This window comes from Manihot esculenta, chromosome 18 (assembly GCF_001659605.2).
Source record: "Manihot esculenta cultivar AM560-2 chromosome 18, M.esculenta_v8, whole genome shotgun sequence".
Classification (NCBI taxonomy): domain Eukaryota; kingdom Viridiplantae; phylum Streptophyta; class Magnoliopsida; order Malpighiales; family Euphorbiaceae; genus Manihot; species Manihot esculenta.
Window position 1 is genome coordinate 8,887,816 of NC_035178.2, and position 117,339 is coordinate 9,005,154.

The 117,339-nt window shown below is 31.0% G+C and overlaps 11 protein-coding genes and 1 pseudogene across 32 annotated transcripts; 4 read left to right on the plus strand and 8 right to left on the minus strand.

Moving 5' to 3' along the window:
• Window positions 1–943: 943 nt before the first annotated feature.
• Window positions 944–7,162, minus strand: LOC110606891. 17 transcript variants are annotated; one of them, XR_002486580.2, is made up of 10 exons: window positions 6,935–7,162; window positions 6,802–6,853; window positions 6,642–6,715; window positions 6,407–6,508; window positions 5,593–5,736; window positions 3,962–4,013; window positions 2,704–2,763; window positions 1,961–2,047; window positions 1,212–1,285; window positions 944–1,119 (listed from the first exon to the last, which is right to left on the minus strand). XR_002486580.2 is itself a non-coding variant. In XM_021745873.2 (10 exons), the coding sequence occupies exons 1-9, from the start codon at window positions 7,057–7,059 to the stop codon at window positions 1,239–1,241; spliced, it is 762 nt and encodes a 253-aa protein (XP_021601565.1). In that variant the 5' UTR covers window positions 7,060–7,162; the 3' UTR covers window positions 944–1,119; window positions 1,212–1,238. The 17 variants fall into 17 exon arrangements, 10 of the variants coding, with proteins under 10 accessions (XP_021601565.1, XP_043809417.1, XP_021601569.1 ...); XR_002486579.2 differs by having other exon boundaries at window positions 1,212–1,290; XR_002486578.2 differs by having other exon boundaries at window positions 2,690–2,763.
• A 1,623-nt stretch (window positions 7,163–8,785) lies between these two features.
• On the minus strand, window positions 8,786–10,585 carry LOC110606191 (annotated as a pseudogene).
• On the minus strand, window positions 10,409–19,498 carry LOC110606736 (ras-related protein Rab7). Of its 2 annotated transcripts, none has more exons than XM_021745698.2 (8): window positions 19,404–19,498; window positions 19,258–19,314; window positions 19,121–19,147; window positions 18,598–18,697; window positions 18,348–18,494; window positions 14,805–14,885; window positions 14,586–14,731; window positions 10,409–10,835 (listed from the first exon to the last, which is right to left on the minus strand). In XM_021745698.2, the coding sequence occupies exons 2-8, from the start codon at window positions 19,308–19,310 to the stop codon at window positions 10,772–10,774; spliced, it is 618 nt and encodes a 205-aa protein (XP_021601390.1). In that variant the 5' UTR covers window positions 19,311–19,314; window positions 19,404–19,498; the 3' UTR covers window positions 10,409–10,771. The 2 variants fall into 2 exon arrangements, with proteins under 2 accessions (XP_021601390.1, XP_021601391.1); XM_021745699.2 differs by having other exon boundaries at window positions 19,422–19,463.
• A 6,246-nt stretch (window positions 19,499–25,744) lies between these two features.
• On the plus strand, window positions 25,745–31,101 carry LOC110606192 (probable F-actin-capping protein subunit beta). The gene is made up of 8 exons (XM_043952927.1): window positions 25,745–26,096; window positions 26,854–26,924; window positions 27,319–27,432; window positions 28,155–28,240; window positions 28,324–28,397; window positions 28,548–28,667; window positions 30,312–30,407; window positions 30,693–31,101. The coding sequence occupies exons 1-8, from the start codon at window positions 25,968–25,970 to the stop codon at window positions 30,771–30,773; spliced, it is 771 nt and encodes a 256-aa protein (XP_043808862.1). The 5' UTR covers window positions 25,745–25,967; the 3' UTR covers window positions 30,774–31,101.
• A 2,241-nt stretch (window positions 31,102–33,342) lies between these two features.
• LOC110605868 (very-long-chain aldehyde decarbonylase GL1-9) lies at window positions 33,343–38,324 on the minus strand. The gene is made up of 3 exons (XM_021744537.2): window positions 38,141–38,324; window positions 37,438–37,798; window positions 33,343–34,138 (listed from the first exon to the last, which is right to left on the minus strand). The coding sequence occupies exons 2-3, from the start codon at window positions 37,666–37,668 to the stop codon at window positions 33,596–33,598; spliced, it is 774 nt and encodes a 257-aa protein (XP_021600229.1). The 5' UTR covers window positions 37,669–37,798; window positions 38,141–38,324; the 3' UTR covers window positions 33,343–33,595.
• A 4,519-nt stretch (window positions 38,325–42,843) lies between these two features.
• LOC110606687 (NAC domain-containing protein 17) lies at window positions 42,844–46,775 on the plus strand. Its single transcript, XM_021745609.2, has 5 exons — window positions 42,844–43,385; window positions 44,120–44,397; window positions 44,474–44,776; window positions 45,254–45,884; window positions 46,171–46,775. The coding sequence occupies exons 1-5, from the start codon at window positions 43,190–43,192 to the stop codon at window positions 46,539–46,541; spliced, it is 1,779 nt and encodes a 592-aa protein (XP_021601301.1). The 5' UTR covers window positions 42,844–43,189; the 3' UTR covers window positions 46,542–46,775.
• A 2,334-nt stretch (window positions 46,776–49,109) lies between these two features.
• Window positions 49,110–68,238, minus strand: LOC110606616 (uncharacterized aarF domain-containing protein kinase At1g71810, chloroplastic). 3 transcript variants are annotated; one of them, XM_043953362.1, is made up of 22 exons: window positions 67,726–68,199; window positions 66,945–66,989; window positions 66,751–66,789; window positions 64,977–65,034; window positions 64,461–64,631; window positions 64,158–64,310; window positions 64,022–64,057; window positions 63,091–63,134; window positions 62,288–62,378; window positions 57,227–57,268; window positions 57,010–57,118; window positions 55,500–55,614; window positions 55,356–55,405; window positions 55,157–55,235; window positions 54,870–54,920; window positions 54,590–54,731; window positions 54,455–54,499; window positions 53,263–53,367; window positions 53,091–53,132; window positions 50,340–50,522; window positions 49,798–49,917; window positions 49,110–49,380 (listed from the first exon to the last, which is right to left on the minus strand). In XM_043953362.1, exons 3-22 carry the CDS (start codon window positions 66,783–66,785, stop codon window positions 49,276–49,278), a joined length of 1,776 nt encoding a protein of 591 aa, XP_043809297.1. In that variant the 5' UTR covers window positions 66,786–66,789; window positions 66,945–66,989; window positions 67,726–68,199; the 3' UTR covers window positions 49,110–49,275. The 3 variants fall into 3 exon arrangements, with proteins under 3 accessions (XP_043809297.1, XP_021601201.1, XP_043809296.1); XM_021745509.2 differs by lacking the exon at window positions 64,977–65,034 and having other exon boundaries at window positions 67,726–68,237; XM_043953361.1 differs by lacking the exons at window positions 64,977–65,034; window positions 66,751–66,789 and having other exon boundaries at window positions 67,726–68,238.
• Window positions 68,239–68,844: 606 nt separating this feature from the next.
• Window positions 68,845–71,926, minus strand: LOC110606406 (laccase-15). The gene is made up of 6 exons (XM_021745201.2): window positions 71,783–71,926; window positions 71,410–71,561; window positions 71,087–71,331; window positions 70,680–70,808; window positions 69,405–70,352; window positions 68,845–69,156 (listed from the first exon to the last, which is right to left on the minus strand). Exons 1-6 carry the CDS (start codon window positions 71,879–71,881, stop codon window positions 69,026–69,028), a joined length of 1,704 nt encoding a protein of 567 aa, XP_021600893.1. The 5' UTR covers window positions 71,882–71,926; the 3' UTR covers window positions 68,845–69,025.
• Window positions 71,927–81,604: 9,678 nt separating this feature from the next.
• LOC110606193 (laccase-15) lies at window positions 81,605–89,282 on the minus strand. The gene is made up of 6 exons (XM_021744952.2): window positions 89,241–89,282; window positions 89,121–89,174; window positions 83,887–84,038; window positions 83,323–83,567; window positions 83,107–83,235; window positions 81,605–82,564 (listed from the first exon to the last, which is right to left on the minus strand). The coding sequence occupies exons 1-6, from the start codon at window positions 89,280–89,282 to the stop codon at window positions 81,609–81,611; spliced, it is 1,578 nt and encodes a 525-aa protein (XP_021600644.1). The 3' UTR covers window positions 81,605–81,608.
• Window positions 89,283–90,359: 1,077 nt separating this feature from the next.
• LOC110606699 (exocyst complex component SEC6) lies at window positions 90,360–106,690 on the plus strand. Of its 3 annotated transcripts, XM_021745631.2 has the most exons (26): window positions 90,360–90,444; window positions 90,540–90,680; window positions 91,009–91,047; window positions 91,162–91,250; window positions 91,507–91,597; window positions 91,945–92,034; window positions 92,150–92,229; window positions 92,452–92,544; window positions 94,151–94,177; window positions 94,778–94,885; window positions 95,066–95,204; window positions 95,280–95,324; window positions 95,993–96,048; window positions 96,525–96,633; window positions 97,308–97,448; window positions 97,547–97,726; window positions 98,201–98,284; window positions 98,388–98,474; window positions 100,697–100,741; window positions 101,943–102,021; window positions 102,778–102,847; window positions 103,398–103,485; window positions 103,586–103,675; window positions 105,878–105,994; window positions 106,105–106,167; window positions 106,386–106,690. In XM_021745631.2, the coding sequence occupies exons 2-26, from the start codon at window positions 90,558–90,560 to the stop codon at window positions 106,515–106,517; spliced, it is 2,265 nt and encodes a 754-aa protein (XP_021601323.1). In that variant the 5' UTR covers window positions 90,360–90,444; window positions 90,540–90,557; the 3' UTR covers window positions 106,518–106,690. The 3 variants fall into 3 exon arrangements, with proteins under 3 accessions (XP_021601323.1, XP_043809261.1, XP_021601324.1); XM_043953326.1 differs by having other exon boundaries at window positions 90,381–90,680; XM_021745632.2 differs by lacking the exons at window positions 90,360–90,444; window positions 90,540–90,680; window positions 91,009–91,047 and having other exon boundaries at window positions 91,169–91,291.
• A 754-nt stretch (window positions 106,691–107,444) lies between these two features.
• LOC110605794 (ethylene-responsive transcription factor LEP) lies at window positions 107,445–108,813 on the plus strand. The gene has a single exon (XM_021744434.2). The coding sequence runs from the start codon at window positions 108,310–108,312 to the stop codon at window positions 108,760–108,762; it is 453 nt and encodes a 150-aa protein (XP_021600126.1). The 5' UTR covers window positions 107,445–108,309; the 3' UTR covers window positions 108,763–108,813.
• Window positions 108,814–112,168: 3,355 nt separating this feature from the next.
• LOC110607122 lies at window positions 112,169–112,941 on the minus strand. The gene is made up of 2 exons (XM_021746192.2): window positions 112,576–112,941; window positions 112,169–112,493 (listed from the first exon to the last, which is right to left on the minus strand). The coding sequence occupies exons 1-2, from the start codon at window positions 112,855–112,857 to the stop codon at window positions 112,422–112,424; spliced, it is 354 nt and encodes a 117-aa protein (XP_021601884.1). The 5' UTR covers window positions 112,858–112,941; the 3' UTR covers window positions 112,169–112,421.
• Between the last annotated feature and the right edge of the window lie 4,398 nt (window positions 112,942–117,339).

Here is a 117,339-nt window from a genome sequence, read left to right on the forward strand (position 1 = left end):
AAATAAAATTAAAAGTATTGAATATAATTAATAAAGAGTAAAAAAATTTGTCTATTTCTATTTATTTTACCTTTCTTTTAATATTGTAATAAGCTTAACCGATGAAGTTAAAAAAGATGCATCAAACAAAAAAAAATCTTTATAAATAATATAACAATATATATTTAATATTATTTAAATATCGGAGAATTTTAATTTACGTAATATATAAAATTTAAGATAAAATAAAAATTATTTAATCAATATATCAATTGGTTGTATTTACATTTACATTTGTACTCTTTATTATTTTTTATCCTTTATCAAGTAAAAGTACTATAAAGGAAATAGAATGTTCTATGTTTCAAAGAAGTTATTGTAGAAATGCAGAGACGCAATAGGAATTCGTAATATTCGATTTAAATTAAAAAATTAATTTAATTGAATTAATTTAAAATTTTAGTTTAATTTTATATTAACTTTTGTTCAGTTTGATTTTTAATTTAAAAAATTTTTATTATTTAGATTTGATTCGATTTTAATAAAAAAATTTAAAAAAACTGTACCGAACCGATTAAAGATAATAGTATATTATTTTTAATAATAATAATATAGAAATATTAGATTATATTAAGGTTAAAATATTCTAATTAAATTTTAAAATATTAAATAAAGTATAATAAATAAAAAAATTATTAAAAATTCAAACTGATTAAATTAAATCGAACCGAACCGAATCAGACTGATTCAATTCGATTTGATCAAAATCAATTCGATTCGATTTTTATAAATATCACAATTTTAATTTTTAATTTATTTAGTTCCGTTTGATTTTGATCAAAATCGAACCGATCGATTGCTCACTTTATGGAGAGAGAGCAATGGAGAGAGAACACAATAGAAATGAGAGGAGAAATGAATTTTAAGATAATATTTTAATTAATTAAAAAGTTTATGATAAATGTGAAAGAAACAAATTAATGGCAATATCACTATTGGGTAAACAAAGAACATATTCTCATAAGAAATCATACACTCTAATACATGGATAATATTACAAATTTGCCCATAATCTCAAACTCAACATTTGTAGTAAACTGTTCCAAGGAGTATTTAAGAATGTAATTATACTGCTTCAACCTGTTGAGGATAAGATTATTCAATCTGCCAAACAACTTGACAGCTAATTAACATTTGAAACGACAAACCAGAAGCTAAAGCTATAAGCATACCATTTTGCTCTAAACTGATTATGTCGACTAATTCCTTCCTTGCTTTCCCACTGCTAAGTTCTCATACCTGTTTTCTGCTCTACAAGGACAATACAGCTCTTAGATGTTCATCAAAAATGAAAATTTATTTGAAAAAGGAAAAGTGGGTAGAATGTGCAATGTAAATATTTTATTTTATAAGCACAAGAAGTATAGCCAATTGTACAGGATCTTTGGGGAATTGTATTATTATGAGTTCCTTGATAGTTTCCACTTTTATTTGGAAGGTTGCTTGTTAATGCTCACTTCATCAAATACTCATGGTACGAGAATATATATATACACATAGCTGAATTGATGCAGAATTGGTTTCAGATAAGCTAAATGGCAAAAGACTATCCCCATCAAGTGTTGGGATGAAGAATTGGTTTTAGATATGGCAAAAAATATCTACTAATGAGTGTTGGGATGAGTAGTTCGACACTTTTGTCCTTAGTGTAAGATAAGATTGGTGCCTATTTTCATTTTTCCACATTCAATGCAGTTATGGAAGTCCTGACACAAATAAGCCATCTGTGTGCACCCTTCAAACTAATAAGAAAGAAATGCAACTTCCTCCAAAGATAGTCATTTCTTGCATCAAGTCGTCAGGAATATCAAGGAAAAAGTTGAAAAAAAAAAAAAAAAGAAGAAACTTTTGCTTACGGTAATAAACCCCAGATCACAAAGAGTGCACAAAATTAAAACAGAACCAGTTACATCAGACTCACTTGTCTTTAGCAAATAAAACTAGGTAGAGAGGATCTTGAGAAGCAAGCTGCAAAAGCTGTATGACAATGTAGGCACAAGTTGCAACGCTGAAAAATTGGAATGGTTAAATATCTGTTCTTGATATCAATATAGTGTTAACAACATGCAAATTCTGGTGACTGCAAAAAATTATGCAGAAGAAAAGTGCCCGGCAATTTCTTACTGATCAAATAAGTTTTCATACATTAAATTCCACTGTGTTCTGCTAGATTCTTGTATCTTTGAGGAGCAGATATATTTATAATAATTATATGAAACTTCCACATCAGCATCAGTACTACTGAATTCTATTAATAATAACATACAGCATGCTGATGTTAGCTGAGGTGTAGACAAGATGAGCAACATAGACCCTCCGTTTGGAATCAAGAAAGAATTCAATTTCTTTATTTCTCTTTTTAACTTAAAAAGTATTCATTTTAAAAGAAATAGAAATCTTGCAAGATTTTAAAATAATTCATTTAATTTTTTTTTCTCGCAAAATGAATAATGCCAAACGAGGAGAAGAAAATGCCTGTGCAACTCAGTTCCTAGTTTTTCATCACATAAAAGGTTACTTTCCTTCTATATTTGTTAATCTGGTGGGTTGATGCATTCCATCAAAAGCTGCACTTTTAACATGACTATTCTTCTTCAATGAATAAATAACAGTTTACAATTAAGAGCCAAAACTATGAAGGATGTATTACCTGCCAACACATACCAATAAAGTAATCCACAACAATGAATGAATCCAACTTGATTCCTTGTAGACAAACCAAACCTAAATTCAAACACAAAATGACATTACTGATTCAAAATAATGCATATAACAAGATACTTATGATAATGTACATATATTTATTGAATATCGCGAATGCCCAAGGTGGCAGTGATTTGAAGATTAAGACTTGTAAATTGAGGTTCTCAGGTAGGGGTGCACACTGCACATTATTTAGCCTAAACCAATGAATTGAACAACTGCAACCCCACCCCCCAAAGTCAAAATTTCTTAATCATCCACATGGAATTTCTTTTCTAGAGTATCATGCTGCCCTCCCTAATCCAGTATTAATGCTGACCCCGCTAATCCAGCCCAAGTATTTTATCTTTAGCATCCAAGTTCAATTGCTTGGCCCATTTCATCATTTCAACTCATTATTAAGCAAATAATATTTCAGCCTATTAAATAATTCAGCAACAACATTAAATAATTATGCCTACATATATTTAAACTAAGTTAAAAGAAAGGAGAATAGTTTATTCTTGTTTTTATTGCAGAAACCGTCCAACATCCACATGACTCCAAAACTCAAATGTCTAGTCAAACCATTCTTTTATTCCAAGGAGCAAAGCTTGAGTTTTTGCTTAGGCATAAACATGAATTAGAGCTAACAAACATTAGTATAAAAAATTTCTTAGATCATTGCATTGCAAGCATACCCATAACAAATTTCAACCATACAAACATTAGAAAAAAAAATTATAATACGACAACAATCCTAAGGCATGTATGTTTTCGTATACTATTTTTTTACAACTAGAAATTTCTTTGCGTGACTTGAAATTAAACAATATAACAAATATGTATAGACACGTTTACAGGGAACTAAGGTCAGGATGAAACAAAAAGAGAGTGAAAGACTTTACCAGATCTTTGCCCTCCCCTAACTTAAATTTCTAACTCGCCACTACACATTGTCAACGAAACTATAAGACAAATCTTTATTTAATATGCTTAAGCCCAACTCAGCTATTTTTTTTTCAATTTCAATCTAGCTAAGTAGTTCTGTGAATCCCTTTCTTCCATTTGACTCAATTTAAGGTTACATTAGTAGAGAAACTTAATTGAATCATTGCATATCCAGTATAGATGTGACTCCTCTGATCATGTAATAGTGAAATATATCCATTCCAAAGCAGATAAACAGTAACTTTCAACTGATAATTGATCTTTAAAGACTGGAATAATTAAGACATACCGAAATAGACACAACATTGATATAGAAGTCAACTAATGTTGCAACCATCCACCTGCAAACATTTTGGCGATAAATTACATTCACCTGAGACAATACTGTCTCAAACTTCAAAGAGCAGATATTTTCAATTTAGGTACACCACAAAAACATGAAAAACATACAAATCTATAATACTGCGCAGACATCCATCATCAAAGTTTCAGCAAAATATATATATCTATAAGCCAGCTTAAAAGGTAATTTTCTCCTTTCTCAGTCAGCTTTCTTCCTGTAGGAATGGGAACCCAAAACATTCCAGCATACTCATAACCACTCTATGATGTGCAATATGGAACCTAGGGGATCATTTTCATATCAGAATGTTAAATTTAGCGATATGGTAATGCTGTTAAATTCCTAATAAAAAAATATGCAGAACAAGATGTACTACAGTACATGTCTATCATTCCACGTTCCAACAACTAACAAGTAAAGTCATATAACTAGGTCTATTGTATCATATATGGCTCTCCTCATGGAAGGAGAGAAGCAAAAGATGTCATCGAAAATTGTTTTTCTTCTGGTCTCAAAACACCTTTTTGATGTAAAGAATTCATGGAGTTGAAAGATGAGGGAAATGAATGTTAGCTAACACTTCACCTCTGCCAACAGTTTGTCCCTCCCCTCCAACCCCAGAATTAAATAAAAAAGAACAAAAAAACAAAAACAAAACACACACTCAGGAAACCAGCGAACCATGATACCTTTCTTTCAATGAGTCAGAGTGGTGTGTCAAAGGAGTTGCCAAATCAAACAGAGTTCAAGCTACATCACAGTTAAGGGCATCACGGCAACAGGTTGAAAAATGAAGTTGAGATTGAGAAGAATAGCCAAATAATCTGGACCCACAAAATCATGTACATTTTACTCCAATTTCAATAAGTGTGCATCTAAGATAATCTTAGCCATATTTTAAGCAAAAGGATGTCAACATAATGGTAGAGTCTCCATAGAGTGGTTGAAGAGGGGGTTTTGTTTTCCTTGCTACGCAAACAACACAATAAAATAATAGGTTTTTAACATGTCATGAGATGACAATTTCTTGGCCCATTCTGGTTCCTAGCCAATCTGGATATACTAGAGAAATACGGTCCTTTTTTCCTAGCCCAACCCTAAATCTCACATACTTTTAATAATAAATAAATAAATAACAACATATAATACGTTAGCTTATCACTCAACCATTTCAAGATCAGTGCACAGAATTTCAAACAATTGGCTGATCATTCATCATTGTCACTAAACTCTCTCACCATTTGAAAGTTAAGTAGATTGAGGCCCAATCTATACAAGAAAAGAGTAAGCTAGACTATAGCATATTTTGCAGGAAAAAATTGAAAAGCTAAGAAAAGAATTTGCTTATTATCACTGCAGGTGCAAAATCTATCTCAGCAAAGAAATATTATTCCTGCCAGAATAAGGATTATCAGCAAAAATTTCTAGCATGAAAACAATACAATTCCTCAAAATAAAATTAGTAAGCACATATACCATCTTTTTTCTTCTCAAAATCAGTACTCAACTACACTAGATTCTATTATACCATATAATTCAAAAAGAAGAGAAGGGATAGAAGGTATTTAAGAACTTACGGAGTAAAGACCTCTTTGCGAAAAGGAGAACCATCAGTTACAGAAGTGTAGATCAAAGTTCCCAACATTAAACAACCCAAACTGCTGAAAGCAATTCTTGCAACTACAACTGGGGGGTGCTTACTCCTTTTTTCCACTCCATCCCTAAAAATGGAGGACTTGTCAATGCATGAGTAATTATGTTAGAGATATAGAGGAGAGAGGAGAGTGGGAAAAGGTTGAGGGTTCAACATTCAAAAGAAGAAAGTTCAATACACTACACAGAGAATCACACTACCTTCAAAGATTCTCTAACAATCTATTACTGTATCCAGTCAATGGACTTGCAGAGGAGAATAACACACAAGGGCAATAAAAGGATGAGTGACCCAGTAACTTCTTAAATTTTCTTAAGCAAAAAAGCACATACAGAGACAAGTATAGGTAGAGAAAGTTAAGAATATCCAAGTTACAGACATGAAGAAGATGAGATATACACAGGCCATAAGATGATTTGGGCTAACTGGTGAGAAGTTGTTTATTCAGCAGTATCAAACCTTCTTATAATTGTAGCTTTAAACTAGGTAAACGTGAAATATATATATATATATATATATATATATTTCACATGGAGGATGTCAATTAAATTATGCTTGAGGCTTCAAAGAGTTGAACATAAACAATAGGAATCTGGCAAATTAATTCATGAAAAAGTGTTTTGGCTGGTGTCAACATAGACACGGAACATGCTCCTGTACAACAAATCTTAAATCTTATAATAATTTGCTCCAGAACAAGTCCCAAAATTGGCATATCTGACGTTCTGTGTACATACCTTTCTTCATGCCGCAGTAGAACATGGTAAATGGGGTCTTTTAAAGATTCTTCAGGTGACAAATTAAGAAATTGGATGAAAATGTAGGCACAAGTAGCAATGCTGCAGACAAGTGAACCAAGGTCAAAAAATGAAGATGTAACATGGGACCAGCATCAAATTCTGATTCTAGTATTTTGAATAAGTTCATGATCATTTCTTGGAAGATGAATCAGAGCACAACCAGAAAACATACCTGCCAAGGCATACAAGGAGAATTATCCAAATAATTGCACTAATACTGTTTGATTCCTTGTAGTAAATCCAAGCCTGATAGAACAAAAACTTCTATAACTCCTAAATACAAACTTCCATGCATAAAAAAGCAAGAAAAAGCCGAGTTGAAGGTCAGGTACCGCCAACGGTACAACGTTGATGTAGAAATCAACCAAAGTAGCAGCCATCCAACTGCAAGCAACACAGAACAGAAATTTAAGAAAAATAGGGCACAGAGAGACAGAGAAAGAGAGACATAAAAGTCATATTTACGGGGTGAGAAGGTCTCTGCGAAAGGGGAGGCCATCAATGGAGATAGTGTAGATGAGAGTGGCCACCATTATAGAACCCAATACAAAGAAAATAGTTCTTAGCAAAGCTGCCAATTGAATTGCCATTGCTAAGTTTGGCGTCTTCTGCGATTCTGCAAGAGGAAACGAGAAAGCTGAGAAGTTATATGCACAGACAATAGTCAGACTCAGAGTAGTGGAGGAGGCTGAGTACACGTCGTCGCTGAGGATATATATATTGGGAAAAAGCTCACGTTTTCTAACATTTAAATTTTTTATGGATATATTTAAATTTTTAAAAATTAAAACATGAAAATTCAACAGCATATTATATAATATTTTATTATTTTTAAATATAAATTAATTTTATATGTGAAAATACTCATTTAATTATGATTACTTAATATATTTAATTTTAAAAATAAATAAATAAATTATTAAATATATAGCTCATACCTTTAATATTAATGTAAAAATAATACTAACATGTTTCATGTAAATTTTTTATAATTATTATAATAAAATAAAATTAATGTAGGAATATGTTTACTGTTTATTTAATAATTGAATTATTTATTTTTAATTAAAATATATTATTTAATTAAAATTAAGAGTTAATATTATTTTTATATATAAAATTAATTTATATCTAAAAAATAATAAAATATACTTCCATTCAATGGTAAATATAAGACTTTTCATTATTAAGTATTTTATTTTTTGAGGCCTAAGAAATAAAAATCCTATTCTATTTTCTAATTTTATCAATTACAGTCATAGAAAATTTTTAGTAATTGTAAATACTACAAGTAATTTTAAAATACATATCTTTCATCTTTTCAACGTAAAAAATTAAAATTTTATATTTAATTATAATTATAGTTAAAATTTTTAATATTAAATAATAAAATTTTAATTTTTAAATTTATTATAATTATAGTTCATTTTTAAGATAATTTATCAAATTAAATATAAAAATATAAAATTTTATATTTAGTTACAATTATAATTCGGAAGACTTGCATGTGATATAGGAATTTTGTTGGGGTACTCTCCACTATCAATCAGCATTCGGTCAGTTTGATTTAAAATTGAATCGAGTCGAATAAATTAAAAATCAAAATTTTAGTATTTATATAAATCGAATCAAATCGATTTTGATCAAAAATCGAATCGAACTGAACTGATTTGAACCAATCGATTTGATTTCTAATTAAAATCAATTTGATTCGATTCGATTCGATTTGATCGGTTTCGATTTTTAATAAATTTTTTATTTTTTACACTTTACTTTTAATATTTTAAAATTTAATTAAAATATTTTAATTTTAATATAATTTAATTTCTCTATATTATTGAAAATAATATATTATTATTACTAATCAGTTCGGTTTGATATTTTCAATTTTTTTCTGATTAAAATCAAACCGAACAGAAATAATCGAAATTTTTAAAATTAAAAATCGAACCAAACCGAATTAATAAAAACCGAACTAAATTTTAAAATTAATTCGATTCAATCGATTTTTTCGATTTAAACCGAATAATCCTCATCCTGAGAGGATAAATCTAGTTTTTTTTTAGTTTTTTGAGTTTTGCAAATGCTGATTTATCTATTTTTCGACCAATTTTTATCTCTTTTGCTAGATGTATCTATTTTTCGACCAATTTTTATTTTTTTGACTAGATTAGCATTTGACTATGTGATGAGCATCGAGTTTGTTTTTAGGGATCAGTACCTTCTAGAAACGTTCTCAGCACTACCTGTTCTCGATTTTTAGTCTCTCAAGAGCCAGAAGTGTTTAAAAAGCTCTACTTGCCACCTAATGTTTGCTTGACTCAGATCTAACTCTTCCATGGCCGGTGCTTTTTCTGAAGCCTTCCTAAAGCTGGGTGCTCTTGTTGGAATTTGTAGACTTTGTGCCGTTTTTTTCTATGCATTTCTGGGTTGCATGTCTTTGGTGAGGTCTTCTAGTTGGGTCTGCCTTATGTCATGGTTGCTCTTGTTGGGCTTTGGTGCTTTAGGAGGCTTTTGTTTTAGGGCTTAAATAGTCATCTATTCACCAAATCCTATTTTCTTTCATTCTCTTTATTTTCATCCACCTACTTTTCTAAGAGATATGCAAGGCCAAATTACTTATCATCTATTCACCAAATCCTAAAGATCTATCTATATACCAATCAAATAGGTAGTCCAACCATGATCATGCTTCCACACATCTCCGGCGGGCAACCAAGATGAGTCCCCCATTCCTTGACCAGCATCTTCCTCATCTCCCCCACAGCCTTGTGGTTCCTCTTCATGATTCCATCAATCCCACTTGAGAATCTATTGATGAATTCAAAAAGTAAAGGAACTACTAATTGAGCAGTGACTCCCTATTTCTAACCCATGAACTTTTCTACAGCCAATCTATTGCCATACTCATAGGATACTACAGGGTGATGCAAATCATCATCATCTGTGTCATTAGATTTTTCTTGAATATTAGAATGCAACAGAAGGGGGGAAAGAATCATTTGTGCAAATTACTGGTATAAAAATCTGCTCCAATTTCTTTCATATCAATATAAACACATTCAATCCCATGGCTGCATCAACAAACACTTGATCTACACTTTCCTCTCTGCAAATTTTAATCAGTTTTTTAACAGAAATTACCATACTAGGTATGGAAGTCATATGGTCAATCACCACAAGCCTCATTTTCTTCTCACTCTTTTCCTCTCTCCAAGGCTTTTTGAAATTTGGTAATAATTTCCTCTTAGATTTCACAAAAAATGACAACTGAACTTCGATCACACGTCCATTAGCATGAGTAATGTAAGCTTCAACGAACTTTTTCACAGACCCGTAGGCATAATAAAGTGTTACAGCAACATCCCCTTTCTCGAATCTGCATTTGGAGAAACACGGCCCTACTTTTTACAAGACGATAGCGCAAGGATTGTGGCGTTGAAGTTCTAATACAACAACTAATTGTATACATGTCTTTGTAATCGTAACATATAAACTAGTATATAGATAGATCTTCACGATTTGATGAATTGATATGATTAATTAAGATAATCTCCTAAAGAAAAAGTAGGTAAAAGAAAACGAAAGGATGAAAGGACATAAAATAAGTTTTTTAATGCATGGTAAGAATGCTTATTTAATGTAGATTATTTTTCACTCCTTTTTCACATATTTTAGGTCATTTTTTTCTGTTTGAATAGAATAAAAATATTTTAAAAATAGAGAGAAGATTCCATTGATTATGCTAAAACCCTATTTATTTATATTAAAACACATGGAACGCATCTAAGTTTATGCATATAATCTTATAATCACATGACAGCCTACATCCACATGCAAAATAAGAGAAAATTCATTATAATGCAAACAAAATACAGAGAATTTAACAAATTCTCGCAGATTAAATAGTTTTCCATTAACAGAATAGGAATCACGTGATTTTACCAAATGGAGACTTTATTATAAACTACCCAAACTTAAAGATCCATTTTCAAGTCCAAAACTTCCAAGAACTAGATTCCAAAGCATCCAATTCTTAAACCAAGACACACCAGCTGTTCTTGGTAAATCAATCGATGCAATTCTACATGTTTGGAGTTTGGATTCACAACTCATCTTTACCAAAAATAATACTTCTCAAAATGGCAATTTAACGGTCAAGCAACATCTCAATCTCGAAAGCTTTAGTATACATCGTGTAAGATAACAAAAAAATTGAATCACAATGGACCACCCAAAAAGGGGGAAGGGAATGAATTAGGCAACTTCAAAAACCAGTCTGCCAAATCAATTTATCCCACTTCAACATGCACAGCCACCTCTTTGCTCGCTCTCGGTAACCGCCTCAGGGATGCCTTGGAAGTATCTGCAATCATCATTACAACAATACAGCTCAAAAAGGTCATTAACAAATTCCATGGGCTGCTTCAAGGGCTTCAGTTTTTTTTTTTTTAAATATATATATATATATATATATACACACCATGCAGCACAAAATACAAGCACAGCCAATTTTTTTGTTTTAAAAAGTTAATAATAACATGTAGCACAAAGTATGAGCATTCAGGCAGTGAAAACCAAGAAATCCAAGGAACAAGTGGACTGAAATTTGTCATATTAGCACTTCATAACTAGCAAAATAAAACCACCATGCTCAGTAATTGAAAATAAACAATCAAAGGAACTGGAAAAAAATCCATATACAGTTCAAAGTTGCAGTGTATATCAGTGTAAAAATAAAGGTCAACCAACGAAGCAGGTCCTTCATATTAATAACAAAGAACTAAATATATATATATATGCTTGAAATCCAGCATCTGACAAATACATGAAATTTGAATTGTAGACACCAGGTTCTAAAATAATAGTAAAATCATTATTCCAGAACTTCAAATTGTAGAAGGACCCCAACAAAAATCATTTAAAGAAAAGGATATCTGATGTTACTTGAAGATAGATTGCCACTTCTACTCGGAAGAAGATAATGAAAAAGGCCACCTTGTTGACAATTTTCCTAAGATAGGATGTAAACAGCAGCATTGATATGCTTAATGAGACTCAAACAGCAATAAGAACATTTCATGATAGGGATACCTGTTATCTTAATCAAGGAAATTATTTGTTACTGCATTCATCAATGTGAAAGGTAACTATCAGCTCATCCAACCTATAACAACCTTTCGAGTTTCAACCTTTGCCATAGCACAGTTAGTAAAATGGAAACTCACTCCATGTCCCATTGACTTCACCGGTACCCTCCAAATTCTAAGTGACAATTATCTGGTTATAGCCCTTCTTGAGTGGGACTCTGACAAGAATTTGGAAGGGTCCTAACCTTTTAGCACTTACCTGTGAAGTCACTACTGTCACAAGTGTCACAACTCAAGTTTGCATCTTGTGGCTGGGATTCCAAGATTCATACCAAACATTGGCCCCTATCTAACTCTTTCAGTTTAATTCAGCAATTAAACCATGCTTGGTAACCATCAAATGTTAATTGGGTTAGCTGATTAAGATAATAACGAGACTCCATAGACATTTTGGCATGGCTGATGACTTCCTCCAGAATGATGGCATCTTCATACAAAATTTAGCTATAACTTGCAACTTTAATGGGAAAAGAAAACTCTGACAACATCTCAGAAAAATCAAAAGACACTTAAGAATGAGAAATGATGCACTTGGAGTTTGGAAATTCAGGTTTCCTTATACAACAAGATCCTCAAAATTTAGAATTCAAAATTCAGGTTTCCTTGCTCTCCTAAATCTTCAAATTTTCACATGTTAAACTTGCTATAGATATATATTAAATCTATTTTTCCTACTTGATGGGCAAAAAAAAGGAAAGGATTTAAAAGAGGCAAGAACCATGCATATACAAGAGAACCACAACAAAAAATATACGGAGAAAAAACGAAAAGATGAACAAAAGACTAAGACTTGAAAGTGAAATTGACCAAAAGATTATGGATATAAGTCACTGTTATTAAAGGAGCTGTGAGGCACCAAGCAAGACACCAGGCGAGGTGAGGTGCCCTTTCCTCACCTAGCCCAGGAAATGATGCACGCTCCCTGGGGAAGGGACGCATCAGCCGTCAGGCACAAGGTGCCAAAGGTCCCCGCCTCTCTAATGCAAAGGCACCTTTTTTATTGTTTTAATGAGTTTAAACATAAAACTCTAGAGCCTCTTATATTCTATTCAAAGCTCCAACAGCATCTCACTCTCTTGCTCTCCTAAATCCCACAACTGGCATGTCTTTTTCTCTCCTCTTCTCCTTCTTCTCTCTTTCTCTTATTTTCTTTTCTCCCTCTACTGCTGGCACACCTCCAGCAATCAGCAGATTTTTGTTTTGTTTCTTTTCTCTTTTCTATTCCTCCTCTTCTTCTCATATTCTCTTCCTCTACTAAGACTTGAAGCTTCACTAATAGGTATGGAATAGCTTTGGGTAATTGCTTCCATTAGAAACAGAGTAACTGAGAGAGGCAAAGAGAAGTCTCCTTGGCTCTGTTTTTTCAGACGATGGTTTGGTGCTGCTTTGAAGAATAGAAGAAAAATAGTAAAGCAATTTTAGAGAAGGGACTCACTATCCTGGCTAGAATGACAATTTGGAGAAAATAGCCTGGGACTCAAACTCTCGGCTGAAATGAAGAAAGAAGAACAGAGAAAGATTTATAAGACAGAAGTTTAAACACCACAATTGAAAAACTTAACACCCAAATAATTCCCAACAAAACTGCAGAAGAGGGAAAATAAGATGAGATATTAAAACCAACTCTGAAATGGTGAAGAAGAAGAGCAGAATTTTTAAGTGGGAAAAAAGAAAGGAAGCCCGGAATTTTAAATCTCTATTACCTTGTTAAAGTTTAAGAATTACATTAGGATGACTGGATGAGGAGAAGGATGAAAAAATGAAGGGAATAACCAAAAGGACTATATTTTCCTTCAAATCTCTTTTTCTTACATAATATATAACTCATATTTACAATAAAAGGCTACAAGAAATAGATCAACAAACTAATGCATAAATCAAGGAGAACACTATCCCTGAAATTATGGAGGCAACTACCATAAATTAAAGTGTAATCTTCTCCTTACATTAAGAAAATTGCATCAATTAAAACAAAATTCAAATTTGTTTCTCTTCAACCACAAGCACTACAATATGCTCATAAACATTTTCAAGCTACACAAAAATGCCCCTTCCACCAATTACTCAATGACAATCCAAAATTTGTACCATGCAGAGAAATAGCAGTGCAGCACCATTTTTACAGAGCACGCAATACCAGAATGGCTAAACAAAAAATGTTACTTTATTGTAATAATGGTTGACAACACTAGTCTGTAGTACATATCTAATTGATAGGCTAATGCAGCAGTAGTACGCTCAGGATTATTAGGTTTGATTAAGAGAGAAACTAAAATGGAAAGCCAAATTTTGATGAACAGTACTTGTTATTGCCCCTTTAGAGAGATAGAGAGAGATGGTCATGACCTAAAATCCCTCAAACAAGAAGTCAATGGTACCAAAAATTTGAAATGAAAACATTTTCATAGTTAAAAAAGTAAAATTAGAAAGAAAAAGGAAAAGGATAGGGAGAAAAACAGAAGGCAGCAGCTCACCACTTCTATAAACTCTTATGAGCTGCTGAAAATAACTGAAGGGCACTTTACCCCACAAGAGGTTATGCAAGATTAGAGGTTTAAAAAAAAGTCAAGCTTTTAATAATTCTGTTTGCAGGAAAACTATGAACTGAGTTTTTCTTATACTACATGAGACTTTGCTCAATTTAGCTAATGGTGCCAATGTGCACAAGTGCTCCACATGATAAAAGTTTTGCACAGTTATTCACACTGTAAAAGAGTGGTTCTCTTCTGAAGGTTATTGTTTAATGTGGTTCTTTCTTTTTTTTCTTCTAGATCTCACATAATGTTTCAACATAAATTGTCTATAGCTCATAAATGTGTATGGAAACAATGTTTATGCATGATATGAATAGAAATAAATTGAGAAAAAAAGGGATATTCATGGAGTGCCTGATTGCTATTCGCTTCTAAACCAACAGCTGTAGTTATCATTACCAATAACTACACCATCTGACAACTTAAACTTACATGTCCTGTTCATTCTCATTGGCTAAAGCAGACTTTGCAATACACATGAATGCAGGATCAACATTGTAATCCTCTTTTGCGGATGTCTCAAAGTAAGGTATGTTTCCTTTCGAAGAACACCATTCCTTTGCTTTCTTCTCAGAAACCTGTATAGCCAAAATTAGAATAGGATTTGAGAAACAAAGAGGATCTAGTTAGCAATAAAACATATTTCCTTACCACTCGACTATTTCCACCGTCAATGTCAATCTTATTTCCAAGCAATATAAATGGAAACATCTTGCGATCAGGTGGATTTGCCTGGAAGCAACAGAAATAAAAACCACATTAAGATTATTCAACAAGAAAAGGAGGCATTTTCTGCAACTGCTAGAGCTGATGGTCTAACTCAACAGGATGAATAGTCAGTATAAAGCATAAGATGCATTGTTAAATAGAGTTAGAAATCAATATGTGGATGGAGACAAAAAAAAACAAAGAAAGATTATAATGCACCACGTGAAGGATTCAAGCTAGCATTAAAATAAATCTTGGACATCATGTGATCAGAGTGTTAAGTTTGTGGCTCATATCTTCAGAGAAAATACTGCACATTAAAAGTTCCAAGTAATTGGGAGAAGGGAGTGGTTTTGCATAGATGCTGTGCAACTGGGGGTATTTCTGCAATTGTATGTTCCCCTATTCTGCAAGAAAATTCTACCAATCTATAAATAAGTGCTTGTAATTTTATCATTAAATAGTAAAATCATAGATGTCTCTCCATGGATATAGCCAAATCACTGAACCACATAAATTTTTTCTCCTTTTTTGGTCATTAGTGTATATATATATATATATATATATTTTTTTTTTTTTTTTTTTTTTGGGGGGGGGCGGAGGGGGGTTTTGTTGTGTGGCCCATTGGCAATTGCCTAACCTCAAATCTGGATACTAAGTAACTAAAATATACAAGTGATTGCAGAAAGCTCAAATTTCAAATTCTAACTACTACTACATTCAGTGAAGATGTGACTTGTCTCTAGTTCTAACTACTAAAATAAACCAACTGCATAAAAAAAGTGAGTTTTCTTCACTTCTCACTTCACAAGCCGAAGTCTTACATTTTCCTTAAACCAAACCAAATTCAACCAAGTTAATTGATCAAAATCAAATTGCATCAAGTTAATTCATCAGTTTGCTTTACAATTTAAACATTATGCATATCTCCATCAATAAGTCGTCACTTCCTGAAATGCATTGCCTTCTACAAAGACTTGCAAGATGCCAAGAAATGAAAAAAACAAGTTCAAGGGATGTCAATTTCAACGAGACCAAATGTCCTGAGATCCAATAAAGGGTAGGTTCAAGGTATGTATTTGTGAACTTGGCTTGGTTGGCTCATTCCTTGTTTCTTTTATTCTTTTCCTCTTTATCCTCTAGTGACGCATACCCGTCGTCCTACACTGGTACACCCTGTTATTATCATACGAAGTCGTACGTAAGGATGTATTGTGCCCTTTCCCATCATCAGGCGGCCATTTAATTTCCTTCCGGCGCTATGTGGATACGAACCCGGATGTGTAAGGGTCTGTTGCCCCACTAACCCATCAAATCAATTGAGCTGGATCTCCCTACGACGGGCCCGAGTCCTATTCTATCTAGCCTATTTGCATGAGGTCAGAGCCGCGTGCTAGTGGGTGGACCCGCATAGCAGTTTTGACGAGGTTACGGTCCAGCCTCCCTACATGGGCTTAACTGTTCTAGGGTATCCGAGACCCAATAGACATCAAGTGCCCCTTTACCCGTTCGCTAATTATTCCATGATTAATAAGGGGGTAAATCTCAAAGCTCCAATTGGACTGCACGGCTCTAGGAGTGCTTTTTTTCCTGCCTTTACCCATTTCAAATTTGCACTTTTGCTTTCACTCATGGTTCTTTCTCTTGCACTGCCTCTGCTATCTAGCTCTCCTTCTTCTTCTTCTTCTTCTTCTTTGTAACCCCTGCTTTCTCGGTTTGAGCTACGTCTTACATTTCTCATGGCTTCAATTACAATCACCGATGTCGTGGGTTTGGTGTCCTTCATTAGCCCTTCTTCCCTTTCCGATTTCTTCTCTAGCGACTACGCTGATACAAAGATTTATAGGATTAGGACTGCCTTCCTAACGAAAGGATTGTTCTTCCCCATCCACCTCCTGCGGGCTTAATAGGTGCCCAGCTTGGTCTTCTTTGTTGAGCAGCACGATTTCAGATTCGGACTGACCTTTCCTATTGTCCCTTTCTTTATCGGTCTTCCATCACTTCAGAGTGACTTCCCGTATATTGCCTCCCAATTCCATTCTGTTTATGTGCTGTTTTGAGTCTATTTGTATATATTGGAGTTTTGCCCCCTCTGTCGCTTTGTTCTCCACCTTCTTCTGCATTGTCCGGTCTAACCATGGATTCTACTACTTTGCTCCCCAGGCAGGGTTATTGTCGAGCTGAAAGGTTATCGAGCTGAAAAAAAGCTAAGGATCAACCGGAATGTTGATCTCTCTTGGGAGGAAGCCCCTAAGGGCTGCAACAGCTTCCCCAGGTTGACCATGTTGGACTATCCCCAGGTTGACCATGTTGGACTAAATCTGCCTTTTTATGTCCAATCTTCGAGACTGTCGGAAGCTGGTATTATTATTTTTTTGTTTTTCCTCCTTGTTAGGTTTTTTTTTTGTTATTTTGAGTTCCAACTGGATTGACATCTCTTTTTCAGCTTCTGCTGTTCCTATGGATAATATCAAGCTCCCGAAAAACTTTTCCCTGTCTCGAGAGAGCATAAAGGCGACCTTGGCAGCTTTTAAGGCTAATAAGACGATGGCTGACGTGACCCGAGAGGTATTTCAAGCAATAGACCCAGCAACTGCGAACTATTGAACTGCCCCTACTTTGGCACCGGTGCCTGCAACAAGGAGTTCTCGGTCTGCAGTCTCGAGGACGTCTGTTCCTGCCAAAGCGCCAGCTCCAGCCAAGACTCCAGCTGCTCCTATACTAGCTTTCAAAGAGCCCATGGCACTCAGCGAGTCTACTGGGGGCAGTTCAGAATAGGGCACTAGAGTTGCTCCTTTGGACGTCCCGCTTCTTCAAGCTGTGGGGGCGTAGTGATTGGAGAGGCAGCCAGCAAGCGTTCAAAGCCTACTACTCAAGGCAGTGCTACCAAACGGCCTCATACTACAGAGCCTACGAGGACAGTCACTCCCCCCTCCGCTAGCCACTCCCCCCTCCGCTGATAAAGGGAAGAAAGTCATAGAGTAGCTATCGTCGGCTCCAAGACCAAAGACACTGTTGGAATTGGTAAAAACAAATAAACAAAGTTAGAAATGAGGACGGAGTAGAACAACAAGAAGCCTTATGTAGTCCACTCTCTTAATATAATTGCGTCCAAGGAAGCCAACTATGAGGTGGAAATTAAGTTCTACTCTAACAACTCAAGCTGATAGCTAACTGGCTAGCAGAATATTAGCTGGATACATAAGAGATCTATGATTGAAACCCAACTCTACGGAAGTGATGAGTAAATAATAAAGGCACAAGAAGCCTCCTTTGTTTAGAACCATCATCAAAGCCAGAGCTAAAAATTATCAACAAGCATTACATCCCAAACCAATATTACACTTCATTGAGTCGCTATCACTCATATCAATGCTTTTTGCTATACGTCATGGTTGAGACTTGCGAGCTATCATGGAAATATTAAAGAAAAGGGATCACAAAAAAACAAAAACTAGAATATTTTGGAGAAAAGTTACAAGGAACCTGTTTAAGGAACTCCTCATGCCAATTGTCAAGATTGTCAAACGATCTCATCACGTTAACATCATAAACCAGCACACAGCAATCCGCACCTCTATAGAATGCAACTCCAAGACTCTGAAACCTTTCTTGGCCAGCTGTGTCCCAAATCTACACAGGTGAAATTTTATTGCAACACCAAAAGCTATTTTCATAAACACTCCAAAATTGAATTTAGATTAAACAAATAAGAACCAGTGAGCTATAAAACTACTTGCAGGGTGACAAGCCTGTCATCAATTTGAAGTTCTTTGGTCACAAAGTCAGCACCAATTGTAGCTTTATACTGCTGACTAAACTTCTTATGCACATATCTAAGTAATTAAGGGGGGAACAGACACTAAACCAACCAATCAAAAAGTAGAATGAGTGTAATATTTTATGTGTGGCTAATTAAGAGTGAAAAAAATGCTTATCACAATAACAGAAGGAGAAGAAAAAAGAAAGAAAGAAAATCCTAATCTGTGGCTAAATTTGCTTAAAAGTAATTGTCATCTCTACGATATCATTCATTCTAGCACGTTGATCACACAATTCAATAGTAAAATATGAATTAAATTCAAGAAAATCCAAAAACACGCAAAGCATAAACGAGACAGAAACTAAGAAACACAAAATCTAAATTAACAACAATAATCCACAAAATTATAAAAAAAAAATCCAAGCAATGCAAAGAGCAAATCAAAAGAAGAAGAAAAAATCACAGAACATCCTACTCGTAGCTAAAAAGAGGATACTGATTCATCAAAGACGTCTTGCCAACCCTGACATTAACAAAAAACAAATTAGAAATTTCTTTTCCGTTTCGTTACACAAATACACCAAAATCAAAGAAAATAAACAAAATGCCGGAGAAAAACCCTAGAAATCGTACCCGCTGTCGCCGAGAACGATCACCTTGAGCAAGGTACGCCTCCGCACTGACATGGCGCTAAATTGCCAAAAATTGAAAGAAATTAACGATCACAAATCTATTCAAAACTGGAAAGTATTGAAAAGAAAGAAAGCAGAAAAGCTAGCCTTTTCAATTTCTCTCACTGTTATAACTTTTTATGGAGACAGCCAGAGGGAGAGATAGACAAGGGAAGGAGGAGAAAGAGAGAGAGAAAGAAAGAAAGAGGAGAAGAAGAAAAAAGGGGCGCCAATATCGATCTGCCTTTTTTGTTTTTATTCCTTTATTTATGATTAAAAATTAGAAATTTTTTACAAAAATAATTAATTATTGTGTTTGCCGGCAAAATTAATTATTATGAGTACATTTAGTTTGATTACGTACTTTTAATTTTTTTAAAAATAAAGTCAATTATAATAAAGTGTATTAATTTAAGTGGGTGTTCAAAAATTATTCATTTTATCAAAATAACTAATATCAGAATACTACAATTGTAATTAGTATTGTTAAAATAATAATAGTATTCGAATTTTTAAAATTTATTAGAATACTATAGTTTATTTGATTAAACAAGAATGATAAAATCATTAAATTTATAAATAAAAGTACATTAATTATATTTTATTATTTTAAATAATTTAACTGATAAACTAAATTAATCATTAATTTATTTTTATTTTTTTATTTATAAATGAATTTGACCGAATTATAAATCAAATCAAACTTTTAATTAACCTTCATTTTAAGCTCGTGCGTGTTGAAACTTTTTTTTTTTTTTTTTGGGTAGGGACCACATGAATGTGATTTGTTATTGGTAAGTTGTGACTTGTGACGTGGGATGACTGATATGTGATGGAGCCGAGAGTACCATGGGACCGCCGGTGTAGAATAAATTATCCGGGTTTTTTTATTTTTTTAATTAAATTACTTTTTAATTTTTAAATTTTAATATAATTAATTGTTCATTTATATATTTTTAATACTAAATATTTAAATTTAATGTAATTAATTATTCAAGTATATATTTTTAATACTAAATATTTAAATTTTATTATAATCAGTCCATTTAAAATCTAATTTTTTATTAAAAATAAAATATATTTTTACCACTTTTTTTAAAAATTAATTTATATTTTTATCTCTAAATTTTAATATAATAAATAAATCCATTACTATTTTTAAAATTAAATATTTAAAGTTATCTATAATCAATTCCTATAAATTTATGCTATTTCATAGAAATATTTTTATTTAAAATTTAAATATTATGATTATTTATTTTTTATTTAAATATTCTTAAATATTTAAAATTTCTATTTTTTCTTTAACATAATAATTAACTGAATTATAAATGAGATAATTTTAAAAGAAACTAATTATAAAATAATTTGAATATTTAATTTTAAAAATATAAAAATCCATCCATTCCCTACATTACAATTCAAGAAGTAGAGTGAATTTATCCTTTCGTTTAAAGTGTCCTGTTACATCTAGGGTGAACATTCGGTCGGTTCGATTTAAAATCGAACTGAACCGAATAAACTGAAAATCGAAATTTTAGTGTTTATAAAAATCGAATCAAACTGATTTTAATCAGAAACCAAACCGAATCGGTCTGATTCGATTCGGTTTGGTTTGATCGGTTTCGATTTTTAATAATTTTTTTATTTTTTACACTTTATTTTAATATTTTAAAATTTAATTAAAATATTTTAATTTTAATATAATTTAATTTCTCTATATTATTGAAAAAACATATTATTATCATTAATCGGTTCGGTTTTTTTTATTTTTTCGGTTTTTTCTTATCAAAACCGAACCAAACCGAAATAACTGAAATTTCTAAAATTAAAAACTGAACCGAACCGAAATGTATAAAAAACTGAATCAAATTTTCAAATCAATTCGGTTCGATCGATTTTTTCAATTTGAACCGAATACTGCTCACCCTAGTTACATCTCTAACTGCAGACAAAAACAAAAAGGACATGATAGAAATTTAATACTAAAAATTCAAAGTAAATCTTTAATTGATTTAACAGTATTTATATTCCATTTCAAAAAAAAAACAGTATTTATATTGATATTAAATTTGGAGATTAAAAAATATGATTTGAAAAAAAATACCATTTTATATATTTAAAAAAAATAGTTTTTAAAATTTTTTTTATTATTTTAATAGTCTTATGACTGATCATTTCAAAAACAATTTTAATTTTTTTAAATAGTATTTTTTAAAAAAATGTACAATTCTAACAACAATGTTAAATATGCGGTAATAAATTTAAAGTAGTTTTAAATTTTTCTAATTGTTTAAGTTCATCTTTGTATTTATTAGAATATGCACCTTTAATAAAAATAATCGACTTTAATGAATAAAAATATTGAATTATTTTTACTAATAAAGTTATTTTTTTATTTATTTCATTATTATAATTAAAAATAATATAAAAAGTTTAAGATCAAATCAATAAAAAGCTTTTTCATAATTTTGCCAAACTTAAAAGTACAAAGTGGAATATCGGATGTCCCCTAAGGGACAACTACAAAGTGGAATATAAAAGAAACCTATTCTTTATTTAAAAACTATATACATAATTCTTGCTCACATAACATTTAAATAACGTGAATTTGCTTCGAAATTACCACGAGTTGCAATCCACCCCTTCACTTTTTTTTTTTCATCATGCAAATGTACTTGATTTGAAATGTCTATACCCATACTACTACTATTGTGAGGGACGACTTTAAAGATAACACACTAAACTCATAGCGCATATAAATTAAAAGAGTTCAAAAACTCAAAAGAACAAGCAATTCTAAAATAAGTTTACCTGAAAAACAACTGTAAAATTAAAATAAGATTCGAATCGCACCGATTTAACATCCTTCTAGTAGGATCTTATTTATTACTAACCATATAGTCTTCATCGCACTGTAGAAACCAACAAGTAGATAATCTATATAACACAAATCTCACGCAATCAACTATCAATAATTATTAATCATGACAACTAAACTCATAAAAAATTAAAATAATTGATTGAAATCAACGTATATTTTAAAAAAAAATTCAACTAATCACCAAAAATGTCCACTATGCAAACAACACAAAACCCAATAATGCAACGCCCATATCCGACAGACAAAAAAGTGATCGATGATAGTTTTAATTTAAAATAACAATAAAGTTGTGATCAATAAAATTTATAATATTTCGATATCGAGTTATCACCAACTCTTTCATTTTTAATAGAATTTAACAGATTAATGAGTTCAAACCAAATAACCAAAAAATTTATCAAAATTACAACCACCACCTATTATATAATAAATAGAAATATAATTAAAATTTATAATTTTAAATCACTTAAAATCTAATGCGTGAAATCTAATATATTTTATGTACGTACGCTACTATATTTACATATATGGGATACTTAAAGAAAAAATACACCAATAATATTTGATATATACATACACATGTAAATCATTAAAACATGAAAATGAAAATTAAAATTAGATAGTTGCTTATCAATCTAATTAAATTAGATGGTTTATATTTCAAAATTTTAATTATTTGTTAATTTAATCATCAGGACTCCCAAATACATGTATTTTCTATAAATCTAAATAGTTAATTAAGAGTATTTAATAAAAAAATTAAATTAACTTTTTAAATAAGTTAAATTTGATTTAAATTTAAAATGTTATTATAATTTTAAATATAATTCAAACAATTTGATAAAGGATTAATCATACATTTTATTTATTTATTTACGTATATTTTTAAGTGTAAAAAACTTCCAAAAACCTCGTTTTGATTGCTTTATTCCAAAGACAAAGCATCACTAGAGTTATTATAAGCTAATGATTAACAATGATTAGCACGAATTTAAAATGTTTTATTGAACCACCACCACCACTTAGGTATGAATCATATGTTTGGTGTTCTTTCTAATAGCCCCAGTGTTAGAAACAATGTGGATGAAGAATATTTCTTTAATATGAGCAGAACTTATTGGGTTTTTTAATAATTTAAAGAAAAATAAAAAAGTAAAGTACACATTCAAGTTTGGAATTTTTTTTTTTTTTTTTTTAATCAAGGTAGAAGAGAAGTCACCACTTTACAGCATCTATATATAAACATCTGCGGTAATAAATTAAAAAACAGAATTTAAATACCACTATTATTAAAATAATTTTATATATAATTGTGATCGATTAAATTTATCGTGAGTTTGATGAGTATCTATAATAATCGCTCTAACGTTTAAATAAATATATTTAATGTATAATTTAAGAGTAATGGTATAAGAGAATTACATATTTTTATTTTTGTTATTTAATTATTTAAAAGTGATAAGAAGTTGCTTTTAAAAAAATTGATAAGAGGTGAAATAATTAAATTATTATTTTTATTTTTATATCATTTAACTATTTATAATTGATTTTAAATTTTAAAATAAATAATTATTTTATAATTTTTAAATAATTTTAAATTAATAAATTACTCATATATCGCTTAAAATGGTTTTAGATGTTTATTATTTAAAATTAATATATGTTTAAATTTATTATTTATGAGTTTAATTATTTTTATTTGATAATTATGTAGGATAATTATTAAAAATTAATAATTTTAGTAATGTTTAAATTAAATTTTTTGAGATAAGATTATTAAAATAATAAATTTAAATATTAATTAAAAATATTAAAATAATTATCATCATATCGTATTATTATATTTAAATTGTTAATGTTTTGAGTTTAATTAATTTATTTGATAATTAATTAAATATTTAAATATATTTTAATAATTATTATCTTAAAATTTTAATTTTAATGTATTTTAGGTTTTGATTCATATATATATATATATATATATGTATGTATGTATGATGATTAAAAAAATTAAAATTTTTAGATATGATTATTAAAATAACAGACTTAAATATTATTTCAATAATTTTAAATTAATAAATTATTCATATATCACCTAAAATAATTTTAGATATTTATCATTTAAAATTAATATATGTTTAAATTTTTTTATTTATGAGTTTAATTAATTTTATTTGATAATTATGTAGGATACTTATTAAAAATTAATAATTTTGGTAGTATTTAAATTAATTTTTTTGAGAGAAGATTATTAAAATAATAATATTAATTAAAAATACTAAAATAATTATCATGATATTGTATTATTATATTTAAGTTGTTAATTTTTTGAGTTTAATTAATTTTATTTGACAATTAATTAATATTTAAATATATTTTAATAATTATTATCTTAAATTTTAAGATTTATGTATTTTGTACATTTAAAATTTTAATTTTTTTAACATATCTACCATTAAATGATATATATATATGATTAAAAAATTAAAATTTTTAGATATGATTATTAAAATAATAAATTTAAATATTATTTAAAAATAAAAAATAATTATCATAATATTAAAATATTAGATAATAAATTTAAAAAATAAAAATGTAAAATATATGAAATGATTATCGCAAATTAATAATTTAAAAAATAAGATAGTAAAGTGATTATCTTAATTTTAAATATTAGTAATTTTATTATTATTTAAGTATTTAAAAAATTTTAAAAATGCTTAAAAATTTTATTATCTCATTTTTTTAATTTATATTTTTATCACACACATTGATATATATATGAAAGTAGAAGAAACTCAGTACACTAATCTCATATATTTCAAAATTTTTAATAAATATATTAAAAAATTTCAAACAAATCCTTTTTTCCTGTAAAAAGATACTTGATAGTTTAAATTTAAAAATATTAAAATAAAATATTAAAAGTTATTATAATAATGAGTAATAACTTATAATTAAATTATAATTTAAATGTATTATGACTCATCTTTATTTAAAGTAAAAAGTATTTATAATATTATATAAGTGAATTTAATTTTTAATGTCATCAGTTTTAAATTTAGTAGAATTAAATTACTTATTATACTAAAAATATTTATTAAATTTAATAAATATTAACGTTTGAAAATTTTATATATTATATAATCTAATTTTTTAATTAATTATAAATATATAATTAAAATTTAAGTAGAAATGATTTTATTATTTAAATTAATTGAAAGTCAATAAAATTTAAAATTTATTTATATTTAAATTTATAAGTGGACGGTAATTTTATAATTAAAATTAACTATTAAAATAGATAATAATTTTATTATTTAAATTAATTTATCATTAACAAAAATTCAAATTTTGAATTGTATATAAATAATAAAAAGTTAAAATTATGGCATAAAATTATTAAAATAATAAATTTAAATATTAAATAATATTTAAAAAAAGTGACTATAAAATTATTAAATAATTGTACCAAACAAGACGGGAAGAAAGACATCCATGCCCCTATAGAAAACAAAACTACAAAATTACAAATTAAGGGATATGCGACATTTTCTCACTTTTAATGCCACATATTTCCACTTTCTTAGGTAAGTTCCCAAAACAAACAAGACCTGAGCAGTGGTTCCCGCGAGGGGAACTCGGATCAAATAACGCCGCGTCCTCTTTGGTATTCTGAAGAGAATAGGTGACAACAGAATTGAACCTCCCTGTCATTTCGTTTTTGTTCCCTTTTTCTGGCTCCATTCTTGAAGGAAAGTAAAACAAAGGAAAAGGAACACAAAGTGATGGAGGCTGCCATGGGATTGATCAGAAGAATACACCCTAAGCGATCGGATACAGCTCTTTCCGCTCTCCTCAGCCTCCTGCCTCACCACTCCTCCGATCTCCTCTCTCAAGTCGATCAGCCGCTCCAGGTGCTTTTACGTCTCTCTCTCTCTCTCTATACACACACACACACACACACACACACACACACACACACACGCATGCAATCGTCTTTTTTCTGATTTTGTTCGGGGCTTGGGTTTCATAACCAACTTCTGCTACTTGTTTGTCTGGTTGATTTGTTGCGTGTTTTTGTAGTTTCAAGTAGTTAAAATTTGAAAACGAAAGAGTGATTTTCTATGGTTGTAAAATTTGCGAAAAGGACGTCTGATGTGTGTGTTTCGATTTAGAAATTTTAAAAGGAAACAGAAATTATATATAAAAACTAATTGAACTGAAAATGAGCAGAAAAGATTTGTTGAGTGAGATCTCAAAGTTTTGCATCCGTATATCAAAAAAGATAACCTAAAATTGAGATTGCATCTATTTTCTCTAGCTAAGATTTTGACATGTAAAAAGTAGTAGTGCGTTTGGCAGCATGTATACAGCTTCACAACTGGAGTGACAGGTTCCTAAATTGGGAAATATTGAGGACAGAAATCTGCAGTTTTACTCCGTATCACTTTTTCGTGTTCTGGGATCTTTTTTTCCCCTGGTAATATAAAGTATTGATACTTAAAGATATTCATATTATTAGTTTTGTTTCTTCCATAATGTAAGCAGACAATCAAACTGTCTTTAGTGGGAATTGTGAACAGAGTTTGTGTCCTTTTCTTTTAAAATGCTTTGTGTAATGTCAAAGGTATCATTTTAAGTGAAAGAATTTTCTTCCAATTGAGAAAGCAGGTTTTATGCGATGTGGATTGTGGAAAGGGGTTCATATTGTGTGAATACAATAGAGATGCTGACTCCTACAGGTAAGTGCTTGACTGTATCTTGTACTGAAGATTAGATATATTAAACATGTGATATGCCTAGCAGGTGATTGATTTGTATAGATTCTGTCGCCATTGGAAAACTGATCTGCCCTGAAATCATAGATAGATATATACATATAAATTTTACTAGAAACGGGCTGCTGTGAGGACATATTTTGTAAAAGAAATGAGGCATGCATTATCTGGATTTTAATTGAGAAAATCACATCATTAAGTTCTGATCACCTACACTTCATATGATAATATATTTTTTGTGAATATGCTTTATGGTTACATCACTACTTGTTTGTATACAAGCAACTTGCATGTGTTTTATTTGTTTGTCCAATAGAAACTGGCCTTATGTTGTGATTAATTTTGCTTTGTCTTGTAGGTCACCTTGGTCAAATAAATATCATCCACCACTGGAAGAGGCGCTTTTTCCATCTTCAGAGTTGAGGAAACTTGAAATTGAGGCAAATGAAGCCTTTACTATCTATCGTGAACAGTGAGGTCCTTTACTTACCTCGTCTTTGAGTCAGTTTTCTTGCTTCAGTAGTGATATTGCCCCAAAAGAGTTGCTAAGGATTCCCCCTTCACTTTTCCCTTTCTACCCTATTTTTTTTTCAAATGAACTTTTGTGGTGATTATTTATGTAAATGAAAAGAAAGATTTACTATTTAGTCTCTGGATATTATCATTATTAACAAGTCAGTCTCTCAGTTTTGATAAACCTATTAAAAAATAAAGATTTAATAGGTTTCTAAAAATATAAGGACTAACTTATTAATAATGATAATACTCATGGAGTATATATAGGGGTTTACTGAGGGCAAAATTGGGTTTTAAATTTTTTTTTTCTCATTCTTCATTTATTTTTTACGGAAAAAAGGACGAAATGACTATTTCGTTGATAAAGAGAAAAGATAAGAATGTTTTAATAGATTTCTGAAAATGTAGAAACTGACTTGTTAATAATGATAATACTCAGAAACTAAAATAATAAATCTCCCAAATGAAAATCCATTATATCCTTCTCTCTGTAGGCTATTGCTAGTTTTGATTCTATGATATTAGAATAGAACAAAAACAATGTTTTGCCCTTTTCAATCAACTAATTCAAAAAAATGCTTTTAACTTTTCCAGTAAAGTTTTTATCTCCTTATATCATTTTCATTTATTTGTGCTGTCTAAAGGTTTTAGCAGTCTGATCAACTGGTATGCTGGTAGGTATTATGAAGGTGGTATCTCATCTGTATACTTGTGGGAAGATGATGAAAGAGAAGGTTTTGTAGCATGCTTTTTGATAAAGAAAGGTGAGGACTTTGTCCTAAAGTAGCACTTAGAGTACACAGTTTTATATCTCTGATTGGTTCGCTGTTGCTTTGGGAGGACTAAGATGGTTCAAAGACAGGCCATGGCCGAAGGGGTTACCTGCAGGAGGGAGCTTGGGATGCTATTCATGTTATTGAGGTAAGCTCTTGCCAGGGATTTAGATGGTAGACTATGAGACAAGATTTCCACTTCCTCCTCTTGTCACTGTTCCAACTTTTCTATACGTCAGCATATTGCTTATTATTCTGCTAATGCTGAAATTTTAATAAAATTTAATTTGTTGTTTAGGTGGGGCCAGAAGAGGAAAAAGCAGTTCATTATTGTTTGACCAGTACTGTTATGCTGTCTTTGACTACGAATGATGAGTCATCTGGTACTTTCAGTCTCTCAGGGTCTATTAGACGACAGGTATTTTGCATCTTATATCTTGAACTACTCTTTTTGGCAGGTTGTTTAACCGAAGTCACAATTTTTGGAAAATGCCATTTTTTTCTCCCGATAAAAAAATGGAAGATTTACAATTTAATTTCTGAATATTGCCATTATTAATAAGTTAGTCTCTGTATTTTTAGAAACCTATTAAAACATCCTTATCTTTTTTGTCCGTCAACGAAATAGTCTTTTCGTCCTCTTTTCTGTTAAAATTAGATAAAGGATGAGAGAGAAAATTTTTAAAATTTAATTTTACCCTCAAATAAAACCCCTTATTTAGTTATTGGATATTGTTATTATTAACAAGTCAGTCCCTACATCTTCAAACATCTATTAAAACGTTCTTATCTTTTTTCATATATATTAAAACGTCCTTATCGTTTCTTTCCGTCAATGAAATAGTCTCTATCTTTTTTCATATCTATTAAAACGTCCTTATCATTTCTTTTCATCACGAAATAGTCTATTCTCATATTTTCTTTCCGTCAACGGAATCGTCCATTCCTATATTTTCAGAAATTTATTAAAACGTCTTTATCTTTTTTCATATCTATTAAAACGTCTTTATCGTTTCTTTTCGTCAACGAAATAGTCTATATCTTTTCTTACATCTATTAAAACATCCTTATCATTTTATTAACGAAATAGTCTATCCTCCTCCTCCTCCTCAAAAAAGAAGAAAAAAGAAGAAGAAAAAGATGATGAAGAAGAAGAAAAAGAAGAAAGAAAAGAAGAAGAAAAAGAAGAAAGAAAAGAAGAAGAAAAGAAGAAGAAAAGAAGAAGAAAAAGAAGAAAAAGAAGAAAAAGAAGAAGCAGAAGCAGAAGAAGAAGCAGGAGGAAGAATCGATGAAAAAGGAGGAGGAGGAGGAGGAAGAGGAGGAAAAGAAGGGGGTAATTTGGTCTTTTACTATATTTTTAACGGCAGAAATAGGCGGAAAAACTATTTTGTTGGCGGAGAGAAAAGATAAGGACGTTTTAATAGATTTCTGAAAATGCAGGACTGATTTGTTAATAATGGCAATATCCAAGGATTAAATTGTAAATCTCCTTAAAAAAAATTATGTGAACTTTATAGACATTGGATGGTTGAAAAACCATGCTATTTTTATCCATTTGGTTTTAATGTGATCAACATAAATTACCTGTTAATTTCTTGTGACCAATAGATGTGAAAATGTTTTCACTTGCTTATGAAATTTTCCTTAATATAACAGGTACTTGTCACTATCGATTGTCTACTTGTCTGACATTGATTGTGCGGAACCCTTGTGTGTCAAATTAATGACCTTCACTTGCCATATCAGTGATAGCATTCGCAATAGTCAGAGTCTCCACTGTATGTTTGTTCATGGAAAATATAAATAGAAGGAAAAAGAAAATAATAAAGATGGTTCAAAATGATTAAGCAAGCTATTTGTTCAAGTGCATTCCTTCCCTTGCAAGAAATTATTTTGTTCGTAAATATAGCTGTTGATATTTTAAAGTAGCAATTTGGCATCATATATCTTTTTAACTGATGACGATAAGGCAGGAATACAGTACGATGCTTGGATGTGCAAGTGTATAACTTCTCACTGTTGATTGAAGCCTGTGCCATATTTTCCATTTGATCTTATGCAGATGAACATGGACCTTGCAATAGCTGATGGTCATCTTTGTAACATGGGAAGGATAATAGAAGAAATGGAGGGTAGGCTCAGGAACACGCTTGATCAGGTATGTGGTTCATTGCTTTAGCTTCTGAAGTGCGTCAGTTACCCTATAGGAAGGTGTCCAACAAGTTTTCAGTTATTGCCGTTGGCCATATGTTTCAATAATTATCTCATAATGCACAACAGGATCTCCGGCGTCGTCCTTCCTTGCTAATAGCTATTTTTTTTAAATAAAAAAAAAAAAACCAAAGTGGTAGCTACAACATTCAAGCCGGGCCTTGCAACCAATAAACTGTCTTTAGGATTTCAAGATTTGTTTGGTATCTAAGCAATTACAGTCCTATTACAGGTTTATTTTGGGAAGACAAAAGAGATGGTTTGCACTTTACGACCCCCACCTGAAATAGTGATGAGACTGCCAAACAGCTGAGCGTCATATATGATGATAGCAATAAAAGATGCACTCCTTCTTGGAAATTCCTGCACCAGTGAGTGCTGAAAGATTTTCTCAGCTCTTCACCTTTTCATTCTTTACTTGAGATCATTATATTTTCACTGCTTGACTATATACTGTGAAATGAGGTAGTTCCTTTTGCACAGGAGAGTGATCCTTTTTGTGCTTTTGCCTAGACATCATTTGAACCAAATTTTAATTATTGCTGAAATGTCTTGAGAAATGACCATGGGTACTTTTCCTTTGTTTTCTTGCTGAGACATTATTGTGAAATAATTACCAGCATCTTCTTCTTCTTCTCAAATGGGAAGTGGGATAGAAATCTGTATGGTAAGCTGTTACCCAGTAGCCTAGGTATTTGACAGCACTCAAAAATGTCTTCGCTAGCATTTCACAGGGAGACCCAATCAGCATATCTAAAGGTAGGATTAGAATAATTCATTTTATGAAAAAAAATTTTAAGCAAGTTTTTGCAAAATTATGCATAATTTTAAAATTAGAATAATTCATTTAACCAAGCATAATGGTGTAAACCTTGAGGCACTTTTAAAATTCTTTAGGCAACTGAATTTTAAGTTTTGTACAAAAAATAAGTTGAATAATGAAATTCTTGAGAACCTGAAGTTCTTGAATTAATTTATCCCAACCAAATAAAACCTTAAACATAAATAGTATTTTTCAACCTTCGCCGATGTGTTCACATAAATGACTGTTCGATTATCCCATTCTTTTTCTTTTGTTCAACTTAAACTATATATATATATAGGTCTCTCATAAATTTAATCGTTGGACCATCATTTTCAGTGACAAATGCATTTGTGCAAGTAGAAGATCAATTGACCATTTTTTTTTTTAAACTAAAAAACATCTCTAGACTATATTTCTTTTTTTAAAAAAAAAAAAAAAAAAAAAAAAACTGTTGACCCAAAAAATTTCTGAATCCCCGTTGTCCATGAGATATAAAAGATTCGAGTTTGCACTGACATCAGGTTCACCACTACCAAATGTTGCTGCTTGAGCATTCTCTGCAGACACCACATGGAATTCCTTGCTTCTTTATTGAAGGCTCTTCACCCACATTCTCATCTTCAGTGTCACTATCATCTTGTACGGTAACGATAAGACATTTTGTATAATTTAAAATTAGAAAGAGCAGTGCAGCCTCCCCAAATTGTATCTTTTGTTTCAGAAGGCATATGATTTCATTGCTTATAATGTAATTCAAGCAGCACTATCCAAGCTGGCCTTCATCATCAACACCAAGATTCAGCTTCAAATTCTACGTTATATACGTATCCTAATTTATGATCATGTATAATACTTTATTCAACATCATTTATATCACTAGTTTCATAGAAACTAGTTAAACATTTTATAGTTTAGATATATATTTTATTTACAAAATCAAAATGCTCTATCATATTTGATTGAATGAGATTATTAAAGCCCACATACTTTTTCTCCTTAATAAATTGAGATTCAATGAGTTCCGATGGGTTTACTGAATGAGAGGATACAAAAATTAATAAACCGATATTGGTTGTTGAAAAATTAATACAGCAGTATGTTTTGGTTTGGGTAGGTTAAGATTTTAAAAATAAAGAAAGCGTAAGATTTCTTTAAGGGGAATTAAGAATGTCGAATTCGATTTAGTTTAGGATATATATATATCCTGATATTTTAATAGTTTCTGCGTCGAACAAGAACATTTTTTAGTATGTGTGTTAAGTGACTCATTAACGATGAATAGTCAACTAATATAAAACTGATTTAATTTATATTTTATTTATTTATTCGTGTCACATCAATTTGATTTACAATATACGTATTTATAACCTCAACGATAATTAATAGAGTTGATCATCGTTAAAAGTTTGTATTTGCCTCGTCTTGCTCGACCTACCCGGCTCTTATCAAGATCGATTTTCTCCGGTTAAGAGGGTCTAATCGGACTGAACACGTATCATAATCATATGATTATAAAAGGTCTTATATTTTATATATTATATATCCTTTATTTCTTCTTACAATCATTTTAGTCAGAAATACCTCCATTTCACTTTATATAGAAAAAAAATGGCAGATGTCTTTTAATCATGTGATACCTCTTTTCAACTTTTCAAATATGGCATTTTTAGCATAGACATGTCTTTATGACTTGGATTTGGATTGCCAACCCACACTCCAATTTCCTATGTTTTCCTTAGCCGAGGAGGGACAAGTTTCACCTTTCAACACACATTGACAGCAGTTATTTGAGGTAGTATAAGGTCAAAATACTATATAAATGAATTAGATAGTGAATTACAAAATGTTATTCGTCGTTTTCTTAATAGGTAATTCATTTACTTGAATCTAACGTCTTCTGCCTGACTTCATTAGGTCAGCTCATGACTCATGAGTCTTAACTGACCTCTTCCTGCAATGGAATCATCAAATTTTAATAGCTTCATTCTGTATTTGATTCTGTTCGGTTAAAAACAATGTCTTCGTCAGCTATTATCGTCAGAAAGAATGGTTGCTTCGATGCAGCAAGGAAATTAGATACAGCAGTAAACAACTTCCAGCACTGATGAGTGATTAATCTCAATATACAGAACATCACAATTACAATTCATTGAGTAGGTAGGTAACTTAACATTACCAACTAAACAAATGCATGGTCAATCAACTAGAGAAGAGGGATGAACTCAACAGCCAATTCTAGTTCAACTGCACAAGAATGCTAGTTTCAACCAAAAAAATATTCCTCTGTTAAGTGATAAATTGAAATGATACAGCAAATCATCAAATTTGAATCAATCTTTCATCAGCCTTGCCTCGAAACCACCTTCTGCTCGCTTTACTAGATCGTAAGGCATATGGGTTCCTAGAATTTTATCCCATATAGAGAAGAACGGCTGAGAATAGTTGTACTTTGTGCCTTGTAGTTGATGATGGATATCATGATAAGCAGTGTTGTTTTGGAAAAAGATGTGAAAGATGTTGCCAGGCAACCAAAGGCCGCAATGATCATCCACAGTTTTAACCATGGCAAAGCAGAAGAAAATTACTCCGGTTCGTGCAGTCATTCCTGACACTAGGAAAGAAATAGCACCACCTACAGTATCGAGCAAGAGACCCTCCAACGGATGATTATAAAGGGCACCAATTGCATATGGGACAACTAGCCTATGATGTTGAGAGTGGACATGGCGGTATAGGAATTTGTTCTGATGCATATAGCGGTGCACGAAATACTGCCATGTGTCCATGACAAACATAGCAATAATTATCTGCACAGTTTGGATAGCAATGGGGGGCTGGATTATGATCCCAGATGTGTCTGGTGTCGAGGTCAACTGCAGCAACAAAGCAGAATGAGAAGTTAATTATAGATTGATAAGAGAACATCAATAGATAGTTCAGTTCAAAACTCAATTGATCATTGCATGTCAAACAACAATATCAAGTAATTGATATCCTTGTCATCTATATTCCACCAAACTCCCATGACTTCAGATACGCTTCATGACTGACAACTAAGATGCCTCATCATCACCAAACAAGCTCAATACACTGTTTGATGAAGTTTAAGGGGCCAACTAATCTGCATTTCCGCTTAAAAACTAATCCACTACAGAATATAATACCACAAACAACGGAAAAGATATTTGATAGTACTCTTTCTTCTTCATCTTTTACCTAAACAAAGGTGGCCATTAGGACAGGCAGGTTCAGTCAAGACACTTCATTTTGTAGGTGGGTTAAAAGTTGACCATCGAGTATCCATTTCGGGCAGTTCAAGTTATTAGGAGGATTCTGTCTCCCGTGAGAGAAGGAGATTTAAGAATTGAAGTGAGTGATTGGCGGGAAAGAAGTTGATTAGAGAGGGTTGCTGATGACAGTTAACTAGTTCTAGATGAATTAGTTAGGAGCAGTTATTCTGCTGTAAAGAGTATAAGAAGGAAGCTAAAGATTCTTGTGAAGATCATTCCAGATCTTCAATGAAATAATACTCTCTCTCTCTCCTCTATTCTGTGAAGTTCTCTCTTTCTATTCTCTCTGTTTCTCCCTAATACTTTCTTCTCTCTCCCTAATTATCTTTCTCTTAAGTTAGGGGTCATTCCTAACTGATTCTTTTTAAAAATAAAATTATTTTATTTTTGAGATACTAAATTTTCACATTCTATAAAAAATTGCCACATCTAGAGGTGGTTTAACATTGAACTCAGCTATGCACGAATCCTCAAGCAATAAAAGGAACAGCAAGTAACATAACTCCGTCCACTTACTGTTGCATTAAATAACCAGGTGTAAGTGTGCGCAGAGAGTTAGAAAGAGAACAAATGGAAGATGGTTGAGAGAAGACTACAGAAGGACTTGAAATTCCCCCCTACCCACCTTCTCCCTCAAACCACAAGTTTCCTTTTTCTGAAAAAATTGGATGATAGAATAAAATAAGTTCTTATGAAAAAGTGACAAAACCACCAAGAGAAAAAGGTCAAGTATTTAAAAGAGCAGCAAAGGAGCCAACAAATTCATGATAATGTTGCCATGGTTAGGAGTTAGGACCTTCTAAAGCTGCAAGGAATGCAAAGCAACCCATGAATGACATGATATTCTAGGGATGAAAGACATGATATCACAGCATGCAAGCATTTTATGCAGACAATTAATAATCAAGCTCAATCAGAAAGTTAAAGTTATCAACAAGAAACTTAAGCAAGCCCTTCGTGTTGAAATGGAAATCAAATTCCAGTGTAATTATCCATTATTCTTTGGGAGGGTATCTTAAAACCATCCAAAGCAAACAAAGGAACCAAAATGATAGAAATGAACAGAAGAGTGTTTTTTCTCAAGTGCATGACATATCACTTTTATTAGGACAAATGCCCAACAAATGATAGGCTGAAATCATAATTTCCAATGACTAGCTTAAGGAAGAAACTATAGGGAAGATTATCCCAAAAAAGCAAAAACCTTCAAAAAATGTCACACATGCAGGCCAAAACGTAATCATGTAACATGAGCATTTATAATTGCAACAGAACTACTTCAGAAGTCACTAAAAGTTCTACATCTGCATTTAAGATGCAGATTTCCAAGCTGCCATTCTCATGGGAATCCTAGCAACAGCCTCTCTCATGTCTTCCTTTTTCTTTCTTTGGTAAACAAAAATCTAAGGATTTTTTTTTAATAAAAAATTTGACTATTAATGATCTAAGTTGAGCTCCCTAATGAAAATAAATTTGCATATGCCAAGCTACCACACACATTGCAAAGCACTCCCTCATCTAAAGGTCGAGTTCTTTTGACTAAAGAATTCATAACTCTTTTACAAAATAAATAGTTCCTTCCATCAAGGATGGAATTTTCAGGACTCCAAATAAACATGCATCTTTAAATAGAGTCAAAGCTCATATCAGTCACAGCAATTGGATAGAAACAGTATTTTTCAGAATTCTAGTGTATGGCTAGCAGAAAAATCATACACAGCCATCGTTCCGCAAGCCATTCTCTGTTCAGATCCCCCTAAAGCCCCTTCTTTTCAATCTCCTTTTCATTGTACTAGAAAAGATTTATGCCAAACCATTACTCAAAATGATGGACCAAAATGGCCTGCCATGATCTTCAGTCCATGGCCAAACTTGCCTCCAACACTTCTCTTGTTAGTTCAGTTACTAGTCATCAGCTAATACTCTTCTCCAATTGTTTGCAATTCTCATGCTATTATATGGAGGGGGGTGGAAGGAAGACCTCCGCTATGACCAAAATTCATTGCTATTCCTTCATACAAAGGTTATCACCCATGCTTATTGCACAAATAAAAGTCTCTAGGTTACACAATGTGACTCTGTTCATAACCTGCAAAATTGTCACATAAAATAGACACTCTCAAGGGACAACACTGGAAAGAAAAGGGATTAACTATTTTTAATCCTTCCATAGTATTTTCAGATACTCAAGCTCCATTTGTTTTGCGGAAAATTATTTTTTGCAAAATATTTTCCACATTTTATGATGTTTGGGGCGCTCAAAAAAATTATCACGGAAAAAATTAAGCCAAGAGGAAGTTATATATAAATTTGTTAATATATTTTATTTTTTAAACTAGAATTTCATAATGGAAAATAAATTATATGTCTTCTCCCGCCACAAACCTAGTTGTTTCTAAGACTCTTTAGGGGGAGTGACTAGTTGGTTACAAGTAAGGGTTAGACCTAGTTGGCTACCGTTGGCCTATAGAGTTCCTCAGCTATGCCTTCACTGCTTACCATCCTTCCCTTTGTAGACAGAGGTGAGAATTATTGTAATAATCGGGTCGATGGTAATATATAATTACTATTTTGTCCCTAAAATTAAATAAATAGTCTGTTTATAAATTCTCATGTTTAGTTCTTATCTATCGAGTCTATGACAATAGAGAAATTACTATTAATATCACTCTCCCTCCCTTTATAAACTCTTAGCACCAATCCGTCCTCTCCACTCTCTACTTCAATTCAGGATCATCTTTTCTATGGCTTGTATTTCTTCAAATAGATAATATATTGAAAGCTTTATCAAGCTACATTCACTATCTGGCAAGGATCTCCAATTCTTTATAACATAAAATAAAGAGAAAATATAAATAACTAAATTAATTTCAATTACTAACCCAAAAGAGCCCATGAGCAACAATTGCTTGAACTAGCTGTTGAAGCAAAACACCCTTGACCACCTTAGGCAGTGGCACCAAGTTCTTCTCCTCCTCCTCTTTTCTAGTGTGCAAGCGGTATTTATCCAATGGCGGCAACAGCTGATAAAATCCAGCATACAACCAATAAACCACAATTGGGGCAAAAGTGCCCATAGCTTCATCACTCACATAACCTTCCCAAAACACCATAGCTGATCCAATTTACAAGGTGCTTTACCTCTTGTTTTTATTCTAAAACTTCAACTACAGCTCAAAGTCTCCAACTTTGTAGCCACATTAAAGTTTAAAGATCTACAACTGAACCAACATTCCACATAACCTGAAACATGCAAATGAAATTCAAACCTTAGGAACTTTGAAGAAGATCATCAAAGACAGAAAATAAAAACTTCAATCCCACATTCCTTTCATTCAATTGAAAACACAAAACCTTACCAATTTCAAATGTTTAAGTATCACACTATCATAATTTAGTTAAAAAAAGAGCCTCACATTATTTAGTTTAAATTTTGAAAAGTCCCAAGTTCAAATTTGACTTGAAAAATCCATTTAGAGGGAAAAAAGGGGGAAAAACAAAAAAACCTGTACTTTGATTCTTTTCTTTTTCCCTCCATTTATGAGCAACCAAACAGAACTGAAACGATTCAAAAAGGAAACTCACAGAGAGAGAGAGATGGCGAATGGCAATCAGATCTACCAAAGGCAAAGTCCGTCCCAGCAGTTGTGGTTCAAACCTTGTTGGAGACAGGTGCACTTGAGTTTAATATCCTAGCAGACGTTGAACTTTTTGGTTGTTTAGAGAGAGAGAGATATTTCTCATCTCACTGGACGGCTTAGTTGCTTACGCCATGCGGAGCTGTATTTTAGTTTTTTGTATTTTTTTTCCAAAGTATTTTATTTTTATTGATTTATTTTATTTAAATTTTTGAAAGTTAAATGTTAAAAAATTCCCTATTTTTTATTTTATTATAATCGTATCTATATTTTTTTTTCCATTAAAATTTAAACCGACACTTAAGCATTATTCACCGCATAAATACCACCGCACTACATCACATCAATTAATTTCAATCTACTATAATTATAAATCAATTTAAAAAATTTAATAAAAATTTTTAATACCAACACTTATAAATTTAATCTGCGTATATATCTGAATAAATTTAAAAAATTTTAAATTTTATTCTCTCAATTTTCAATTTTTATTTAAAAAAAAATTAATATTGATTATCATTAATTTCTTTTTATTTCTATCGTTCTCTTTATTTCCCTCAATTTAGTTTTATTAATAAGTAATCAATGATATAATGTAAAATATCTAAACGTAATGTCTAAAATAATTTTAATATTTTATTAAAATTTAAATAAATTAAATTTAATATTGTTGGCAGAAATAAAATTATAAATTTTACTTTTAGAATCTCAACAAAATATGTTATTTACTATTATTTTTATTTTAGATATTAAAATATTATTTATTTTTAAAATTAAAAAAATAAAACAGTAAATAAAGTTTTATTTTCTAGAATTTTAAAAATAAAATTTACTGTTAAAAGTGATGACCGCTGTTGTCCACCACCTATAAGGTCAATCCCATAATAGTGAATCTAATCCAAAGGTCTTGGAGTCTCTTTATTGAGCTGGCCTGAATCATCCAGCGTTGAGGTCGAATCTCTCGCGGGCTCCGGTTCCTTTACACCAAGTCCGGCGCGGGACGTGACAGGAGAAAGGACAGCAGGCCCAATCACCTTACAGTCTGGTCTACACGCCCGCCGAGATAAATTAAATGGTCGCCTGATATGGAGAGTATATCTGATGGTTTCGTACGTACGGATCTGCATAATAAAGACAAGTGACACTGTAGCAGCAGAGAGACGCTAGGCATCAGTAGTAGGCAAAAGGAAAGGAATAAAGAGGAAAAGACACATTTCTTTCACTCAAATAAACCCAACAATTGTAATCTTATTTTTTCTTTGGATCTCATATCATCAAAAAGTATATTTATTGTTAGAAATAATGTTTATATTTGACCTAAACACAAGAGTTTATTATTAAAAAAAAAATTAAAAATAATTTATTAAACTAATGTAAAATTTAAACTATTTACTAAAATAATGCGACAACTATTCAGTTAAATGACTCTTTTTTGAAATAATAAAAAACGCCAGTAGTATTAACGTTTTTTCAAATTTATGACCAAACAAGAAAACGCCAACTTTATAAAAAATGTCGTCAAATGTGAAAACATTGTTAAAGAGACAAATTAGAATTAAGTCTATATGTTTTATTAAAATTATTTAATTTATAATCACTCAATTAAATCATGTGTGTATTCGTTTAAAAATCAAACCTTTTAATTTTTAAAAATTTATTTATTTAGTCTATTGGATCAATATTAATTAACTAATTAATTCTTATTTTTTAAAACACAACTTTCGTCATTCATTCATGTAGTATAAATAGTTAAAATTATATATTTTACTTAAAATTAATAAACAATATGACTAATTAATATTATTGAACTTGATAAAAATTGATAAAATATCATAAATAATAAAAATTATATGAACTAACTGATCTCACGAGAAAATTAATAAGTTAAGATTGGTGGTTGAAGAGTTAATAGAACTAAATGTATCAGTTTAAATATATTAAGGTTTTTAAAATAGTGAAAGTATAAAGTCTTTTAAGAAAGTTCAATCTATGAAATTAGAGTTAGTTTTAGGATATATATATATACCGCACTAAGTCCATTAAATTGAATTTTTGATAACTGTGTCAGACGATTCATTAATGGTAAACGATCTGCTAATAAATGCGAAATTGATTAATTCATATTACATCATTTTGTCTATATTATATTAGACTCGGTAAGGATTAATGGAGTCAACTACCTTTGCTGAAAATTTATATTTATCTCCTGATTATATGCTCGGCCTTTAATAGAGTCGATTCTTTTCGATTGCTAAAGTCTGGTCAATCTAAACACATATTTTGAGCCTAAAAAATCTTATATGCTAAGGACTTTAAATATAAATATCAAATTTATTTCAGATTCGAATAAGGTGAATTTTATAGATATCCGTCTGTTTATATTATTAATTCATGTAATCATACGTTTAACTATTTTGTTAAAAGAATTAGTAAATTTATTTTAATTATTTCATATAAATTTAATTATTTAAATTATTTATTAATTTTTATCAAGTCCAATAATATTAATTTGCCATATTATTTATTCATTCTAAGTAAAATTTGTAATTTTAACCATCAATGAATGACCAAATTAAGTTGTATTGTAAAAAATAAAAAAGGAGATTTATAATTTAATCACTGGATATTGTTATTATTAATAAATAATTTTCTCCATTTTCAAAAACCTTTTAAAATGTCATTATTTTTTATATTCATCAACAAAATAATCATTCCATCTATTTCTGTCCTTAAAAATATAGCAAAAAATTAAATTACTCCATTCTCTTCCTATTCATCAGTTTCTCTTCTTCTTATTTTTTTTTATTTTACTTCAATTTTTCTTTTTATTCTTTTACTTTAAAGAGGAGGAGATGATTTTCCTTTTTCTTCTTTTTCTTCTTCGTCATCTTCTTCTTCCTCTTTTTCATTTTTTCTTCTTCTTCTTTTTTCTTCGTTTTCTTATTTTTTTTCTCCTTCGTCATCATCCTCATTATCTTCTTTTATTTTTACTTTTTTTTTTTAAGAGGAAGATGAGGGACTATTTTATTGACAAAAATAATCGATAAGAATATTTTAATAGATGTGAGAAAAAATATGAATTATTTCATTGACGGAAAGAAAATAATAAGAACGTTTTAATAGATATAAAAAAAGAACGTTTTAATAAATTTATGAAAACATAAAGGGGGAGGGACTATTTTGTTGAGGAAAGAAGCGATGAGAATTGACTATTTTATTGACGAAAAGAAACGATAAGGACGTTTTAATAGATATGAGAAAAGATAAGGACTATTTCATTGACGGAAAGAAACGCTAAAGATATTTTAATAGATATGAGAAAAAATAAGAATATTTAATAGATTTTTAAAAATGTAGGGACTAACTTGTCAATAATAGTAATATTCAAAGATTAAATAAAAAGTTTTATTTGAAGATAAAATTGAATTTTAAAAATTTTATCTCCCATGTTTTTTTTTATTTTTTAACAAAAAATATAAAGGAAGAACTATTTTATTAATGAAAAAAAACGAACATTTTAATAGATTTTTAAAAATACAAGAATTGACTTGTTGATAGGGGTGAGCATTCGGTCGGTTCGGTTCAAAATCGAACCGGTCTGATTAAATCGAAATCGAACCGAACTGAATAAATCGAAAATCGAAATTTTAGTATTTATGAAAAATGAACCGAACCAATTTTGGTCAGAAACCGAATCGAACCGGTCTGATTCGGTTCAATTCGGTTCAGTTTGATCAATTTCGATTTTTAATAATTTTTTAATTTTTTACACTTTATTTTTAATATTTTAAAATTTAATTAAAATATTTTAATCGATTTAATTTCTATATATTATTAAAAAAATATATTATTATTACTAATCAGTTCGGTTCGGTTTTTTTAATTTTTTTTTATCAAAACCGAACCAAACCGAAAAAATCAAAATTTCTAAAATTAAAAATCGAATCGAACCGAAATGTATAAAAAACCGAATCAAATTTTCAAATCGATTCGATTCGATCAATTTTTTCGATCTGAACTAAATACTGCTCACCCCTACTACTGCTCACTCCTATTATTGATAATGATAATATTCAGAAATTAAACGGTAAATCTCTCAAAATAAAAATTAATTAATTAATTAATATTTATTTAATAGACTAAATAAATTAATTTTTTAAAAATTAAAGAGTTTGAGTTTTAAACGAATACACAAACAATTATAAATTAATTAATTTTAATAAAATATAGATACTTAATTATAACTTGTCCTTTAACAATGATTTTACATCCGACAGCATTTTCCATAAAAAAAATCCAACTCAATTGATATTTTCTTATTCGGTAAAAAGCCAGCATTATTAACGTTTTCTATTATTTCGAAAAGCTTTCCTTTGATATAATACTTGTAATATTATTTTGCTAAATAGTTTAAATTTTACATCAGTTTAGTAAATTATATTTTAAAATATATTTTTTAATAATAAATTTTAAATATAATTTTTTTTAAATTAAAAAGTAAAATTTGAGATTTTATATACATTTATTATTTAAGTAAATTTGTGAGTGCTAAATGCGAAGTTAATAAATTTATATTTGAAAAAAAAAAGCCAAAATAGTGCAAATTTCCAAGAATCTTCGTCATCAGCTGCCCTATAAATAGCGATGTAATCGAACGCACCATGTCATCACTTGCAGTCAAACGCTACTGTGTTTCGCTCTCTTTGTCTTTGCCGTTTCTTGCGTGACCAACAATCTTCCTCAAATTAATTTTTTCCCTTTTGTTTCCTAAAATTTCTTTCATTTTCCTAATCTCATTCTCTTTTGAAAATCCACAAAATCAAATCGAATCATGTAGTTTCGTTTTTTCTTGATTGAATTGGGTGCTTCTGTTTTTAATTTTTTCGTTTTCTTTTCCCCTTGTTTAGATTAGGGATTGTTATTTCACTTGGCTGCTTTCAAGGGAAAAAAAAAACCAAAAAAGGGGAAAGAAAACTCGGCCAGTAGTGAGTGACCGATGACGGTGACAGCTGATTCCAGTTTGGCTCCTGACGGCGGAGAGGATAAGGTGTGGCCACCAGGGTTTAGATTCCACCCTACTGATGAGGAGCTGGTTCTATATTACTTGAAGAGGAAAATCTGTAAGAGACGGCTACGGCTGGATATAATCAGTGTGGTTGATGTCTACAAGTGGGATCCAGAGGAATTACCTGGTATAATACTATGATTTTTACAGGTTTTGATTTTAGCCCATTCTGGATGTACGTTGACTTGTTTTTTTTAAAATTTTTTTCCTGTTTCAGTCGTATAGCCTATTCATTGGAGTTTGTTTCTTTTTCTAGTTTATTGTTTGTTTGGTTTTGTTTAGTTGGATAGTAATAATAGATCTTTGGTTATGTTCTATCCAATTTTGTGGGGTTTGCATAATTGGGAATTTAGTGCATTGACTTTAATGGTTGAATATGATTCGGTTCCCCTTTTTGTTCTTATTAATTGGATATTGATAATTATGAGATTGTTTCTGTGGCAAAAATATGTTTTCTTTCATTTTCTAGAGATTCTAGTGCAATAAAAATGTTCTTAGTTGAATTGTGCTTGCTTTGGCTCCTTGGGTTCTGGCTTTGTTATAAGAATCGTTTTTTTTTTTGGGTGTTTTAGTGAATATTTAGGTGATTTTATTGTTATGTTAACATAGTTTGGATTTGTATTATTTTGAGCGGGTGTGCTTTGTATTAAAATTGCTCGAGTAATTGGATTGAATGGATGATTTTGATGAAGCCCTTTTGGCTTTGCCTGCTGGTTTAGGGCATGTGAAGAAATCTGCTTCGATAGTGTTTTGTTTTTCAATGGTGATGAATAGTTTTGATGATTCAAAGAATTTTGTTTTAAGTAAGATTGTGGAATCAATTTTGTGTTAATTATACGTTACAAACTGTAATATTTTCAGGCCAATCCTTATTGAAGACTGGTGATAGGCAATGGTTCTTCTTCAGTCCAAGGGATAGGAAGTATCCTAATGGAGCCAGGTCAAATAGGGCGACTATACAAGGGTATTGGAAAGCAACAGGTAAGGACCGTAACATCACGTATAATTCTCGGAATGTTGGAGTGAAGAAGACCCTAGTTTTTTATAGAGGCCGGGCTCCTAATGGTGAGAGAACTGACTGGGTGATGCATGAATACACTTTGGATGAAGAGGAACTCAAAAGCTGCTTGAATGTGCAGGTATGCAGCTGGATGTTTCATTTTGTTTTGCTTGCTTACTGCATATTCATGCTAATTAAATCTGTTTATGTGGCAGGATTATTATGCACTTTACAAGGTTTACAAAAAAAGTGGACCTGGTCCTAAGAATGGTGAGCAGTATGGAGCACCATTTAAGGAGGAAGACTGGGCTGATGATAAATATGAAGACGTAAATAACTGTGACACTCCTGTTAAGCAGCCTGTTACAGTCATGCCACCTGTTGACACTGTGAAGGCTATTGCTCAACTGGACCAACCATTAAATGCTCTTGAGAACTTCATTAATCAAATTGCTGAAGAAATTCCAATTCACCACCCCCAAATAAATGATTATGATTATACTAATGGATTGCTCCAGGTGAGTTGTATATTGGTTTTCCCATATTGATTTCCTTCATTTTATACCTCAACTAATTTGAAACATTCTTCTCTATGTTTTGTAAGTATGCATCTTATGTTGATATGAGAAGTAACTGGCATGCAATATATTTTCTTTTTCAAAGTAGTATAAAAATACCCACCCTTAACCCTAAACTAGTTGAGGTCAGCTATATGAATGCTTTTTCGCCGTTCAGCTCTATTTGAGGCTAGATCCAGATCAATATTCAAAAAATGTAAATCCTTTCACTGCTTTTCTAAATTGTATACATATATTAATGTCATCCAAGCTTGTAATACCTAAGTGAAACTCATTCACTGATGAGATAAAATTGCTTCAATAGTGCATACATTGTAATATTATAATTTATAAAGTACAGTCTCCTCATTCTCTTTATTTTATTTTGCTACTTTGCTTTTGTAGTATATTTCTATTAATTTATGTGACATCTTACAGTTTGCTGGTGAAGATGAGACCCAAAGTACATTGTTAGATCCATCCCCTAGAGAAGTTATCCTTCCTGAGCCAATCTCTTTATCGTCCACAAGCGTCCAGCAGGCCAGCTTGGATTTCAACCAGTCAGCTACCCCTGCATTTCAATCCCTTGAAATACCTCAAGGCAAATCTGGTCCTCATAACACTGACGAGGGACCAAAACTGCATGAAGGTGATTTCCTGGAAGTTGATGATCTTTCAGAAATTAATGATCTTGTGAACATTAATGATCTTGTTAGTCAAGAACCTACTTTATTACACACTGAGAAATCTGGAGAGACCTTAGGGCTCGATCATTTTGTCGGACTAAGCGATTTTGATGTGTACCAAGATGCTGCAATGTTTTTGCGTGAAATGGTTCCTGTTGGCCAGGACACAGTTTTACATGCAAACACAGTTGGTTTCCAGTTGCAGTCCCGTTCACTCATGAATCAGGTGGACTACCAGTTACAGCCACATTCAGCAGTGAATAATGTGGATTCCTTGCAGCCACAAGCATTTGGTGCAGATCAGTTGTGGGTGGATGACCAGAGAAGCAATATCCATACTCCTACAGAACCAATTCATGGGACTCTTTCCCAACCAACTCCAGGTACAAATGAGTCGGAATTTCATTGTGAACACATTTGTTCCCATTTTCCACTTGGTCTACTTTTTCACTGAGTTGCTTTTGTTTTGTACAAAGTTGCTGTCATGGCAGCCCTTCTATTCAGAGCTCTTGATGAGATGGATGGTCCACAAGGCATAAAGCCTTTGTGAAACTGGAACTTTCAGCCAGATTCAAGAGCTCTTCTAGTACAAGTATTTCCTTTGTATATTATTGACGTTGTCTATTAGAACGTGATGTCTAAATCTTTGGCCATTTTGGTCATGCTCAGGTGTGGCATATGAATCTACTAATAATACTGGTGGAGATAATGGAAATCAAAGTGGTGATGCTACTGGCTGGTTTTCCTCTTCTCTATGGAACTTTGTGGACTCAATACCTACTTCTCCTGCATCAGCCTGTGAGACACCTTTGGTGAACAAGGCATTTGACCAAATGTCTAGCTTTAGCAGGATGAAACTGAATGTCAAAAACAACAATACCAATACTGAAAATCTTGTTGGTCGTAATCGTGCCGCAAATTCTACGAGAGCTGGTGAAAGTAGTAGGGGTTTTCTTTTATTAGCTATATTTGGAGCATTATGTGCCATCTTGTGGATTTTAGCAAGAACTAGTTTGTTGAAAGGAGCAATCTTCTCCTGATATTATGTTATTTTGGATGTCTTTATTTTTCTGGGGCACTTCTGTAGGGAAATTAAAAATAGAAGCAAAATGCATTGTTTAGCTTCAAATTTTCAAACCAAAAATTTTGAAAAAATAAATAAATTGACATTAGCTTGGGTTAGGGTAGGGGGGCTGATGAAGTGCTTCAGATAAGCAATGGTAGCCTGCAAATTTCTTTCATATATAAAATATATCTATTCTGCAATTCAATTACTTATTGTGCGTTTGTTCATGGTCTCTGTGGTTGCCTCAGCCTTGCCTTAATTGGGTTAATCATTTTGTCCAGTTGATTCTGTTTATGGTTCTGGCGTCTCTGGGTGGCGTGCATGCAAAGAGAGAAGCTTTGACGGCTTCATTTTTCTCGACGGATGAGCGATGACTCGTTCTAGAGAATTTTCTTGACATTTTTCCATGAAGGTTGTTTCAATGAAGATGTTTTTTCCTTTTTAATTCGTTTGATCTCATAATTTATTAAGAAGATTAGAACCGGGACAATAAAAACGGTCAATTTATTTAAAATATTATATTCTTTCATTATATAAAATAATTTTTAAATTAATTTAGATATTTTTGTTACATAAAGTAAAATTTAAATTAATATAGCTAAAAAATAAAATAAAATATAATTTTAGCATTGTTTCTAGAAATTTTTTTTTCATTTCTTTATATTTGAGATCACAAGAAAATTAATTAATAAAAATGTTTTTTATAATGTTAACTTTTTTTATTAACATTATTATATATAAATTTATTAATATATTTTTAATTATAATTAAGAAATGAAAAATAAACTATTCTTTGAAAAATTATTTCCTTTAAAAATATTTTTTATAAAAAACATTTTCCGTAAATTATTTTATACAAATAAATGGTCTTGAATAAATTTATTATCATAAACTAATAGATCATCTATCGTTAGTTTTTTTTTTTTTTTTTTTAAAATTTGAAATAGTATCGTTAGGTTTATATGTTTTTATCAAAATTTAACTATTTGTCTTTTCTTAAATTACTTAATTATTTGTGAAATCAAAATCTGAAAATGTTATTCTACTTGTTTTCATAATAAATATTTATGTTGCAGCTGAGACAATATTCATGTCTATAATATGATGTCGAAGAAGGAATTCCCCGTTTCATCGTTGAGGTCGTTGGTCGAAGATTGTTGCACGCTAGATTCTGTGATGGATTCCTGCATTTAGCTTCATCTCCGCTGCTCTGGTAATTTCGCTGCTCACTCTCAAGCCTACTGCGGCAAAGGTACTGAAAGGATATGCGTGTTTGGGCGGAAGATTATCCTATAGAGTTGTTATTTGGTCCACAGTGACTTGAGCATTTTTCATTTTCCTTTTCTTTTTTTTAATATGCAATAAAAATTATATTATAAGACTGCTAGCTGTAGTTAGATAGTTACAACAAATTAATGAGACTATTAAAAGAGTATATATATTTCTCGAAAATATAATTTAATTATAAATTCAACAACAAAAAAAAAAAAAGCTGACGAGATTGAACATTTCTAATGGTTGCTATTATTGCTGCAAAATCCCATTGTAAAAGCTGCATCATAAGTGGTAATGTCATGATATAATATAATAGAATCCATTTTGTAAATAGTAGACCAAAAATCAGTAATTTCTGTCAATGACGCTTGATCCTCATTTGACTTTACTTTTTCATTATAAAAAATATATATTATTTAATTTTCATTTATTTATAAAAAATAATTTATATTTATAAATTTTCTTATGGAAAATATTTTTTTGATAAAATAAATTATTTTTTATTATTTAATTTTAATTTTAAAAATAAAATATATTAATAAATTTAAATATAGATAATAAAATTTCTATAGAAATGGTTTAGGATTTTGGTTAGCTAAATTTTTTGAGGATTCTAAATCTCAAAAAATATATAAAATAATTTTCTAAAAAATATTCATGAAACAAATAAAGTCTATTGTTTATAATTTTGATTCTATATACTATTTAGTGTACGAACTTCTAAAAATTTATGTTATTCAATTTCTTTCATCAAGATTCTTGTCTTCATTAAATAAATAAATAATTTAATTTTAAAAATATAAAAATATTTCAATTAAATAATTTAAAATACAAACGAAATAATTTTGACAAAAAACAAAATTCTGATAATAATTTACCGTTAACTAATTCTGATAAAATTATATTCTAAATATTTATGTTATTTAATTGTTTAATAGATCAATAAATAGGATTAATCAAATCAATAAATATGAAAATCCTCAAATATTTGACTATATCGTGGAAATATAGTATATTAATGTAGTAGTGTTCTTAAGATAAGATAAAAGAGAGAATATAATTTCGGTGCAAGAAAATTAATATGAAAACATAGCTTTATTGTGACATTGATTAAAAAAAATTTATTGAGTAGCAGAAAATTAGTGCAATAGGGCAAAATCTGAAGTTCAAATTTTGAAAATCTTCATATCCTTTAACAATTTTCAAATATATATATTTTTTCTAAAAGTAATCAATCATTCATATTTAAAAAGAAAAAGAAAAAAAGGAAGCAAATGCGAGTGTACTTTAGCCAAGTCTGACAAAAATTTTACATACCCACCCCATTAACAAATTTTTTTTTTTCACCTCTTTGATAAAAAGCCCTCTGGGGTAAGGAAAGTAAAGAATATTTCCTATCAATCTATCATATTTGCCTTGAGACCAAATTGACATCAAAGAAACATTCTCCTGATGGTTCTAGCAGCAGCACGGGAAATCAGCCGTCCAGCCAGATCTGCCGGCAAAAGAAGCAACTGCTGTTGCATCTCTGGTGGGAGCTGTCATACATTTATAAGATTTAGTCAGCCAAAGCAACATTTGAGTCGAAAAAAACCCTGGTTTTCTAAAGCTATTGTCTCTGCTTTAAGTGGTTTGATGCGAAACTCCCACATTGGTTTAGGAAGCCAAAGTGAAAAAGCTCACAAGGAGATCGAGGGTCCAAGGCCAGGAAGTCGCATTCAAGGGCTCAGACAAAAAAAATAAAAGAAGAAACAAATGGGCTAAAGTTCTCAATGCCAGTGAATGTACACGGTTTTTTGGATATCCATGGCAGGCTTTCATTCCCTAATATGGAATTATTTGTTGTGACAATTTCCTAATAGGTCTAAAATGCCATTAAAATCACACAGGAAGTTGTGTGTTTATTCAAGGGTCTACTAGCGTTGAACACATATTATAAACATTAATGAGCATACCTCAGGAATAACAGAAAGCACGGGCAGAATCTCTTGAACTGATGAAAATTGATAGAAGACAGACAATATGTCTTCCAAGTATTTATCTTGATTCTTGTATGCATTATTCCCATTCACCTCCTACATGAATGATAGTTGAGATTATCAGATGCAGCAGATAATGGTATGAAATATTGTCATTTAGGAAGTATTTATCATTCAAGCATTAGAAAAAGATTTACTCATACATTTGCATTTGTGTGTCAGAATGTGTACCAATTTTAAAAAAATATCGATACATTCTTTTACCTCCCGTTTGAAATCAAGAATTTCATAAGAATTCAATCAATTGATTTTTTTTATCATTTTGCTGTTTGAAATGAAAAAAATTTAGTTCTTTTTAATTTTAAAAATTTCATTTTAAAAGAAATTGAAATTATACATGATTTGGTAGAAATATCGATACATTCTTTTCTGAATCGTTTCGAACGAGGGCAAAAGTTTTGGAACACTTCAATTCAATATCCAATTGTATCAATGACAATGAAAGAAAAGTAACTTACCATGGTGGAACTACTGTTCTGTTGGGGACCAGACAACAGAAGCATAAGGCGACGCAATGTTCTCAAATTCGTCATGTCTTCCTCGGTCAATGATGAGGATGAAGAGGGAGCGACAAAAGGTATGCTTGTAATGGCCATAGAAGTTAAAGAATCAAGTGTTGCTAGCCCAAGTGCATCCATACCCTATATGCATTCAAAAGGTAGTTTGAGGCATCAGAGAAACTCACAACAAATTGATCGCCACTACATGAACTAGCATAGCTTTCATGTTAAAACTCCAATAGAGAAAAAGGGAAAACAAAGTGATCCACTGGGCACATTTTTGGAAACTACAGGCAAAGCAAACAGAACATAGCTGATAATTTCTCAATCATATAGACTCGACTGTGGACTATGGAAAAGCCTTAATTAACTATTAAATTTAGACTAAATCTAACTCATCTCAAAAACTAGCTCAAGGAGGAGGATTTTCCAATATCTCTATAAGGGGCATATTATCCTTATTCCAAATCAACAAGAGTTTCAATACATTCCCAAGAATAAGTCGGAGCGTGGAAGGGTACCAACACAAATTTCAGCCATTATTAGCAAGGGCATACTCAACCACAGAAGCACCAACAGATGGAGATATTCACAGTTGGATTAACCAAATTAAACAAAATGGATGTGGAACTTCAAAATCCACTCAAATTTGCAATGGCCATGAGCTTAGCAAAGACCTTCGGAAAAAAAAAAAAAAAGAGTTTGATGCAAAATGGAGCTGTAGGAAAATTTTTACCAACTTGGATGGGAAATAAACAATATGCATCCTCATCATCCACTTTACTCCAAAACCAAAGCACCAATACTCCGACAGTGTTCACAGTTAGTCACAACAGTAGCACTTAGGGCCCAAGTGCATACTGTGACTGGAGGGGGGGGTGATCCAAGTGAAAGCATACTGTGACTGAAGAAGCAATCAAGAGGTTTTAATTCAATGGACCTTTGAGCTCGAGGACAAGTTCTTTGTCTAAGGGGAGTGATGTTATGGACTCTTTTCTGGTATTTAATTTATTTTAAGATTAGATTGCTTTATCTTTTATTTCTTTATTTTCTTGGAACCCCATTTCAATAGAATTTGTATTAAACAGTAACACTATTCTTTATTCATTGCTAGAATATCAAAAATAAAATAAGCAAATTTATTTCATCTACATTGAGATCTGAAGTCTGAACTCTCTTTTAACAAGTTCAAAAGGTCAAAACTCCCTTCATTGAGCTCACAACAACAACAATTGGGCGAGAAAAGAGTCAAGGAAAACCAATGGCTTCGGCCTCGGACTCTGATTTTACTATAAACAGACATGTGACGCGATCCATATCTAGGGGGCATAACAGTGGCATTGTTCTAAAGATTTGCTTATATTGTTTACACACATTTGCATTGAACTTGTACCCCTAGTATTTGGGGACATAGATTCATTCCAACATGTTTGATGTTGAGTGGTTTGCCTGATAAAGTGAATATGGGTTGCATTCTCTCACCAAATCAAGCAATCTCTCATTCTCTCAGTTCTCTGCTTCAATTCACACAAAATTCCACTTAGCGGGTCTTCAAAATTTTCCCTTCTTAGCAATGGCAGTCATAGTAATTTTATATTTTCTGGGGTCAACATACAAAAAAAAAAAAAATTCATTTGATTATCAAAATGTTAGAAGATCCAACATTTGAAAAAAGCTATAAGACGAGCCAATCTAATCAATCTTTTCATGTAAAAAAAAGGGAGAACAAACTAGTCAAATTCAAACAAGCCACACAAATAAGCAACTTAATTTTAGTTTTTATCAAAAAGAGTTCAGTAATTAAATTTATTAGGTGTCAATTTAGAGAAATATATATATAAAGGTTGGTCAATTGACCCCACATTTTTATACTTGGATCCACCACTGCTTTTTAGTTATTAAATTTTTTCCTTAATTTTCTTCATAATTATCAAATTTCTTAGCTCCAAAGAAACCCAATTCAGTTTTGTATAACCCATGGCATCATTTTGATCGTCCTTTCAGTCTTCCCTTGACTTGTTTTGTCACTAGCGACAAACCACCACACAATTCTTTGTTTCTTGAACTTGCGCACTGAAATTCTCAGGCTTTGTCCTAAAATCCTCATGGTTCCTTTTACATCCAAAAGACCAAGGATCCAAATCATAAGGAAAATGAAAGCCTTTTTTTTCTCAGTGAAGGATAGATTTGTTCAATTTATGGTTTCAATTGACTTAGAATATTTGGAAAAAAAAAAATTAACAGGACTAGTTCTTACAATATTAAATTACAAGCATGTTTTAGTTTGGTTTAAAAATAAAAGGATCAGTGAATGAATTTTGACTTGCCACAGGGACTTAAAAATAATTTAACCTTATACTAAAAGCATATTGGGCATTTTTTAAAAATAAATTATTCAATTTGAAGCAAATCGGAGCCTATATGATCTTTGAAAAAAATTCCGTAACAGTCATCCCTATGGCCTAATATGCTGGTGGTGGTGGCTGTCTCATCAATGCATAAATCCAATAGTAAGTGAAAAAAGATCTCAAAGTGTCCTGGAAAAAGTCAGCAGGACAACAGGCAGTGCAGCACATGTAGATCAATATCACTAACTGAAGAAGAAAATCACCTCAAGTCTTGTCTCTTCATCATTCAGCATTATGAGTAATCAATAAACACATACGTGCTACATAAGTTTAAGAAAAAAAAAAAAAGAAAAGCACTTACCTTAGCAACTTCTTGAAGAAGTATTTCCCTCACAAAGGCTCCCTGCAATAATTTTCAATTAAGAATTGAAAGGAAAAAAAAAAAGAAGTTACACTTGTTAATGACAAGTCGCAAAATTATATGGAAAAAAAAAACTAGAAGACCGTAGAAAAACCAAGGAAAAAAAAAATACCTTCTCAGTTAATGTGAAGGAAAGAACTTGCTTGATAGCCACTTTGGAACTAGTTTGTGCTATTTGCTGCTTGACCAAGGCCCTTTCAGTACGAGCACGAAGAGACTGCCACAGGATTAGAGGTTATGAAAAAATTAATTCAAGGTAACTAAATATCAGAATGAAGAAAGAAAAGAACAAAGAAATTTAGCTCGATAAGCCCATGATGGTGCCATTTGTTATTGCAAAAGAGAGTTTAAAAAATGAAAATTATGAATCAGGCCAGATACAGAGGTTCAAAATCAACAACTATTATCAGACATATCCCACAAAGCAACTGGCCATCAGTCAGGTTGAAACTGATCAACTCGAAATTTTAGTATTCAAAGTTGATGTGGACCTAGAACGAACGCAGTTCGACATAAGTATATTTCATTTTCTTTTGAAAAGAAAAAAAAGAAACAAGAATTGCATGTGGGCTGGATAAATTTGGAACTTAAATAACATATTATAGCAAGTCTTAGCTAGGGTGGCTGCAGGAGTCCCCAGACGAACAAAAAAGAAAAGAGGAGAGAGAGAACGGGAGAAAAGACCCTTTTCCAAAGCCCAAATTTGTGGGGTGTTGGGTAGTCCCCAAGTCATGAATGGTCCGTGCTTATAAAAGCTACTAAGGGAGTGAAGACAATTAAGGAATGCTCAAGTTTGATAATAAATTAAAGGAAATATTATAAGGGAAAGGGAAAGAAAAAAAAATTGACGGAGGATAACGAGTCCTTTTAAGCAAGCTAAGCATCTAACAAGGTTAATAAAGAAGACTTAAAAAGGTACAAGCCCTCTAATTTTATTCTATACTACTGAAAGGAATTGCTCTAAAAGCTCCAGAAGGCCCTTGCCAACAAAGAATCCAAGAAAATTATATTATCCCACAATAAATTAAGATAAGGTTTCAATTTTTAAAAAATGTATACAGTCCTCTTCATTTAAATGCTCTATCAGACTGTAAATACAGCACCACTCCAAAGAACTTCAACATCATTTTGATGGAATAATCAGAATCCAGAAAATAATTATGTCACAGGGGTTCTTCACAGAGAAATGGAAATTTATTTAGCTACGAAATCAGAGATTAAAGTAATTGATTAATTACAACAACAATCGAGATAAAAACATATTAAGGGACAGACGGGTTTGAGAGAAAAATAGAGAAAGTCACCTCCGAAAGTAGAGATTCTAAACGATCAATTCTGAAAACACCTTCCTGAAAAGGGAAACAGAATTCAATATGCTTAGTACTGAACACAGAATAATGTTTGCATATCTAACAATGTAGAAAAGATTGCAGATATGCCTTGTAAAGAAGAGCTTGCAAAGATGACTTCAACTTTGGTGAGCTGTCAGTTAGTACTTTTCTAGCAATCCATGGGTATGTACTACCTAAAACTTTGTAATTTGGGTCAAAACTGATAGCAATGCCCTCCAGCACTGCAAGACTAAAATCCAAGAAAAGGAATGTGAAATTTAGGCAGGCAATATTAATATTCATGGGATAAGAGAAGGCATAAAGAACTTGGAACTACTGACAACGCTTCAAAAATGATAGTGTTCATATGATGCAACAATATGACTACCTCCGGATGACAAGAGAAAAATATGAAGGTATTTGAAATTTGAACTTGTACCTGCAAATAATGAACATCAAGTCACTTACCTCATTTGGGAAACCTAATCAGCAATTTAAGGGTACATTTGGATAGATGAGGATTTCAAAAGAATGGATAATAAAATTTTCTCATTTTCTACTTAAAACACAAATTCAATACAAATCCGCGCTCCCTTATACCAGCACAAGTTAGTTATATATGAAGCAAATATCTTGTTAGTATAAAAGTTGCCAGTTTCTATGAGAATACATTACATCGTTGTTCCCAAGTTTCCCAAAAGGTCTCCAAAACTTATATTACGGACTCCTTTTGCAACAGCACTTTGGAGGACTCCTACAGATAAGTAGGTGATATCAGAGACTTGTAATACAACTCCAAAGAAAAGCACAAGGTAATCCAGTCCAACAATGCAAAGATTTAGAATTACAGCCTCATAAACACATGAAATGAAACCTGTTAAAGCTTTTGTAACAGCCTCCTTGTCTGCAGTTGGTGGAAGAAACCTGTAAAGCAAAAAAGTAACTCAGCCTTAGAGATACTCACATCAATGAGAATAACTTTCCAGCAATTGGTTTAAAAGATAGATAATAAACAGACCCAAGAGTAACGAAGTCCTTAGCAAGTGAATCAAAATCCCGATTTACAAGATGGAGACAAGCTTCGATAAACCCATCTCGGAGTTCTTGTCTAAATTCACCCATCATTCCAAAATCTGGCGGGGAAGGACATTAAAAGTCAATTCTGCATGGTATATGAACTCCATTGACACAATATGGTGTACATGCAGTTCCAATGATGCTAGCAAAACAATACTAGATACAGAATCCAGACAAAAGACGTCATTCAATCGTTTTTGTCAATGCAGATGACAAGTGATGACCAAATCAGTAAGCTTAAAATCATTAATAATCTTACATCCAAGAATTTTATCAGAACTTCAGTATTTGTTTTTTGAAATCTCTGTTTAATATACTTGTGCAATTATACAATAGTATTTGATAACAGATTTTCATATGTGATCCTATACTCAACAACCAGCATAAGGCGTTTAACAACCCTCTTTACCCAAAAAAAGGCCTGACAAATCACACTTCAATCGACCTGTTAACCATACCACCTCAGTTAGGTATGTGGGTAATGTGCTCTTATCCTCTTTGAGCTAGTTTTTGGAAGTGATTTAGGGCTATATCTATCTTCCTATCATGGCTTCAGAGACTCTAACTGATATTAGACCTCCCATAAGTGTCGATCCTAGCTGTTAACCCTAGCTGCGAAGGGGAGGGGAGTGTTTTAAGTAGAGGCATGTGGTACGTGCCCCTTATAAGACTTGCACAACCCTTCCCTTTAGCTAGTTTTAGAGAGTGAGTTAGACCCATCCCATTTTATTAAGATAGTATCTGAAGCCATGCCAACTGATGTTGGTCCCTTCCATAAGTGTTTACACTCCAAGTAGTAGTTCAAGGCACGAGGGGTGTGTTAAATATACCACATCAAATTAAATATATGAGTAATATACCCTTTATGAAGACTTGGGTAATACTCCCTCCCCCCTTGAACTAGCTTTTTAGGTAACTTTTAGGTGTGAGTTAGGCCTAGGTCCATTTTTTTATCATGGCATCAAAATCTCTCAACCTAATGTTAGGCCTCCTATATGTATTCACTTTCCAAGGATTAGCCCTTGGTATGAAGAGATATGTTAAGTACCTCATATCAATTAGATATATGGGTATGTGCCTCTTATAAAGAGTTAAGGAATCCTCCCTTTAACCTAGGTTTTTGGGGGTGATCTAGACCAAGTCCATTTTCTTTTCACGACCAACCAAATTAATAATAAAACAAGCTTAGCACAAGATGCAACATCAAACGCAATAGTCAAACAATCTGGTTGGTTCTAGCATCAAAAGTTTAAAGAAGTTGGAGAAGCCCACATAATACATAATTCCATACAAAATTTACACCTAAATAGTATGAGATTATGCAATGAGTTAAAAGAAGTGAAAAGATAATACGGGGAAATTACATAGTATGAGATTATGCAATGAGTTAAAAGAAGTGACTAGATAATAGGGGGAAATTACATTCTAAGCAATCAAACAGACAAAAATACCTAAATAAGCTAGTTTCCCATCAGATGTACGAAGAAGGTTTCCAGGGTGTGGATCAGCATGATAGAATCCATATTCCAAAAGTTGATTAAATGAGCAATAAACTCCTACCTATTCAACTCCAAAAAGAGTAATCCAACTTAGCCATAGAATTGTACAATAGAGGCATATAAAATAATCATCAAGAACCACAAAATTGAAGGTAGTTTCAAAAAATACCTCAACCAAGTAAATATCCTTCACTTCAGACAACTTTTGCCCCTATAAAAAGTATATAATAATAATAGAAGAAAAGAAGAAGAACAACAAAAACAAAAACAACAAATATACACATACAAAGTGATGTAGAACCAAATGAACACACTAGAAGGAAAAATAAATGAAGCTTATAAAATTCTATTAATTCTTAATTGTCAATAATCATAACTCTACAAAAACCTAAATTACATGATCCTACTACTACCAGAACTACGAATCTAAAAATAGGGGAATCCTAAACTAACTGGAAAGTTCTAAACCTATTGCAAATGTTTAAATATTCCTAAAATACTAGCAACTTAAACTTCCTAATAAAGATTGTACTAGTAAATTTGAATTAAATGTCTTAATTTTACAATTAAAAATTAAAACAGGGAAAAATAATTCCTAAATCTGGATTTTGTTAACTGCATCACAAGGAAAAGTTGTATAAAATATATTGACATTAGACAAAAAGACAGAGGGAAAGAGAGAGAGAGAGAGAGAGAGAGAGAGAGAGATAGAGAGAGAGTTTTATAAGTAAATTAAATCTAGTCATGGTTCTGGGCTAGTTCCGGTTCAGAACTGGTGGTTCAATGGGTGGTTCAATGTGTTTTGGTTGTTCGAACTAGAACAGGCCTAGATTTTAACTTCGAAATGGTTTTGGTTTTTGACAGTTATGGTCCGATTTCGGTTTTTGACAGCCCCTATATAGTTTTTAAGCACTTATGGTTCCAGTTAAGCCAAAATTCTAAGCAGTTCGGTCCATTTCCAATTCTAGTTTGAAAAAATTGTAAAGTAAAAAAATATAGATAAAATTTAGATAAAATTAAACAAATAAAAATGAAGTTTGATTTACCTAAGTTGTATTGTGAATAAACAAATGGGGAATAATATATTTGAGAAGCGCAATAATATATTAATTGGTTATGATAAAAAATATATCATTTGCCGTAGAAGGTTGTTAAATTTGGACTATGTCTAACTCACTCCACAAATTAACTCAAAGGAGAGGAATGCCAAAAGACGCTTATAAGGGGCACATTACCCCTATCCAAAACCGACGTGAGATTCAACCAACCTCTTCATGCCCATGATTACAGTCATGTCCAGGATTACAATGGGGCATGATTCACGAGAAGCCAAATATTGATGGAAGATTTTGATACCATCTTAAATTTACAATAATAAGAGAGAAGAAAATAACACAAGAAGACGTGGTTCGGCTATGAGAGCCTACATCTACGCATACAAAACCTCAAAGGGCTACATCTTTATTGAATTGAATTCACCACTAATATAAAGATTTCCCTATTTATAATAAAACATCTAAGACATATATGATATGATACCATAAATGAAAGGATTCTTCAACTATAATAGGAATATATCAAATCTATAATCATAGAAATGTATAATATAATTATTCTATCTATTTAGGAATACAAATCCTATATTAAATAGATCTAACTTTCCATAATATTCTCCCTTAATTGTAACTTGGAATCTCATCAATTCTAACAAAGGTCAATATAAAATATTGGATAAATATATTGTGAATATAGAAATAAGGAAATTGAGAGTCTAAGAGAAAGGCTATTGAATAAATTGAGAATTTGAGAGAACTGAGAAATTAGAGAGGATATAGTTTTTGAAACAATTGAAAATATTTTAAAAAATAAATAAAATTTTGAAAGTAAAATTAGAGAATTAAAAAAAAAAATGTCATACCGTTTGGTACCAATGGTCTATTTCAAAATGTACCATTGGAAGAACTAGGCTGCACACCTGCAGGCCTCCAGCCTACGTGGCCCTTTTTAAAAAAAATTAAATTGAAATCAAACTAGACTGGCGGTTCAAACCGGCCGGTTCCAGATCAAGGAAAGGGGGCCATAATCAGCCCCCTAGTAGACGGTATGGTTCGATTCCAGAAATCGAAATCGTTTAACCGGTCCAGTCCTGGGTTTGACCTAGCCGGTTCCATTCGATTCACAATCCAAACCAGACCATGACTAGATCTACCTAAATCTTTCAAAAAAGCATATGTAGGCAACAATTTTAAGCAATTGCCATTTGATATGTCTTGTCATCTTGAAATATATCAGTCTAGGAACCAAATGCCACTTGTACCAAATTTAAGAGTCTATCTTCAAATGCAGGACTTGCATATGCAAGAATTATTTCTTTGTTTTTTTTTAACTATTCCTTTATGAGTTCTGTAAAACAAAAGTAGTCTTGGTGAGTAAGTAGGGAATTAGATGGGCAGCCAACAAAAAATGGATTTGTGCTTAGTGGTTATCCTATTTTTTAAGGGACATAAATAAGATAGAAAATGATCACTTACAAATGTGATCCATACCAAAAAAAGTGGAAGTTGCTGCAAACAGCAACTAAAAAGGAAAAAACAGTTGATATCATATTTTCTTTCAAAAAGGGGGGAAAAAGAAGATAACCATGAGGTCTGTTAAATTTGGGCCAGACCTAATTCACCCCAAAAGCTAGCTCAAAGGGGAGGAGTGCCTATGGCCCATATAAGGAGCACATTACCCCTTTCCTCAACCGTTGTGGGATTCAACACACCCCCTCACGCCCAGAATTTTTACTGGTGCGTGGCACATTTATGGGGCGCCCAACATCGGATGGGGAGGCTTTGATACCATGTTAATTTGGGTCAGGCCTAACTCACCCCAAAAGCTAGCTCAAGGGGGAGGTTTACTTATGACCCATATAAGGGGCACATTACCCCTTTCCACAATCGATGTGGGATTCAACAAGGTCAAAGTTAGTTGATTTGAGATGCCTCATGATCATAACCCAATTCCACAACTTGGTCAATTAGTAATTTGATAAGAGTTTTGTATGTTATTTATGCTATACCATAGATAGCACAATGGTTCAACAGTTGAGTGGTTACCCCCAAAAAATATACTTCCAAATCTTCAATTTATTTCATCTTTCTTTTCCCTATACATTATCCAATATCCATTGATAAGATTGGAAGAATTTCAGTCGTCAGTAGGTGAGTCAGGAGTGGGTGCTGCTGCAACCCAACGTTGTTGGCAGCAGCACATGATAGTGGCTGGTGATACAAAACCACATTACCATCCAACATAACCGTACCCTGTGCAAGATTCTATCAGTTAGTTGTACATTTTTGAAGTGAACTTGAATATATGAGGTGAATCAAGAGATAATAACAATATGATTTTGAGAATTTATGGTGTTTATCTAATTACAAACTGCTATATTAGAAATTTCTTTGACGCAACGTGTGCATTGAGATTAAAGGTCATGTGGTGAAGCAGGATGTGGATGACCAATATCTGAAAATTAATGATTACCAGGTGTGGAACGGAATCAAAGCAGGTGGATGGTGGTGACTGTAACATATGATGGGAAGTGAATTTATTAGAAAGGGGTAAGATGAGCTCTTTTTCTGTTTTAGATCTGATGTGGCAACAGTTAATTTATTTTTATTTTCTTGGCATCACAATTCAATGCAGAAAAACCCCTGTTAAAAGCCAATTAGTTCACCATTTCTTAATAGTTAGCGACAAAGGATACCACAATCAACATCCAAAGAGAATCATCCTCAAGAGGAAAAACATGGGATGTGTTTCTACATGGAATGCAGAAGATTAAGCCAGGAAACTCTTCATTTTTTTTTTATAATTTGTTGCATAACATGGTCTAATGTGCATAAAGGGAACATGGGAATAAACAAAGGGAGATCAAAGTGGGTGATTAAATTTGGAAATCCTATTGGCATGCCATTATTGAAGGTACCTAAAAGAACAAAATAACCAATTATCCATGAAAGGGCAATTTTTGCATCTATAACTCAGAAAGGTTAATCAAAGAGGGCTTTGACTATGATAATATTTCAAATGAAAAGGAAAAGGAAAAATCCTGGTAACCATGTAGCAGAAGTCCTTAACCTAGGAAGCTAAGTGAGCTGCACATTCAGTAGCAAAATCAATTGAGTTATGGGACTGGAAGGGCACCATTCGTTCTTTGGGGGGAAATGGCTCTTATTTTTGATATCTGTCACCATTTCTGGTTAGTCGGGATGGAAAGAAACAGAAGGGTTTCAATAAAGAGGAATACAGTACTACACTGTTAGAGATTGGGGGCCTAGGACCATCAGACTTGGAATTGTAGGTGTTAAATTTGGGCCAGGCCTAACTCACTCCAAAAGCTAGCTCAAGGGGGAGGAGTGCCTATGGCCCATATAAGGGGCACATTACCCCTTTCCACAACCGATGTGGGATTCAACACACCCCCTCACGCTCAGAATTTTTACTGGTGCGTGGCACATTTATAGGGCGCCCAACATCGGATGGGGAGGCTCTGATACCATGTTAAATTTAAGTCAGGCCTAACTCACCCCAAAAGCTAGCTCAAGGGGGAGGATTGCCTATGACTCATATAAGGGGCACATTACCCCTTTCCACAACCGATGTGGGATTCAACGCACCACCTCACGCCCAGAATTTTTTACTGGTGCGTGGCACATTTATGGGGCGCCCAACATCGGATGGGAGGCTCTGATACCATGTTAAATTTGGGCCAGGCCTAACTCACTCCAAAAGCTAGCTCAAGGGAGAGAGTGCCTATGGCCCATGTAAGAGGCACATTAGCATAGGCACTCCTTCCCCTTGAGCTAGCTTTTGGGGTGAGTTAGGCCTGACCCAAATTTAACATGGTATCAGAGCCTCCCATCCGATGTTGGGAGCCCCATAAATGTGCCACGCACCAGTAAAAAATTCTGGGCGTGAGGTGGTGCGTTGAATCCCACATCGGTTGTGGAAAAGGGTAATGTGCCCCTTATATGAGTCATAGGCAATCCTCCCCCTTGAGCTAGCTTTTGGGGTGAGTTAGGCATGACCTAAATTTAACAGTAGGAAACATTTTGCTGACATTCACATTGCTAAATGTTAACGACTCACTTCTTTTTGTATTTCTCATGCCCTTGGTACCCATTAGGGATCTTCCTCATTAGAACAAACATGTAAGGCACACAACTAGGGAAAAAAGAAGTACCTCAACCCATTCCATTACAAGGACCTTTTGAGTTGTGAGTTTCATATGCATTTCTGGAACCAAAACATCTTGTATACCACCATAGAGTTTCCTGTTTAAGCATTTAGAATAATGTAAGATATAATAAATTACAAAGTACAATACCAGAATATACTAGCATGTTAACCCTTTTTTGGTCTATGAAATAATAAAAGAAGCATAAACAAAATCAGAAGGTTCCACTGCCTAGGCATGGTTCAAGGGAACTTTCCTGCACATGAGAACCTTAAACTGTCTGAAAAACTTTACAAGAATGCTCCATCAGTCATCACACTTCCACTTAGACAATTACAAGAAATACTTAAATTTAATTTTAGTTTGATGCAATTCGTGCAATGGAAACATACAATTTCACTCACAAAATATCATTATATCCACATCCAATTTGAGGATGCATTCCTCATAGATTAAGAATGCACTATGTAGAAGTCTTACTGAATATACTACGTAAAATGATTGCAAATAATCAGAAACTCAAAAATTGACATGTAAATCACATATTAGAAGGCCCTGAAACATGAGGAAGGTAGGGTATGAAGGAAAGCATGATAGTGGCTCTTCCTCATTGCAAAGTGACAATCTATTAAACATTTAATTGAAGAAAAATAACAATAATATAAAGTGCATGATATGTTTCCTTTCACCGATTGAAAAAGTGCATACAGGAGTCAATTAGTGGCAGAAAAAAAAATACTGATAATAGGCAGAAAATTTAAAAACAGAAATATCAAGTCTAGATTTTTAATTTTTTCAATTTGTCTTACCTAAACTTAAGTCCGTTATTTGCTTCCTTCACATAGTCCATCTCCTGCATTCAATGTGATTTACCTGTATTCAATATGAAGTTCTAAGAATATTCCTCCAATTAGCTAAAAGTAACATATAGTAGAAAATTTATTAGACTTTAACTTCTGATTTACAAAATCAAGAAAGATAACTAAAGAAATAAAAGACTAAGAGAAGATTCTTTTCTTCTATACTCTTTTTTTTTTTGTTCCTTTAGCCAAAAATATCATTTGTTTTCAATTTGATCCATTTGCTTTTAGCATCATTCATTTTATTGCTTAGTAGAAGATATTCATAAAATCAATTTCATACTCTGCTCTATGGAAGTATAGATGGATTTTTTACTTGCTAAATCAGAAGCGACGACAAGTAACAACACAACTATCACAATTTCTTAGCTCAATCCGAAAAAATGGGGAAATTAAATTTCCATTTACACAAAGTTTTGTGGAAACCATGTGGTTGAAATGACCATAGCACACACCAACATGGATTAACTGCACTTACATCAGTTGTTCAAATTTTGACATGCTCAGCTACCACTCTATCGATTGAAGAACCATCAAAATCCACCAAGACAGATCACTTGTTAACAAAATAAATTTCAAAAGCATTTATGGAAATCTTGCAAAGACTTGGAAACAGAAGTAATTGAATCTAAGCTATCAGCAGTAATAATATTTGGTTAAACTGGCCCCGCATCTAAGTTAGAACTTTATTTATAGAATAAGTATTTCTTTTTTAATGTGAAAATAATTATAAGTTCCTGAAGTAAAATAAGGTAGGTGCAACCATGGGTACAAGCGCTCTACATAATTCATGCACTAGAAGAAATGAAAGCAATATATATTATTTATGTAGAAAAAATACTTTGTTTTACAAGTAAAGAGTGTAAGGGATAAAAAGTACCCGAAAAAGACTTGATGCCCATTCATCAACAACTGCCTGCAAATTGAAGCATGTGCTTCTTAGTTATTAACATTAAAATTTAAAGAATAAAACCCATGTTCTAAGTCATTCATTCAAGTGTGATAATATGAAGTACCTGGAGATCGGAGTTAAATTTGCCTGCTCTCTTCACTATTCCTGCTATAAATCGCAAGATCAGTATGTCTAGGGCAATAGCAGCCTGGACTCCTGGCCTCTGCACTTTGATAGCAACAAGCTGTCCACTATGACGAAGCCTTGCTTGATAGACCTATATGTGTGCCGGCACACACACACATGAGAAAGAGATAGGATTAGAGAGTTGTCCCTTGCATTTTCAATTGGATGACAAAACATTTATTTAAATACACCCAATATATACCCCTTCATCATAAGTCATGGTACATAACTAAGAACAAACCTGCCCAAGTGATGCTGCAGCAGTAGGCTCAGGTGAAATCTCTGAGAAAAGCTCATCTACTGGCAATCCAAGTTCCTGTTCTATTGTATTTAAAGCAACTTCAGAGGAAAATGGAGCTATTCGATCTTGTAATAATGAAAGTTCATCAAGGTATGATGGCGGTATCAAATCCTACAAGAAAATATACTGATATTATCCTACTTGCAAGATATATTCTTTCTTATTCTGCACATAAGTCAAAGAAAATGTCATCTTATAAGATATAACGATTTAATAACCACATCATGAACAGTGGTGGAGCCAGAATTTAGATCAGTGGGGGCATAAAAATCAATAGAATATTATTAGTAAAAGATAACTCAAATTAAAAGCAGAGAATAGAACTTTCAGTATAGTATATTTTATGTATGTGACATGCTTAGATACTCCTGACCACTTCCCACTTCTTCCTTTAATTAAAAAAAAAATTGAGAGCTTTTCAGGGAAAACTAATTCAAAATTTTCAAAGGTATTTACTTTATTTGAGGTTTTGAACAAAATACTCTCTAGTTCCCTACACCCTTTATTGCTTGGCCTGTCAATAATTTATAGGCAGTAACAATAGTAAAAATAATATACAGTATCCTAAGAACAGGAGAGAGGTAAAAATAATAATAACTGTTTAACAATTTATTATCCAAATATATTGAAAAAACCAAATATATTGTAATTAACTACTGAAAATAAAATCAATTTAAGCAACTACTCACAAAGTTATAAAAGTATTTAACTTAACATGATATTAGAGCTGTTCCAAAGACCAAATTGCCAATTAAGTAAAAATGTAGTCACAATATTTCTCATGTAATTATTCATATGTAAGCATTAGAAAAAGTCTTAAAGCTAGTCCATAACTAGAAGACTTATTTATAGCAGTCAATTCCTTGCTATTTTTTGTCCTTCTAACCATCCGTCAATATCAAGCAGATATTTAGGAGGATTGGTGGATCAAATTTCATGATGTTGATTTTTATTGGGACACACACTAGCATTCAACAGGAGCATCAAGCTAAAAGGTTTGTGGTAAACTGTTAATTACTGAACTCTCCAAAGAACATAAGCTCAGCAGGGCACTTGCCCTCACTCCTAATAAGCTAAATGCACCTCTGATCATGAATAGGTAAACTGCTAGAAGAAGCCTGGAATTAAGCGTGCAGTTTCCCATTTCTGTTATTCAAGAGGTTATTACAGAAGGATCTGACAGGGATGAAAGCTTGAGGTAAATGCTAATTAATGTCACTTTAGTCAAGCTTACCATGGCCTTGGAGTTTGTCTTACCTTCTAGTGGTCCTTAACTTTTGACTGGGTTATCCATAATCTGAACCTAGCCAAGAACTAAACCACAAAGTAGATTCATGGGGAAGCATATCATAAAAGTCCGCCAAATTTCGACTCCTAAAATGACCTTCCACAAGGTACAAAATTGGGTATGATTATAGTTTTTATCCATAGACTCACACTTCCCCCAATGTAAAGTGAGAAATATTATATTAAAAATATACAAATATTATTCAGTTCTTGTGATTTAATTCAATTTGCCTGTTGCTTTCAGTTGGCCATGGAAATTAAAATTTAACAAAGTCATATAAAATGACCAAGTGGACCAACAAAAGCATTTGCACTGATTTGAAAATCTTATCCAAACATTTCAATTTTGGACCATTTATGCAAACCATTCAATTTTGAAGAAATTTACACCAAAATTGAAAATCAATCGACGAATTGACATTACACTTGAGCTATGTGTGTTTCGAATGTTTAACATAATACTCCTGGATCTTATTTCATAACTCCTATCAAAATTTTTCCCCAATCAAATTTCTGCTTTAGTAAAATTTCTTTAAAATTGAAATGACTAAGTAATTGGTCAAAAAATTATTACATTTAGATGAAATCGCAAATTGGCAAAAACTTTTCGACTTTTTAGTCCAAAAGGCCTCTCAAAATTTATGGTTTAAGGTTCTAATTTTATGACTCTCGTGATTGAAAAAATAAATTAATTAGACAATTTCCTTTTCTTTTCTATTATTCCAGTCTGTTCTTTAATCCTCTCTTCATCATCCTTTCAAGTCCTTAATTATTTCTTTTTTATTTTGGAAAATGCTACATTATTTGCTATATGACTATATAATATGGTCTATATATTTCAAATAATGTTATCTAATCAACACAAGAATATACTCTTATTTTCATTTGTACATGTAATACAGTTTAAGAAGAATACACCACTATCAGAGATATGACAACTTACAGCTCGAGAGGAAACAGCCTGTGCAATTTTAACATAGGCCTGAAAACAGAAAGAAGAAATACAATTTACTACCATATCTATCTCTATGTTCTTCCCTCTGTTTTCTGGATAAATCTTAAAAACCAAACAAATATCATGAGAACCACAAAAACTTCTGAAAACCAAATTTGTGAATATTAAAACACAGAACATACAGGACCAAGTTCCAGCAATAATTTCCGAAGTTCTGCAGCTCTAATCTGCGGTTGGAAAAAAAAAAGCATAAGTCAATTAAGCACACAAAAACATGTGATTACTGTGCACCAAACATAAAAATCAGATCACATATCAGAGACATAAGGCTGTGACTCCAGCCTACCAAACATGCCTAAAAATTCTAGTCAGACATAGCTAATTTCCTCATACACCAACACCCTGGCACAAAAAAGTTCCAGCCAATGGTTTGGTTTTAGAGGTTGCTCCCTTCTAGCAATAATAGGGTGTGCCAAAATGAAATGAACAATTTTTTTATTTATTATGCCACACTAGTCACACTTTAGTATGCTCCAGCTCCACTTAATTTCTGATGGAACCACCACATTTCGGATGCTGAGACAATATCTCAAGGTTTTTCCTTCTATGGATATTCAAATACCTAATTTAGCAGACACAGTTAGATGTGCAAGAAATAGGAACAGACCCCTTGCCCTAGTCTGACTGAAGCTGAACATAATTCTTAAACAATAGATATTGTGGGACGGGTAGTATATACCTATTAATTAGTATAAAGCAGAGCAACTCTATGTTAAGCCCCCAACCCTCACGAAAAAAAAAATAAAAATCAAGACCAGCAGCCAGGGAATTAATTAACATCGCTAAATATGAAATTTTAAGTAATAACAATACCAACAACAACTATACGTTAACATTTCTTTCATAGAAGAAAAGGCTTAGATAAAGAAAAAAGAAAATAATAATAATAAACTTGCTCCAGACCTCGAACATTTGATCAGATTTCTCCGCAAGGCTATCGATGTAACGAGCTCCAAACCATCTTCCAAAAGTGGTACCAATCTGAAATAATCGTCGCAACAAAATCAACGGTTTCCTCCTACAAATAGCAGCAATTCTTTTGATATCGTACTCGATTAAAGAATCAGCTTCGCTAGAAGCAAGTTCAAATATGTAACCAGACTTCTTCGTAAACGAATCGACATCGTCACTGGGGCGGCGATTAACAGCTCGCAGTGGCTGGGGACAGGACCTGAACGGTGGTTGTTTGGGGCTTTTGGATGAGAAATTGGAACTGAAATTGGCAGGAAAGTGTTGCAAAGAAGGCGGAGGAAGGAGTAACATTGTTTTTGAGGAATTTGATACTGAAATTTTTGAATTTGCGATTGGAAGAGAGAGTGAGAAAAGAAGCAGAGTGTGAAGTCAGTTTGGCTCCTTCGAGGATGGAGTTTGTGAGCTGGTGGAGGGAAAAGATTGCGTGGCGTCTCAAGCCAACGTGGTTTTTGTTGTCCATTTATACATTATCCTTTTATCTTTCAATTTCATTTTCCCTCATTTTTATCGTTGGAGGGTTGTCCTGATTAATAATTTCACATTGCTTTATTTTTGGATTGAGGGAATAGGAGAGGAAAGAGAAAGGAAAGAAATCCAATGTTTTTAAAATTCTCTTGATTGGTTAATTAATGAAAGAGAGAAAAGAGAAAAAAAAAATTGTATTTCTCCTCTCCTTAAAATAAATCCAAAATAATATCCCCTTTTAAATTTTCAAAAACGAATAAAAGAACTTTCATTAAAATAAAATAGAAAAGAAATAAAAAGTCCTTAAAGAAGGTAAATAAGTCTTTTTTTTTCTTTTTTTTATAAATAAAGATTGAAAGACAATAAAATTTGAGATTTCTTAAATTTATTTATATATATTTATAGATTTCAGATTTACTCAAATATATTTATTATCAACTTAAGTATGGAAGTGCTATTGTTAACAGACTTAAAGTTTTATTGCGCTTCTTCTTATATGAAATTAAATGTATTAATAATAAAAATAGGAAGCATTTGTGCTTTTGGAATATTAAACTAAAATTAAATAAAGAACTAATGGAAATCAAATTAAACTGGAATATAATTAGGAATATAAGCAACTTTAGTCCAATCATTATAGCACTGCACCACAGAACAATTACATAATATTTTCTTTATCATTCGAGTAATTCACATTCGCGTGGCCAAATACGTTCTAAACTTTAATTGCGGTATGTATGTGATGGAAATTAATGCATCCAGAAATTTAACAGGGCGGCATGTCCAGCGGCGGAGGCAGCAATTGTGCTTTTGGAGCTTCACCATCTTTCACAATGAACACTGTATCCATTCCCCACGACATGTGACGATCTAAATGGCAATGCATGAACCACACTCCTGCCATTTATACACAACACATCATTACAATATTATTACAGAAAAATTCTTGCAGGCAGCGAACATACAAATCAATTTGCCTATCACCCATAAGATGGATTCCCCCTCCCCTCCTCTAAATACGTATAGGAAAAATTTATACACTCAACCAATTGAAAATTAGAATACATATTAATGTACGGATAAGATTTTTTTTCTAATTTTAAATAACATCCATAGATCATGTAAATAAAACAGCTGCCACATACCAGGATTGTCCGCTGTGAATCTAATGGTAGACCAGCCATTAATGGGAACAGCAATGGTGTTCTGAAGAGGAGGGTCAATAAGATTATACCCTAAAGGATCCTTGTCCTTGTCAAAATTTCCAAGTCCTGTTCCAATCACATAGAAACTGAATCCATGGAGGTGCATTGGATGATCACTTGCTCCTGCAGCCACATTCGTCCCCTGAAAAACTATCTCCACCGTAGAGTTATACTCTAATATCTTTACCTCCGTCCTCCGCCTTGTCGCCTCCAGAAACAATGGCAAATATTCGCCTGTAAAGTTGAATAGGAGTGGAGGAAAGTTGGGAAATTTACTTCCAAAAACTCCATTTCTACGATAATAATAAGCTTCTAACACATCCACCGACTGCTGCTCAAAGCTTATGTTGTTCAAACTAGCAGCCAGTCTCGTTCTATTTGGTCCAGCACAAGAATCATTCGGACAAGGGAATGTGTTGATCGAGATTGTAATAAACATTCTTGTAGTTATGTTCAATGGGACATGGATTTGATGTTCTTCATCAGCTAAGCTTCTGAGACTAGCAGTGAAGTTGACAGAAGCAGAAGTGTCATTGTAATAAGGAAGGCTAGGTAATAAAGGGGGTGACGATGGAGTGTAATTTCCATTGTATTGGATGACGGCGGTGGTGGTTGTGTTATCTATGAGGAGGTCACTGACGGCGGAGTATACTCTAGCAGCCATGTAGTAGTGGTTAGGTGGCTGGTTAGCTTTTAACAAGACATCAAAGGTTTGTCCAGGGGATATAGTGATGTAATGAGTTGTTAATGGCTTTGTGTAGCTAGCGTCTGTTCCTACTACTGTGAAACTATGTCCTGCAATGGAGAAGAAGACCATGTCTTGCACTGCGGCGTTGATTATTCGAAGTAGATAAGTCCTTCCATAATCAACCATAAGCTTGAAAGTTTCTGCAATATCAAGGAGTAACTTCCAGAGAAATTGATCAGTTTCTAGCATTTTAGTCATTGAATTTCTATTGGTTAGATTAGCTAGATATGGTAAAAAAGGACATTGAAATTTTGATAAACGTCAATTCGATCTGATGTAGAACACCTACATATATATCTTAATGTATAAGAAAAATTCAAGAAGTTGAAATATTTTATGCTAAGAAAAATTCAAGAAGTTGAAATATTTTATTCTTTTTATTGGAATTCAAAATCGACAAGTACCCAATTTTACTAAATTAATGATAAAAGGTGCTTATCAAATTTTAATGATCTCCAATAAGTTACCTGGTTTTGAGCATGGGTAAAGATCACCAGGTTGACCATTGATAGTATAGGCGTCGGAAACGCTAGGGTCTCCACCTGACTGAAGAAATGCATCATAGAGCTCCGTAATTCCTTCTTTCCACCACTCTCCTGCAAGAATTTTCCTTTTCAGAGACCACAAACAACCCACACACAAACGCTAACCTGAAGCTTCATCAATCCATGCCTGAAAATTAACTGGGTTTGAATTGAGATCTAGGAAAAAACTTACCTGAACTCTATCCATCATATGGATCTAAAACACATACAGATGGTTCCCTCTATAAAAAAAATTAAATGGTCTGTGTGTTTTAGGTCCATGTAAGAATTTCCGGACTTCTAAACCTACAATAACTTCACATTTTGGAGAGATGGGAAGTTTCACGTACCTATTATGACGGGCACTTCTGCATGAGGCTTGGGGAAAGGGTAGCCAGTTGGTGGCTTGGGATATACAATTATAGCACCATGGACAGTTGCCCTTGTCCAGTCACTGTGAGCATGCCACCATAGAGTCCCTTCTTCAGTAGAAAATATCACCTTTTGTCTAAACTTAGCTCCTGGTTGAATTGGACACTGCGTCACATATTCAGGACCATCTGCCCATGGATTTCTTGGCATTTTCACCCCATGCCTGTGATATAATTTTTCTCAAAATCGTAAGATTTCGAATTTGAGTTCTCTAGCATGCATGAGTAGAGGGAAGTTTTACCAGTGAATGGTTACGTTGTAGCGGCCTTTGTTGAACACATCAACTATGATGGTGTCCCCTTTAGTAACATAGAGAGTTGGTCCTGGAAACTGTCCATTTACTGTCAAGATGTTCTTTGTGCTGCAAAGTCTTGTATATGGAGCTTCTTCCAGCTATAAAATAATCAAGTAGCTTTGTATCAGTTCTTCATTATCAATAAAATTTCTACATTATAATTCAAGCATAAAAATTTTGTGAACCATCAAGTGATTGAAAATTAAAAAAATGCACTAATACATTTTAAAGTCTATACAATAGTATCACATTAGCTATTATAAAATTATTATCTTAATACTAAAAAGATAATAGTTTAGCAGCAATGGAGAACGCTTACTATGAATTTATAACGAACAAAGGCTCGGCCATGGAGGACGCTTGCAAACAGAAGAAACCCTAAAACATATGAGCAAAAGATCTTGATGATGAACCACATTTCTTAGCAAGAAAAAAGCTTTTGTTTTCTTCCTCCTTTTTCTAATTGAAGGACGATGAGTTCTACATGCATATATATATAAGTTTACGTGCGAAGAGAAAAAAAATATAATTAAGGTATTAATTCTGACATTTTCATTGCCAGCAATCACATGAAATCAAGTACGCATCTTCCTGCAAGTTACTAGTTGCAACCCTAAATTGTTTGAATTTTGTTTAATTAATTATTAAACTATAGTTTCCTAATTGTGTGCATGATATTGATTTCTTCAATTTTCCAAGTTAATACATTGTTTATTAAATCACGATATAAAGAATTTTATTAAAAAGCATTTAATATTCTGACCTATATTGCTCTCCTAATAGAATTCTCAAGTCAAATGTTGATTTTGTTTGGATAAGGGTATGGATAATCCAAGCTGATGTAAGAATGAATTTGATAATCTGGTAGTAAGTGTATGTGAGTAAATTTAAGAGATCTCAAATTCTACTTCCTAAGATACATTTTTTTATATATGAATGTAGGTGCAATTATTACAAGTTTAATATCATATTAAAATTAATTTAATAATTATTAAATTAAATATTAAATTGTGCATTTAGATTCATGCATTTATTATGTACATTTCAACCGTCATAAAATTCGTTTTTATCAAAATTTAACTTATATTAAATGCCAATTAAAAAAATATTGAATCACATCAGTATAGAACAAAGTAGTATATCTCTTATAAGAGCAATCGAAAAAATCGATTGAACTGAATTAATTTAAAATTTCGGTTTAATTTTTTATTTATTTTATTTCGGTTCGATTCGATTTTTAGTTTTAAATTTTTTTTATTATTTCAGTTCGATTCGATTTTAATCTAAAAAAAATCAAAAAATCAAACTGAACCGATTACTGATAATAATATATTATTTTTAATAATTTAGAGAGATTATATCATATTAAAGTTAAAATATTGTAATTAAATTTTAAAATACTAAAAATAAAGTATAAAAGATAAAAAATTTATTAAAAATTTAAACCGATCAAACTGAATATCGAACCGAATCGGATCGGTTCAGTTCAATTTGATTTTTAAATAAAATTGATTTGATTTGATTTTTATAAATACTAAAATTTCAGCTTTTAATTTATTCGATAACCGAACCGGCCGAATGCTCACCTCTAACAAATACTCCTCATCTTAAACTAATTTTCAGAGTGAATCAGATTTAATTCATTAGAATTTCTTAAGCGAATGTCAAATTGCATATCCACTTGTAATTTAATATTATCTAAGAAAATGGTCACTTGTAACCAAAAATCAAACTTTTGTGGTGTGTCAAATTGCATATATATCCACTTGTAATTGAATATTATCTAAGAAAATGGTAACTTATAACCAAAAATCAAATTTTTGCGGTGGGTTAAGTTACTGTTATTATTATTATTATTATTATTAATTTTGATTCTTCCCTAATTTTGTCAAAGTCTCAGAAGTTAAAAAAAAAATGGTGAATCATAAGAAACAACAGAAAGGGACTTTTGGGAATTTTATATAGCGCCGCCTAACACATGCACAAAATTAATCATATAAATAATAGTATCTCACTGATATGTGGTCAATATTTCATTTGAAACTCTTCATTTTTGAAAAGAAATGAATTTTATAAAATTATATATGATTTAATTTTGTTTTAAAATATTTTTTATTTAAAAAAATATATTCTTATATTTAAAATAAAAAAATCAATAAAAAAGTTATTTAGATTAAAATTTTACTCTACTTATTCTCACCTTCATACACTCTTTGTACGGAATATAACTTATTAAGCCAAAAATATTAATATGGTGGTGCTATGCACAAGATGGCTTCCTCACATAGTAGGGCAGACTAGGGTTGAGCAGAATCCGGTTCAAATCAAAAAAACCGACCGAACCGAATCAATTTGAAAATTTGGTTTGGTTTTTTATACATTTCGGTTCGGTTCGGTTCGGTTTTAAATTTCAAAAATTTTGGTTATTTCGGTTCGGTTTGATTTTAATCAGAAAAAAACCAAAAAAACCAAACCAAACCGATTAGGAATAATAATATGTTTTTTCAATAATATAGAGAAATTAAATTATATTAAAATTAAAATATTTTAATTAAATTTTAAAATACTAAAAATAAAGTGTAAAAAATTAAAAAAATATTAAAAATCGAAACCGATCAAACCGAACCGAATCGAACCGAATCAGACCGGTTCGGTTTCTGACCAAAATCGGTTCGGTTCGGTTTTCATAAAAACTAAAATTTCGGTTTTCGGTTTATTCGGTTCGGTTCGGTTTTGAACCGAACCGACCGAATGCTCACCCCTACGGCAGACACTCGTTTGCTTCCTCCAGTTCGTTTCTACGAGATAAACATGGACGGTTCCTTTTCACCGGAGGATGGGATCCGCCTGTGGTGGGCAATCTTGTCTTGCATGGTCTAAATTATCTCGATCGTTGGGATTTGCTATGGATAAGATTTATCGGCTATTTTCCAGTGCTCATCCTATCAAAATATAATTGATCTAAATTAATATTAAAATATATTAAATTTAAATATTAATAATTAAAATTATATTAAAATTTTAATTATAATAAAATATTATAATATCATAATATTACTTTTGTCCAATAAAATTTTATATTCTATCTTATTTCTTATCTTATTTCATTTTGAATTCGATAAAATTCTATATTTTATCTTATTATTTATTCTATCTTATATAGGATTTTATATTCTACTGTAAATATAATGTCATACATTCTTAACAATATCTAAATTTCATTTGATATGCTATATAAAAAGCCCATGACTTTCATAATTAGGTATATTATTTTCTCAATTGTTAATTTAATTATTTATTTAATATTCATACCGACTTAAAGTATCGAAACGATGTCAAGCCAATCCACCCATTATTCTCTCTTATTTTGCAAGTCTATACCCAAAAAAATATAATGCAAATAATATCATTGACGCCGTTTATGGAAATCGAGATAAAAATTATGTATTTCCCTTACACTATTTTTATTATTTAAAAGTGACTGAACAAAGAAATAAAAATTTAGACGTCTGTGATGAATAGTCTCAGTCGCTAAATGATTTTATTTCATTGAAAAAACTTTTACATTAAATTTGTATCTTTAACATATTTTATTAGAAATTTAGATTTATGTAATAAAAAAATTTCTATCGCTAAAAGATTTTATTCCATCACACAAAACTTTTACAACCAGTCTGCGACAGTTTTAATCCAATATTTGATACCGTTGCAAAATTTCTGCTGCTGAAATTCGCATCGATAAATCAGAGTGATAGACTTTGTGACAATTGCAAAATTAGCGATGAAATTTCTCTATTGCTAAATGACATGCATAAATATTTTAACGCAATGTTACTTTTAAGTATCTCTCTAACTCTCACTAAGCATGGAAATCTATCAATATTAATTCTTAATTAAAATTTTTTTTCAAAAAAAAAGGAAAGAAAGCTATCAATTATTTTATCGACAAGATGACGATATTTACACATATAAATTAAGTAATCATATGTGTCGGACAACTAAAGATAAACAACAATTACTTTTTTTTCCTTTTTATATTTGTTTTACTTAGACTCTGTATTAATGTAAAATCACGTGTCATTGTTCACTAAGCATGAAAGTCTATCAGTATTAATTCTTGATTAAATTTTTTTAAAAAAAAAAAAAGAAAAAAACTACCAATTATTTTATTGGCAAGATGGCGATGTTTACGCATATAAATCAAGTAATCATATGTGTCGGACAACTAAAGGTAAACAACAATTACTTTTTGTCCTTTTTATATTTGTTTTATTTAGATTTTAGATTAATTTAAGACCTTGAGTCATTGTGAATCATCTCATACAAGTTAAATTTTTATAATATTATATCATAATTCCTAATAAGTGTTAAGGAATTTCATAAAAATATTTTGTACAATAATTAATTTTGTAGATGAGTTTCAAAAAGTTATATCGCCTAAACAACTCTAAAATGATGGTATTTTTCATAAATCAAAAGCTTTATGCTCATTTTCAGCCCGTTCAAGAGGATTATAAAATCAAAGCAGTCATTACCAAGATCTCACAATATGATAAGTTTATCAAGAGAAAATAATTTCAAAGGCGACAAGTTCGTCAAGAGAAAAAAAAATTCACAAGGCCATGAGTTCGTCAAGGGAAAAGAATCTCACAAGGCGATGATTTCATTTAGAGAAAAAGAATCCTACAAGACAACAAGTTGGTTGGTTAAGAGAAAAATCAAGATACATCATTGCCAGAATCCCATAAAATGACAAGTTCATCAAGAGAAAAATCAAAAGAAATCATTGCAAGGTTACAGTTCGTTAAGAGAGAAATCAAGACAATTCACCGCCAGAATCCCACAAAACGATGAGTTTGTCAAATGAAACTATTAAAGAGATTCCGCAAGGCGATAAATTCGTCAAAATGAACCACCAAAGTGTTTATCATCAAAATTGCGTCGCAGTAAGTTCGTTGAATGGAATAAAATAATAAGTTCATAAAAAAAAAAACCACTAAGGCGTTTCGTTGCCAGAATTCTGCAAGATGTTAAGTTCATCAAAAGGAACCATTGAGGCACTTTATCACCAAAATCAGGCAAGGCACGATAAGTTCATCAAAAGAAACCATTGAGGCACTTTATCACCAAAATCAGGCAAGGCGACATATTTATCAAAAGGAAGCATCCAGTAGCGAACCTAAAAATTCAAAAATTAGAATGGGACTACTGATGTAAATAATATTAAAATATATTAAATCACGTCTAAATAATTCAAATCACATCAAACTCTTAATAAAAATGTAGACTTCTAATTACAATAGAATATTATTGTAACGATCCGGAAACCGGTACCCCTCTGTAACGGTCCGAACCATCACTGGCACTAGGATCCAGATCAGCTTAAGGCCACCGGGACCCGTAGCAAGTCGACTATACTCTCTGTGTACCTGATAAATCTCATACATGATCAAAATACTCAACAATCCTGTATACTCTCCTTAGAGTTACCAAGCTCGACCTGCATGCACTATGTCTGAAAACATAGAACCCACTCTCATAGGGTCAGCATATCACAAGTCAGCCTTGGTTCCACACATTTCTCATCAAGAAACGTAAAACAGGATCCATGTACAAAGGGATGAATCATACACCATACTAATGCAAAGACACTAGGGTAAAGCACAATTCTATCCATAATCTGCTAGTACATATCTATCCATACATTATAACTAATACATTAAAATACATTAATTACATCATGTCCACTATTATATTACACACATACATTCATGCATCTCTTTCCTTTTTCCTCTTGCTAACTCTGACTTTTGACTGCCCATAGCTACCTCGGAACCTGCAAAACTGGGGTTAAGGGAGTGGAATGAGCTACTACAGCCCAGTGAGGAGGAACAGTAAAACAGTTCATTAATTATATGCTTTCATAAAGTGCATCACATCACAAACATATCATCTCAAGGATGAACTTGTCACCAATAGCCCTCTACATACATAGTAGTATGTCCAACTGTGCCAGGGGCGATTAGGCCTCACCTGGACGTCTCTTAACTGACTCACTCATAGTACCAGGAGCGACCTGATCTATGTTAGGAGCGACCTGGTATGGCTATCTCATGCCATATCTCATCTGATCTCATAGTATATCAAGGGCTAAGGATCATCCAACATTCATCCATACAAATATCATCTTATGCAATGCATCATATTCGTGAATTCTAATGCAATACAACCTAATACATAACATGGCATTTTATGATGCATGAACCATGCTAGAAACGTGTCATTTCTCAAGGAACATATGAAGATTCGCTCCACTCACCTGTAGCCACTGCTTGGCTAACTCTGGGCTACCTCTAACTCTGAAGCAACTACTACTGCTAAACACCTCGGTTCCTCGGGTCCAATCCTACAATGAAGGACTCAAATGAGGTACCAAACATACTCCAACATAACTCTGAACTTCTCCCCAAAAACCCCTAAAAACACCTCAAAACATGCATGCAAAACAAGCAAAGGAAAGCTGGACAGGGCACCTTCGGCAGCACCTTCGACGGCCGAATGTTTCTTCCAAAGACGAAAGTCGGGCATGTTCGGCGGCCGAATCCTCCTTCGGCTGCCGAACCTGGGTTCATCCAAAACTCAGTTTCGTGCACAAGGACGCCTTCCAGTCCTTCCAAACCCTCAACACATGCAGCCAACCTTTCTAAAACATGCATAACTCATACAACAAGCATATAGGAGCTTAAGACAACTTGAACTCCAACAAACAAGCTCAACAAGCAAACATAAAGCATAAAGGGTCCATAAACCCTAATATGCACAACTCATGCAAACTCATGCCTAAACTCCCTTTTCCCTTCATCAAACTCATAAAAACATCATAAAAACCATGAATCAACACTTACCTCTTGAAGAACAAAGGCTGGTGTGATCCAAACGTAGAGCTATGGAGGATCTAAGCTCCAAACTTTCCAAAATTGTGCTCAAAGTACAAGACCTTCAAAAACTACCATAAAACTTACTAACTTTGAAAGATTTGATGAAAAACCATGAAAACTTTCTAAGGGGAACATGAACTCACCTCTGGAAGTGAAAAGGAAGCTAATCTGATCCATTTCACCGACTGAGGGTTCCTTATAGGCGACTGACCGCCTCAGCTTCGGCGGCCAAACCTGCATGCAAAACCATGCAATGTTCGGCGGCCGAACTTGGAGTTTCGGGGGCCGAATTTAGGGCACTTTCGGCGACCGAACTTTATCTTCGGCGGCCGAACCCGCACTTTGTTCCCTTGGTCTTTTCTCTTCAACACTCAATCCTATTCCATTCTAAACCTTTCAAACACTTGAAAATATTTTAGAAAACCTTTCTCTTACCCTTCTAGAAACCTCTGACATCCTCGAATTCCACCGGACAGTAAGAATTCCGATGTCTGATCTAGCCGGGTATGACAATTATCAATATTTCTATCATCTCGTACGCTTCTAACAATATTCAAATTCTATCTAATACACTATATAAAGAGTTCACAACTTTTACAATCAGGTATGTTATTCTTTCAATAGTCAATTAGATTATTTATTCAGTACTCATACTGACTTAAGAATCATCAGCGGTATTGTCAAGCCAACCATCCGATATTCTCTTTTATTTTGCAGTTTCATACTCGAAAAAATATAATGCTAAACAACTTCAATAATGAAATGGGTTGGAATTTGAAAATTAATATTTATAATAGATTTGAATTTTACATGTAAAGTATTCATTACCTAAATATGGTAATATAAATAATTAATTTAATATAAAATATTTTTATAATAATATTTAAAATTTATGTTTTATTAAAAAATAAAAATTTAAATATTTTTTAAAATTATTAACTTTAAATAAAATTAAACGGGTTTGAATATTATTCATATGATTATTATAATAGAGTTTATAATAGATTTCAATGATAAAATTTTAAATGAATTTATGACAAAATTAGATATTGATTATATTAATCAGATTTGAATGCGGTTGGTATTTTTGCAGGTGCTGAAAATTCTAGGATGGTAAATATGGTCAATGGCAGCCGCAGCTGTGCCAGATTGTGAATGTAAGGGAATTTGTAATTATTCTAATTGTAATTTTGGCAAAGGATGAAATGTTCAATGGCCTAAAAGTCATCGAAAGAAAAGATGAGAGCCGCTTAAGGCAAAATTGAAGATTATTTGTTATATTGAAGATGGTTGCATAGCAAAACGTGCAAGTAGAAATCTTTATCGCCAACAATCAACCAAGTGAAAATGATCATCAAACAGAATTTATATATAAAATTAGAAGTTTAAATTAGTTGAGTTTACCAGAACGTCACTCTTGAAGACTAATTCAATATCTACATGTGTCGTAAAAAATTATAATACCAAATTTAAAATAAAAAACACTATCAAATATAAAGTATAATAATAATAAAATATTTAACGATTAAAATTAATTAAAAAATTAAATAATAAATTTTTTAAAATTTCACTAACATAGAAATCAACTAATTAGTTCTTTCGTATTATTGAAATAAAATAATAACTTTTTTTTTTTAAAATTATTTTTAAAAATTAAATTATATTCGTACTTCAAAAGTTAAAAAAGTATAAAATAAAATATTTTATTTAAAAATATTATCCGTGATATAAACGAGCCTTAATCGATCATTAAAAATTAATGCTTAAACTTAAATTTTGCCCTTTTGGCTTTGTCTGAATTAGGAATTGATTTAATAAAATTGAGAAAATCCCATTTGTAAAAATATCATATCTTAGCAAAAAAAAAAAGAAAAACTGCTTTTATCTGTAATTAAGTTTTAGATCATCATCACATTGCAAGAATGTACAAATTACAAAGTGTCATATATATTTTCACATCAAGAAAATGCAATTCCAAATACAATAATTAATTAGAGGCAGCATTTTGCTTTCCTTACTGCATTTACTTAGAATAAAATATACAATAATTAATTAAAACCTAATAATTTAATCTTAATTAAAAACCATTCCAGATTAGATGAACTTTATATATATAGAAAAACAGTAAATTAATTAACATGGAGGCATATGTGGTGGTGGAGGTAGTAATCTTTCTTTCTGATTCATTCCATCGCTGACGATAAGAAGAGTCTCCATGCCCCAACTGAAATGGCTCTCTAAGTGGCAGTGCATAAGCCAAACTCCTTCAAATTAAAAAATATTATAAATATTTGTGAGAGTTACTATTATTAATAAATCAATCTCTTTATGTTTTTTAAAATTTATTAAAATATTTTTTCCGTCAACGAAATAGTTCTTCTATTATCTTTTAAATTAAATATAGATTAAGAATAAAAAAAAAAATTTTAAAATTTAATTTTATCCTCAAATAAAACTTTTTATTTAATTACTGAATATTTTAATTATTAACAAGTCAATTTCTATATTTTTAAAAATTTATTAAAATATTTTTATTTTTTTCAAATATATTAAAATGTATTTATCTTTTATCAGATCTATTAATGTTTTTATCGTTTTTTTTATCAACGAAATATTTAATTATTCTTTTTTTTCTTTATAAAAAAAGCAGAAGAAAAAGTAAAAAAAGACAAAGAGAATGATGAAAAAGAAAAAGAATAGAAAAGAAAGTAGAGAAAGAAAAAATAAAAAGGAAAAGGATGATGATAAATAAGAAAAAGAAGAACAATGAAGGAAAAAAAAAGAGAAAGAAGAAAGAAGAGTAAGATAGTGAAGAAGAAGAAATGTCCCTTTCTCTTTCTTTTTAAAGAAAAAAATCATAGAAGAAAGAAGAGCAAGAATCGAAGGAGAAAGGGAATGATTTTTACTATATTTTGAATGATATAAATAGATAAAAATATTATTTCGTTGGTCGAAAAAAATAATTATTATATTTTAATAAATTTTTAAAAATATAAAAAATTAATAATAATGATAATATTTAAAAATTAAATTATAAATCTTTTTAAATATATAAATAAAAGAATAAATTACCTAGTGAAATTTCATTATAGAGTAAAAAATAATCGTGTGAATTTCATGTAATTTTTATATAAAATGAGCCCTGTTGATTTATGGTGAACTGTATAAATATATAATTAATCAAGAAGAAAACACAGTATTAGTTAATTAATTACCAGGATTATAAGCCTTAAATCTGATGGCAACCCAGCCGTTAATGGGCACACAAACTGTGTTTCGAAACGGAGGATCGACAAGATTATACTTTTGAGGGTCTTTTTCTCTGTCAAAATTCCCTAATCCCCACCCGACGACGTAGAAGCTATAGCCATGAACATGCATAGGATGATCTATCCCTCCGAGAATGTTTGTCCCTTGAAAAACAATTTCCACCGAGGAATCATAAGCCAATACTTTTGCCTCCGTGCCTTTTCTAGGTATTTGCAACACCAATGGCAAAATTGGCTCTGTGGAGTTAAAAACCAGTGGTGGATAACTTGGAAAATTGTATCCAAACACTCCGTTGATACGCCAGTAGTAAGCTTCAAGTATATCAATTGGTGGGTTCACAAAGCTTATGTCATTCATGCTTGCAGCTAATCTGGTTCCATTTGGTCCCTCGCATGAACTGTTCCGGGGACATGGGAATGTGTTGAGTGAGATTGTAGTTAAAATGTTTGCTGAAATGTCTAAGGGAACTTGAATAGGATGGTCTTTACTGGCTAAACTCCTGAGGCTGTTAAAGAAAGTATAGGCAGCTTCTGTGTCATTGGAGTCTGGAAGAAGAGGTAACGTAGGATTTGAAGATGGAGAATGGGTTCCTTTGTATTGGACTAAAGCAGTTGCGGTTGTGTTATCGAAAGGGATCATAGGGTTGCTTGTGTATGAGCTTGCAGCCATGTAGTAATGGTTGGGATCTTGGTTTGCATTTAACAAAGCATCGATGGTTTGTCCTGGACCTATGGCTATGTAATTGGTCGTCAATGGCTTGGTGTAGGAACCGTCTGCTCCAACTACTGTTAGGCTATGCTTTGCAATGGAAACGAAGAGGATATCATTCATTGCAGCATTTATCATCCGAAGTAGATATGTCTTGCCTTGAGTCACGGTTAGCCTGAATGTTCCTGCAATTACTATAATAGAATTACCCTAATGTTCCAAAATTCTTATTTGCAGTAGTAATCAATGAAACTTATCAATATATATACAGGCGATCAGAAAAATTTATCTAAACCACATAGACCCGTAACGTTAAATGATAGAGAAGCCAACATCTCACATTTATATTATGATTCATGTAGACTCAATGCAGGTGAAATTTTTCTTATAGGTGATACCTTCCATAATTTTAATCAGTGTACCTAATATTTATGTATTGACTAGGCAAAAAATTGTAGAATAAAGTAGTGATTCTACGTAGAATTGTCAGCATGGAATGGTAAGCCAATCAAATATCGATATGTATATATAATGGGTCCCAAAAAATTATAAGCACTATATAATTTCTTTTTATTCTATAAAAATAATCATATTGTCTTGGCATATCATATTATATGTTGACATGGTATCACTGTTTTACTACATAATTACTTTTCCATGTGAATATAAGAAAGGTTTGGTCTATATATTCAGCATGCTTAATTAGATGGTATGGATATACAAGTACCTGATCTTGAGCAAGGGTTCAAGTCACCAGGCTGACCATTAATAGTAAAAGCATCAGACACTTGAGGGCCTCCTCCTGTCATGAGGAATTCCATAAAAACCTCCATCACATCTCTTTTCCACCATTCTCCTATATTTTCAACATACTTAATTAAAACACTAAACTAAAAGATTAATAGATTATTACAAAATTTATTGCTGGCAAAAGAAAAATTACCTAAAATGACAGGCACCTCAGCATCAGGACTTGGAAATGGGTAGTTAGTTCCATATTTTGGATAGACAATGATAGCCCCATGCACTGTAGCTCTTGACCAATCACTATGAGCATGCCACCATAATGTCCCTTCTTCTGCAGAAAATATTACCTTCTGCTTGAACTTTGCTCCTGGTTGTATTGGGCACTGTGTAACATATTCAGGACCATCTGACCATGGATTCCTAGGTTGTTTCACTCCATGCCTATAGCTCTCAAAAAAAAAAAACAGAATTACTCTTCTAAGAATTTAAAATTCTCTTAATTGAGTAGTTTCAGTTTTGAATATATATATTTTTTTATGGATTGAATTGTGATCCCACTTAAAGTTTCACCCTCGATCCGAATTGATATATAATTGGTTAAGGTTTTGAGAGTTATGAGAAATTATATAACATTGTTTTACTTTATCTCAATCTTGCCTGGTTAAATAATGTTAAATTTTCTGCTTTTCTTACTGCCATTTACGAGTGCGTGTGTGTTTAATACTGTGTGTTTGTTTCAACAAAAGGAAATTAGTCATACCAGTGAATGGATATATTATGTCTGCCTCTGTTATGGACTGTGACAAAGATTGTGTCACCCTTGTGAACGTGTAAAGTTGGCCCTGGAAATTCTCCATTTACAGTCAAGATCCTTTTTCTGTAGCAGAGTCTGGTGTAGGGAGCTTCCTTTACCTGTAAATGTAATTTAACTTTATTATTATAGATATTAGATAGTGTATGTGAATGATTTTTGAATCTTATTAGACAATTCTATATGAATATATGCTCGGCAGAAGCATGTTAAGAGTAATAATGGCAATGGTTACCTGAAAGTAATAATGGGTTGAAGCTGAGCAATGAAGAACCCATAAAATTAAAATATTAATGGCGAGCAACATGTTCTTCTCTTCTGAAAAATAAGCCTTTTGCTCTTCAATTCAAAGGATTTGTTTGCTAAATTTATAGATAATAAGTGACGAAGAAGAGAATGGACTTGCTGGTGAATTTAAGGCGCTGTATTTTTCACAGAAAATAGTTTATATATGGAAAAAATATTTTGTGAAAAATAAAGAAATAATTCTCTCATGTCCTCTATGACTTAACTAATTAAAATTTACCTTATAATTTTAGAATTATATTAAAATGTTACTATATTTTGATTCCGTCAACTAAAAAATACTTCCATTAAATTAAAATTTTTTTTCTGTTAGTTCAAAGACTAAAATGATCTCATCTATATTTGCACTAAAATGAACTCTTTTGCCTTACCCAATTCTTGTTTTCACCATTATTCTTCTTCTTCCTCTGCAAACCAAAGAAACTCTAGCCAAAGATGAATTCTATGACAAAATTACCCTTCATGTAACCCCTCTCTTTATTTTCTTTTCCTTTTATAAATTTAGCCATTCTATCATCCATGAACTTTCTTACTTGAAATCTTCCAAATTTGGAGGCAATCAGAAGGTGGAAGCAACGATAGCAAACGTGAATGATGGATTGGTGGTTTCAATTTTAAGATTCATTAGTCTTGCGATTTTAGAATTCATGTCACAAGTGACTTTATGAAAGTTTTAATTCTTTTGAAGCGTCTTCTCATTGAGTACATTTATTATGGTGTTATGAATCTTTATATGCCTATAAACCCATCTTTCCACAAGGTGGTTAATTGAATCAAATAGATTTTGAGAGTCGAGAAAATAGGTGATAGTACTGGACATTGGACCCAAAACTACAGTAATTTGACTTGATTGTTTGTATTGATAGAGCCACTTGCCTTATTGCCACTTGCCTTATTATCACAACAAGGTACTAGTACGGAGATTTGTATAATAAGCTTATATGATAAGGCGTTCGATATTGTCCACACTTGAAATTCTTACTGATACAAATTTTTAATGGCCACTATTGAATCATGTTGTAAAAAGTAGCTTAAGGAATTAAGACAATTTGTAAGAGTGAGTTATTGGAGTATGATTTAGATAGGCATTTGATTATTTTTTGAATTTCTTAACAGTCGTGGATCATGCCATTACTTATGGGAACTGCAAAATGGGTTGATTGCAATAAGAAAGAAGATGGCTATCTTTCCTCACAAATGTGCTACGTCTTCTTATATTTTTTCATAGAAATTGTAAAATTTTTCTTTTTCTTCTTTTATCTATTATTATTTTAGAATTATTGTGATTTTTATATTATTTATATAGAAATTACAAATTTCTCTTCTTATGGATCTTTGCAAACCAAAAAAAAAAATTTCTCCTCTTTCATCCATTATTATTTTGGGATTATTGCGACTCTTATATTATTTGTATAGAAATTACATATTTTTCTTATGCAAACTAAAAAATTTTTTCTTTTTTTTAATATAAATAATTTTTTTTTGCTAATAAATTAACAGAAAAATAGATTTAATTTAATAGAAGTCCTTTTCAATTGATGAAATTAAAATATAAAGGCATATTAATGTAATTTTAAAATTATAAAAATATTTTAATTAATTAAATCATAATATAAAAATATAAAAGTAATTATCTCAAAAATAAATTTCTTTATGGTGAGATACCGAGAATCTAAAGAAGATGAGTCTTTTTCTTCTCTACCCTTAAAAGCCTCTCAAAAGAGCCATACTTAAAAATATTACTTTCCCTTTTCAAAATAAAATGAAATTTTTCCATGTTTTACCCTTATTATCTTTTAATCTCTGTTTATTTACAAAAAATAACTTATATTTAAAAAATAATTTTTATGAAAAATATGTTTTGTGAAAAATATTTTTTAATAAAATAACTTATTTTTTATTATTTAATTTTAATTTTAAAAATAAAATTTATTAAAAATTTTAAGTAATAAATAACAATTATAGCATTGTTCATATTTTTTTATGTTTATTTTTTTTTAAACAGAAATGAGATTCATTGATCTTGACTTGATTTATTTATTAAAAAATTTATGTAGAAGTTAACTTGATTGTACTTTTAGTGTTGAAAAAGAAAAATCTTGTAGTTGGTGAAATTCTCTTTTCATGCATACCATTAGTCTAAAACTTCTAGCAATTCAATCAGATTTACTCTTCTATCACCTATTTTATGTCACTATCATAGTCCAGATACATATGCACAATTAAATTTTATTAAAAAAAATTATAATACCTTAAATTTTGAAAATATTATATGATATTTTTTAATTATTAAAAAATATAATTAAAATAATCTTACCACCACCTTAGTACAAAGTAATATAAATTATAAATATGTTAATATATATTTATAAGATTTAAATTATTCTCTAAGTCTATCATTAACGAGTTAACAATTTAATAGTAATTAAGTATAGTATATAAATTTTTAAAATTAAATTTACTTTAATTTTATTTTTAATATAATATCAGAGTGGTCCTGCTACTCAGCCTAGAGCTTTAGCATTATATAAGGACATGCTGTAAGAGTAACCCATTATCTTCTGGATGGAATTGACACAATATGGCGTTTTTCTTAGCAAGAATTATTGCATAATGGCTATGAGAATTTGAAAGACATTATGACATTAAAATTTTCAAGACTTAGCTCAGGACCCACTATTTTACCATCGACCATATTTACGGTATAATTTACGGTATAATTTTACAGCACCAAAACGTAATAATTTATATATTAATGCTATAAATTATTACAGTAAATTATACTTTTTGATATTAAAAGTTTTGGAGGTTAATTTTAACATTTATTATGATGTGAACAGTTTAAATTAAATTGTTAAATTGACAAACAGAAATAAAATAAATAAATAAAAATATAATGGTGTTGAAATGACGTCATCTATGATGCAACCTCAGCTACTCTTTGATATTGAAGAATTTTTCCAATTTTCCACCTTAATTAAAGAAATTAACATGCAAAATATATATATATATATATTTTAGTTTACTGGGCTTGTAGTCAATGGTGGAGTCAGGAGCTTCCCTTTGGTAGGATACCGGCTATGCCGCTGCGATACCACCGGCTGCGCCGCTGCGGCACTTTCATCCCCCTTCAAAATATTTTCTGGTCGCCGGTACGGCACATGCCCCTTGCTGTATCTTCTCTCCGTCCTGCTAGGAATGATATGCCATTTTCAGAAGGTTGGTTGGTGATTAAGATATATACTAGTGTTATAAATAGCCCTTTGAAAAAATGGACCATGGCTCGACCGTTTTCAGAATTTAATCCTTTCCTTTTGGGGGGGGAATTTTGTGATTTTTCTTTATTTTACATATTACTAATTCCACTATGCTTTTTGTTTGTCTATTCTACCTAATGTAAAATTATTACAAGGTTAAATTTATTTTAAATTATAAAGTTAAAATGTATATCTTTTTTAAATTTACACATAAATTATTAATAAAAAATTAAATAAATTTAAATAAAATAAAATAAATTAAAATTATTATAAATAATCCTAATAAGTAATGAATAGGTTTGGAGCACTCTTTTTCTTTCGATTTCCTTTTTTATTTTGTGAGACAACTGATCTTTTATTTTTATTAAATTTGCAGTCGTATCACCTTTCGGGCAAGAGCAACATTTCCATTCTTATTTGGGTGTGGATTTGTCTTCTTTTCCTCTGTGTAAATATCGTTATTTTATTTTTAATTGCTTTATTATTTTTTTTGGCAATGTTGGTCCATATGAAAGATACTTTTTTTGCTTTGTTTCCTCTGGTTGTGCTCCTTGTTTTGTTATAGTTTAGGTGATGGCGACCTCAAATTGATGGTTTTGTTGGGTTTTTTCGACTGCTTGAAGGGTGACGGACGATATCTCTTCCCTCAAGTAGTTTTCATGTGTTTGGTTGCTGTGTCTCCCGGTTTCTAGTGATGGTAGTCGGTAAGATTGAAGAAGACTATTTTCTCTTTTAGTGATGGCTAGACTCTTCATCACTTTTCTAAATCAGGAGTTGCAAGTACTTCAATTTCTTTTATTTTTCTCAGATAAAATCTACGAGATAAAATCTGTGTTTGTTAATGACTTAAAAAAGAGATATGATGTAAAGGAAGGGTCCTTTCCATGGGTTAATCTCCTTGGTCAGTAGCATTTTCTTCTCAAATTTCAATTTGTCTTATTGGTCGATGAAACGCTTTTTGAAATTCAGAGCGTTAAAAGTCTTTCGAGAGTTTTCGTTTAATCTAACGGATGATTAATGATAATAAGAATAATTGTTTGCAGCTTGAATTTAGAATCGAGTCACTTGCATCTAGACCCTAGATTCCATATAATTTTCTGTTTTTTTTTAGATCTATGGACATATAATGATTTTATGAGCTTTTATGAATGGACATATTTAAAAAAAAAAAAATTTAACGAATAACATTGTAAATCACTACATAGACTAATAAGTTTTACGAGTAACCTGTTAAATGATGAGTTTATTGAATTAAAAAAATTAAAATTTAATATTTTTAGCATTTAAAGGCATTTTTTTACTAAATTATTATTATTATCATTATTATTATTTTACAATTAATATGAATTCTAGAAATGTTCTGTTGCTATATGATTATATCAAGTTTTAATATTATTATTTTTTTATAGATTTATATGCTAAAACAATATGAATATATTTTGACCAATAAAAATTATATAAGAGTCATTGTAATTTAATTATAAAGTTTTATAAAAAAAATTATCTTTTATACTTATATTTATTTTATGTATTTTATTTTATTCGATTACTTATTTAATTGGATCAATACATTAAATTTCTTCATTCACCATTGTTTATGGACGAATACCCTTATATTACCATAGCCCATTCTTTCCAATTAACCAACCCATAGCCCGTATAAACCACAGGAGCCTATAACACATAGCCCATAGCCATAATCCGAAAAACAGCTGGAATGCCAAAGCTGGACCCTATCACTTGTATCGACTCGCTTGGCTTACTGTTATTCCGGGAAGCCATCCGCTTAAAGCTAATGCATTCGAGAAATTGGAGAAAATACTATATGAAATTTTATTTGATATTTTTTAGCTTTTTTTGCTCAAATTGTGGTTGCTCAAATTTTTAGTGTCATCTACTCAATTGTGTGTATTTTTTTTTTCATTTTTTTATTGTATTTATTATGTAAATGACCATTAAAAAATATATAAAAATCAATATAAATATATTTACTGATTTAAATGTGAGTTTTATGAATTTAGGTATTGTTGTACATACGAAGTTTTTATGACAGGTAAAATCTAATTATTTTTTAAAAAAATTTGATATTATATTTTAAAAGATAATAAATATTTTAATTGATATGAAAAATTATTATAATGTTATTAAAATTCAGATATTCATAATAATTTTATTTATTTATTATTATAAAATTTTACTTTTTAATATAAAATTACAGCGCAACATCATGATGCCATGTTAGCTTGTAGCTTTCTCAATTAGACAGAGACTTGTCTTAAATCATACCATTAGCTGGTATGATCTTGGTTTGGCTCTGGTGTTAACTTGAAAATGATTGCCACGTGGAGTAAGTCATCTTTATGAATAAAATAGTTTAAAAAATTATTGCATTAAATATATATATATATATATATATATATATATATCAAAACACCGTATATTTTTAAAATGATTTAATAAAATAATTAAATTTAAAAGAGTTTTTATAATATTAAGCTATTAGATTTATTAAATTTATAACAAAATAAAATAATTTTTCAAAATTAATTTGATTTAACGACTAAAGGGATATTATTCATTTAACTGACTCAAATTTAAATTTGCACACCCTTATTTTGAAATAAAAAGCAGTTTTAATATTTTAATTACTTATATATTATAAAATAATATGAAATATTTCACAAGACCGATAATTTAAGAATCACTGATATTTTAAAAATACAAATTCTCTAGATTCAAGCGAATCTATGTAAAAAATTAAAAGATAATAAATAAATAAATAAATAAATTTAGAAGAATATTTTGAGCATGAATTTTTTTTTTTTTGACAAAATTGAGCTTGAGATTTGAGACTATGTAGAAAACATTAGACCTCATTAAGAAAAGTACAAGTAGTTTTTCTACGGCCAATCCGGCCCGGTCGTCGTTAAGCTCCAAAGCTTCCGTACAAATAATATTGCACAGAAGTTTTACAATGCTTTTTCATTTTCAATCAGAGGATACTTAAATATCAATTAACTATATCACTATATTCTGTAGTTCTTACGCGAAGAAATTATGGAGGATCTCGGCGTCGAAGCCAAAGAAGCCGCCGTCCGCGAGGTTGCCAAACTGTTGCCGCTTCCAGAGCTCTTGCAGTCTATTGCCTCCATCAAAGCCGATTACATTGCGCGACAACAGGTAGCATTCCTTTTTCTTCTCTTTAACAGAAATTGGATCTCAGTTTTCGTATTCTAATGTTTTTGCATCTTCAAGTGGTCAAAGAGTAGCTCTCATGTTCTTTAGATTTTAGGTTTTACTTAGCTCTTGTTGTATTTGTTTATTGAATTCTGAGTGAAATAGTTAATAAATTTGATCTGATAACTTAATGATTAGTTTCATGTAGCTTATTGATAGTAGGTAACTTGCAACAGCTTTCTTGAGGTTTTTGTAATGTGATGAGATGACTGTTTATGAATTTTGGAGGGATAATACTCATCTGTATCTTGGTATTTTGTTCTGTTTGCAGGCAAATGATGCACAGCTCAGTACAATGGTTGCGGAGCAGGTACATAATAGGGGGATGAGTGCCCTGAAACTTTTGGAACAAAGCTGAATTTGATAATTAGATATTAGTTTGGATGATTTCTTTTAACACTTTGGTGCATACTGTGAAATTCAGGTTGAGCAAGCACAAACTGGATTGGAAGCGCTTGCCTCAGCACAGAAGACAATAAACGAGCTTCGTGAGAACTTTATTTCAATTGAAAAGTATGGTGCTGATGGGCTGCACTAAGATGACGCTTCAATATGTTAAGGATTATTATTGTTATTATTATTATTGTTATTAGTGCAATTGAAAAGTAGTAATTACTGTAGCATAAGTGTCCAAGGCTGATTTCTTTTCACAAGTATTGTAATGGATATGATACACATTAAAATGAACATCTTTGAGCAAAACAAGAATGCATGACATATGAAGCTATTTTCTGTTGTTTTGTCTAATTATATTTGGCTCGTGCTTCAGGCTCTGCCAAGAATGTCAAAACTTAATTGAAAATCATGATCAGATAAAGCTTCTTAGCAATGCGAGGAATAACCTAAATACAACATTGAAGGTGGGTATTCAATTTTTAGATAGTTTCTTAAAATAGTCAATCATGTTTGCAATTTTGACAAATGTGATAAAGTAGAAAAAAAAAAAAAAAAGAGAAGAAAAGCATGAGCGTGTTGAAATAGCCTAACAAGAATTTTTAGAACTCTATTTGCATATTTAATTGGATGGATTGACATATCTGGATTAGAAGTTGGGTTGGTCATATTTTGTTGTGGGTCACATACATGCGCTCTGTGAGATGCAGTTCTGGTGCCTTTAGCTTCTACTTCTATGAATATTTCAATTTCAATTTTTCAATCTATTATTGTTCTGGATATTTACTATTTCAAATCTCTTGATTCTATTTAGGATGTAGAGGGTATGATGTCCATATCTGTTGAAGCAGCTGAGGCACGAAATTCATTGAGCGATGAAAAAGAGCTTGTTAATACTTATGAGGTAAAATTGACAGATGTTTATCATGTTAAATTCTGAGTTATTAGTCAAACAAATCTTGCACATTATATTTGTTTTTACTCTTATTCTTTTTCTGTTTATTGTCAATTTGTCATAGAGGCTAACAGCACTTGATGGGAAGCGAAGGTTTGCACTAGCAGCTGCAGCATCTCACAAAGAAGAGGTTGGCAGATTAAGGTATGCATCTTATTTCAAACCTCATTTTGGTATAAAAAGCGAATTCAATAAAAAAATTACTGGTGGGTTGATCAAGATATGGTCTGGTGGGCCAAAAAAGGCTTGGAGGAGGCCTGTGATGAAAAAATGAAGGCAGGACTTCTGAATTTTTTCATTATCTACTCTTGATGTTTACTGCGTTTTTTTTTAGCTTGAAGTTTAAAGACATCCTTGCTATGACAGAGAATATTTTGAAGATGTAGACCAAACTTGGGAGACCTTTGAAAAGACATTATGGGGTCATATTAATAACTTCTTCAAACTTGCAAAAGAGAGGTATGGTAATTGTTACCTCTTGGATAGTAATATTAGAAGTTTTTGCTTATATGCGGTCTGAAAGTGTTTTTCTCTGTCATTTTGCCTACATTGTATGTTCATGTAAAGGGCACAGTTTAAAATATCATTATTTCAGATCAGATCACCTGATTCTGTAACAATGTTTCTGATTCCATTCCATTATTCCAAACCCTGTTTGGTCAAGTTTTAAGAAATCCACAGAATCAGTGGCTGATTCAGTCTGTTGCAGACTGATTCACTCTTATTCTGACACACCATTTCTGAAACCAATTCTGATTATTATTTAAAAACAATGGTAAAGGGTGTTCATAGTGCTTGAGGATCCCAACTTTGAGGGCCAAGGGAGAGTTTTATTTTTTAATTTCTTGAGATGATGGAATTTTCTTTCATAATTTGTCAAATGCTACCATCCCATCCTTCCAAGACAGGGAAGGCCACTCTAATAATCAATAATTGGTATAGGGTACTGAAGTTGATTTGAGCTCAATTAATTCATTTAGAAAAGATGCTCCTTTCCCTAATAAAAACATTTTTATCTTTGCTAATGTGTGAAATAAATAGTCCTATTTTTTCTTTGTTGTTCTATTTCTTGGTCCATTTAGAGTTGGCTTTTTGGTGTTCCCAGTATGCATTTTCTAGTTCAAATATGTTCGACTATTCTAGAATAATATTATCTTTTGCACTTTACATGCTTGTTTCCAATGCTTATAGAAGGTTATCCAGTGCTCACTAAAGGAGTATAATTTATACTCATTCTTATAGTAGTTGGCCAATACATTCTTCTCTTTGGCTACCATTTTTTCCTTTATCCAAAAAGCAATGATAATAATAAAAAGTAGATAATGCCACTGCCTTTGGTTTCATCTTGTCTTCGAAAATTAATCTTGAAAGGCGATAATTATGATATTTGGTATGAAATAGTTCTTTCAACTAGAGAAAGAAGCAACTTTCTTTTTTCTAGTTCTATTTTATGCAACATGTTTAGGATGGTTTGGAAATGCCAATGTAGAGAATCAAATACTCTGGCATCAAGATGTGATAAACTAGTGGTGAAAGAAGTGAGAGAAGATAAAATGGGGAGACAAGACCTAAAATGATGTGCAGGGTGGTAGTGTCAAAAGATTTGCAAGTTTAAATATGGGCTAAAACAAAGCTGAATGGTGAAAATCCATATAGCTAACTCCAACTAGTTGGGGATCAAAGCTCAGTTGTTGTTTATTCATAATTGTCAAGTCTTAGCAAATTGGAGTTGTTTGTCAGGCCTGAGAATTTTTAGACATAAGCCAGGACAATTTTTTGCTTAGGCCTGCATTTTAAAGAAGTAGTTAAAAGAGATACTTGCATAATTGTGGCTATAAATTTATTCCTTCTTTTGGCTCTGAAGTCTGAAATATTTTTACATATTTTTTTCAGTACAGTTTCTGCAAATGAAACTGCTTATTAGATTCTTAAAGTATCCCCTTACATTATTTTTTCATTAGTTAATATTTTAGATATGTGTGTGGATGGACAGAAATTTAGATTTTTGCCTTGTGATTGTTTCATGATGATCTCTGATGAAGTTTTGTGAACTGTACTTTTGCAGCCCACAAACCCTAGTTCGTGCTTTAAGGTATGTTGCTGATAACTTCTTAGTCCTTTATTTGGTGATGTTATCATAGGCTGCTAAATACCTGGAAAACATTCTTTTTATTTTGTTTTTCTTTTATTTTATTTTCTAAAAGTGTGGTAGTTCTCAACTTCTCATCTAAAGTATGTCACTATAACCATACAAGTAACTAATAATTTTATTTTTTTTTTCCCAAAGAATTTTGCATCCACATTTTTTCCTTTTGAAATTAAGTCATTTCTATATAAAACTTTTTATATTATTTATTGTTATTGAAATTCTCTTGTTCTTCTTCCACCTGTAGGATGTGGTTTCTATTTTAGTAGATTGGTATTTCTTTTAACTAATGTTGTGTATAATTTTCTTGTAATATTTGTAGATATCAAAATGCTTTTGTGTTCTTTTTTTGTTGGATGTGGTTTTTAATTTAATAGATTTGACTCTTTTTCTTTCTTGATAAAATTAATTTGGCATGTCATGGATAAAGTACTTAGATGTGAAAATTATATTTTTTATTATGTAAAATATATAACATGCTCATTCATCTCAATTTCACAAAAAGGAAAAGAATTTGACCTTCGATTGTTCTCTTTCTTTCTCCAGGGTGGTTGAAATGCAAGAGATTCTTGATCAACAACTTGCTGAGGAGGCAGCTGAGGCTGAAGGAGGTGGTGCGATGGCAACAGTAGCAAATCCTCGCAGCTCTGCCGTGTAAATTTTATAGCTATTTTAGTTTTATATTTGTTCTTTTTACATGACTTCAATTGCCTTCTTCATTAATCATTTTGTATTTCATAGTATCCTTTTCCATTCTTTCAAGTTGTATTGCAACATTGTTTTGTGAAGCAAACATCATTATATATTGGTTCATTGTTTCTTTATGAACTCCAGAAAATCTACTCCTAAAATGGCTGCTTCCAAAAACCTTATACAACAGAAGTTAAAGGTTCAGGGAAAGGGGTATAAGGATAAATGCTATGAGCAAATTAGAAAGTCAGTTGAAGGACGTTTCAATAGGCTACTAACTGAGGTACTCCTTAATTAGTCTTCTATGTGATAACTTTTTTCATTAGTGTGTATTTTTCTAACAGTGATTGTTAATCAGCTCGTCTTTCAAGACCTCAAAGCGGCTTTAGAAGAAGCCCGTACGGTATGTATTATCAATATGTATAATTGTGTAACATAAATTCTGAACTTATCTTGGTTGCTTGAGATGGAATTATCCGTCAGTTTATGTATCTTCTTTAGTATAGTTTGCCTGAGGTTCTTGTGCCATTGATGCAGTTTGTTATTCTGCACTAAGTTTATTAAAAGGTTACTGTGGGATGGTAATCTTGTTAAAAAGGGAGGTGTCCCATAAATGAGGTTGCTTGAATGTTAAAAAATGAGCTGTTCTAAAATACTATTCTGAAGATTCTGACATGTAAAAGTATGATATTCTAAAAAATCCATATTGTCAGTTTTGGCATGATGTTGTAATGGATATGTAGCTTCTGAAAATGCAAGTTTGAACACTCCATTTTGAACAAACAAATGAGGATGTATATGCACAAATATTCTTGCTTGTGTTCATTTGCTTTCGAGTTAAGAATGCAATTGTTGCATGCGTAGCATTAAATCAATGTATTTTTCTTGCTTATCTATTAGATTGATGTCTATCTATTTGTTTAATTTAATTACTTTAATGTGATTGTATGACAGTTTTAAGCATTGGTTTGCGAATGTAATCAATTTCAATTCTACGTTTCTCCACTTCTGTTGGCTCTGAATGCTGTCAATTCTGAAGTCTTTTGTTCTTTTTTCTTTTTTGACATTTAGATTGGAGAAGAGCTTGGAGATATTTATGACTATGTAGCCCCATGTTTTCCCCCAAGGTTTGCACAAGGCCAAATCTGCTTATCTTTATTAATCTATGTGGATAGTTGCTGATTTCAGCTAGTATTTCAAACTTTAAGGTTGCCTTTTTTTAAAAAAAAAAGGTTTGTGACTACTTTTGCGCATTCTCAGTGTGGTGAATATGCTTGATCCTCTTTTCTTTTGTATCAGGCCAAATGCTTTTAGAAGCCTTGTAATTTTGTCAAATGTCCAATGAGGCCCCAATTTTTTAGAAAAATAGTTTTCCTCAATTTGGCTTTTTGTAAGACCAATGTGCAGAAATACTTCTCAAGCTGGCCATTAAGGTTTCATAGAAGGGGTGAAAACATCCCATATTGGTCAGCCAATATGAGAGCTCCTGGTTTGTTGTTGTGTATTTTGGGTTCACAGCCACAGTATTTGTAACAGAATGATACAACAAGGCACATGATACATTTCATGAGTATAAAATTAATTTGATCTTTGATGCTGGCAGATATGAAATATTCCAACTGATGGTAAATCTGTATACTGAGAGGTTTATTCAGATGCTCAGATTGCTCAGTGACAGGGCAAATGAATTATCAAATATAGAGATTTTAAAGGTATCTCAGATGGTCCCTACTCCCTAATGTGTTTTCAATCTCTTATCCACTATCCATAATTGCACATTTGGTTCTTGTGAGAGCTGGCTATGTAATACTGTTATGTGATATATTAAGTTTGATCATATCCAAGTTGACCCATTTTAATGTGTACTAGTCTAACATTATCTGCTTTGTGATTGGTGTTATGGATAGCTGGGTATCGAAAATGCTAGTAGTAGCATCATCTTCCAAAATGAGGAAGAAATTGCATGCTGTAGGGGGTGGGTGTATTCCCGTCCATTTAATTATTGAATTTTCATTTGTTTTCTAGTGTTCTCCTATAAACTTGATGACTTTTCATGGGAGGTTTGTTGGATTTCATCAAATATTGAGTTGATTTTGTGGCTACAAAGCTTCTAGCATTCTATTTCTATGAGATAAAACCAAGTACATCTTTGCCATCCAGGATTTGTGGACTGATTATGGAAGTTCTGTTCCATAAGCAGAACACATTAAATGTTGCCCTAATTGTGAATTTATGTTGGCAACTGAGTGAATCAGTATCATTAACAAGCTGTAATTTGTAAAGATAATACAATAATGTTTAATTTTCTCATGGAATTGTCTTACTAAAAGATTTCTATGTGATGTTGACTGAATAATTTATTATGATTCTGATTGCTTGCAACTAGGTAACTGGTTGGGTAGTTGAATACCAAGATAATCTGATTGGCCTTGGTGTTGATGAGTCTCTGGCTCAAGTTTGTTCGGAAAGTGGTGCCATGGATCCCCTCATGAATGCATATGTTGAGAGAATGCAAGCTACAACTAGGGTATGATATCATATCTCATTAGTCCACTGTGTTCTGTTTTGAATGTTTAATCTTTTTGGCTTCAACAGTGTGTTTCACAACCTCTTATGCTTCTCTAGAAATGGTACTTGAATATCCTGGAAGCTGACAAGGTACAGCCACCAAAGAAAACGGAGGATGGCAAGCTGTATACTCCAGCTGCTGTTGATCTGTTTAGGATTCTAGGGGAGCAAGTTCAAATTGTTCGGGAGAATAGCACTGATCTGATGCTTTACAGGATTTCTTTGGCAATAATTCAGGCAAGTATGGTAAACTTTGTAGAAAAAATAGTAGTATTTTTTTCAGGATTGATTTTCAAACTCACCCATTCACAAACTTACATGCAACAACACTAGATTTTATAGAAATACTTTTTAGTAGTTTGGATCTATTTTCAGCCTCTCACAGATGCAGATGTATGGTGTTTCAGATTCATACACACAGAGGAGAGATAATATCATATGTGGATGATATTATTAAGATCAATCACGCACACATGCAGATGTATGATATCATGTGTCAAATGATATTATTGAGATCAATCTTTTAGACCACCCGTCTTTTACTGCTTTGCCTATTTAGGATAAGGACGTCCACAAATGACGTTATTGAGATCAATCTTTCAACTTATTTATCATTTATTTGACTTTGTACTAGGATTAAATTAATGAACTCTGCCCTCCGCCACATCTGTTAATTTCACTATTTGGTTTTCGCTGTTTGTCTTTCTTTAGGTTATGATAGATTTTCAAGCAGCTGAAAGGAAGAGATTTGAGGAACCTGCTTCTGATATTGGTCTGGAACCTTTATGTGCCATGGTATGTGATCTTTTTTATTTATATAATTTTATGCAAGGAATTTTTCTGTTATGAACGCTGATTTTATGCACCATTTACTTTCCGCTGTAAACATCACCCACAGATTAACAACAATCTGCGCTGTTATGACCTTTCGATGGAACTAAGCAACAACACCATTGAAGCACTTCCACAAAACTATGCTGAGCAGGTTACACTCTACTTTTCCCATTTTCCCTCCAAATTTCTTCCATTTTGGTCTGTATGTTTTCTGATGTTGAAAGTGGACATGAATACTGTGCTTGGTTGGGGGAAGGAAATTGTCATGACTTATGACCAAGGAGTAGAGTAGCTAGTGCAATGTAGAATTGTAGTGATTTTCAAATTGGTGAGTTGGAGGGAATTAGTCCAGCAGCTGTAACTACTTTCTTCAGTAGTTGTTATAAGATCCAAAAGAAGTATGAATAGGAACCCATAAAGAGGTATTTATCCAACATCAATAATAATCAAAATACTTCTTGCTCTCTTCCTATTTCTCTCTAATTCTCTCTATTACTTCTCCCCTTTCTATTTCCTTTCTCAACCCAATCTACTTCTAGTCTTCTATCTCTTTCTCTCCCTATTTCTCTGTTTCAAAGGGAATTACAAGGCTGATATGTAAAAGAAATCTGAAAGGAAGGGGGGAAAAATCAATAGAAGGGATGAAAAGAAGTGGGATAAAAGTCAAAGACAGAGTGAAGGATTCCTTCTTATCCAGATTGTTTGAGATGTAAAAAGAAAGTGATGCATTGGTTCTGTTATGGTTTTGATATGAATCTTCAATTTGTACTAGGGTCCTGCATTTTCTTTTGAAGTTATCATTATGGTTCGTGCTTTTCGTGGATATTTTCGCACTAAATTTATCATTAATTAAGTTTGAGTGGTTTGTTTCGCTTGCTTAGCTAGGTTTTTTAAATAAATGATGTCATGTGAGGTTAGATTCAATGCTTAAGTTATTGGAGTCCTCTTGGTTTGAAATTTGGTATGGAGAAATGGAATGGTATTGAGAGTTGAAACTTGTTGTTTGCTTAATGCATAGGGTTTTCTTCCTCTTGTTCTACCACTCTCAAAGTCTCAATCATCCTTTTTCTTCTTCATTTCTATTCCTCATCCTTTTCCCCCCACCTTAAACAATGCACTCAAATGGGCAACCTTGGTCGCAAATGAAGTTGACTTGGAATAATCTGAATTGATCTGAACTCATTGTTCTTTGTATGTCTATGTATCTTTTGATATTTCCTATGCTAGGATACCTTCTAAAAAATTTTTCTTTGTGTAGGCATTATATATGCAAATTTCTTACCTTGAGGGTGTCATTCCCTTGAAAAATTCACAAATCTTTCTTAGCTTATAATCCCATCTCCTAGGCTTACTTTTATGAGTGTGTGTTTATTTTAGTTCATTGAAGGAATGGAGTGAGGTTTGATTTGGATAATTTTGGTATTAAAATGAAACCATTCAAGTATTTAGGTTCTATCATCTAACAATAATGAAGTAATAGATGATTATGTAACTCCTAGAATGAAAAATATGATTGATTTCACGGAGTGCGCTGGATGTGCTATGCAACTAGAGAATCCTTGACACAGAGAAAAGTAAAGTTTTTTAGAACTATGGTTAGGCCAACTATGTTATAGAGGAGCGAATGTTGGATGTAATAAGGTACTGAAAAAATGAGTGTAGTAGGAATGCAGATTGCTAAGATGGATATCTGATAATAGAGAAGATTAAAAATGATCACATCCACTAGAGAGTGCATGTGGCACACAGAGGGGATAGAATATAAGAGGGTTGATTAAAATGGTGTGCCATGTCTAGCACAGAGCATTGAATGCCCCAGTATGAAAGTGTGGTAAGTTAGTGATGGAAGGAGTGAGAAGGTAAAGGGGTAAGCCCCAAATGGCATGGTGGTAAGTAGTACTAAAAAATTTACACCTTTTGAGTATTGATGTGGAATTGGTTTCAAACATGGTTAAATGGCAATAAGTTATCTATGAGCTGACCCTAGCTAGTTTGATATCAATGTTAAGTTGTTGTGATTGCAAGAAGAAAGAATATATAATTCTTTTGTTTGTTTGCCCTTTGCTGTGTTTATATGTGTATAGGAAAGGATACCCTAATACTACAGCATTTTCTTCTTGTCACTGCTTTTAAAGAAGAAAATCTCTTGCATTATTATACCAACCAGATGCTCCTATATGAAAGTATGAAAAATGAATATATCTACTTGGTAACAATTTAAATACTTTTCTCTTCATCATGTGTATGTGAAGTGTGAACCGGTATATTTCTTTAATCAATTTTTAACACTAGGTCTTGGATTCTGCATATTGGAATGTAAATTGTTTCGAGCCTTGTGCTCTTTTTAAAGTGGGAGCTTCATTGCTTTCTCAGGTTAATTTTGAAGATACTTGCAAAGGTTTCCTAGAGGTTGCAAAGGTATGATGCTTGATAGTGGTTTCTTCTCCTCTCATTTTTTCCTCCCCCTTCTGTTTTTTCAAATTTTTTGCTCTTCTTGTATATTCCAGTGCATTGTTTTAAATCGCAGTCGCGGCCACGTTCACGGTCGTGGTCGCGGGTAACAAAAATAGACCTATAACGGCCGTAACGTAACGGTAACGGCCTGACGCTACGCAAATTTTTTAAAAAAATTTGCAAAGTTCGTAAATAAAATGATATTGATTAGATTTAATTTAGAACAATGTATACAAATGCATAATAAACATAAATATATAAAATATAGATTATTTAACTTAAGTTAAACATTATATAGTTTAAAATAAGAAAAATCAACATAATCTTTATAGATCGAGTAAACTAATAGCTCAAAGTATAATTTTAACTCAAAACTAACACTTTAATCCATGAAAACTTACAAAAAAAAGGAAAAAAAACAGCAGTTAAAAACTAAAATAGATAAAATTTAACTAACTTTTTAGAAGAAATAAGCTTGGAAATAGAGTAGTTTATAATGGATCTAAGTTTATATGAGAAATATGCAGGGAAGATTGAAATTTGAAAGAGAAAGGGAAAAGAAAAGGAACACAGTTCACAGTTGCTGGTGTGAGCTCGGATGTCTTTGCTTTGGATCTTTGATCCAATCCATCAGGTGTGGGTTATCAGGGCTCTGATAGCAAATTGATTTAAAAAGAGAAAAAAAAAATGATAGGATCAAGAGAAACACATCCTTTGATAAATTAATTCCTTAAGTTTTTCAATTAAGTCTCAAATCAATAATTATCATAATAAATCTTCTTAATAAAATAACTATAGATAGGTATTTATAGTAAAATAACTAATCCTACTAATACTAAGATTTAGAATCCTTGAATAAGAAAACCCTAACCAAAAAACCTTTATTGTGGGAGAAAGCCCAATTACTAATTAATCCCAAGTTAATACTAATCCTTAGAACTCTATAAATATTCCTAAATAATAATATAATTCCTAAACAATAGAAATCTAAACTTTCTAATAACAAATATAATTCCTAAGTTGAGTCTTCTTCCAATTCTACATCAATATTCCTGATAACTGTAGCATCATTGCTAGTCTGTTTTCTATTGGAAATAATCTTGATTGGCATCCTTTTTTTTTAAATAATCATTATGCTCATGTTCAAACTGCACAATGATGGCAGGAAGCTGTGCATCTAACTGTAAGGGTTATCTTTGAAGACCCTGGAGTGCAGGAGTTGCTTGTGAAGCTTTATCAGAAAGGTAAAGTACTTCTATCTGTTGTCCTTATTCTACTTCTAGAAGTTCCACACATCTATGCCATATTCATATATTCTTTTCCTGTTGATTAATTGCTTATCTGACTGCTGCCAATTGTTTAGCAATGCCCTGTTCAGTTTGTCTTATTTTTTATTGTATTGACTATTGTGTTAATTTGAACTTGTCTGCAGTAGGTTTGTCATCCTCTGCTGCCTGCTAGACTATTGTGTTTATTGGTGTTTTTTATTTTATTTTTTATTTTGGAGCAAAGGCTCTTGTATTGTTCCTTTGTCATGATAGAATGTTCAATTCGATGCTAACCTTTGCAATATGCAGTAATCAAGTTCTGAACACTGCAAGTGTCATTCCTGTCAAGTTATCGCTGAAGCGAAAATATTATTAAGATAGAAATTAATTACTCAAGAGTGGGAGAGACTGTTTGTGTTTTCTAAGAAATGAGGATTTTTTAAATTTAATGACACAGAATTTGCGGGAAATTGTCAAGTAGACTGCTCGATGAGATGTTTTGTATATGAAATATTATGCTTTTTTTATAACTGCTGGTTAGAAATTTTTGTTTGATCCCAATACAAGATTCACTGGAGCTATGTTATTGAGATTTAGATCATTTTACTATGTTTGTGATCTGTGTCTAATAATTTCCACAATTTTTGAAAGAAACTAGATCAATTTTCTTATTTTTTTCTACTCCACAAGTTCAGTATATGAATGAGTTTTCTTTTTCTTTTTATGTTTCAGAATGGTGTGATGGGCAAGTCACAGAGTATCTAGTTGCAACATTTGGGGACTATTTTACAGATGTGAAGATGTAAGTTCAATTTCTTTATTTTGGGCCATCGCTCCCGACAGCAACTATTCTTCTGTCCTTAATGGTATTCCTTGTGACGTTTCATGCTGTGTGATCAGCTTCATCTGCGATTGTACTGAAGGAAAGTGCTACTTTCTGGAGTGAAAGTCAGCAAGTACATCCATGATATGTGGCTTAAAGTACATAAATAGAATGTAACTGAAGGGCAACGCTGAAGATAATGAAATTATGAGTTTTGACATGATCTGTTTTACTTTCAGGCTATCATTAGTTGGTTAATCAGATTATTGGACAAATGTTTGGTTATTATTACTTCCTACTTAATCTAACCTAAATAAAGGTTTGTAACAATGTAACAAATAACAATGCATTAATTCTTCCTCTTTATCTTCAAATTTTAATCTTGAAACAAAACATTCACTGCTGTACCTCCAAATTTGTTTAATTATACGAGTATGCTGTCCAATTTAAATATAGCTTCGTTGTTCTGGTGTGTCTGGTTTGAACCAGAACTATTATTTCTTACTGATTTTAATTTCTGATTGTTAAGGTATATTGAAGAAAGATCATTCAGGAGATTTGTTGAAGCTTGCCTGGAGGAGACAGTTGTCGTTTATATTGATCATCTTCTGACACAGGTTATTTTTCTTCTAAAATATGTAGTTGGTTTTTTCTTGCCCACATCTTAATCTTTGATTTCATGATATATTATCATTAAAATGCGTCTGATTATTGTAGAGAAATTACATCAAGGAAGAAACTATCGAACGAATGAGGCTTGACGAAGAGGTTATTATGGATTTTTTCAGGGAGTACATAAGTGTCTCTGTAAGTGCTCCTCTTCTATTTATTTGTTTGTTTATTTTTTTCGAAAAGCATAAGTGCTACTTAGAGAACCTCTTCAAGTAATAGTTAATGAAGCTACAGGAAGATATGTTGGGAAACAAAGGAATCAAGGGAAACAAATTCTCTAGAGAAATTCTCGTACTTTTTTTAATTGTCAATAATATCATAGTAATTAAAGCTACTAAATAGTAGAAAATCTAGGCCTATTTATACAGTTACTGCAATCCTAATTACATTAGGATTAAAAACCCTAATCAAATACTAATTAGTTCTATAAATAAAATTTTTCCTAAATAACAAAAGACTTCCTAGATAATATAATTTTCCTTATTAATAAAAAAACTCTATTTTCTAATTTTACATTGTGTACAATACCTAAGTTTAATGATCTTCCCACACTGCATCATTTACCTTTGAGAACTCTTATGTAGTGCAAAAGGATCAGAAACCATATTTGAAGAAACACACAACTCACTGATCTTATATGATGGAAAAAAGTTTGAAATGAAGAACTCCATTTTTTCCTCACATAACTTGGTTGGCCTGATTTTCTTCAATGTCCATGGAAGCCTCCAAAATCTCCAAGGCTTGATTGGCTTCATTAGCTTCTTGTTCTAAAATATATTCCTCAACATCTGTTTGTAAAATTGGTTCTTCAATTTGAATGATCAATTAACAAATCTTCAGGTTCTTCAATTTCAAACTCTTCAAACTACTTTCTGTGTTCTTCACTTTCAAAATTCTTCACATTCACCTTCACCCTAAGTTACTTTTCTTGCTTTCATCTTTAAGTTCTCCTGTAAGTTATTCCACATTTATTATTATCTTATCAAACTCTTGTTTCATTTTGAGCATGGTTGAAATCATGAATTGTTCTTCCATGTTTCAAGTTCATTTTCCTCGACTTGCTAGAGTTCTTTAATATCCTGATATTCTATTTCCTTATCTTGTAAATTTTGTTAAAAATACCGATATTTGTAATACGAATTGTTTATAACTATGTATTCTTAACCAATAATCAAGATTTGCTAATTCAACCCAATAGTAATTGATTTCATCTTGTAGTCTCAATGATGTGAGTCAACAGTACGATATTTGAAAAGTCAAATTTCAACCTATAGTAGTCATTTCTGCCCAAAAGGATGCCAAAATCATACTCAGTATGTCGAAATTGGCAAGGACATGTCACAATTTTGTTGACGTGGCAATGCCGTGTCAGGCTGAGGTGATCTGCCATGGTAGGCTGACATGGAGAGACAGGATTAGGTGCAACCAAGTGCTGGAGAACTATGATTGCAGCTGGTTTTTTGGGGTGAAAATGACCCAACCTGTCACGCATAGCCTGCTGAAGTTTGGATGACAGGTTTGACGCAGGAATAAATTCACCAGAAGAGGGCAAGGCTCTGGGGTGGTCCTAACATCAGTAACAGTAAAAAATAAGTCAAATCTACAGGTTTCTTCTCTGGGAAGTTTTTGGATGCGAGAGTTGCAGGTTAGGGATTGCCCAGGACGGGAGAAGGGCGAGGAAGGGTTAGAATCTAGAAACATATGATTTTCAGGCTGGTCAGGTTCAGGTTGGATTCTGAACTGGATGGATCTTTGTTGGGTTTTCTGATGCTGACTGTATCTTTTCCGATGGTGGCATGGCTGTTTGGTGATGGAAGATGGGTGGGTGTTAAGGTAGTGTCTGGGCTCAGGTCATGCGAGAGAGAAATGATTTATTTTTTTAAAAGGAACAAATAAAAGGTAGAAAATTTTGAAGAATAGAATACAGCTTGGGCTATTTGAACGTTGATACTAAATTGGTGTAGAACAAGAAAAACGAAGGAATTAAGAGAAACAAATTCTATGGTAAAGATATCTCAGAATTTTATTTAGTTGTCATTATATCATAATAATCAAAGTTACTAAATAATAATGGAATCTAAGCCTATTTATAGAATTTTACAAACCCTAATCAGATATTAATTAGGAATACAAAATTAATTGAACTGCCTGAATGAAATAAAAGACTTCGTTATTTAGAATTCTTAGATAGCATAAACTTCATAATGAATGAACAATTTAAATTCCCTAGTTTTACAACAACAAATATAAATGTTTCTCTCTTTTCCCTTTTTTTTTTCTCTTTCCCTATAATGATTTTTATATTTTTTGAAATCTCATGTTATATATTTGCTTCAGAAAGTGGAAAGTAGAGTCAGAATACTGAGCGATTTAAGAGAACTTGCCTCAGCAGAGAGCTTGGATACCTTCACACTTATATATACAAATATTCTTGAACATCAACCTGATTGTCCGGTAAACATAGATTAGCTTCTTCTCTCTTTTATTATTATTATTTTTTTTATCAATTATTTGGTCTGAATGGTCATCATCTGTTATGTGATTCTCTTTATTCCCTAATGCAGCCTGAAGTGGTTGAGAAGCTTGTGGCACTGCGAGAAGGCATACCACGAAAGGATGCAAAGGAGGTATCTTATTATACTAATTTTTTTTTATTTGCTCTAATTTTTTATTTTATTCACTTTAACACCCACACACCCACAAATATGTTGGCGATGCGTTTGACAACATCCTCAAGGTCATATAGCTGCTTCAGTTAGTCAAATAATGGATAGGAATTAAAAAGAAGACAAGGAAATTGAAAAGCTGTATGGTATTTGAATTAAATGTATTGTCATCGTCGCAGGTTGTACAAGAGTGCAAAGAAATTTATGAGAATTTACTTGTCGATGGAAATCCACCAAAGTCTGGTTTTGTTTTCCCAAGAGTGAAGTTCTTATCCGCTTCCAAAGGATCTCTCTGGCGAAAGCTTACTTAGTTCGCTTCAAATACCAATGCCTCTGTGTGGATAACAACTTCTGTAAATTTTTTACTCTCTTCACTCCGGTTATAAAGTGATTCTTTTTTGTTGTTATTATTATTAAATGATAATGTTGTTGTTTGTTGTCGTTGTATGTTACATATCTCATTAATACGCTTATTATTCTTACAGCCTCTTCTTCATGATATATACTCATTGCTTTTAATTAACAGAGCATATATTGTATGAAATCTCAGTCAAACTCTGAAGTACTCGTCACAAACAATCCAGATGCAAGGAAATATCTTGTCTAAACTCAGTCCTGCATGGATTAAAACACAAATAAGTGGATTTTATTTTATTTTCATATAAAAAGATTATTTATTTGTATCTTGAATTTATGATGGACTTGATCTATACAAAAATTGATTGAGATGCGATTACCTCGGGTTCCTGTCTACTAGTAAACAGCGCTCACACACCAAGTATGAGTAGGCTACTGTTGGCGGGGTTAAATCTGAAGGAGACATCATCTTTGTCTTCCACACTACTGAAGAATGTTCTTAACCTTCCTAGACAATTCAGGCATTCACAATGTTTTATATAGGACAATGATGTACGTTTCCCGTCTTGATATCAATGTTTTTGTAATTTTTTATGTTTTTTATACAGCAATTTCTTTTTTTTGAAAAAATTTACTTAGATGGGATATATATAGATACATAGGGTATAATGATAATGGAATCATATAAAACCCTATATATTTATGTAGGTAAAAATAGTCTTTTTTTTTTTAACTTTAACCCATTTTAAATAAATAATTTTTTTATTCTCTTAAAAATAAAGAAAATCTTATTTTTGTAAAAAGATATATATCGGAATTTTAAATATAATGTACGTTGTATTATATAAATTTTATTTCACGTTTTCATATTTCAATTGCATTCTTTAGAGTTGGGATTTATCCAATGAGTACAGAAATCTTTTTTTGAAAAAAAATAACTGCAAATATTTAAATTCATCATTTTAGTCTTAAGAATGATGGCCATTGAAATTATTTTCAAGGATGATAACTATATCCATTCAACACGTGCATGTTGATCACAAACATCATCATAAATTCCCATATGGTTTATATTATATATTATCATCATAGCATTTTATATTAATTATTTTTCTTTTTTTATATAAAGCAGAATATTAATATAAGGGCAGAAAGAGGAAAATCTCACAAAAAGCCAACAGGTAGCCAATGCCTGACGGGTGGCATTGTTTTCTGCATTTTGTTCTCATTAAAATTGTCAATATGGAGGAATTTAAGGAAGTAAGATATCACAGTACAGCCATTAGAGTAACAGAATATTTCAAGATATGCATACAATCAATTTCTTTATTCTGTTTGTGAGCTATGCTTCCTACCTGCCCCACTTGACTAAATTTAAATATTCACTTACCATCTGCTAATTTAAAGCTCTATACCCATTTAGTGGAGAGAAAGACTTCCCTTTTTTTTTTTTTCTAAATTGACCCACTAAAGTTTAAATTCCGAGCGCTCACAACCTGAAAACAATTCAAATAGCTATACATTATAAGCTGTATGAAGAATCCCGTTATTCTTAGAAAAAAAAAATTAGTGATTTTTATAGGTTTTTCATTTTAAATTTATAGTTTAATTTATATTAAAATAAATTCTCATAATTGAAAATGTGATATTTGTTTTACTTTCCCTTTCTTCTTAATCAGTATTTAAAGCCACCCATTTCTTTTCCCACCTCTTACTCCCAAGCTACCAATAGCAATACACTAAAGCATGGAAAATCTCCCTCCATTGCTCTACAGGAACCCAAGAAGGAGCCCCAGGCAATCCAGCAGATACCTTGGAGTCCGCCGGCGGCCATGGGGAAGATATGCTGCAGAGATTCGAAATCCATATACCAAAGAAAGACACTGGCTTGGCACTTTTGATACTGCTGAAGAAGCTGCTATAGCTTATGATCTATCTTCTATCTCCTTTAGTGGCATTGAAAGAGCTCGTACCAATTTTTACTACCCTTTCTGGTGTTTTCCTCCGTCTCCTCCACTGCCAGCGGCGGCAGTGCCTCCACCTCCTCCTTCACCAACTCCAGCTCATCAACGGGAAGAGAGTGGTGAATCACTTAGCATGGAGATTATGACTACCTCATCACAAGATGATGAATCTATGGTTATTGCTTCAATCTTACAAAGCTTTTGCCAATCTACTACTGGTTCCTTCTTTCCATAAGCTTATTATGCATGTTCCTTCATTAATTTCTTTATAAAGCTTAATTACTCCAGAAAGTGGTTGGTGACTATAATGAAACCTTCAACTCATGATTTTGACACTTCCACTCAGTCTTTTTTTTTTTTTATGGTAATTAATTGGGTAAATCACATTATCAAACTTTTTCTTTTTTGAAATCACACTATCAAACTTAATTTATATTTTCAATTTTCATATTTATTTCAAATTTATCTCAAATTACTTGAATGTATTTTAAATAATTTTATTATTATTATTATTTAAATAAAATCTTAACCCATTTAATTTTCTATATTTTAGTCAATGACGTGTGTAAAAATATATTTTTAACAATAATTATATTTAAAATTCTATTACTTTTATAATATATTTAAACTTTGTATATATTCTAAAATTAAAATATATAAAATCATTTATAAATATTATCATATCTTTATATTTAATTAATTATTTATATAAATTCAATAATAAAAATTCATATATAACTCGGTTGGCTATCGGTATGGGTTTAATTCTGATAGAATTAGATGATATCTATAAGTGGAATATATAACTCTGTTGATGGTAAAAGTTATAAATAGGTGTTTTGGGAATTATTTGGTACTGTACAGGTTTTTTTTTTCTAAATGTGTGTTATAAAATTTTATTGACAAGAAAAAATAAATATATAAAATTTAAATCTAATTAATTTAAACTTATCATGATTATTAATTTTTAAATTACCAATATTATCATATTTAATTATATATTACAAAATTTTATTTAAAAACCTAATTAAATCAAATATTTAAAAATAAATTATCCGTTGACAATCACTCCATCATATGAAGTTAAGGAGACCAGTCGTTACAATTCATGAGTTTTTTTACAAAAGTCCTTTATTCAAAAACAAAGAGAAACAAATGAGATTTTTCTAAAATTTAGAGATCTAATAAATAGATGACATGGAAAATTAGATCCGGTGGAGAAACCTCTATTGTCAATCTCTAAGAATGAGTTTTTTTAACAAAAGTTCTTTACCAAAAATAAAGAGAAACAAATGACATCTTTCTAAAACTTAAAGATTTGCTAAATAGATGACATGAAAAATTGGATCTGATTGAGAAGTCTCTATTGTCAATCTCCTTTTGATTAAAAAGGGAGAAAACTAAGACTTGAAAGATCTCCTTCTACTATAAAAAGGCATAAGAAAATTAATTAAAGGCCGAGGAGTTAGCCGAACCACCAAAGAGAAGGAATTCTAGTTCGAGAGCACCAACATACAACCATCAAATCCAACTCAAAAAGAATATAACCTTACAGTAGTAAACCATCCGGTTAAAACTACAACTCAACAAATTAATGATACTAGAAAAGATGGTGGGAGGTACTCTTCAGTGATCTAATTGCGTCTTTCGAGCTCTATTCAGCAAGTCATCGTCATATTTTCCATCATTGGAGCAGAGAATAGCACTTATAGAAATTGGATCTATGAGCCTATCATCCTGTATACAAAAAAAACCAACAACAAATACTTCAAAAATTAAAAATAATTGAAAAGAACCCTTTCAAATAATCATAGATTTGCAAAGAAATAGAAAAAAAACAAAAATCATAAGAAAAAATCACTCGAAGGTGGGAAGAGAGGTCCGGTCTCCGAATGAAAAAACCGATAATATTTTAGACAGAGAAAATCGACGTACATTTTAAGAAAAATTAGGGGTCAGCAGTATTCAGTTTAAATCGAAAAAATTGATCGAACCGAATTAATTTTAAAATTCAGTTTGATTTTTTATTTAATTCGGTTTGGTTCGATCAGAAAAAATAAAAAAAATCAAACCGAACCGATTAGTGATAATAATATGTTATTTTTAATAATACTGATAAATTAAATTATATTAAAATTAAAATATTTTAATTAAATTTTAAAATATTAAAAATAAAGTGTAAAAAATAAAAAAATTTATTAAAAATTAAAATTGATTATACTGAATTAAATCGAACCGAATCAGATCAATTCGATTTGATTTAATTTTTAATTAAAATTGATTTAATTTAATTTTTATAATAATAAAATTTTAATTTTTAATTTATTTAATTTAATTTAATTTTAAACCGAATCGAGAGAATGGGTACCGTTCTTTAGAAAGGGAAAACTGACGTACGACAAAGAAAGGAGGGACCAGTACTCCAAATAATAAAACTTTTTGAAAAAACAAAAAGAAACTCTCCCTGTACAAACTAGAGAGGGAGGCTCTTTTAACTAAATTTTTTAGATATTATCCGAAGAGCCTTTGTTCCTGTGTCTGGCATGAATGAGTGCAAATTCTTTATTAATGTATTTTTCTTTAATTTCTGTAACATGTAATAAACAGTTATATATTTCAATTATTTTTAAAAAGAAATTGTATGATGCTTAAAAAAAGTCAGTTATATGGAGCTATTTCTAAAACTCATGTGAATCGCTTGCAGCAATATTTTAGTAACGATTATAAAATTATTGTTTTAATAATAATAATAGTTTATTTACAATATAAAATTACTATAAAGAAAATTTATTTATTTTTAGCTATATGAAATAATATATATATATATTAATAAATAATATATTTTATATTTAATAAAATTATAATTTTTTAACAATAAATTTTATACATTATAAAAAAATTGAGTAATTCACTGCTTTATATTATAACTGTAGGGATAAATGTAGCACTGCTTAAACTTTATCATTGTTTTATAAATACAATTTAAATATATAAAATAATAATCACTGCTACACATTTAATTTTATATTAGTGAAATGAATAAATTTTTATTTAGATTATGTCGATATAAATGAAAAGCATAAAATTATAAAATATATATAAAAATTATAAAATTACATATAATTTTCCTTATCTTTATATAGTTTTAGTTTAGATAATAATTTCTAATAGTATTATTTTAAATTTACTCGAAAAAGTATTTAATAAGAAAGATATATAGTGCAATTTAAAAGTATAATTTATTAAGGATTTATGTTGAAATTAAATATAAATCCTCAATTTTACAAATATCGAAATATAACATAAATGAATTTTATTTTGGTGTTTTGTATTTATAAAAATATAATAATTTATTTAAAATTTCTATAAATAGTGATATTGAAATAATTTAAAAATTAGTAAAAATATTTATGGAAAATAAAAATTAATATTACATTGAAATTATTAAAATGATAAATAATATGAAATAAAAAAAAATTCTAAACCAATAATTATTTATAGTATTTGTGGGTTTGAGAAATTATTAATGATTATGATTTAAAATTTTCAGCAACAAATCGTTTTCAGATATTCAATTGAGAAAATAAGAAACCTAGAAATCAAGGCATTTGTACAATTTTGCTAATTCAAACTAAACTCTCAAAAAAAAAAAGAAAATAATTTCTCAATTTCCATGGAAAACAAACAAACAAACTACCAGTAGTGTTCATGAGCAGCTATCCACATGACTATGAACAGTGAAGAAGAAGAAGAAAGAACAGAAAACTACAGGAAGAAAAATCTACAGCAGCCAACTTGCCATAGCTAGCCCTAACCATTTGGTTCCAGATCGAAGAAAAGCTTGAGAACTACAGATTCATCATTGCAGAGCCAAGGACTCAAGATGGATAGCAATTAATTAATCTGCGGACCACTCCCGCTACTCGGCGGTGGCCTTGGCGGTGTTCTAGCAAGAACAGGATCATCCTGTGTAGAAACAACACATCAAAACGCAAAAACCTTAATTCCATCTGTTGAAATGAAACCACAGAGAAACAGAAAGACTTACAGTAGCAGTTGGAGGAGCGTCGAGATCTGTTATTGAAGGTGGACATGCATCTTCTTCTGCACTTGAAGATGATGCTTGAGAACTCTTTTCAGAGAGAAATTTTCCATCACCATCATCGTAATCTTTGTGTTGTGAGCTTGGACAAGAAGAGGCTTCATGAGATTTAGTTTCAATACCTAAGCACTTGAGAAGAGCTTGAAGAAGAAAGCAAGGGTTAATATAAGAAATGTGAGGAGCCGTAGCTTCTTCTTCTGCAACCTCCCTTTTCGATGAGGCTTCCATGTTTTTTTTTTTTAATTTGAACCCTGGATTTGATCTTCTTCTCCTTCTTGGTTGATCTAACTCGTCAACCTCGTCTTTAATAGACCTCTTAAATGAGTGTTCGGTGGTCTATAGTCTGCTTGTCTTTCTCTTGCCTCAAGAAACAGTGTTCAAGGTTATCTTGTTGCAACTGAATTTATTTCTTAATAAATTTATGTTTAAGAATTACATAAATTTAGGGTTTACATTTATTTTACTCTTAATAAAAAAAATTCAGCTTTAGTAGTATTAAGCTCAAAAAATTCATCGAATTGAATTAATTAAAATTTTTAATTTAATTTTTTATTTAATTAAGTTCGATTCAGTTTGATTTAATTTTTAATTTTAAAAATTTTAATTATTTTAATTCGATTCAGTTAATTAAATCGAATCGAATTATTAGTGATAATTATATATTATTTTTTAATAATATTATAAAAAAATTAGATTATATTAAAATTAAAATATTTTAATTAAATTTTAAAATATTAAAAATAAAATATAAAATATAAAAAATAAAAAATTTATTCAAAATTCAAATTGAATCGAATCAAATCATATTGATTTGATCCGATTTAATTTCTGATAATTCAATTCAATTTATTTTTATAAATATTAAAATTTTAATTTTTAATTTATTCGATTCGATTTAATTTTAAATCGAATCGACCAAATACTCCTCTAATAAAAAAATTATTGAGATTAGTAAGTATCAATTTTTAAATGCATATAAATATTTTATCTTAACATGAATTTTAAAATTTATTTTAGTTTGTTAATAATATAATATAATAAAATATTATTTTAATATAAATTAAATATTTAAAAAAATAAAATAGCGATAACATGCGGTAATAAATAGTATTAAAGAGACATGACAGATAGAGCCACACCTACTCAATTTTCAACTGCTGGGAAGAATGTAAGATAACAGACATTAGGTATTTACTCCTGGCTTTTCGCTATTTGTCTTTTAACACCTAATCTCTTTTTAAATTCTTAATTTTGGTACTTAACTAGGATTTGGTTATCATCTAACCAGAACTTACTTTTAAATATATAATTATTAATAAATAAGAAATAAGAAATATTTATAATTTATTAAATAGTGTGAAGAATGAGTAAATATTTAGAATTTATAATTATTTTTTATATGTATAATTATTAATAAATAAGAAATATCATATTTAATAGTGTTTTTTTTCAAAATATTTTTTACTCTAATATAATTAAAATTTAGTCTGATGATAAATGCATTTAAGTAAATTTAAGAGATATGAGATTCTACTCTCAATTTTTGGTTCCTATTAAAAAAAATTAAAATTATAAAAATTAAATAATTATAGTTTTGAAATTAAAAATATATATATTTTAAAATTACATAAATTAATTAGAGGCAAAAATATTTTAGTAATTCATATATTATTAAATTTTTAATAAATGGATGAACTATCTAATTAATAATTTGAAAAAATGGATACCAATTAATGTGTTTTTTAAAAATAAAATTTATTTTAAAATTAATATTTATCTTTTTTAATTAATAATTTATTTAAGGTATGATGATCATCATATCTTTCATTAAATCACATATGCCTGCATTAATGCAAGTTGGTACCAAATAAAAAATGATTTCCTGTACGTGGTCCTTTGCTTACCCTAATTAATATTATCATATGCTCATGTGATATGATGCTCATGGAAGTTTCCTTTTCTTGTAATAATTTTTTTTACCGGAGAAAAATTAAAATTTAATATTTTAAAATAGATATAATTAAATTTTAATTAAAAGTTACTTTTTTAACATGTGTAAAATATAAAATAGATAAAAATTATAAAACGGACGGAATAGTAATTAATTATATCTATGTATAAATATCATAAATTTAAAAAAATATATATTAATTATATCTAAGATCAACTTATTGAACATTTAGTGAAATCGTAAATTATTAAACATGTAAATTTTTAAAAATCACAATAATTAAATACAGTTAAGCTATGTAATTCACTCATTAAAAAAAGCAAAAATGATTTCGTTCATTCCTAATTATACTATAAATGTTCTTAGTCGGGCTCTAAATTTTTATAAAATTACAAAATTATTTTTAATAAAATAAAAAAATTTATCATTTTATAAAATTTTAGATTATAATCAATAATAAATATTCTTATACTACACGACATTTACTCAGCGGGTTGTCATTCTAAAATAGAGTCACGTGATAATTATTCGATAAATTAATATGCGGTCTCACCCATAAAAAAAAGTTTGAACTGGTATTCAAAACCAAAAGAAAAGAAGATCTAAACACTTCAAGTCAATTCAGTTTGTCATAACTCGTCCTCTTACTTATAAGGCGATATTCTATAAGAAAGTCAACATTAACAACTACAATTCAATATATTCCTTTTATGTCTATAATGATATGATCTGGATTAATTAGTTGGTGATATTCCATTACTAAATTTTTAAAAATATTATAATTAATTTCACCTTTTTACTATATAAAAATCAAGGATAATAGAGACAAATGTACGTTATTTTCTTACACAATTATTTTTAAATTCTAAATATTATATTCGCTCTTTACTGATTTGATTTGAACATTAAAGTGATTGATAGAAACGCCAATCATCTCATGTTTTTTATCTTGCAGACTGCTACAAGCGCCAATTACCTCACCTCATATTTTTTATCTTGTAGGTTAATAAATCAGAGCGTAACTCTATTGAACTAATCACATTACAATTATATTTCAACCATAACATCAATTTAGTTTCAACAACATTAATTTTATTTAATTAAAAAATTTTAATTTAAATATTTAATAAATTAATTTTATTATGAGTGTAATATATATATATTTGGCAAAAAAAATTGGAAGGAAAAAAATGTATGAGGCCTATAATATTTTTAAATTGTTATTATTCTCATGGATGTTAAAAAATAAGAAAAATAAATATAAATACAGTCTTAAAATATTATAATTATTTTTTATAGAAAAAATAACTATTTAATCACTCAGATTTAGGCAAACTCATTAATTAATTTATTCATTTAAAAATTTATAAAAACTTTCTTAAAATATTAAAAAATCTTCTAATCAATCTACTGTTAACTTTGAATATTGAGTGTTTTACTATTTAGTTCCTATAATATGAATAAAATTTATTAGTTGATCCCTTAATTTTATAAAAATTAAACTAATTAATCCATCTTATTGATAATATTTTAAATTTTTTTTAGCACTTAATAACTAAAATTAATAAAAGGACTAATTAGTAAATTTTTTAATACATCTTTTTAAAATTAAGAAACTAATTAATGAGATTCTCTATATTACAATGACTACATAGTAATTCTCATTTTTTTTAATTTAAAATATTTGATAACCAAAACTTTAACTCAATTGATCCACATTTATGTTATAAAAAATGATAAATTACACTTTAATTTTTAATTTTAATATAATTAATAGATTAATTTCTATATTTTTAAAATTAAACACTTAAATCCTATATAATTAATCCGTCCAAATTGAAGATCCCGCCATCCATAATTTCATCAGTCAACTAGTCAAAGGAAGGATAAATATTTTAAATACCTAAAATATCCTTATAAACACTTAAATTCTTTTCAATAAATGTGAGAATTTTATATTAGGTAAACTATATTTTGATATTTAAGTTTTATCGGTTTTTATATTTTTAAAACTAAATCATTAAATCCCTTATATTTAATTTATTTAAAATTATAATATTTCATTAATTATAGATATTAGTTCAAAGTTAGTGTATGGTCAAACTTTTTCTGAAGATACAATTTCTTACTAAAATACTCTTTATAAAAATTTATAACCTATTTAAATATAAAAGTTTACAATCTACTTAAAGTCTACTTATTACCATCTAAAAATAGTTAAAATTGTAAATATTTTATAAAAATTTTAAAGTTATAAATATTAAAGTATTTTAATGAATGAAAATTGAAGAAAAAAAAGTATTAGAATTTAGTTAAATAAGATATTATAAACAAAAGTTAATAGGAATTTAAATATTTTTTAAAATAAAAAATAAGTATAAAAATATTTAAAATATTTAAATTATAATAGATGAAGACAGATTGATTACATAAAAATTTAAGTGTATAAATTTAAAAATAGAGAGATCGATCTATTAATTATATTAAAACTTATGAAATTAAGCTTAGCTTATCCATTTAAAAAGGTAATAAATAAATTTCTATATTTTTAAAGGTAAAAATAGATATAAAAATTTTTAATTTGAACGGACTGATTATAAAAAAAATTTAAATATTTTATTTTAAAAATATAAAAATTGATCCGTTAATTAGGTTAAAATTTAAATATTAAAAGTTTAATTTATCTATAAAAAAAGAAAGAAATCATAAAAGGAAAAAATACATATTATTGCATCAAAACTATATTTCTAAATTCATTA

Bases quoted from the DNA above. Each gene is read 5' to 3' on its own strand.
- LOC110606616 (XM_021745509.2), bottom strand. From the start codon at position 68,085: ATGTTACTCCTTCCTCCGCCTTCTTTGCAACACTTTCCTGCCAATTTC. The intron at 66,790-66,944 runs GTATGTTCTGTG...TTCTGTTTTCAG, and splicing joins TATTGCTGGAACTTGGTCCT to GCCTATGTTAAAATTGCACA. The intron at 57,119-57,226 runs GTATTTTTTGAA...GGAGTTGAATAG, and splicing joins AGGATATTTACTTGGTTGAG to GTAGGAGTTTATTGCTCATT.
- LOC110607122 (XM_021746192.2), bottom strand. From the start codon at position 112,857: ATGGAAGCCTCATCGAAAAGGGAGGTTGCAGAAGAAGAAGCTACGGCT. The intron at 112,494-112,575 runs GTAAGTCTTTCT...GTTTCTACACAG, and splicing joins ACGCTCCTCCAACTGCTACT to GATGATCCTGTTCTTGCTAG.
- LOC110606736 (XM_021745698.2), bottom strand. From the start codon at position 19,310: ATGTCAGTGCGGAGGCGTACCTTGCTCAAGGTGATCGTTCTCGGCGAC. The intron at 14,732-14,804 runs GTAAGGAAATAT...TTGGCTATACAG, and splicing joins ACGGTGGAAATAGTCGAGTG to GTTTCTGAGAAGAAAGCAAA. The intron at 10,836-14,585 runs GTAAGTTTAAGT...TGATGATTGCAG, and splicing joins AATGAGAATGAACAGGACAT to ATACTTCCAAGGCATCCCTG.
- LOC110605868 (XM_021744537.2), bottom strand. From the start codon at position 37,668: ATGGTGTTTTGGGAAGGTTATGTGAGTGATGAAGCTATGGGCACTTTT. The intron at 34,139-37,437 runs GTTAGTAATTGA...TTGTTGCTGCAG, and splicing joins TTGCTCATGGGCTCTTTTGG to TTGACCTCGACACCAGACAC.
- LOC110605794 (XM_021744434.2), top strand. From the start codon at position 108,310: ATGGAAAATCTCCCTCCATTGCTCTACAGGAACCCAAGAAGGAGCCCC.
- LOC110606891 (XM_021745873.2), bottom strand. From the start codon at position 7,059: ATGGCAATTCAATTGGCAGCTTTGCTAAGAACTATTTTCTTTGTATTG. The intron at 6,509-6,641 runs GTATGTTTTCTG...ACTTGTCTGCAG, and splicing joins CTCCTTGTATGCCTTGGCAG to CATTGCTACTTGTGCCTACA. The intron at 2,764-3,961 runs GTATGTCTTAAT...GTTTGAATTTAG, and splicing joins TCAATGTTGTGTCTATTTCG to GTTTGGTTTGTCTACAAGGA.
- LOC110606699 (XM_021745631.2), top strand. From the start codon at position 90,558: ATGGAGGATCTCGGCGTCGAAGCCAAAGAAGCCGCCGTCCGCGAGGTT. The intron at 91,598-91,944 runs GTGGGTATTCAA...GATTCTATTTAG, and splicing joins ACCTAAATACAACATTGAAG to GATGTAGAGGGTATGATGTC. The intron at 98,475-100,696 runs GTTACACTCTAC...TTGCTTTCTCAG, and splicing joins CACAAAACTATGCTGAGCAG to GTTAATTTTGAAGATACTTG.
- LOC110606193 (XM_021744952.2), bottom strand. From the start codon at position 89,282: ATGGCTTCCCGGAATAACAGTAAGCCAAGCGAGTCGATACAA. The intron at 84,039-89,120 runs GTAATATAAGGG...TTACATTTACAG, and splicing joins ATTGGAAAGAATGGGCTATG to GTAAAGGAAGCTCCCTACAC. The intron at 83,236-83,322 runs GTAATTTTTCTT...TTGAAAATATAG, and splicing joins TGAGGTGCCTGTCATTTTAG to GAGAATGGTGGAAAAGAGAT.
- LOC110606406 (XM_021745201.2), bottom strand. From the start codon at position 71,881: ATGTGGTTCATCATCAAGATCTTTTGCTCATATGTTTTAGGGTTTCTT. The intron at 71,332-71,409 runs GTAAAACTTCCC...ATTATATCACAG, and splicing joins TACAACGTAACCATTCACTG to GCATGGGGTGAAAATGCCAA. The intron at 70,353-70,679 runs GTAACTTATTGG...TTGATATTGCAG, and splicing joins TTACCCATGCTCAAAACCAG to AAACTTTCAAGCTTATGGTT.
- LOC110606192 (XM_043952927.1), top strand. From the start codon at position 25,968: ATGGAGGCTGCCATGGGATTGATCAGAAGAATACACCCTAAGCGATCG. The intron at 28,668-30,311 runs GTATTTTGCATC...GATCTTATGCAG, and splicing joins CAGGGTCTATTAGACGACAG to ATGAACATGGACCTTGCAAT. The intron at 30,408-30,692 runs GTATGTGGTTCA...GTCCTATTACAG, and splicing joins TCAGGAACACGCTTGATCAG to GTTTATTTTGGGAAGACAAA.
- LOC110606687 (XM_021745609.2), top strand. From the start codon at position 43,190: ATGACGGTGACAGCTGATTCCAGTTTGGCTCCTGACGGCGGAGAGGAT. The intron at 43,386-44,119 runs GTATAATACTAT...TAATATTTTCAG, and splicing joins GGATCCAGAGGAATTACCTG to GCCAATCCTTATTGAAGACT. The intron at 45,885-46,170 runs GTACAAATGAGT...GGTCATGCTCAG, and splicing joins TCTTTCCCAACCAACTCCAG to GTGTGGCATATGAATCTACT.